Genomic DNA, 121,805 nt, shown 5'->3' with positions numbered 1-121,805 from the left:
AGGAAAGGTGTTATATTACCACACCCCTCACCCCCCAAGACAGTTTGGGTTTGTGGAGGAAGGGTGCTGCAGCTTTGGCTGTAGAGGAGAGGTCATTGCTGTCCTCTGAGCAGCCTCTTCAGCTCCATGAGTGTAGCAGGCAGAACTTAGGACACAGAGAGAGAGTTCCTCTTGGTCTGCTTCTTCCAGGCTACATGGTGGTGTCTCAGTCATTTTTTTCTCTCCTGGTATTCTCTCAGTTTTTCTTCAGAGCTGCATTGCCCTGGGCTTTTCCTTCCCTCCCCTCATGTTTTCCTTCTCAGTGGCATTGTTCAGGTATTTTCCTTCCTCCAAGCCAGCAGTTGCTCAGATCTTTTATACACAGTTTTTAGGTATGTATATTCCAGATAGTATCCATGGCAGTGGTCTCTGCCCATTTCCAGGGCAGCTGCAGTCTGGTGAGCAATCATTATCTATGTATCCTCCCAAGAGTCATTCCAGTGGCTCTGCCCAATACATGTCAGCTTTTGTCTGGGCAAGCATCAAAGGTGATTTTATCTTTGTTGTGTCACATCAAGAGAGACAAGATTTAGTTTCTCACACAGGGGAGCTTGGACTAGCTGATCTTTCAAGGTCCTTTCCAAGCCCTAACATTCTGCGGTTCTCTGACATTCAGGTCTTGCTCCTAAAGTTGCTAACAGTGTCACTGAATGATGTCCCTTGACTACAGTGAACTGCATGGATAGAAAAGATGACTGTTGGAAAGGTCTTTGTATGGGACTTGGAAAATATACATTGAGTCCTGTGTGTAACACCAGCCTTGGGTCCTGCCTGCAATGCACATGTGCTGCACATACTTTGGAGTTCTGCTTAATTGGCTGTAATGCATCACCCTTTGCTAGTATATTTTTCATTACTTACAAAGCCCAGCAAATATATTCCATGGGGACCAGGACTGCAGGTATCTCCACTCATGCAGAAATCTTGCTACTCACAGGACACCACTCAGCCCTTTTTATTCCCCCAGGATGCCCATAATGACCTGAGAGGGCTTCAAAGAGGAGGCACCACCAGGTGGCATTGGAGGACCAAAGCACTGGTGGGACAGAGGTGTTGCAATGATGCTTACTTCTCCGTCGTGACAGGGTGATAGATAATTTCACTTTGGAGTGGGGAGATTTGCTGACTCTAACCATAAGTGGAAAAAACCTCACACTGCTGTCTCCCCTTTACTGACCCAGAGAAATGCTGGCATCCTGTTATTTGTGTGGTGCCCTGAGGTAGAGCTTAATTGGTCATGTTCATTAAAATATGACCTGTGCACCACGTGGGAGTCAGTGCAAGGGCAGGAAAAAGCCTTACATTTCAACTCCTCAAGTGAAATCCCCAGGATCTTACAGAAATGTCCCTTTTTATGCCTGAAAGCACTCCACATCATCTCTCAGACTTTGAATTCTCTTTCTTTCTCATTAAGAAAATGATATAGATATAGATGGTATAGATAGAGATATAGATACATAGATTGTTGTTGTTGTGGTTGTTTCAACACCCTCTTGCTTAGGCTTGCCACATAGGAGTGGGATTAATGTGGACAAATGTCTCAAATGTCTAGACTCCCTTCCCAGATGATGGGGAGGAACTGACACCTCTGGTGCCTGACTCATATAGATGCATTTCTGATTTGCAAGGCTCCAGGGATACCTTATCAAAAGCATCCTTTCAATATGAGAAGGCCACTTAGAAAGAGATGGAGAGACACTTTTAACCAGGGACTCTGGTTACAGGACAAGAAGCAACAGTTTTAAACTGAAAGATGGTAAGTTAAGACTGAATTAAAGCAAGTAATTTTTTATGAAGGGAGTGGTGAGACACTGGAACTGATTTCCCAGTAAAGTTGTGTATTCCTCATGATTGGCAGTGCTCAAGGTCAGGTTGGATGGGTCTTTGATTAATCTGATCTAGCAATACATGCCCCTGCTCATGGGCTAGAGGATTTTCCAAGGTCTTTTCCAACCCCAAACCCTCTATGGCTCTGTGATTCTATGAATAGGATATTAATTGTTACTTTGTATGTTTATACTAAAGGGGACATATTAGTCATTGCTCCAGCAATTTTTCTTCCTATATTAATTTCTATCTTATTTTCTGTTTGTTTGAGTTTCTTTTTAAGTATTTGCAGTAAAATATGAAAGACATTTGAAGCACAGGGGTTCATTGCAGATTTTTGTTTGGAGACAGGCTCCTCACCAGACCATTCAAACACCTACTTTTGACTAGTCACTTTCATCTCTTGTACTAACAATGTTTGTGGCAATTGCTGGAGCTTGGCTGCTTTCAAATACCTTGGGAAATATTGCAGTAACTAAAAGAGCTTTGTTCAGCCAAGTGTGCTTATTGTTGACAAAGTGTGAATCATAGCCCTGAATGGCAAACTCCTCGGAGTTGCACACTGGGACATTGATGAGAAGCAAATATTGAGAGTTAGAGATGTTTATTTTAAACACTAATAATGCTCTAGACAAGTTTTACAGCCTTTGTTTGAAGAGCTTACCTCCAACTCCCTTAAAATCAAGGAGCAATATTGATGCATGATGTTATATTGATGACCATAATAAAAGTGAAGAGAGGAGATGTTTGTCTGGGAAACATTGAGGCCCTCTCATCTGAAACTGTTTTTGAATGCAACAAGGCACAACAAGAACAAATAATGGTGGAAGGATAGATTTAAGAAGGAGAGAGATCCAACAATGGTGATGAAGGATCCCAGGGACATAAGGAGTGAAAAGTGTCATCAGCACATGGGCAATGTGAAAATCATTACTTTAATCTCATATATAGGCAGCTGTAAGTAGAGAACTATGTTATGGGCTCAAGAATTGACAGTAGTTTATGGTAACCCTCTGGGATACCGACCTACATCCCTTATCCTCCATATTTACCAGTCCTTGTGCGTGCCCAACAGACCTCTTGCTGATGGATCTTTGTACTCAGTAAGGTGAGGTTTTGGAAGCTGGAATGAAAGAAGGCCCTGTGCCACGTGGAGTGACTTTTGAACTGATCTGTGCTCAGACCCCTTTTTGTTTATGGAAATCAACCTCCCTGGTCTGGTGACAAGTGTTGAAACTTTGTGTCTGCTTGATAGAGAATCTCACCATGTGTGTGGTGAGCTCAGATGCTGAGCACTTCCCACAGCAAACACTCTGCTTTTGGTCAGGAGATTCATTTGGGATTAATGCTTCCCTGCTGAACAGCCAGATGTTCCAGTGCAAACAATGTGCTGATAAAACAGAACCATCTTTGGAAATGTCACTGCTTAAGTGGTTTTCACAGGACTTTTTACATCACTGGAGAGTGATGAACCAGCCAGCAGCCTGGGGATTGTGTTGGTGGGCTGTAGTTTTGGGCCATGAATCCTGATAGCTGTACTGAGCAGAGAGCAGAGCCTTGTTTCCCCATCAGAACACAGGAGACAGCTTATTGATCTGCCTTTGACACTGACAGGGTTTGGCACAAAACAGGGTAGCCCTTAGGATGCTTCATATCCATGTCCCAGGCAGCATTCAATGACTGGGAATATGTATAGAGGGAAAGGAGGGAGAGAAGTCAAACCACTCTGACTTAATTCATACCTTGACAAGATACTAGCTTCTGATTTGAAACTGATCCTACAGCCATGTCCAAACCTTCCATATTATCGGGTACTAAGTCCATCCAGCTGGGACTCCTTCTCCAGCTAAACAGCAATTTGTTGACAAATCCTGCCAATGATCTTTGGAAAGCTGAAGTTTAAGTGCTGTATTATAACAAGTCCCATGGAGAGAAGAAGGATGCACAGCTTGAATGCTGAGACCTGGGACCAACTGTGAAGAGTTGAACAACTGCCTGTAAGAGAAGGTTTGGTAAAGGATACATCTCTGCCTGACTTCACGGGAACAAAGCTTGAATCAGGAAAGGCTCCTGCCCAGGACAGAGACCTAAGCCTTATTTTTGCATTCACAGCACACTGAGTTTGGTATCAACACCGGCTGTAGGCTGACCTGGCGATGAGCCCTGCCTCACTGGCTGAGTGGGTTTGTTTTGCAGCCCAGCACAGCCCCAAACCTCTCACCGATGCTTCATTACTTCTGTAGATCCTGTAGCTTCTTGTACATTATAAAAGCAGAACCAAAGGCATTAACAGGGATCTGAGCCTGACTTTGGATGTTTCCAGGGATGGGGCATCTACTACCTCTCTGGGCAGCCTGTTGCTGCAGCTTAGTGGAGCACAAAGTACTGAGTCCCTTAGGGTTTCAAGGGTGATTGGCAACAATAGCACCCATTAGAGAAACTGAAAATGTGGATCACTGAGGGTTTATGGTAGCTATGAGGAACCATTTTGTTCCAGCCTTCGATGCACCAGCCCATCTCTGTAAACACTGTGGTTTTGATAAGAGAACTCCTCAAGCAGCACTTAAGTCTCACAGTGCTCTTCCCTTGGGACACATAAATGTTTTAAATCCCTTAACTAGATCACCTAAAGTTACAGAACTTTATGGGTGTGGCAAGAATCAGGCTAGAAATACACTCTACATCTTGAATTATTATCCCTTTCCTTTTACTGGAGGTATGGCTGGGCCCAGAGCTGGTCCACTTTTTTATGGGAGAAGAGGGACTGAGTCACTTTTTAAACATATTGACTGTTGAAAACCTCCCCTTATGTAAGCTTTCTATTTCTTTATACTCTCAAACATTCCATAACTTCGTGCTGGGCACAACCCCCACCTTGACTTATCAAGCAGCTCACAGAAACACCCCCTTTGTAAATAGAAAGGACTAGCTGTTGGGACTCAAGTTCATACCACAAAAACCAGCCCAGCACTTTCTGTTCACCTGTTCCTGTGGCACAGAGCAGCTCCTTGTGCAGAGCAGTTACTACTCTGAGCTGCCTTGCACCGTAGAAATGAAGGCACTGGTGCTGTGGTCAGTATGCTGCTGCCACATCCTGGTGTAGGGGTGTTTCTGCTGGATGGCAACAGGAGATGCAAAGCACAGGAGAAATTAGTTTAACAACTATTGCAGGGGATGGATTTACTAGGGACTAGAAATTAGGTGGCCAAGACTGGAATGGGCTGCCCAGGGAGGTGGTTGAGTCACCATCCCTGGAGATGTTCAAGAGGGGATTGGACGTGGCACTTGGTGCCATGGTTTAGTAGTGATGAGGTCTTGGGATGACAGGTTGGACTTGATGATCCTTGAGGTCTTTTCCAATCTTATTGATTCTATGATTCTTGGCAATGTTTTCCTGCAGAGCTACCAATTCAGCTTAATTCAGTTGCAAATTTTAGGGCAAGGTAGTGAATCCATTCTGTATTGGTAATGATTCATTTCTCAGTTCAGCCCTGCAATAGAGAGAGGGTTGAAAATCATTAAATGAAACCTTTGATGTTTTCCTTTTGTTCTTTCTCTTTTTTATTCTTGTCTTTTTGTCTTGAAGTTATCAAGCCTGTTAGGGGATGTAGGTAGCTAGGGCAACAGGAACCATCTGGGATACAGACAAGTCACCACCCAAACATAAGGCATGTGCTGCTGGTGCTTTCTGTTATTGCTCTTAATGTTTTATGGTGGCTTGTTTGTGTTAGAAAGAGATGGAAGATAAGAGAAAACAGGAAAAGAAATTGAAGAGCACTCTCAGAAAAAGCCAGAATAAGACCTTGGGTCTAACTGTGAATTTCAGAAGGTTGAGTAAAAAACCCCACATTTGATTTTCTGCTCCAGTGGAGAAAAGGGCATTTTGCACATGCCTTTTAAAAGGTATGGGATTGTATGAGATACCTGATTTAATGACTATTTCTTATCCTGACAGAATTTTGCCCAGCCACTCAAATGTTGGTGAAGAGCAGGGCAGCTTCCGGACAGCTAAGCTGGAAGCTGTTTAACCACGGCAGAGCAATTGAGCCTGACCTGCAGAGACAGCAGTCTCCCAAAAGTCACCCAAAACCCCTGGAAGGAGGCAGAATTTTGCACCTGGCTGATCACTTGGGTTAAGCCTCCTAGCATTGTGTAACTTCTTTGCTCCATTTCTCATTCCAGTAAAACTACTGACACCTCATACACTATGAGGACTTCATCACAGCAGACAACTTAATTATGTACCTTGGGAAGGGTGCTGAGGTTCAAATACTTAATTCCAAAGGTGTTCTTAGAGACATGTTCAGTCTGATGGTAAGAGACTGTCCTCTCAATAGGTGAGTTCCCATCAGAAAATGCTAAGAACATGGTCTTCTGGAAAGTGTAGAAATAAAGACATCTTGTTCCTCTGTAACCTGTTCTCAGCAAGGGCTGATGTATGGCCAAGAGAAGATGACAAGGAAGTAGTTGTCCATAGAAGACTGGAGGCAAGAGTTGTGTTTACCAACTGAAAATAAGACATATTAAGCCTTTTACCTGGGGAGATGGGAGGAGAAGAAAGGGGAACAACAGTGTCCTGCATATTGGTCTGCAGCAGAGAAGTCAGGCTAGCTATGGGTGGAAAAAAGTGAGAAAATGGAGAACAATAAATGATACTTGCATTAAATTCCTGGGTGTAAATACATGAATACTTAAGATAGGAGTATTTTATCACAAGATGGTTAGCCTGTCTAAAATCTAAGTCTTTTCAATGTGTCTTGGTGGGTGTGAAATTCTGAGAGTCCTTTTAGCTGGAGCTGTTCCTTGAGGACAGCTCACTGGCTTGTTCCCGCAGGTCTCTGCAGCGCAAGAGGAGTTAAATGTTTGCACAGGGATCAGTTGTTTTCCTTGTTCAGTGTTTACCAGCTTGACTAACTAGGCACCACATTTGCTACCAGCAAGTGGCAAACTTAAATGCAATCTCAAATGCAAATACAAGCTTGGAGAGCCTGTTCACAATGTAAAAGGTAGTGACTGGAAGAAAGGATGGAGTCCTCAGCAGTGGCACATCAGGCCCACAGGTATGTTTAATACCCTCAAGAAATTCTTCCAGGGTCTGAGTTAAATTATATTTAAAGTATCTGTCTTGAACAAAAAATAACTAAGTCCTTTAATGATTGTTCAAGTGTTCCTGGCAGCCCTGATTATTACTGCTGGTATTTATCTATTCAGTACTGCCTTGTGCTTTCTTTAGCTTTTTCCACCTGCATGAAGTCAAGGGAAATCTTTCTGAGAGCAGCAGGTGATGGCTCAAACTCTCTGAAGAGGGAGAAAAGAACTCCAAGAGGTGCAGGAAGAGTTGAAATGAACCCCTTATGTGTAATAACTGCATTCTTTATTTTGTAGGCATGTGTTAGTGTTTAGTGGATCTGCTTCCCAGCTCTCGTGTGTGGACATCAGAAAAGTTGTTGAATGTGACCACTAATTTGCATCTGTTCAGGATGTGGCTTATTTGCTGTCATGACTCATGATGTATAAGGATGTTAAATGTGTCACTGCTTTTCTGCAGAAGGGATGGGACTTGAAAAACATGAGGCTGTATGTGCCTGGGTAAATTGCCAGTGTTTGCAGTGGTCCCATGCTATGGTCCTATTGTCTCTCAAGCCTTCTCAGGGCTTTAGAGTTTAAGACTCTTTGAGGCCCAACTGTGAACCATTCAAAAGTTGAAATTCTATGTTGTTCAGAGTGCGTTTGAATATACCTGGTATTGCTTCTTTCAGATCATCTTGTAGCCATTCTGCATTTAGCATCTAGGAAAATAATAGTTGTTGTTAAAGTCCTAAAAGCATGGAAGCAACTGGGTCAGACTGTAAGGTCTCCTTCACCCTAGGGGCTAAGGGTGGATGATTTGAAGGGTCTGTGAAACAGGTATGAGCAAGTGATCCTACCTACCCTTAGCAGTGTCATGCACTTAAGAAAGTCTGAGCTGGAAGGATATTGGACTCTTTGGCCACAAACTCCATACATTTACCTGAAAATTTGAATTCTTTGGTCTCAACAGCCTTCTTGGCAATGATTTGTATGTCACACTGAAGAACACTTGTACTGGTTTCTTATAAACTTGTTGCCTGAAGTCATTGAGTGCTCCTGTTCTGTGGTGTGCTCCTCCTCTGTTCATCTCTCTGTGTCACTGATCAGTGTATAGCTCATTTTCAAACACCAGAGCTTCAGTTAGGCAACACAGTAAATTCAGGTACCTCTCCAGAACACAGTGATCACATGAGGCTGTGCTGACTGGGGATGAACTCTCCTTCCTGTTCAAGAGTGTTCCAAGAACAGATTAACTTTTTCACTTTTGGAGTTCATGCTAGATTGGGTATAATTCTGGCACAAGATTGTGTGCTGTGCTTTGATCATTCTGGCAGGTAATGTGATAATGCACCCACTCCTGGTTCAAATCTAGCACGACCGCCAGGTGACAGAGCCATACACAGATCTGGTATTTGTTATCAGGGAATCACCAGAGCATGAGAAATACTCTGTGGGGTCAGATCTAGTATCCATTTGGCACAGTGCTGTGTCACCAGCAGTGGCAAAAGGAGGTGATATTCAGGGAGAGCACGTGAACTTGGCCATGTTCTGTGGTCCACCCCAGCAGGTAAATGTTCCAGTCCCTTAATCATCCTTGTAGTCCTCTGTTGGACACTTTCTAGCATATCCTCTTGAAGCTGGGATCCCAAAACTGGACCCAATACTCCAGACGTGGTCTCACCAGAGCAGAGAGAGGAAGGAGAACCTCTCTTGCCCTGCTGGTCACACTCTTCTTAATGCACCCCAGGATACCATCGGTCTTCATGGCCTCAAGGGCACATTGTTAGGTCTACTTGAATTATTCTGTGATCATGTCTCACATCTTGTGCAGGTTCACCAATGCTTCAGAGGCAAAATGCCACCCCTTGCCTCCTTCCTCCTTCCTAATATCCATTCTGATGATACCCAGCCCTGTACTGGCTTTGTTTTACTGATGCTGCATGCTGAGCTGCTGACTACAGAGACCACCATCAATGCTTTTGAAGGACACTTCTGTTTGTGGCCATTGCTGCACTTGGCCAGGGTAACCAATGGGGCCAGAGATGCAAAAGAGCACACAGGTGCACTCTGATGCCTTTCCATGTCTTGAATCTACAGCAGACTAAAAAGCTGGGATTGAAATTTGGGTTTGCTTCAAAGATGGATTTTGCTCTTGGTGCCTGTGGAGTAATCTCAAGCTTGGCTTTCCTTTTTCTGTCACTCCACTTCTGCAGTTCTGTCTTTAAGGTGTTTTGGTGTTGAGTAAGCATAAAATTGTGGAAGACCACCCAGTTTCCACATCAGGCTGTATTAATGGCCTTTCTGCCCAGTTGTTCTCTGACTCTTGCTTTGCTTGAGGCATTTTTTTTGTCTTGCTACTACATTTCCAGTCATACTGGTTGGGTTCTGGCATTCTTTGGAATATGGCATCTGTGCACTTGCTGCACTTGTGTCCAGCATTACTAATGTTCCTCCTGGGTCTGGCCTTTCCAATTGATTTGCTTTCTGTGAATAAAACTTTTGAATGTTATCAGCTTCCCTTTCCAGCTTGCAGTAGCTTTTCCTCCATAGATAAATGCACTCCAAGTTTGCAGGTGTTTTCAGATACTTGAGCACTGGTGGTTATCAGGTTTGTTCAACTAGCAGATGCCTGCTTGCTTGGAACAGTTGGGCTGAAGAATATTGCCCTTATGCTAAATCATTTGTGTTCCACTCTCCCCATCCAGTCCGTTTGTCAGTAGAGACAATAACACAAAATTCCTGAGCAGCAGAGGTTGTTTTTCCCTCTGAAATATGCAGCATGTTTGTTTCCTTGGAAAAACTGTTAGCATGAAATCATGCCCACAGAAAATAACTCCTGAACCAGTGTGGCTAATAATTGGGAGGATAGTAGAGAGTAATACACTAAATAAAAGTGAAGTTCTAGGTGGGTTAAAATTCACCACTGCCACAAATCTGCTTGGGATTTAGAGACTATTTCAGCTCTCAAAAAGAGATGTAAAGAAAGTACATAAGCAGGTAATTTCAGCATTTCAAAGTGAATTTTTTTTCAGATATGCTGGAGTGTTTCCCTTGACATTTCCAATTGGAAAGGATCAAATTGCCTGCAAACAGAACCATCTAAATTGCTGCTACACAGTAGGAATGATTTGAGCAGGCAGGTGAAACCTGCAACAATGGGATTTACATTTTCCACCAGCAAATACAGACAAATGAATTACAGATTTCTGAATTATGTCAGGTTTGTCTGGTTCATTACAAGTGATAAACCCACAGGCTTTTCTTCGATAAAAATAGTCTCTCAAGCCAACTTTTATTCTACTGATTGGTGGCTGTGCATGGCCAGGATTTTAAAATAAATAAAATGAGATGAGAAGGGCAATGAGGCTGGGGAGGGGTCTGGAGCACAGCCCTGTGAGGAGAGCCTGAGGGAGCTGGGGGTGTTTAGACTCAAGAAGGTGAGAAGAGAAGAAAAGGAGGCTCAGGGAAGACCTTATTGCTCTCTACAGCTACCTGAAGGGAGGTTGTAGCCAGGTGGGGGTTGGTCTCTTCTCCCAGGCAGGCAACCAGCCCCACAGCAACAGGACACAGTCTCAAGCTGTGCCAGGGGAGGTTTAGGCTGGAGGTGAGGAGAAAGTTCTTCCCAGAAAGAGTGATTGGCCCTTGGAATGTGCTGCCCAGGGAGGTGGTGGAGTCACCATCCCTGGAGGTGTTCAGGAGGGGATTGGATGTGGCACTTGGAGCCATGGTTTAGTTAGTCACGAGGTGTTGGGTGACAGGTTGGACTTGACGATCTCTGAGGTCTTTTCCAACCTTATTGATTCTGTGATTCTATAAACCCAGAGCTTTCCCTTGTTTGCTTTCAATGAAAGGAAAATCAGAATATAATCTCATTTGGAAAGCAGAACTCCCTCTTAATAGCTCCTTGAGTTAATCAGAATCCAGCATAGAAAAGAGCTTGAAGATACTGCACTGATCACTTTTTTCCTTCCCACTTTTTCAGAAAGGGGCTGTTTGCTGGCATGAAGCTGAAGAAGAAAAAGAAAGGCGAGAAAGGGTTGACTATTACGAACAAAGACGCGCTGGGTAAGGCCTCATAAACCAATATTGCAACGAGGAGCGGGTGGGGGATTAAATTGCACCACATTTCATGTGAACTCATTTGGTCTGTGTCTTAGGGCTTAGTATTGATAAAATGGGCAGTAAATTCCTCATCACTCCTAAGTAAGCAGACAGCTAATTATTTTTGACTTAACTGTTTCATTAAGCCCACGTTCAGATTCCCTGAGTCCAGACTGCTATATCTGGTAGAGTAAACCAAAAATTCTCACTTTGATTCTTACCATGGGGAGACATTTTTGGAAAGATTTGGTTTTGTTCCCCCTGCTCTAGTGATAGATAACTCATTGTATGTGTGTAATTCCTCCAGAAGGTCTGCTGCTTCTAGAAACCATTAAGAAGTTGGTGGTGGCTGGATTGGTTGGCTCAATAAACCTGGGAGCTTAGTGGCAATTCTCCTCTTAAATGTACAGCAGTTTTTTAGTTAATGTTTTATCTTTAATAATGTGTTTGTTTGCCTTTTTTTTTTAACCAACATGGGTACAACCACATGACACACAGAGTCTCCCATTTCTTTCCCTTAACACGGCAATCATTTCCAAGCTAAGGACACATTGCCCTGCACATCCTACTGCTGTCATTTTTCTGGCATCACCATACTCCTCCTATTCACCAAACTCTGCATTTCAGTCCCAGCAGAGTCTTCACCTCCTGTAATTGTATTTTATAATCTTGTGCCTCAGATTTCATGGGATTTTGACAGCATGTTTAGTGCAGCCCTTGAATTACAGCCTCGTGATAAACCAGCCATGTGTGTCTTGACTCTGTTGGGTAGAAACAAGAATCCATCAGTGCTATAAGCACTATTTAGCTAGAGGGCACTACTTTTAAAGAAGAATCCATCAGTGCTATAAGGACTATTTAGCTAGAGGGCACTACTTTTAAAGAAGAATCCATCAGTGCTATAAGCACTATTTAGCTAAAGGGCACTACTTTTAAAGAAGAATCCATCAGTGCTATAAGCACCATTTAGCTAAAGGGCACTACTTTTAAACATATTCCTCCCTGGTCCTTACAGCAAGGGCTTTTGGGGCAGAGACAAGTAAGCTTCTTATTAATTACAAATATCTTGGAGTTCTTTTACACTCCATGAAATCTACCATGCTCTGCAAGATTCACTATACTGTAGTTTGCTTCAGTCTTCCATGTGAATGCTCAGATTTCTGTTTAATTCTAATTACTGTGTTTGAATCACCGGATCACTTGGGATCCTTATGCTGTGTATTCATCTATTTCATTGACATCTTCGCTGGTGAAGAGTCTGAACTAGGAAAGATACAGCAAACACCATTTCTCTCTTGTCTTGAGATTTGGGCAGTAGGGAAATGTTGTCAGGGAACCATTTACTGGATCCACACAGGGAGTAACTCCTGCAGCTCTGCGTGACAACACTCTGGTATGCATGACACACACGTGGTTATTGAGAGGGGACAGGACAGTGATTCAGGTATTAAAATGTCAGGAAAATGGAGCTGTAAAGGGGAAAAGAACCACTGCAAAGAGTTTACATCTCAATAGAAACAACATAGAGCTCACAGAAAATGGTCCAGGCAGGGCATCATGCTGACAAGACCCCTGACCTCCAGCTGGGAGGAAGTTGTATCTTTTTTAGCCTCAGCGCAAACAACACAGACTGTGACAGGCCCACAATCAAACAGCATGCACTAGAGTAAATAGGATGTGGTGGGTAGTCATGGGAACTTGGGGCTACAGATGCAAGACTGTGGAGAGATGCCTTTGCCTCTAGGGCTGAAAATCAGGCTATGCCTGCAAAGGTGCAGAGTCAAATTCACCATCCCTATATATTAGAGAGGTTGGGCAAGATCCAGAGTGGCAACTGGGGAGCACACATGTTATATGAGTAAAGAACTTTCATGGAGCTGGCTCAAGCCTGGCTGCCTTGCAACACAAGCCAAAGTTGTCTCTGTATCTGTCTGGTGGTTTACTTCTGAGTAGGTGCTTGTGGAAGCCAGCCAAAAAAGCAATTTTCAGATCTGATGAGAGCTATCCAAGTGAGTTTTACTGTATGATATATGATCCTTTGCTACCAGTTGCTAAATGCCCCTCAAGTGAATAAATTTTGTCTAGTTTTGTAATGTGAGCACAGTGCTGCAGAGTACTTGCAGAAAATATACTTGGGTATGTTCCCTTTCATTTTATGCAAGGTCATCCATAAGGTCACCTAAGCCCCTGGGTATTGCTAGGCTAGTCATCTTTACTGTTTGAAGGTAGCACTTAACAGATTTTACACCAGAAATAACTCAGGTACAGGGCCACTGAACTTTTCTTTCTTATAACTTTCACTATTGGACTGAGAAATGTAACTATTAAACTTTCACTTAAAACACACAACTCCCTTCCCAAGGAAGATATTGAACACAGACATTCTTGTCAAGGGGCTGAGATGTTGGCAGGGCTTCTGTCAGAGCAGCAGGAGAAATCAGAGCAATGCAGGAAGGGCTTCCCTGGCCAAATGTAGATGTGTATATCTGAGCTAGTTGCTGAGATTCTGTTTATGGTCAGGAAGAAAAATAAGCACTTCTGGAAGCAATTTGTCTCATCAGAGTATCACTCTGCAAGACATCCATGAATCATCATCTTCAACTACTTGTACAGCTATCTAGCTGCCTAGCAGTACAAGATTTTCCAGTTCATCATCTCTACAAAAGGGGATGGTGAAAAATTACATTAAACTCCACTTTGGTCACTTGGAAGGGTCTGAAGTGAGTCAGACTGCTGTGACAAACCTTGGGTGGCAGACTCACTGCTGGAAAGCAACATATTCAACCCCAGCAATACTCTCTGTCTTTCTAGCAGATGAGAGATGGAGCAGTTGGGTGTGATTAGTGTGCATGTACCTGCTATGAGTGCACAGGGATTGAAGACAGCAGCTACAGCCATGATTTATAAGGTGCATGACTTTCTGCAGGAGGGCAACTGATTACATCAATACTGCTCCATACAGACCAGCACTGTATCTCTGATTGTGATACCCAGATTGCTCCATACAGACCAGCACTGTATCTCTGATTGTGATACCCAGATAAATAAAACATTCAGTTCATGCTGATGAATTCACTGCTCTGTTGCAAGTTTCCTAGCAGAAATCAGAGGTGAGTTTACTTTCTTGATTGTTGTTTTCACCAGGTGATCATGATGAAAGTGCAAGTCTTCACCACGATACTCTCAGAATACAAGAGGAAGGAGAGGAAGACCAAATGACCAGTGACACACTGGCCAGTGCTTTTGGATCCCTAAGCCCAAAGAGGAAAAGGTGCTCCTTGGCATACCTTACCTAACATCCCTTAAGACACCTTTTCCATCCTCCTTGGGAATGGTACCATCCTAGGACAATATACCTGCTAACAGAAAACCCATTTGCTGACAGCAGTGATGCCTTCACTCCTGCTCCCCTACATGGCAGACTGGGATGTACTTGTCAGGAAAATATTATCAGGTTAAAACTGATTGTCACCAAATGCAGGGGGAGGTTGAAATGGATGCTGACAGTCCCTCAGCTGTGCTGATTAACTCTGCTGATGAAAATGAGCTTAAAGAGGACAGCAACCACAATAGCCAAGAGTGTGTGTAGTTGTTTTTTATGTACAGGTGAGGAATGGAGCCAGATTTCATAGGATATACAGGAGAAATGGTTCCCATGCACAGCTGGTAGCTGCATTGATCTGTGTGAATGCAAAACTTTCCCTATTATCAAGTATATGAGAAACACAGGGATGGTCCCTGCTGATGCAGTCAAGCCTAACAGCTCACAACCAAGCTACCTGCCATAACCAATGTTTGCTTAGTGGTGAGAAGTCTTTCCAACATGTCTTCAAGTACCAGCTCTTGCCTAAAGATGCCTAATGACCTCCTTCATCTTTCAAATAGGGCAAAGCTGGTGACCAAAATTCATGAAGAGGATATGAAATCCCAGAACTACCAGGTGAGCAGGGTGACAGCCCTTATATACTTGTGAAATCCACAGGCAGGCTGGCCATGAGCCCAGGAGTGCATGTGGTGTTCTTGTACTCCACAGATTGCTATCACTATCATTGAGGCAAGACAGTTGGTGGGTGAGAACATTGACCCTGTGGTGATCATTGAAATAGGTGATGAGAAGAAGCAAACAACAGTGAAGGAAGGCACAAATGCACCTTTCTACAATGAGGTAGGTGCTGTCTTTTGAAGAAGACTCTTTCTTCAATGGATATGGGTGGTCTCCAGCACTTGGTAGCTCAAAAGGGGATGAAGTAAGCTTGTAGCACCTGTATGCTTGAGTAGGCAAGTCTGCCCATAAGCTGTTTGAGTTTCAAGCTTAGCCAAGCACCAGCAATAGCTCCTTTAGGATTATCTTGTCAAGATTTGTCCATCCTGTTCCCCACCCCCTCCACTGGATCCTGCCCTACTACCAGTGCTCTGCAGCTTTTTCAAATGACTCATTTAGGTGCTATGTCTAACCTCCCTTTTCTTCTGTTTCATTGTTCCAGCCTTTTCTTGGCATACATTTGTCCCAGCTGGTGACAAAGGAGTCCTAAACAACTCCCTACACCAACTGGTCCTTTGGGTTTCCTTGTACCTCCTGTCCCTTTGACAATACTCTCTGATGCAGAGTGAGGGCCACAGGCATTTGCAAAGGGCAGTGTTGTGCAGCTATGCAAGAAGGAGAATAGAACATAGGTCTGAGCCAGGGAGCAAGACCTTCCTATGTTCACCACTGCCTCCCTAGCAACTCCAGCACTCTGTGTGGCAACCCAGAAAGCTAAACCCTGCTGTGACAGCGCTGGCTAGCAGCACAAGGGCAATTCTGATCTGCTGTCTCCTTTTCCCACAGTACTTCCTATTTGATTTCGTTGGACCGCAGGTGTTCCTCTTCGACAAAATAATCAACATCTCTGTAAGTACCTAGGAAAGCAGTAGGGAGTGGTGCTGGCTGTTGCTGCTCATTACCTCTGTTTGGATTCTTCCTTATGCTGGCTGGGAAGAGACACAGTGGCATTCTTTAACTGGCCTTTTTCTAACAGGTTATGCACAACAAACTGATCGGGAGTGTGTTGATAGGCTTCTTTAAAGTAGATCTGGGAACAGTGTATAGCCAGCCAGGTAAGCAGTGCATTTTCTGCTCTTTTTTTCTGTTATATGAGATATGAGGCAGGGAAAAAGAGGAGAGGGAGATAAAACTTAAAAAATAAATAAATCTGGAAGGGTTGTTTTCTTATTTGAATAGCAGAGCACCAGACACAGGTTTGGAAACAAGTTCAACACTGAAACCACTTTGACAACCTGCCCATTGAGGGGGAGCACTTATTAAAGGGTGGCTTTTCTTTAGGGAGTCAGAGTGGGCCGCAGAATGCTCTACAGAACCCAACTCACTCATTCATTATAGAGCATCCAGAACTCTGTCTTATGTGTTCAGGTAGAAGAGGTGGAGGGAAGCAGAAAAGGGTGGAGCATGGAAGGAATGGTGAGGAAAGCACAAGATGAGAGAGGTGCAAACCATAACAGGATGGAGGAGGAGATGATGAAGAGGAGACCATGGGCTCGCTTGACCTGCCATCCTCAGAGCTGTCCAGTGCTTTCTGAAACTTGAACACAAAGAAAGATCTCCTAGCCCTTTCTTGGCCTGTTTTTAGAACCACCAACAAAACTAGTGTCTTTCTCTTTTTCATAATTACTCAAAGCCCTGGTCCTATTCCCAGTCTTTGGAATGGACATATTTAGGCCACTTTCTATAGAAGTCCCACTCAGTTAAGGAAAATTGCACAGACATTCATGTCACCCTCTTGTCAGTGCTCCTGCAAGAGTCAGTAGAGAGCACTGACCTGACTGAAGGGAACAGCCTGTGTCTGTACTCAGACTGCCTTAGTCTCTGAATTAGGTCCTGTATTTCTTGCTCCTGGGTGTTTAAATTTGTTCACTTTACAGGTCATCAGTTTTGTGACAAGTGGGCACTTCTCACAGACCCTGCTGACATTAGGACTGGAGCCAAGGGATACCTGAAGTGTGACATCAGTGTGACTGGGAAAGGTGATGCAATACAAGCTACGCAGAAAACAGCTGATACTGAGGAGCAGATTGAAAAGTACTGCTTTCTTCTCTCCTAAGTACCTCAAGAGTCCTCTGCCCTCCTTTCAGTCAGGATAGCATTGTACAGCTGGTTGTTCTTATGTGCTCAAAGAGAGTTTTTACAATGCCCTCAACCAAACTAAAGGGCATGCTGGAGTCACTTCTCAGCAGCTATTAGAGCTGACCGTGCCCTGTGGCTAAGTGCCAGATTATCCCTGACAGAAGATTCATTGATCTGAAACCAATGAAACATTTCTGAAAAGCAGAGAAGTAAGAAGAAAAAATATGGAGAAAAGCTATTCCTTCTCATCTATGAGATGTGTGTGCATGGATATTTTCTATAGATAAAGAGGAAACATTGGAGGTCATGTGGGACAGGGCTCTGAGCAATCTGATCTAGTTAAAGATGTCCTTGCTCACTGCAGGGGGTGTGGGGTGGACTAGATGATTCTTAAAGATACTTTCCAACCCAAAGCATTCTATGATTCCATGATAAATTCAAGTGTGTTAGCATTCTTCCTGTAAAACACAGACATTCAAGGTGGCCAAGTATGCTGCCAGCCTACCTTTAAATTTTACAAGAGCAGTGTTTCTGGTCAACACTGACATACTGGGTCAAGGCCATGTAGGGCCATCGACATGATGGAGGGATGAAATACCTGGTCTACAGGGAAAGGGGAGTGGGGATGGGAGAGAGGGCGTTGGTTTCTTGAGACTTAAGAAGAGCAGGTTGAGAGGTATCCTACATGAAGAGGGTAGAGACAGAGTCACAGTATCACAGTACCACAGTATAACTAAGGTTGGAAGAGACCCCAAGGATCATCAAGTCCAACCTGTCCCAACAGACCTCACAACTAGACCATGGCACCAAGTGCCATGTCCAATCTCCCCTTGAACACCTCCAGGGACGGTGACTCCACCACCTCCCTGGGCAGCCCATTCCAATGACGAACGACTTGCTCAGTGAAGAACTTTTTCTTCACTTCGAGTCTAAACCTCCCCTGGCACAGCTTTTCAGAGGAATATAGTAGAAGGATGTGAGTCTTAGGACTCAGGTTAGAACAAAGGAATTTCAGAACAGATAGATTTATTTATTTTTTTTTACCATAAAGGTGGTCAAAAGTAGCAGGGTCCCAGAGAGAGTGGGGAATCTCCATCCTCAGAGATAGTAAGAATTTACTGGGCAAGATCCTGAGCAACCTGATCTAACTGAATCTGGTTCTGTATCACATAGACAAGTTTGCCATGTAACATTGCATGATTTTTCTCCTGTTAATTAGAAAATGTTTTGGTTTAGATGCTGAAGCAAATGCTTATGCCTTTTTGTGTCTTCTCAGGATGCAAGCTAACTCAAGATGACAACTTTGTTGGGAAAAGCATAACTTCATTTTCTGAGTTGTCAATTTTAAGGAACCTCCTTCCATTTTCTTTCAGGAACCTCTTGATCCCCAAAGGCTTTCCATCTGAAAGACCGTGGGCCAGATTTTACGTGAGAATTTACAAAGCCGAAGGACTTCCGAAGATGAACTCCAGCATCATGGCCAATGTCACCAAAGCATTCATAGGGGACAGTAAGGACCTTGTGGATCCATATGTGGTGGTCATGTTTGCAGGTCAAATGGTAATTGAGATCCTTTTGATCATAAATGTAGGCCTTCTTCCCTACTGGTTATGCTTCAGGCTGGTGATTGAGCGCTGGCTCTGGGAATGGAGTGAGCCTGGCCCAGGGTGGGTCTTTGTGGGGGCTCTGCATACCTAGCATGCAGGCTTATGCTTAGAAAACGAACTGCAGTGATCATATTTTATGCTAGAAAAATGGACTCAGTTAAAGCAATTCCACTGGCACATGCAGCCTGGTAGCTGTAATGAATTTAATCTTTTCTGAGGAAAACTGCAGCGCATCACCACCACCCAGGTATTTCAAAAGCTGTTTGGAGATGTGCAATTTGTAGCAGAAAGGCCAAAGTCTGGCTTCACAAATCTGTTTTGTACACAAGGGCCATGAAGGATTAGATTTTATTGCAGGCTCTGCTGCGTGGAGGTGCGAACTCTTTAGCCACAATGTGGTCATTTATTAGATGTGGAAGGAAAGTAACGAGCTAATAGAAAAGCTGAGCTGCTTTCAAGGTATTTGTGCTTTAAAAAATGGCTGAAGAGATGTTGCTAAGTGCAATTTCCATTATATGAATTGCCATTCTCCAGAGTCTCACCCCTCTGTTTGCTGGGCTTTCATTGCAGGGTCGGACAACGGTGCAAAAGAACTGTGCAGATCCAATATGGCACGAGCAGATCGTCTTCAAGGAAATGTTCCCTCCCCTCTGCCGGAGAGTCAAAATCCAGGTCTGGGATGAAGGCAGCATGAATGATGTGGCCTTAGCCACCCACTTCATTGACTTGAAGAAAATATCAAATGAACAAGATGGTGACAAAGGTAAAATGTCTATTCCAGCACGTGCCCTTAAAGTAAAATCCTCCTGCTCGGAATGTGGGCACTGGCTGACCCCATTTCAGGAATGCCTAGAGCTCAAGTGAACATCCATAGTTTTTGCTAGTTTTCAGAGACCTCCTCTCACCTAATTTGAAGTTATGATATGCTTGGTGCATGGTGGTCTGCCACTGCCTTTCTCGTTACAGGGCTGCTATCAAATTTGGTACCTTCTCTGTGACTGTGGCACATCCATTAGGGATGACTGATGTAAGTTTATAGTTCATGTGATTTTCGGTTGGGCAACAAAAGCACAGGGAGCAAACCATGGGCAGAGTAAACTTGTGTTTTTGGTCTACCCAGTAAGAGCAAAGTATTTAGGCAAAGCTCAGCTGGGTGCTGTCACAGCTCGAGGAGGTACCATGGACTGACATGTTTATCCTCACATATATGAGGTAAAGCTCACTATCTGGAGTCTTTTCAGTGATCTATGTGTGTAATATGGCCAGTTATCATAGCTTAGCAAAGGGAGAGCAGGTGCAGAACTGGCAATTCAAACATCTGAGTCCTTTAACAGAAACTAAAAGATAAATCACATAAACTGAGTGGTGACACAGTCTTGGGAACAGTTTAGACAAGCTGAGAAAGCCTTTATTCCACTCCCGCTGTGTCACAGCCCTCAGTCGATAGAAGCAAGCTAATTTTTTCAAGAGGTGCAGTAGACACCATGCCCCAGCACATGCAGCTTGAGCACCTTCTGAGAAAGCTCCATGCTGACAAGATCCCTGCTTGTGTATAGGCAGAGACTCCCTGGTGCCTAAGAATTACCCTGCAAAACAGTGCTCTATATGAGGCAGTCCTCATGCTTATAATTGGGTCCAGGTCTGGCTTTTAGTGCCCAAGAGGCAAGATTTTTTGAAGCAGCCACTGAGGAGAGTGTGCTAGCACCTAACAGAAATGACATTAAAGTGCTTTATCTCCAGGGTTTTTGCCTACCTTTGGGCCTGCCTGGATTAATCTCTATGGCTCACCCAGGAACCACGGCCTCATAGATGACTACCAGGAGCTCAATGAAGGTTTTGGAGAAGGAGTCTCCTTCAGGGGACGTCTCTTCATTGAGATTGCTGTAGAGATACTTTCAGGAGGGGCACGTGAGTCAAAGTTTTCAAGTGTTATCAAGGATATCAAATTGCCATCTAAAGACTTCAAAGCATCCAAAGGAAAAGACAAGCCCGAGAAAGCAGGAGAGGATCGGAAGTCAGCTTCTCCTTCAGATAAGATGAACTCAACTGAAGTGGAAGTCGAGCCATTTGATGTGCCTGCAGAGGTCAGTATGATACTAAGGTATTGATTGACATGTGTTCCTAAACCCCCAGGGATGGCACTGAGGTGTGGAGTTTTGTTCAAGACGGGGAACACTGTTCTTATGTGCTCCCTACTGCTTCTCTGTGCCTCCATAGTCTTGGGAGCTTCCCATAGTATTGTAGCACAGGTGAAGCATTAATGTGTACCTATAACTCATAAAAAGTAGGACTTGGTTGCCATAAAACAGTCTCTGCATTAGCTGCATCCATATGCTGCTACTAGAAATGTGTATGACATAACATCTGCTGAATGACAGAGAGCCAGTGGGGGCTGCTGGTAATGTTAAAGTCTGATTTCTTGAATTCAAGGAAATCAGTTGTTGATTAAAGTCAGCAGGGAATCACTGACATAGAGAATTTGTACAAGTGCTGAGATGCACAGCCAAGCCTGTTTCACCGCCAAGCCTGTTTCACTGCCCTGCATCATCAATGCGGTTTTAGATTGCTAATCTCTTTGGGAGAGGAGCTGCACATCATGCGCTCAGTCCCGACATGCTGTTAATTCATGCCACTTTCCTAACTCCACCTGTTGTCCTGCATTACATCATAGAAAGATCTGTGCTCTGATGCTTTGGGAAGGTTGTGCTGTTGTGGCAGGGGATGAGGGCTCAGGTCCTGAGCCAATACCTGAGCTTTGATTCTCTGCACCATCGCATTGCCAGCTGAGAGCAACAGGACATTGGTGCATATCCCATCTCTGCATTTTGTTACCTAGTAAATAGGAAGAAAAATATTCTCATGACTAATTTTCTCCCCATTTCAGAATGTCATTCATCAAAGTTCCAGTAAAGGGTAGTGAGTCTTATGTAACCAGCTGTGATATAGGTGGGCAATATTAAGACCAAAGTCACCTAAACTTACCTCTTTCCCCAATTATTTCAGTCTCTCAGAGAAGAGGGATTACTTGTTCCTACAAGCTGTGCCACAATGACCACCTCAATCCAATAAATCTAAGACAGTAACACAGCTGCTAGAGACTCCTCTGTGCTGTAAAAAAGAATAGAAGGTTAATTAAATGTAAACTTTCTGCCTCCTCCTTCTCCAATAGATCTATGAAGAGAGATTTGAGGAATTCCTCCTCTTTGGGGCATTTTTTGAAGCCACAATGATTGATAGGAAGGTTGGGGACAAGCCAATAACCTTTGAGGTTTCTGTTGGTAAGTGTGTTAAGCTCTTCTTCAAAGTAGAGGGAGTCTCAGGAGCAGAAGAATGATATGTGCCATTGACAGCTGTATCTCAGGGGTCAGAAGTCAGCTTCAGAACAGGGTTTATATTTGAATTAAACCCTGACCATCACTTTTCTGCATAGCAGTCAAACCGGGCATACTGATGCCTAGCATCTCTACTCCCAGGTGCCCTACAAATCCTCTCAATCATTATATACAGCAACTCACCCAGTATTTAGCCTCCTAATCTCTTGGGAGACCAAACTCAATTTGCTTCAGGGTTCATTCTGTGGTGCCACTTGACCATCTTGGCCAACCCCATTGAGCTACATGTAAGTCTGTGAATGTGGCATCCAGGTGATGTACAGCCAAGCAGCAAAATGCATACACCAGCTTATTCTCTAAGATTCTCCTGCTAAGTCCTGTCCTCTCTGAGTAAAGCAGGACTGTACTGCATAAGCAACCCCCTCATAGTGGAGCTGAATTGTCCTCAGGAGCAGGCTAAAGAGAGAATGAAGATATTTTCATAGACACTGAGTATTTTCAAAGCAAGAAGAAGTTTCCCTCAAGAGAGAAGCTTGAATAGGTTTCATTTCCCTTGAAGAGGTTTGCTTGTATCTGTGCTAGCCCCACTAAGAGTCTAAGTGCACACTGGCACCCTGACACTTCCTATTGTTGTGTTTATGTACCCCAGTGTTGCTGTCTACAACCTCCAAGCCAATCATCTGTTTAAGTGTTTAAGAACAGACTGGATGAGGCACTTGGTGCCGTGGCTTAGTTGATTGGATGGTGTTGGGTGATAGGTTGGACTTGATGATCTTGAAGGTCTTTTCCAACCTGGTCTGGTCTGGTCTGGTCTGGTCTGGTCTATTCTATTCTATTCTATTCATCTCTTCACTTGTAACCTTGTGTCTCTAGGTAACTTTGGGAATATCACTGATGGAGTATCAGCAGGAACTGGAAGGAAAAAGAAGAAACGTGATGAAGACGCAGAAGAAAGCCTGCTGCATGAGATGGAGGATGAAATTTCTCATGACCTTGGAGTACCCCTGATATCCACCACACCCCCTGAGAGACCACTGATCACAGGTGGGAACAGGTGAGGATCTGTGCTTCAAAACCAGAGAAGGGCAACAAGGCTGGGGAGAAGCCTTGAGCACAAGCCCTACAAGGAGAGGCTGAGGGAGATGGGGTTGTTTAGCCTGGAGAAGAGGAGGCTCAGGGGAGACCTTGTTGCTCTCTACAACTATCTGAAGGGAGGTTGTAGCCAGGAGGGAGTTAATCTCTTCTCCCAGGCAACCAACACCAGAACAAGAGGACACAATCTCAGGCTGTGCCAGAGGAAGTTCAGGCTGGAGGTTAGGAAGAAATTCTACACAGAGGGAGTGATTGCCCATTGGAATGGGCTGCCCAGGAAGGTGGTGGAGTCACCATCACTGGAGGTGTTTAGGAGGAGATTTGATAGGGTGCTTGGTGCCATGGTTTAGTTGATTAGGTGGTGTTGGATGATAGATTGGACTTGATCTCAAAGGTCTCTTCCAACCTGGTCTATTCTATTCTATTCTATTCTATTCTATTCTATTCTATTCTATTCTAATCAGTACTTATGGGATATCCAATATTTTAAGTAAACTCTGCACTTCAGAATCATAAAGGAACGATAGAAACCAATAATCAGAGTTCATTTTGGAGATTAAACCCACTAATTAACTAAAGGAGCAAGCAGAGCAACAAGACTTCCAACACAGACACCATGAAATTGCCAGGGCTTTTCTGCATTTTGGTAAACATGCACTACAAGGACAAGATAACACTGAAAAAGTGACATCTCCAAATTCTCATGGAGGAAATAATAGACATGAAAATTCAGCCTTCTGTGCAAGTTATTTCATGGCTATGTTGTTTTCTAGGTAAATCCCATTAAAGACACTCAATCTCTGTGAATTTCAGGTTAAGATGCTCTGGCATTAGGAGATAGTTGAATTGTCTGTTCCCTCTTATGAAACCACCAAAATTAATGTTGGTAACTCGTGGATGTGTTAGCTCTTGGGTTGATTTTGTATTAAATAACATGAACACCATGCTCACCAATATGAAGCTGTGGAGGAGGAAGGAAGGGAGGGATGTTCAAAGTGGCAGCATTTTGTCTTCCTAAGTAAATATTAGGGGGGATGGAGCCCTGCTTTCCTGGAGATGGCTGAGCACCTGCCTGCTGAGGGGATGTAGTGAATGAATTCTTTGTTTTGCTTTGCTTATGCACACAAATTTTGCTCTACCTGTTAAACTGTTTTTGTTTCAACCTACTAGTTTTCTCGCTTTTACTCTTCCAATTCTCTCCCCCATCCCTCCAGGAGCAATTGGTTGTGTTTAGTTGCTAGCTGTGGTTAAACCACAACACAAGTATACACAGCTCTCTGGTATAGGCTCCTCTCAGCTGCAGAGCTGGCACTGGGTGGCACTGGGTTAGAGCCATTCCAGAAGCATAAAGCAGTTTATGTTAATCCAGCTGAACACCCAAAGAAAGCAGCATTACAAAAAGAGTCATTATGGCAACTTGGACCTAAGATAAAAAGTGAGAAATGAGAGAGCAGCAGATGGGTCATTGAATTATGAGTGACTTTTACTAAGCAGGGTTCTGCAGGTAAGCTTCTGCCAAGGAATGTCAAGCTCCACTAGCTATTCCTTCTGAAGACAAGCATCTTGTTAAAGTAATGTGGTGGTGAGTCTGCCATACATCTCCTGCTCTACAGTGTGTGGAGCCATTGCTCTCAGAGAGGTGATCAGATTTCAGTCATTCCTTGCTGCTTCCCACCGTTAACAATACTTCAGAGCTTATCTACATGCCACTGTGCTTAGGTCTCACAGGTAGCATAAGTGATGTTACTGATTAGAACATGTGAGCATGGCATCCTGTCATGTCTTCAGTTTCTGTGCTGTGAGAGAGCACCAAGTTTTTTCTTTCCTGCACTTCCCATGAGCTCCCCCCCTCACCTTGATGATCTTCTCCACACTTGATTTTGCAGGAACTACCAATACCTGCCCTATGACGAGAGGAAGCCCTGCATCTGTGTCAAGAGCTACTGGGGTGACCAGACTTTTCGTTTGTACTCTTCCAACACCCTTGAGAAAATGGCAGATCACCTGGTAAGTGGCAACCATCCTCCCAGGCTTATGTATTCAGCAGAGGTTGGCAGGGAGAAATTATGTTCCTCAAAACAGGCCTTCAACATTTCCTCCACCTGCATTCATTTTGTGAAAGAGTAGCTAATATGGGCTCCTGCTTTTTTCCCCCCACTATATCACCTAGACCTAGCCAAGTCTTCCTGTGCACAATTCTTTTCTTCTCAGAAACCTTTTATTCTTTGTAAGAACAGTCAAACAATTAAAATGTAAGGTGAAGAATAACTGCTTACTATGGCTCTTCCTCTGATACCATCTTGCCCAGACCACATGGCTTAACCTGTGTTTATGCTGAAGACTTTGAATGGCACATTTTTGTTTATAGTTTTCCTAAAAGCATTGATAGAAACAAAGTGGCATATTGTTCCCTGGGCACTCAGTGTGATGCCCTAGGCAGAGTGTTCTTCTATGCACTTGTTTAAAGTTGACTATCAACAGACTTAAGAAAGCAGTAGTTAGGTGTTTTTAAAATGTGACTTCTAGAAGGGTAGTGTTAGAGGGTAAAAGGGCTCTGCAGAGGGACCTTGACTGGCTGGACAGGTGGGCAGAGTCCAACATGATGGCATTTAACAAGTCCAAGTGCCGGGTGCTGCACTTTGGCCACAACAACCCCATGCAGTGCTACAAGCTGGGGTCAGAGTGCCTGGAGAGCAGCCAGGCAGAAAGGGACCTGGGGCAACTGGTTGACAGCTGGCTGAACATGAGCCAGCAGTGTGCCCAGGTAGCCAAGAAGGCCAATGGCATCCTGTCCAGAAATAGTGTGGCCAGCAGGAGCAGGGAAGTCATTCTGCCCCTGTACTCAGGCCACACCTTGAGTACTGTGTCCAGTTCTGGGCTCCTCAATTTAAGAAGGACATTGAGACACTTGAACGTGTCCAGAGAAGGGCAATGAGGCTGGGGAGAGGCCTCGAGCACAAGCCCTACGAGGAGAGGCTGAGGGAGCTGGGGTTGTTTAGCCTGGAGAAGAGGAGGCTCAGGGGAGACCTTATTGCTCTCTACAACTACCTGAAGGGAGGTTGTAGTCAGGAGGGGGTTGGTCTCTTCTCCCAGGCAACCATCACCAGAACAAGGGGACACAGTCTCAAGCTGTGCCAGGGGAGGTTTAGGCTGGAGGTGAGGAGAAAGTTCTTCACAGGGAGAGTTGTTGGCCATTGGAATGGGCTGCCCAGGGAGGTGGTGGAGTCACTATCCCTGGGGGTGTTCAAGAGGGGATTGGACGTGGCACTTGGTGCCATGGTTTAGTTAGTCATGAGGTGTTGGGTGACAGGTTGGACTTGGACTTTTCCAACCTTATTGATTCTATGATTCTATGAAATATTTTAATTTGGAGCACTCCCATGAAGAGTCTGATTCATTCCTCATTTATCATTATATACCTCATGACCTCATGTGAGAGACTGTGCAAGGTCAAAATAAATCATAATGCTGGAGTCTTCTCTCTGCATTCTTCAAGTCTAGTGGTATATCAAAGGTCTTGTTCTGTCAAGTTAAAAAGTTGCTTCTCTCATTCTTGGTTGTCATACAGAATGGCAGAATGACAAAGTGCCCTCATTTTCTTAAGGAATTTTTGTATGTTGTACATAGGAAGAATCATTAGAGCAAGTGAAGGACTTGATCAAAGTTTCAGAGGCTGCATCTGAGGAGAAAATGAGGATGACTCTGAAGGATTTTATCAATCAGTGCAGGTAACTACATTCAGCAGAAGCATACAGAAAGTCAGCCTTATATGTTGGCCACCAATGTGAATCTTGACTAGGAAATTGAAGGAAAAAGGAAAATAAAGGCAGTAAATTCACTTAGAAATGGGATCTTTTATTTATTCTGCTATAAAAGCAGTTTCTGTTTATACAGAGAAACTATTTTATTGTGATTTTCTGTGTTCTGTATTGACCCTAGATCAATAATTGTCATATTATTTTGGTTTTCTGGACTTTGACAATAGAACATAGACAGGGTAAGTAGGATTTAATAAAGTGTGAGAGAGACATACTGTAAAAAAGGACAAGGTTAAGATAAATTATTGCACATGCTGGGATAAATCACTCAGTGGGCTCAGTTGACATGATTTGGCTTAAAGTAGATATGAACCTTAATTTCTAGCTATTAACCCTGTTTCTCTGAAATGTGGTGCAGAGTTAATATTCATTTCAGAGAACTTCAGCATCTCTGTCTTCTGGTCCACATACTGCCTCAGAAGAGAGCATTTCATTCCAATGTGTTTTAGCAGCTGACATTTGAAAAGCAAGACATTTAAAGGACCTATTCTTCTTGTGCCCTAGGGCATTCATTGCCATTACTGAAAAGAAGCCCAAAGGCTTGAACTACACTGCATTGGACAAAAAGAGACTCATGCTGTTCAAACAAGAGCTGGTATGTGTGGTTTTTCCTTTAAGCATCGATACAATGATGTTGACTGAAAGCATGCTGGTTGTATTTTAATTTCTATTTGATCTCACCATACTCTAATGCTTTGCAATTAATATGAATATTGTATCCAGGAGCACCTCTTTTAATAAACTCCACTGTGCTTATTAAAGAGTTATAAGGTACCCTAAAATAATCCAGGATATGCTTATGTTTAATATGAATAAGACATTATAATAATAATAGAATCAATAAGGTTGGAAAAGACCTCAAAGATCATCAAGTCCAGCCTGTCACCCAACACCTCATGACTTCTAAACCATGGCACCACCTCATGACTTCTAAACCATGGCACCACCAGGTTCCACATCCAATGATACGATTTTTCTTTTCCATGTATCTTAAAATGGAATGATGCTGAGTTTAGTGGGAAAAAAACCACCAAAATAATGTTGCTGTTAGGCATTTAATTACTGTGGTGAGGCTGAACTTCAAGATCATTGAAGTCCAGCATTTGATGTTCCCAAATGTTCCCAAACCCATTCATCTCCTTGAGAGTACCTGTGAGAAGAAACCAAACCGGGTAGAGGTCATCTTAAGGTTTAGTAGCTTTATTTACTGTGTAGGACACAGAATTTTGTTGTGGCCTGTGTCAGGACCAAGGCATGATGATTCTAGGTGGCAATCACACGTCTCTTGGGACATCCATACATGCAGCATACATACAAACAAAGAGAACATGGGGAACATTTACATTTTATGATACTCAGCTTCAAAGATCTGGTAGTTTTCTGTTGTGGCAAAGTAGGGAGTTGTCACCTTGAACCAGACGCTTCAATCTTCTCTGTTCAACTTGAACAAAAGGCTACTTTTGTCTTCTGTGCCCAGTTTAAGCTACTCGATAATGCATAAAAAAGACATGCTGTCTTTCCTGACTGCAGGAAGCAATGTCCAGTGATGCCAAGGGAATCCTGCAGCAGCAGCAGAAAAAGATGCCGTTGGACGAAATGATGCGCGAGACTCAGAGCTTCGTAGATAAAATTCGATTCCTGGTTGATGAGGTAATCCACACAGATAAACGTAGAATCCAGGCCTTGAGTCTGACTTTCATAATCCCATATGAATAACAGCCCCTAGCCTGGTTACCTAAAGAGTTCTCCTTTGGATATCATAGAATTGTCAGGGCTGGAAGGGACCTCAAGGATCATCTAGTTCCAACCCCCCCCCTGCCATGAGCAGATCCAGGTCCAGGTGAGTTTTGAGTGACTCTGGGCATGGAGACTCCGCAACCTCTCCAGACAGACTGTTAGAGTGCTCTGCCACCCTCAAAGTAAAGAAGTTTCTCCTCATGTTTAGGTGGAACTTCTTATTGTGGCTGGAAGTTGGGGCATAGGAAGTTCCATGTAAACATGAGGAGAGAGTTTAGGCTCAAGGTGAGGTCACGTCTCCCAGGCAACCAGCACCAGAACAAGAGGACACAGTCTGAAGCTGCACCAGGGGAAGTTTAGGCTTGAGGTGAGGAGAAAGTTCTTCACTGAGAGAGTCGTTAGCCATTGGAATGGGCTGCCCAGGGAGGTGGTGGAGTCACCATCCCTGGAGTTGTTCAAGAGGGGATTGGATGTGGCACTTGGTGCCATGGTCTAGTCATGAGGTCTGTGGTGACAGGTTGGACTCGATAATCTTTGAGGTCTCTTCCAACCTTGGTGATACTGTGATGTTCAAGTTTGTTCCCATTACCTCTTGTCCTGTCACTGGGTACCACTGAATAAAGACTTGTCCCATCCTCCTGACACCCACCCTTGAAGTTTTTAGAAGCATTGGTGAGATCCTCCCCTCAGTCTTCTCTGTGCTAAAGAACCCCAACAGCAGCAGCTCAGTTAATGGATATCTGGACCCAGTCTTTTCTGATGTTAAATGGAGCTGTTAACAGAAGTGGGTAGGAAACACCGGGCCGTGTGGTATGGAGAGGGTGCAGTACAGAGAGGTATTTTTTGGGTTGGTTTGTTTGTTTGTGGGGGGTTTGTCATTGTTTTTATTCTTTTGGTAAACAAAGTCATCCCCTATGTACCCCGGTGGTTTGGAGAGAGCCTGCTTTCTGATCTGAATTCATGTCTCCATGTGAATGGATGTAGTGATTTGGACTGTATGAGCTCAGGGCTCTCTATACTATACTTCACAGTGCAGACATTGCTTAGACATACATGCTCTCAAGCCTGAATGTAACAGAAGAATGGATGTATTTGTTCAGGCCAAAATCCAGGCAGTGGAGTGCTGTCCCTCTGAGAGCTGTCTGTGCTAGAAAACTAGCCAAGGGCAGGCTGTTCACTGTCTCAGAGTGCAAGTGGCACAGCCTGGTGTGGTTTTCAATCTATGCCCAAATTCTCTTCCTTCCCACTTGAGACCAGAATAACCTTGCTGACAGTGCTTCCTGGGAACAGCCCCTAGGCTGGTCTCTGATTCAAACTACACCTTGCTTGAGGAACTGTTATGTGGGACAGGGAAAGGTGATGCCATGAAGCATCCTCACAAATGCAATAGGTGATCCTATGCCGATGCTTGAGTCTGGCTCTGGTCTTTTCTGGTTTGCTGGTACTGTTGATGTTAGTCCAGGAGTACATCTGCCACTCCACAGGAGCTGTAAGGGAATCAGCTCTTGGTAGAAAGTGTTTTAACAAAAAATGATGGTGGTATTTCAAAGACACCTCCCCCCCCCCAGTTTTAGTTCATTATTCCTCATCATTTAACAGCCACAGAATACGGTGCCTGATGTGTTCATCTGGATGCTCAGCAGCAACAAGAGAGTTGCATATGCAAGAATCCCAGCAAAAAACATACTCTATTCCCCAGCAAAAGAGCAGAGAGGCAAGGACTGTGCAAAGATTAAAACCCATTTCCTGAAAGTAAGTCTGGGGCACTCTGCAGACACAGGTAATGCCTGGGGAGAGTTCAGCAGTCAATTTTCTTCCAGCAATTGTATTTCACAGGCTCGTCTATGTAACATACTAAATATGTGGACATGTTTGCATCTGCCAGCTATTCCAGCTTCTTCCATTTTATGCTTGTCCTTCTTTAAGCACTGTATCATTGCCAGGCTTTTGGTGTAAGTAATTAATTCTTTCATTACTTGTTATGGAAAGAATATATCACTTTTTATCTACAGCTGCACAGACAAACAGCAGAGGTAGAGCCTCTTCATTGGCAAAAACAGCAGAATGCAGCACATATAAGTCAGGGAGGAGGCTGGGAAGAGATCAGCACACAGTGGTAGAAGATCAGCACACACTGACTCAGACATCAAGGAAACCTATGTATACAGAATTATTTATGCTTGCTATATAAAATGTGCCTAGGTTTGTGCCATGTCCAAAATATTACCGTGGAAGTATTCCTTGTGAAAGAAAGGCTTAGTGGATATACTGCTACAGTGTGGCTAGTAGTACCTGGCAGTGAAATATTATACCATGTAATTGTTACTATGCCAGCAGAAAATGACCAAACACAGAAGACAATAATAACTTCCTATAATGACATTTCACTGGGTTTTCACTCCCATAAAGCACAGCTAAAAGCAGGTAAAAAGATCTAAGTTCCTGATAGTTGCCATAGGTACTTACTAAGCACAGGACTATTTGCTGCATGGACAAAATAATACCATAATTAACTCTCCAGTCCTTTCAATGTCAAGAATTACCTTAGGAACAGATAACACCAAACACTGAGCATAGCAGAGTTAGATGAAATGGGAAGGCAGAGGAAGTGTTTAATAGTAATGTTTTATACTGGAATATGCTTTCTGAGTAATACTTTTAACAATACACAAGACAAAATATTGGAGACTAGAAACGGCATGGAATGGAAAATAGGCTGGTGTCTGGGAATAGTAGGGTGTCAGCTAGCACTATGCATGCAGCTGTGTATTAGGCAGTTTGGCCATTTTACATAGACTCTCAACTGAGCAAACTACTCATTTGTTCTCGAAGAATCACAGATGCTCCTTGTGCAAAATGGATCTCAGGGCCTCATTGCTGAGAATTCCCATTGATAAGTATATCAACTCAGTAAATGCTCCTTCATTTTACTCAGACTTGGTAGAACTCAGCATCCAGCCATCTCTCTTTCTTCAGCTTATTGATGATGGGTGGATTTTTTTCCTTCAGTTACCAGGCAAGCGCCCACTGGGCTGGACAGTGCAGGCAAAAGTGGATGTGTTCCTATGGCTTGGACCTGCCAGCTATGCTCACAGCATTATGGAGAATTTGCCCATAGGATATGAGACTGAATTACCACCTAACACCAGCTCAGGGCACAGTGTGGTGCCCTCATCTGCCTGCCTGCTGTATAAAAGTAAGGCACTGCTTCTTTTCTATATTAGCAATTAAGAGACATGGCCCCAAGAGCTCTAATTGCTGGATGTTAGAAAAAAGTTCTATACAGAAAGAGTGATTGCACATTGGAATGGGCTGCCTGGGGAGGTGGTGGAGTCACCATCACTGGAGGTTTTTAGGAGAAGACTTGACGGGGTGCTTGGTGCCGTGGGTTAGTTGCTTGGGCGGTGTTGGATTGGTTGATGGGTTGGACGTGATGATCTTGAAGGTCTCTTCCAACCTGGTTTATTCTATTCTATTCTATTCTATTCTATTCTATTCTATTCTATTCTATTCTATTCTATTCTATTCTATTCTATTCTATTCTATTCTATTCTATTCTATTCTATTCTATTCTATTCTAATTTGGAGGGTAGCACAATCTCTGTTTAAGTACCTGGGCAAAGCTTAGTATTTTTTTCATCAGAAAAAGCTAGTTATGATGCCCAGTCATCAGTCCTGCCACTGCCACTTGCAGATGTCAAGGAAAGAAAGGACCTGTCCCATGGGTATGCCTAGTGCATAATGCCTACTGCCTAATGAAGCAGCATGTTTTAGTTCTCCTGATGGAGCCTCTGTGTTGAACACCCAGTAGGTAAAACAGTTATGGGAGACAAAAACTGGCAGTTAACAACCTTGCAGTAGAGACTTAGATTGGACATTGATTTTAAGTGAATACAGAAGTTATACACGACTACCGAGAGTCTCAGGCGCTGCTTTACTTAGCACTAGTTGCAGTTCCTCTTGTTGGACAGCAGGAGATGAACCTTCCCTTCCTTGCTATGTGCTGTACCATTTCCATGAAGCTGACAGTACTGTTTTCTTCGCAATGACACAGCCCCACACCTCTTCCAGCTGAGAGCCCACATGTACCAGGCCAGGGGGCTCATTGCAGCTGACAGCTCTGGACTTTCTGATCCTTTCGCAAAAGTTACTTTCACATCACGCTGCCAGACCACAAAGGTAAGTCCCCAAGTTTCTTTCAGTACATTTCCAATTAAACCATGAAAAGGAAAAAATGTTGGTGTTGAGAGAGAATCCTAGCAGGAAAAGTTAAGATGCTTGCTGTTAGAGAGCAACTTCTGACAGTCCCCTGCAAGCAGGGCAAAAGTTTAGGTCTAACCTGCTACTCTGAATGTGAGATGCTGAAGGACTGGCTTATGTTAGCTCAGATGTCATATTCTCTGTGACTACTGGGACTTTGTAACAAGTGAATTCTCTTTCTCTACATAATTTTCTACCTGTTTTCATTTTTGGCAGTTGTCATTGCTTGGTATGAGGGTGAACACACACACCCACACCCCCCCACCCCCCTTGGTTCTCTGGTCTGTGTGTGCAAGACCTGTGCAAAGAATCACGACCTTTATGTGGTTTCTGTAGACATATGAGCGGTGTGGCTCTGTACAATACAATTAGGCAAAGTTGACTGCTGGTTTTACAGTGGAAAAAGTGAAATGAGCCAAAAATGAAGAGGTGAGAGACTTTGTGCACCACTGAAATCCTGAAAAAATGTGGCCACAGGAAGTGGTCTCACATCTCCCTCAGGCATCTCCAGGTGGCAAATAGTCTGCTGGTGAAGCCTCTGGAGGGAAAGGGGGAACTTCTACAGAGCTCCGTGAGGAAGGGTTGGAGTACAGCCCTGGCAAATGAGCAGGAGGATGGTTATTCATGGAACATGAAGACTGACTTTGAGAGGTCCTGAGCCCTCTACATCTACCATGCACTTAAAATGGGTTTGGGAGTTCTGAAATCTGTGCCACGACCAGAATTTGTTGGGTCAAACATGTCCTTACTTTAGAAAAAGTATCTAGTTCCTCCCTGAAAAAAAAAAAATCCACAGAACACTGGGTTAATTTAATTAATTCTAAAATTCCTTTGACAGCTGCTTTTAAAAATTTCTTCTTCTTTTTTCTTCTTTTCTTTTTTTTTTTTTTAATGAAGAAATGTGCTGAAGGGAGCAAGAAGCAAACAAAATTCTCATTGCTCTAAGTGTAGGTGCCTGCTTGTGATGCTTTCCCTCAAGAACACCAATGAATATTTTCCTGTAATGTAATTTTAAGTTCTAATAGAAGTTGGTGAATGAAGCCAAGAGTTTTGTGCTTAGCTGAGCCAGATTCAGGAAAGCAGAATTAGGCCCTGGGAAGATAAGCTTTTATAGGCACAGAAGTGCTAAGTCTATTTCATTGCCTGGATAAAATATTTCAGCCAATCACCTGAATGCTTCCAGAAGGCTGTCAGCCAAGTGCCAGTAAACTGCAGTCAGGAGCCTTATTTCCATTCAAAAGGATGATAGCAGGTTATGAGTCATTTTGCAGTTGGCATGTTTTTCCTCTTTAAACATTATCCCTGTTAAGTATCTGCCCTGCCAAGACAGTTAAAACAGTGTCTATGATGAAATGCTGTAAGCATCCACATAAGCCAAATTACAGTTAATTAAAAACTCTTATTATGAGTAATTATTAAAATATCCTTTTTTTTTTTTCCTTAAATGAAATGTTATGTTCCACTCTACTGAAGCAAAAACAAGATTGAAAAACTACACTCTGAGAAAGAAGTGAAGACTGACCTGGGTTTAGGGCATTGGGTTTGTTTTAATAGCCTTGGAGACGTGATTGCTTTCCTAAACCAGCAGTTTTCCTCCAAATGTAACACTGAGCTTTGCCTACCTAACTGGTGGTCAGGTATTGAAATGCTTGTGAGGGATCACAGGATGTCAGGGGGTGGAAGGGACCCAAAGATATAATCGAGTCCAACCCCTCTGCCAGAGCAGGACCATACACTCTAGCTCAGGTCACAGGGGAACACATCCAGATTGGCCTTGAAAGTCTCCAGAGAAGGAGACTCCACAACCTCTCTGGGCAGCCTGTTCCAGTGGTCTGTGACCCTTACGGTAAAGAAGTTCCCCTTTGTGTTGGGATTGAACCTCCTGTGCTGCAGCTTATATCCATTGCTCCTTGTCCTATCACAGAGAGCAAGTAAGAAGAACCTGTCCCCTCCGTCCTGTAGGGGTTCCGTGAGCCAAACAGGGAAAGGGAGAAACTGGAGATACCAGCCTCAAGGTGAAAGAAACATCTTCTTCTGGCTGGGAATAGTTGCTCAGGAATGTGATGTCTCAGACAAGGAATTGTTCAGGCTATGGGAAAGGATGTCACCAGTAGATAATCACTTTTTGCAGAAGGATTCTCAACCAAGCAGTTCATAGATCATTAAACATTTCCTCTCTTTCATTAGATCATTTCTCAGACGTTATCCCCCACCTGGAACCAGACGCTGCTCTTCAACAGCATTGTGCTTCATGGTGACAGAGAAGAGATTGCTGAGATCCCACCACAGATTGTCATTGAGCTATATGATGACGATGCAGTGGTAAACCCTAAATCCTTCTTAGTAAAATACTGGGCTGTTACATAGAATCGTAGCACCGTAGAATCAATAAGGCTGAAAAAGACCTCAAAGATTATCAAGTCCAACCTGTCACCCAACACCTCATGACTAACTAAACCATGGCACCAAGTGCCACGTCCAATCCCTCTTGAACACCTCCAGGGATGGTGACTCCACCACCTCCCTGGGCAGCCCATTCCTATGGCCAACAACTCTCTCTGGGAAGAACTGTCTCCTCACATCCAGCCTAAACTATCCCTGGCACAGTTTAAGACTGTGTCCTCTCATTCTGTTGCTGGTTGCCTGGGAGAAGAGACCAACCCCCACCTGGCTACAGCCTCCCTTCAGGTAGTTGTAGGGAGCAATAACATGCTACTGTCAGCGCAAAAGTAGAGCTGTGTCACTGAATAGGCATTAAATGGATAACCTTGCTGAATGGAGCTCAGTGTTGCAGTGCTTTGCAGTTTAACATCTGAAAACATCTCTGAGACTTAGTCTATGTCCTTGAAAAGCTGTGGTGAATCTTATTCCCATGGACTGGCTTAGAGAAATCAGAATCATGCTGTCCCAACCTCCACTGCACACAACTGTAAATATTGTCTGGGGAGACAGAAACTCAGCTCAGCTCAGAAACTTTAGATGCTTTGAAGAGGTACTAAGTGCTCAGATCTTCCATGTTCAAGGCTGCTTTGCATTTTACTTTGTTTTTTTCTTTCAGCAGAGTTCCCCCCCCCCCCCCCCCCCCCCCCGCCCCAATACTAAACTGTGCTTTATCTTGGCATCTACAGCAGCTGTGAAATTCAAATGCATTTGACATTGGTATTCTTTATTTAGGGTAAAGCAGAATATATTGGGTCTACAGTGGCTGCCCCTGTGGTGAGACTTGCTGATCAAAACTATGAACCACCTAAACTTTCGTACCACCCAGTGCATTGTGGCAACCTTTCAGGAGGAGACCTTCTTGCTACATTTGAACTTCTGGAGGTAAAGTACATTTTTCTTGACCTTTACACTTTTACACTCTGGGCTCACAAAAGCAGTGGTGGCATCAAGACCCATCACCCTCTAGAATTAATGAGACTTGCCATTGCTCTTTTACCTCACCTGTGAAACCTGTGCTCCTGCTGCTCTCTGCTATCACATTCCGAGCTTCTGGCAGGACTGATAATCAAGTGCTAGCTTCAACTCTTTCATGTAGAAATTTGCTAAATCAGGCCAGGCTTCACACCTGCCCTACAAGGACTGAGGAGGTCATAAATACACTTGAAAAGTAGGAAGGGATTGAGCAATGAAGTCAGGGAGCTTTCCCACATAAGGTGAACCAAGCAGGCAGTAGAGCCTGAAGCACGGCAAGAGGCAAAGATATCGTCAAGCCTCAGAGCTGCGCTGGACTACAATCTTCTCCCACCCACCTGGCACAGGACAGCTGTGTGAGCCCAAATTGAGTCACCACGGGGCAGGCTTATGTGCAATCACACAGAAAGAACCTAAGTGCCACCTGCTGCAAGGTTTTAGTAGCGGCACAGAGAAGACCCAGCCCTAATGAGGGAGCTGTGCTTTGCGAGGTCTCATATGGTAGCAGCGTGCAGTAATGCAGGACTGCTGCTCAGTAATGGCTGAAGTGCATTATGTCTGTCTGGCTTAGCTGCTGTGTGCTAACTGCTCAGCAGCCTCTTTTAGCTAGAATCAGATAACAAAATTTTCCTGTGAAAGTCTGCTAAGCAGTTTTGCTCAGGATTTTGGCTAAGCAGAATTACCATGCTTTCCATTTGCAGTAAATAGAATTACCATGCTTCAGTACATGTGTGGCCTTAGGGCAGACTATGTCCTGCTAAGACAAACAAGCCTTCCCCCCCTCCTCCCCACCCCCCAAAGGTCATAAACAAAATCTCTTCACTAATCTTCCTGCCAAATGCTTTAGCATCCCAGGAGGACAGTTGGCAATCCAGGTCACATTTTTCTTGCAGCAAGACCTGTCTGCTCTGAAATGTGTCTTGTAAAACTGCATTCAATTGATGTGTTCTATGTGTTCTTCACAGATACTTCTGACACCGGTTTTATTCTTAAAACAACAAACCAAACAAGCCTATTTATGACTGCTTAATTTTTCAGATTCCTGAGGCAGATCCAGACAGACTTCCCCCACTGGATCCACCAGATGTTGGCCAGATTTTCCCAGTCCCAGCTAACATCCGGCCTGTCCTAAGCAAATACAGAGTAGAAGTGAGTTGCTTAGAATATTTTCATTTCCAAATCTCACCTTTGTTTATTCTCTGAAGTGTCACAGGATGTTGATTTTAAAATCCTAATCAATAGGAATCATGTAAAAATAGCATATAAATCCACCCCACCCCCCCACCCCCCCCGAATGTGGTAAACTCAGATCAAATTGATTTTCTGAGGCTGGGCATGCAAGGCATAAGGCCAGCGAGGGCTATGTCTCAGTCCTGACCTGCTGGGAAGGGACTGCTCCCGAGGCAGAGTGTGACAGATGGACCTGTGCACTGTGCTGCCCAGGAAAGTGTCTGCAGGAGATGGAGAGCTCAAGGCCCTGACTTTCAGATGAATAATCCCCTTGTCTTGCTGAAAAGAGAACTTTTGCAAACATGGTTATTATGGCATGCCATTGCCAATAACTCACAACTGGCTGTTATTAATTTCTGAAGGCTTTAACTAAAGTTTCCACCATTAATCCTGAAAGTCATTGGCTATCAGATTGATTTGTTTGTTTTCTGGTAGTCCTGCTTTCCCAAAAGGATATGAAGTAATGGGATCCCAGCAGTGGATTCTGCCAGACTGAGGAGACTCCACAGGACACCAAAATTTCTTTCTCCCCACCACAGGTCCTGTTCTGGGGTGTTCGAGAGTTGAAGAAAGTCCAGCTCCTCTCTGTGGATCGACCCCAGGTTCTCATTGAGTGTGCAGGGAAAGGAGTGAAATCCTCTGTCATCCAAAGCTATAAGAAAAATCCCAATTTCAGTGGCCTTGCAGACTGGTTTGAAGTGGTGCGTAGAGCACGCTGCTCCTTACCTGTCCATTCTCTGGTTAGGCAAGGTGATCACTGCTAGCTTTGTTCCTTTCTTGTCAAGTAATTTCCTCTGTGTCTCAGTTGAATGTTAAAGGGATAGCAGTTCTCATGAAACAGTTACTGATTTGAAAATGCTTTAAAAGACTTTTGCTACCACTGTATCACAAACAAGGATGATGTTCCTTATGTTACTTCCCAAGCAGGCAAGGAAAGGCGCTGCAATCAGATTTTTGCTGACAGTTTGGAACTTGATGGCAGACAACAGGGGTATTTTTAGTACTACTTCCTCCTCCTTTCCTATTTTGCAGGGTGCTGCTCAGTGTTTGGGGTGTTTTTGTTTTGCTTTGCTTTGGGTTTTTTTGTTTGTTTGTTTGTTTCATTTCTTCTTCAATGTTTGTTGATATGGACTGGAAATTTAGTTATTGCTCATTGGCTGGGTTATAAGAGCTGATACTTTCAGTGGACAAAGATCAGCATCCAAAAGCTGTTTGAATTGCTCTAGTTGCTACCATCAAGAGCGAAGTTTCCCTCTAAAGCAAAAGGATAACAAAATACTAACTTGTATACTGAAATACACATTGCTATGGTTTAGATTCTTTTGTGTATCACATGTCCAAAGGGCTGTTTTCCCTTTGCAAATTCATTCTATAAGGCATGTGTCCACATCTCATGGTTGGACAAACTGAGGCTGGTGGGGCTAATAGCCTTCAACAAAGCAGCTGTGGCATTAAGACTCACAACTGCCAACAGAGCGTTCCTTATTTCTGAGCATTCCTGATTCTCTCACTTTATTCTAAGAGGAGGTGCTTGCATATGACAGCATGAGTCTTAGCCAAGTAACACAGTCTGTATTGTCCACTCTGTGTTCTTAAAGACAAATCTTTCTCCAGACTTTGCAGAAAACTGTGGCCAGAGCTATATTGCCTATGTTGTATGCATTCTGCATTTTGAGTATGTTACTAGCTGAGGAAGAGGAGGGGAAGAGTAAAAGCCTCATTGCTGTGTATGACAAATATTCTATATGTGTTCTATATTCTTTAGCAATACTTATGACTCTCTCTGTCCTCCTCCACTAGGAGCTGCCAGAAAACGAACTCCTGCATCCACCACTGACCATCTGTGTGGTCGACTGGAGAGCATTTGGGAGGAGTACACTTGTTGGAACTCATACCATCAATTGCCTTAAGCAATACCTATCTAAAACCCATGGGGGTCCTCAAGAAACACCTAAGAGACTAGACGTTGTAGAAATTCAGGAAGGTAAATGTCCAATCCCAAATGTCCAAACTGGACAAAGGACTGACTCAGAGGCTTAATACTAGACATTAGAGGTTGGAAGGGATCTCAAGAGATCATCAAGTACAACATCCCTGCCAAAGCAGGATCCCTTACAGTAGCCCACGTAGGAACCCATCCAGGTGGGTTTTGAAAGTCTCCAGAGAAGGAGACTCCACAGCCTCTTTAGGCAGCCTGTTTCAGTGCTGCATCACCCTCACTGTAAAAAAGTTTCTCATCATATTGAGATGAAATCTTCTATGTTCAGGTTTGAACCTGTTATTTCTTATTTAGTGCACACCATCAAGAAGAGACTGGCTCCATCCACTTGACACCCACCCCTCAAATATTTATACACATTGATGAGATCCCCTCTCAGTCTTCTCTTCTCAAGACTAAACTAAATTGTGATGATAGCATTTCTGTCAAAAATCTTACCTAACTTGCAAAGGTTCAATTTCAGCTTCACCTGAGCCATCCCAGGCTGCTAAGCTACCCCAAGAAGAACCATTTTTAGCTGATCACATCTATGCTGAGGTGGAGCAGGGTAAATGCACAGTGGTAGAGCTAGATCCATCTCTTGCAACGCTTCCTGCCTCTGAACCAGAGCATTCTGCTTCTGAACAAGGAAAACAGAAGGTGGGTATAGCTGAAGCTGCCGTCCGACTTTGTGGCAGTCTTGCAGACTTCAGCCTTTCCTTATAAAGTGCTAATCTCTTGCTTTACTCAGGATTAGAGAGGTATGGATGTTAAAACCCATGCTGTCTTGCTGGCCCTTGGGAGCAGTAGTTAGCAATGCAGTTTTGGTCCCACAAAGTTTCATTACTTCCATTACCAGATACTTCCTTTCTTTGTTGTGTCTCTATATGGACAAGTACTAGGAGTAGCAGGGTTTTTAATTTTCCTGCCTTTAGTTAATTGCAAATCTTGACCTACTCTATTGAAAAACTCTCACTGTGAATGTTTCTGCATCCATGGCATTTAGGCAGGGGTGAAAGCCATGCTGCACAAACGTGAAGCAGAGACTCTTTTTACAAAAGATCTTCCTGTCAAAGTATAAAAGTGGTGTCAGCCTGTGGTGGAAGATGGGGAACTGCAGTAGACCAAGGCAGTTCTGGTGAGCATGGTGTTTACAGTACAGTACTCTCTAGAGTGTACACATTATTATCTGTTTATAAGCACATGCTCCTCCTTTCTCTGTAGTTTCTCTTATCACAATCATTCTTTTACTAACAACAAAGGCAGAGGGCACAGGACCGAGTTGCATTTCAGAAGCTGCTTCTGCAGCTAGATAAAGCATGCTCCTTTAACACTTGAAGTTTCAGTGATCAGAGGTTTCCAACATCTTTCATAATAAAGAGGTCAAAGAATCTGCAGAAATGTCTTGTTCCCTAGATGTGCACTCCTGTCTGGATCTTTCATCTGGTGCCAAACATCTTTAATGTATGACAGCAGAACATAATAAGAGTCCTAAATGGAACCTTGTAATTTAACCATTTGTGTTAAAGCAATCATCATTCCTGCTTATTTATCTGTTATTTCCAATTCTTTGTCTTTGCTCCAGCTCCCCCTGCCAACCAGACAGCTCTGTAACAGTGTAGAATGGAACAAGAGGCAGTCTTTAGGCAGAAATTAAATCAGTAAGATTTGCCACGGGTGATCTTCAGGATTAGATTTCAGCTTCCTGTAAGAAGAGAACAGCTAAACTGCAGTGACTGTTGGGATTCCTTCTTCTACCAAAAGGCAGTAAAATAAAGTAGCAATAGGAGTTCTTAAAATATTTGCAGATGTAATTAGGTTAAATCAATTTGTATCTGAATGTCCTTATCCTTTAAAACATCATTCCTTATTTCACTATGTAGATTTGCCTATAGCATGGTTTGCTCCTGTGGTAAAGTCTCAAATGTTCAAAGTTTTGGCATCAGCAGTATGTAATGGTCGTGATGGATTGTCTTGGTATAGCAAGCAGAGACGTGCTACATTTCATTTAGCTCTTGGAGGCTGAACTTTTCTTTGTTCATGCTTGATGTTATGAGTCAAGTGATTAGTTTTAAAGAAGGTCTAGAGCTAACTGTTTTCCCCATGCTTTGGTAGGATATGAAAAAATCCATCCGACGGTCAACAAAGAGGAGAAAAAGAACAATTGCAGATGAATCAGCTGAGAACGTTATTGACTGGTGGTCAAAATACTATGCTTCTGTGCTCAAAATGCAAAAGGTAAATCACCCAGTGAGGCCAAAACTCTCACAGCTGAGAAATGCTGTAACAGCAGATTAACATTTGTAACGACACATTTGTTCATCCTCTGTTTCCTTTGAAAGGCAAAAGGAATTTTTTCCAGTGAGGGAAAACCTGAAGATGGTAAGTAAATTATTTGCTTTTAAAGATAATTTTGTGCTATAATATTGTACTTCTCTACAGTTTTACTGTTAGCCTCTACAGTTTTACTGTCAGCAGTTAATGTCTGGTAACAGCCAGTACACTTTCCTCTACAACTGATCAGACGGTGAGCAGGTGAAAACTTCCCAGTCAGTGTTGGGTTAACCTGAGTTTCCTGTCTTGTCAAATCCAATGCACAAAGATTTGCAAGGTTGAAGTCCTAAATGGTAGAATGTGGAGATTATCCTAATCTTAGGTTACATTTGTTACAGGTTCAGAACAAGAATCTTCTCTCAATTTTCAATCCACTTCCAATCAATGACGTAGCAACAGCCTCTGCTGGGAGACTCCACAGTCATGACTATTACTTCCATAGCTGAAAAGCTCTGTTTCCAGCTCAGGTTCCAGCAGAATTATTTTTGCACAAGAACCTAAAAGAAATGGCCATAAATAGGCTCTGTGTGTATGTATATATGTTTCTATACATGTATACTACATGGCTCACAGGTCATAGAATCATAGTATCACTAAGGTTGGAAGAGACCTCAAAGATCACAGTATCACTAAGGTTGAAAGAGACCTCAAAGATCACCAAATCCAACCTGTCACCCAACACCTCATGACTACTAAACCATGGCACCAAGTGCCACATCCAATCCCCTCTTGAACGCCTCCAGGGACAGTGACTCCGCCACCTCCCTGGGCAGCACATTCCAACAGCTAACAATTCCCTCTGTGAAGAACTCTTCCCACTATCAGAGTTCTAGAAATTGCATTACATTATTGGGGTTTTCTGTTATTGTTTTTGTTGGGGTTTTGTTTGGTTGTTTTGTTTTTACAAATGTGGCTGCTTGAGTAGACCGGGGGGAAAAAACAACCCCAAACACAGAGCTGGTATTTGGAATGAAACTATACCACCTTTCCATGCCAAATCTGACTGCACTTCACCAGTGATCAACATGATTTCTATTTTAAAGATGTTGAGATTGCTCTGGATAGCAGACATGACCTAAATGTCAGATGATATCACTCTGTAAAGAGCAGCTAACAGTGTTTCAGTGACCATCAGGGCTGCTGAGAGATGAGATCAGCCTCTGAGTGACACTCACTTGTCCGTGTGAAGAAAGATTGAAAGCTTCTAGAAAGGTGTGGTGTTCATTTACAATCAGAAATTTACTTGACATTGTGACATCCACCCACATGGTAGTCAGCCAGTTGTGGCACATTGGTTTTGAGTGATGACTTCAGGTCCTGTAAATTCTCTTCTGATATTTTTTGGTTTGTGTTTTCACCTTTGGTGATAAGCATACACACAGGGCAGCACTGATATAATACACACACACACACACACATCAGTATTTCTAGATATTTAGCGCTATCAAACACACATAAACTACTCAAAAACAATGACAGTGAACTCCAAATCCAGATTTCAGCCAAATTGAATCATGTTGCCAGCTTGGAGGGGGAGGAGGGAAGAAAGTTCTTCACAGAGAGAGTTGTTAGCCCTTGGAATGTGCTGCCCAGGGAGGTGGTGGAGTTCCTGGAGGTGTTCAAGAGGGGATTGGATGTGGCACTTGGTGCCAATGGTTTAGCAGTCACGAGGTTTTGGGTGACAGGTTGGACTTGATGATCCTTGAGGTCTTTTCCAACCTTATTGATTCTATGATTCTATATCAGTACCATTTTTGAGGCTTCATTGTCTTTTTTCTTGGGAAGTCTCCTACCAGCCTTTGGGGTCTGGCTTGAGGTTAGTCAGATACCTCGTTCCATTTCTCATATTCCTAGGCTTTCACAAGATGAGATGCACACTATTTTATGATACTTTTGAGCATGCAAGGATTTGGATCTTCTGATATCTGAAGTACCAATCAGCCTAAGTAATAGCTGGCTTCCAGTTTTAAATAAGCCTTAGATTTCATAGGAAAGTTGTTAAGATCTGTTAGTTTGCATCTGGGAGAAGTCAGAGAGGAAGAGAAGGGGTGTTCCTCGAGATGGCCAGCAGGGAAGCAGTGCTACAGGGCACAATCACACTTGATCCACCAAGCTCATCACAAAGACTCTTAGCCACAGAGGGGATAAGATGCTACCTTTCTTCCTGGAATGAGAGGTGGAAAAAGAGAGGCTTCTATTTTTGGCAGTAGAAGAATGAATGGAGGAGATAGGGAGGCTCTAAAATGTATTTTGCATCCTCATCTGAAGCATCTTACATGCTTTTCTCACAAAAATCTGCATGATGTCATGAAATCCCTGCAGGTAAGCATATTTCTGACCACATTGCATTGCTAATAGAAGAGGAGCCAGACAAAAAGAAGAAGGATAAAACATTGAAAAGGAAACAGAAAGAAACTCCAAACCTAGCAACACTGCAGGTAAGAGAGAAGTAAGGCTGAGGAGTAAGGCTGTTAGTCACTCCCCACAAGGCTTGACATGAGTTTAGTAAACCTTTCATAGACTTAATTCAGACACTTTACAATGAGTAAACCACAGAAAATTATAACAATGGTGCACATCAGCACATGGGGCCCAGAAGAAACCAGGGTCTTTTAGGGCAGATGTGACTTGCTTAGCCTTAGCTCTTAAATTGACCAGTATAGACACACCTAGAGAAACTCCAGTGAAAAACCAGTTCTGTTGTTCTCCTGTAAAACCCTGAATTTGGAAATTCCAAATGTCACATTGGAAACATTACAGCCTATTAAGAATGGCTTAAAAATCAGCATGGAAAGCATTGCTGCAATTGCCAGTGCATCCTTCCTGATAAGGAGGTGACGTTCAGCTCACATTAGATTTGTTTGGGTAGCGATGGGAGGAATTCAGAGAAAGCTGTGTGGATCATGTGAAATGACTGCAGAGATGAGGAGGTCTGAAAAGCTTAGGACTGCTTGGATTAGATTGTAGCTGAATGAAGGGCAATTTGAAACTGCTGTTTCCATTTTCTAAGACACAGCACTAACCTAGGGCCTCCTGTTTCGCACTGAACAAAGTGATAAATTACAAGGAGAGAGTGTGGAAGGAAACCTCCTCCTCTTAAAAATTATTTGGTTAATTTACCTATCCTAAACCTCTGTCCCCACAACACTTTGTTATTATTACTGTCTGGTTTGCTTTCACATTCTGACACGTGAATATAGCATCAAAAGCACATTACAGAGAGGAAACAGAAACAAAGCCCAGCAGATCTATACTAGGTTTTACCCACTCCAGTTCATTCTGGCCATTCTAGAGCCATGCCTGCTTACTGCACTAACTTGCTGTTGCAGTAGCTGGGAAGGACTTCGGTTAAGGACAACATTGCTCCTGTTTTAAGTGGGAAATTACCTTTTTTTCCCCTCGAGGACTTTTGCAAAACCTTGGTTCCATTAAAATCTGTATTTTGAGTCAGAATGGATTTCTAGTCATCCTGTAATAAAAAAGTTGCTGTAAATGTATTCACTGCATCACGAAAAGTAAGTACTCTCCTATTTTCAAAGATTTATGAAGGAGATTTGGAGAGTGAATTTAATAACTTTGAGGACTGGGTGAAAACTTTCCAACTCTTAAGAGGAAAATCTAATGATGAAGTCCACATTGACTCTGAAGACAGAATAATAGGAAAATTTAAGGTGAGTTTTGATGTTGATTAAGTGGGTAATAGCTTAGAGACTTGGTGTTTTCATGTGTGTTTCAGGTATACCAAAGATGAAAGAAAAAGACATTGACAGTTATTGTAAATAGAATTATCTTTTTTATTTGATCTAGAGTCATGTTTTTCCTTTCCCATTATTTGCTAGATGCAAGCAGCACCCAGCACATGGTGTTCACTCTTGTTTTGAAACTAGGAATTACCAAAAAAACTTAAATCACAGAAAGGGAAAAAGAGATATATTATATAATCCAGCTTCTGCTAATGCAACTTGATTATCTCACTGTCAGTTACAGTGCCTTAGATATACTTGTCAGCCATTTAAATAGAGGTCCTTGCAGCTACTTCAGATGGAAACCATTGCACAGCCTGATCCAGGGCACCACTGGGCGATCTGAAAATGTAGCTCAAAGCAGGAATAATGTTAGTAAGATTTCAAGCACTTTCTAATTCAGAGGAATTGCTTAAACTCATTGATACCTCCAATTAGTTTGCAGTGCAAATGACTTGCTAGCTGCTTTCAGGCTACTCAGCAGGCATGAGTCATTATTGATGTACGAGAGTTGTATGGTGGCTGCAAAAATACAGTTGGAGTCCAGTCACGCTGTTGTGAAACTAACCCAGTGGAATTATCAATCTGCAAATACACAGTTAAGGGCAAAATAGTATTTGTAGACCCTAAGTTCTAAGAAAAGTAGATTGAGAACACATGCAGGTGTTAGTCCTTTCATGAAACAGAGAGCTAAGAGCCTGCAAGTCCTTCCTGCAGCCAGCGAAATGTGATGACAGTATCATGGTATAAAGCAAAGACATTTTAAAACATGATGTGTAGTGTGCTGAAGTGTTTGTTCCCTTGGAATGCATTGTGTATAAGCATGTGCTGCAGCACAGGCTGCATGAATGATGTTTCATTTGCATTCAAAGGGTTGAGTTTTTATTGTGCTTGATCCATTTCCGAGGGAGATAAAAGACAGTGTATTACCAGGGCTCCTTCTGCATATACCCAAGTCCTGAGGATGGAAGCTTCCTGGATGGAGGGCAGCCCCACATCCTGCAAGGGATACCACCAAACCACTCTGTCCAAGTCCTCATCAGGGTTTATATTGTGGCAGTAAGTAGACAGATGTTCTTTTAATATTGAAATAACTTGGATTGCTGGGGTTTTTGTTTGCTTGTGATAGGATGAGTGGGAATGGACTTGAGCTTGAGGAGAGTAGATTTAGACTAGACATTAAAAAGAAATTCTTTACTGTAATGTGGGTGAGACACTAAAACAGGCTGCCCAGGGAGATTGTGAATGCCTCCTCCCTGAAACTGTTCAAGGCCAGGCTGATTTGGCCTTGAGCAACCTGGTGTAGCAGAAGGTGCCCCTGCCCACAGCAAGGGTATCGGAACTAGATGATCTTTCAGGTCCCTTCCAACACAAACCATTCTGATTCTATGATCTCTTTCTCCATCTTGCTGGTGGGACTACACTTAGATATGCTCTACCCTTGCAAATTCTCTTCTACCCCAGATCATCTTTTCTCCATACCCTACAAAACTGAATGCCATATTTTATCCCACATGTGGCCGCTGCACTTCCAGAACACCCAGGACTGGGCAAGAAGTGTCATGGCCTTGCTGAACTTAAGCAAGCTTCTTGAGACACAATCTTTCTTCCAGGCATTTAACCTCAGCCCAGCTGATCCAGATGGCAAGTCAGATCCCTACATTGTGCTGAGACTGGGCAAAACAGAAATTAAAGACAGGGAAAATTACATCCCCAAGCAGCTAAACCCAATATTTGGAAGGTTGGTATGGCTTATTTTCTTATTCAGGGGTAATTTCTGCTTTATCACTTGCCACCACTACTGTCATTACTATTACTATTATAAAGTGTTTGCTCTATGCTGATTTCTGCCTCTTTGGATGTTTTGGTGATTCTACTGGTTAAAATATTGAGAACTGGTGTCACGCTGTATGATTGTAAATTATTCCATTATAAATTACTCCATTTTCATACCAGTCAAAACACATCACAAAACGTGAGAGGCTTTGCAGGATGATGCATGAGAGGAAATGAGTCAACAATGCATCTTGTCTGTGCCACTTAATGCAATAGTTAAGTTTAAAGTGAATACCAGCACAGTAAAGTGTGATTTCACAGTCTTTGTTACTATTTCAGGTTGAATATAGTGTCAAATTGATCTCAGAATTTTGGGGCTTCTGAAATACATGTCAGAATTCACACACACAGAGCTTCATTGTCCCTGTAATTTCCATACTTCCACCTCTTTGTTTGAGGGTAAATCATTGCAGTTGTCTAGCTCCATGCCATTGCTCTGTCTACTGTAGGTAGAAACAATCTTAGAACTGTACAGGAGGTGGTGGGGAAGCAGGAGAAAGAAAATACTTTTACAGTCTGTTTCCAGTATTTGCAGACATTTCACTGAAACATAAAACACTGCCAAAAAAACCCAACCCCAATCCCACTGCATATTAGAAAAGATATCATCTAGATGTTGTTCATTAACTTAGTCTTTTGCGCTTCAAAACTGATTTGACTGCACATAGATCTTGATTTTTGCTGCAGATCATTTGAAATCCAAGCCACATTCCCCAAGGATTCCTTGCTCACAGTCCTGATCTACGACCATGACTTTGTGGGAACAGATGATCTCATTGGAGAGACTAAAATTGACTTGGAAAATCGTTTCTACAGCAGGCATCGAGCTACCTGTGGCTTACAAAGTCAATACGAAATGTAAGTACCTCTTCAGACAGCAGCAGGTCACACAGTAAAGTACTTGACTTGAAGCAGAAACTCCAGATGTAGCTAAACATTATGTTTTCATCAGTATAAAAGTGTCATAGGAAGTATTTTAATTAAAATTCACCAAAGAGCTTAGCAATGGATTTGGGTAGCTGCCAGCCTCAGTAGGGAGTGGGTATTTTAAAATTAACAACTCTGCCTGTTCAGGAAGTATTTCAGATGACAATCAGCCTGGGTATAACATACATGCTTGATGAATTGCCTTTGGAGAGATAGAAAGGGCAAATGGAAAAAGAAACCTGTCAGAAGAGTTATGTCAGAGATCTACTCTGCCCTCCAGTATTCTGCTGCAATTTGAGTGATTGCAGCAAGCCAGAGGGACTGGGGTATGGGAGCAGAGAGGGCTTGCTGGGATGGCCTGTGCCATAGAGCAGTGGAGCTGAGCTTCTGGCTCCTATCATACAGCTGTACTTTCAAGGACATTGTCTGCAAGGATTAATTAATGCAAAGAAAGCAAAGCTAAAGCAACTCCATTGCCCTGGAGTGGGGCACTACCCTGAAAGACTTGGGTTTGAGGTTCTTTTCCTATAATTGTTTCTCTATTTTATCTACAATCAAAGGGCAGAGAACAAGCAAAAGCAATTCAGGAACACAGACCAAACTCTAATACTTACCTTGCCAGCTCAGTCTCCAGTGTGAGCTATTTCTTTACATCCCAGAAAATCTTCACTTCTCCTCTGTATGTGAGAGCCCCAGTAAAATTTTCCTTAAATGAAGGTAAAACACATAGACTTGAATCCTTTAGGTAGAACAGGGAATGAGCTCTGATCACTTTCCTCTTGGGCAGCATGCCAATACCTGGGCTACTTTGAGCTGTGGGGAAGGCTGCCTCAACTTCTCCTGTTTTAAGAGGACCTGAGAAGGCAGTGTCTCAAGTAAGAATTAGTGCAATTCAAAGGAAAAGTCTGACTGAGCAGATGTCAGAGCCACTGACTACAAAGCAAATCTGTGCATGGCAAGTCCTGATTTGCCAGTGACTTTTCATGAAGGAAAACCTCACCCATTCCTCTTCACTCTCTGTTCCCTCCTTGCAGAGAAGGATATAATGCGTGGCGAGATGCAACCAAGCCAAGTGAGATCCTCACTAAGCTGTGTAAGGAGTACAGAATAAGTGGACCCTTCATGAGGCCAGGGGAGATACAAGTAGGAACGAAAGTCTTCAAGGGTCAGACTGTCTTCACAGAAGATGAGAATGGTAATGAAGCAGTTCATCATTCTTTAGCTGCATTGTAACTGTACCAAGAGCCTCCCCAAGCTGTAGCTGGAGCCCTGTTGTTCTTTGCACCCTAAAGTAAGATCGCTGGAACCTGGCCCTGCTTTGAAATAGTCTTATAACTGTGGTGATGGAGATTGTCTGTATATTAGATATTGCTGTAACTGAATTGCAGAGAATCTGGTGGTTGAGACAGTTGTTGTTAATGATCTGACATCCCCATGGTAGGTGTTAGGGGGATACTTTGGACTAGCTCAAGAGGGAACAAAAAAACCTGCTTTTGTAGTAGTGAAATGATTGTTTTACAGATAAACTGTAGCCTAAGTGCTACTCTTCTAGTTACCCCAGTGGGTACCCTTACTTGCAAGAATTAAATGTATAACATGACCTTACTTAACTGAGATACATCACACCTTCCTTTTAATTAAAACAAAACGTTAATGACCATCTTTAATAATTAATGAAACATGTTGTCAAGGCTTCAAAATTATAATTCATCTCTCTTTGTTCTTTTTTGTTTTGCTCTTTCCTATAGAGGAGCCAACTGAATCATACGAACATCTCTCCCTAAAGGTTTTACATGCTTGGGAAGAAATCCCTGGAGCTGGATACAAACTGGTCCCAGAGCACATTGAGACTCGGCCTCTCTACCATAAGGATAAGCCAGGCATGGAACAGGTAGAGCAGCTCGGAGGTCGTGGTGATGGTAGACCCGGGAGCAGTTTTCCTTTCCTCTGGTGGTTGTGGTTTCTATTGGCACCTGCAAACTTGCAAGACAGCATCCAAGTGTTGTACCATACAGGAGGCTTTGTACAGTATTAATCTGGAAATTGTCACAGATGTGTATTTACAGCCAGGTATCCACATACACAATACTCACACCAGGTGTAACTGCATATTTTCATTCTTGTAAATGCTCTAGTTTATCAGCACAAACTCTGCTTGTCTGTAGACTTTGGTTATTTTTCTGTTCATCATGTACTATTTAGGTATGGATTTTACCTTGAAGCTGCCAATATAGCAGCTCAGTTCCAATTTCACCACATTCCCAAGAGACTGGTAGAATATGTGTATGAAAAAAGAATATAATTATAATAAGTTTCTAGATAAATCACAGTGCCAGGATAGTGAGCTGGTTGATGCTTACACAGGAAGCTGTAGTTTTGAATGTCAGAAGTAAGTTTAAAGCCTTTTAAATCTCTTGAGGTTACAGAGATGTTTCTTTCTTTCTTTTCAAGGGTCGCGTACAGATGTGGGTTGACATGTTTCCAAACGAGGTGCCTCTGCCAGGACCCCCAGTGGACATTTCACCAAGAAAACCCAAAGGGTAACGCTCTGTGCTTTCCTTCCAGCACAGTGGCATCAGTCCTCAAAGACAGTCTTCCTCAAGTGTCTGGAAAGACCTATGAAAAAACCCTATCACAACAAACTTCTGTGTCTAGTTTGATCTCCGGTAAACAAGTGGTGATTTTTCATCAAGGCCTATCACACACCTCTTTCAGAAAGAGATCCCTTTTTCAGACAGAGACTGCAGGTGTCTAGAAGCCTGATGTTATCATCCACTTGTTGAGCTGAAAGAAGTTACTCTGGTTTCACTACCTCTTTCAGCTAGATAACTTACTTGACCCTAGCTGAGATCTTTAATCCCATGCAATAGTATTACACCTGTTGGATTTCCAGAATGTAATTCAAAGATAAGAAACCAAAATCGAGAAACACAAAATGCAGCCAGAATTAGAAGAGATATGTTTGAAATAATCTCTCAATTTTTACACAGATACTTATGCCATCACTGGAGGTGTTCAGGAGGAGACTTGATAGGGTGCTTGGTTGCATGGTTTAGATGATTAGGTGGTGCTGGATGATAGGTTGGACACAATGATCTTGAAGGTCTCTTCCAACCTGGTCTATTCTACTCTACTCTACTCTACTCTACTCTACTCTACTCTACTCTACTCTACTCTACTCTACTCCTATTCTTTCTTTTCTATTCTATTCTATTCTATTCTATTCTATTCTATTCTATTCTATTCTATTCTGCTTTGTATGCCACACTACACATAGTTCTTCAAGCTAATTGACTGTAGGTGAAACAAAACCAAGCAAGAGCTCTCAGCCCATCCCATATCTACTTTATCCCAATATTTTTGCAAGGCATTTCCTGAGAAATTTTTCTGAAGAAGCCTCAGGTGCAATTCCTGTATTGTTTATGTTTGAACAAGAAACAATGTCATAAACCCCAGTTTCATTTCCTTTTCTGTTACAAAAGCCAAGATCTGACAGGATTGTCCATGTAACAATTACTCTCCTCAGACTAGAACTTTCTATAAAGCTTGTTTGTTGTTGTGGTGGGTCGAAACATTTTCCAACCCCCACAAGATTTTAAAACAATCTTGCTCACAAAACTAAACTGTTGCTGCCATTTTTGTGGTCTACAAAAGCACGGGAAAATGGTGTCAAAAAGAGTTATCATGAGAAAGAAAGCAAATATGCAAACACAAGTTACACATTTTGCTGAGAAATGTGTATTTGCTGCAGCAAAACAGACTCCATAAGACTACAGGTGGCCAAGAAGGCCAGTGGCATCCTGGCCTGCATCAAGAATAGTGTGGTCAGCAGGAGCAGGGAAGTCATTGTGCCCCTGCACTCAGCACTGGTTAGGCCACGCTTTGAGTCCTGTGTCCATTTCTGGGCCCCTCAATCTAAGGACATTGAGACTCCTGAATGTGTTCACAGAAGGGCAATGAGGCTGGGGAGAAGCCCTGAGCACAAGCCCTACGAGGAGAGACTGAGGGAGCTGGGGTTGTTTAGCCTGGAGAAGAGGAGGCTCAGGGGAGATCTCATTGCTGTCTACAACTACCTGAAGGGAGGTTGTAGACAGGAAGGGGTTGGTCTCTTCTCCCAGGCAACCAGCACCAGAACAAGAGGACACAGTCTCAAGCTGCACCGGGGAGGTTTAGGCTCAAGGCGAGGAGAAAGTTCTTCCCAGAGAGAGTTGTTAGCCATTGGAATGTGCTGCCCAGGGAGGTGGTGGAGTCACCATCCCTGGAGGTGTTCAAGAGGGGATTGGACGTGGCACTTGGTGCCATGGCTTAGTATTCGTGAGGTGCTGGGTGACAGGTTGGGCTTGATGATCCTTGAGGTCTTTTCCAACCTTATTGATTTTATGATTCTATGAAATACTTTGTAAATGACCTTCAGGTGAAGAAGGTTCTGATGGAGCATTACAGATAAACGTTTGCTTGGCTAGTGCACAGACTTGGCTGTCATGGTTGACATCTCCTTAAGAGCTCCATGACCAAGGATATCTGGTAAATTCTGGGGCAAACTGTTTCACACTGGAGATTGAGGCTGTAGCATGACAACATATATGTTGGTGTCCTCAAACATAGGCTTGGGATTTTTATTTTGCAGTTCATGCAATGACTCAAAGCATTATTTGTATTTCTGAGTATCAATTTTTTATCTCACCTCCATCATCTGTATTTCAGTTCAAGATTCCAGAGTTTTGGATGTCCACTAGAAATGTCTGTATATAGGGAATGGGAAGCCTTTAATTCCTTTTACTGTTGCTTCTAAGCCTGATTGTATTTGCTTAAATGAAAATATCTGTAAGCAGTGGTTCTCTTCCCTTTGAATGCACTGGATTGCACAAATCACAATCATTTTAGACACTTCTTCTGAAAAGCATCTTCCAGGAGCTCTGGTTTTTATTAGCAAGCTGCTTACTGTTCTGCAGACAGCTCTAGTAATGTTGCTGAGATCAGCTTTACCTTGTTTCACTGCAGCATTTTTGCGAAGAAAGTTTAACAGGCACATAAAAAGCAAGGAATTTCCCTTCCCACTGACCCCAGCTGTCTTTCAGCATACTACAAGAGCTGAGAGGAGCTACCATCCCCATTCTGTCATGAGACTCTTGTAAATATAAGAGGCCTGAGGCTGATGCTGTTTAAAATGTTTTGTACAAATACATAATTTCTCACTTTATAAAAGCATGATTTGATAGAGGTTTACATTGTCTGACCAGAGCTCGATTACAGACAGGTCTACTTTCTTTTTCAGTTATGAACTGAGGGTAATAATCTGGAACACACAGGATGTAATCCTAGAGGATGAAAATATTTTTACGGGTCAAAAATCAAGTGATATCTACGTCAAAGGGTAAGTTGCTCAGGACCTGTCTTCAAAAGAACATGTAATGTTTCATTCAAAAATCAGACCAGATGAGCATGTTGCAAGAACATCTGATAAACTATTTCTGTGGTCTTGGCACTTTACTCAAAATCCCTGGAGCTGGACACAAACTGGTCCCAGAGCACATTGAGACTTGGCCTCTCTACCATAAGGATAAGCCAGGCATGGAACAGGTAGAGCAGCTTAGAGGTCATGGTGATGGTAGACCCGGGAGCAGTTTTCCTTTCCTCTGGTGGTTGTGGTTTCTATTGGCATCTGCAAACTTGCAAGACAGCATCCAAGCGTTGTACCATACAGGAGGCTTTGTACAGTATTAATCTGGAAATTGTCACAGATGAGCATGTTGCAAGAATATCTGATTAACCATTTCTGTGGTCTTGGCACTTTACTCTAAATGCCTGCCCAAATTGTTCATCTATAGTGGAAATTGCTGTCTTGTCTTTTTTTTCTCTCTTAAAATCAAGTAACAGCGCTGGTCATTACTTCCTGCTCAGGCACTACTGGCACAAGGAGACTCAATCCCATAGTTTAGCAAACAGAGGTCAAACACAGAACCTGAACTCTAAGAGTTTACACAGATGCAGAGAGGTTTAACATAATCAAAGCAAAGGGAATTATGACCACAGTAGAAACAAGAAAGCAGGTGTTTGCCAGGCTGTGTCGATTGGAAATATAGTCTAACTTCATGGCTGGAGCACATGTGGGTGACTGACCAAAGCCATGCTGGGAAGAACATCACATGGGCACTTTCAGCTCTCCATCTCCTTCCTTCTGCAGACTAAATGTCTGTCACACCTTCACAGATGTTACTGGGATAATAATTGAAGCACATCACATAAATAAAATGAAAAGAGAGAGAGTGAAAGGGGAGATCACTGAGCCAGGGCTGATGCTGTGTGTCACAGTCCTGAATGGTGTGTTCCCTCCTTCTGATTAGGTAGGAATTAGTAAAGGATCATGCCTGTAACCAGGTAATCACAACCACAATACAAGGTCCCCTGGTGACTGCAGTGCTTTCCACTATGTGCTTGCCATAGGTGGATCAAGGGCCTGGAAGATGACAAGCAGGAGACAGATGTACATTACAACTCCTTGACAGGAGAGGGCAACTTCAATTGGCGCTTCGTGTTCCCCTTCCACTATCTCCCAGCAGAGAAGCAGATGGTGGTTAGTAAAAGAGAAAATATTTTTTCCTTGGAAAAGACAGAGCGCAAAATACCTGTTGAGCTGGTGCTTCAGGTGTGGGACTTTGAAAGACTGTCTTCAGATGATTTCTTGGGTAAGTATGCAATGGATCTGCCTGAACTGCACCTGAGGTCTCATTGGACCTGTATTTTGTAGAAGCATGTAGTGTCTGAGGCCCGACTTTTGCTTTTCTTTCTCTGAAGCACCACACTGTAAACTTACACCTTTGTTGGAGAGGGAATGATCAGGAGCTCAGATGCCAGGGTGATCCAAATGAATGACCCACAGCACAGGGAGACTTCTAGTTCTGAAGCTTTGCCCCAAGCTGCTTGCATTGCTCCATGTATCTTACCTGGAAGCTGCTGTTTGAACACTCTTTTGTCTGTCTGTTCTCTGAGTGTTGTCACATCATCCTCCAGGCACTCTTGAATTGAACCTGAATGGATTCCCTCGAGCAGCAAAGACAGCCAAGAGATGTGACTTAGGAGTAGTTGTGGCAGCAAGTGAAGAAAACAAGATCTCCATATTTCAGCAGAAGCGCATCAGGGGCTGGTGGCCTTTCATCAAGGCTGGAGAGCTCACAGTAGGCATCTCACTAGAGATCAACTGCTTTTCTCTGGGACTGCTGGGATCCTAAGACAAATAAATGCTGATTTTGGATATGACATCTAAAGAACAATCACTACTGACTAATCCATAGTACTCCTCCAAATACTTTAGTGATTACCTGTAGACTTGATTCTGATAATCCCAGGCAACCAGAGCACTTTTTACTTCTTCACTGTCTTCCACTGTTCATCTCCCAGCACTCTTGATGGGTAAAGTGGAAAATCAGATGTTTCCAGACAACTTTATGTCAGCTGAGGAAATCTTGGGAGGAATCTCACCTGCTTATTTATTTCTTTACTATTAATTCTCACTTCCAAAGCTATCCAAAAATAACCTCTTCCCACAGTTAGTATTTTACTTCTCACTCAATAAGCTTTAGTGGCTTCTCACATGAAAACAAGCAGTGAAGCAGCACTGACATAACATTATGACTTTTTTGACTTCTAGAAATTGTCAGCAAGTTGGTGCTAAACAAAGTTATTCTTTTGTCTTCTGGACATCCATCAAGGAAATTGATTCTGGATCCACCTGCCAGACCAGGATTCCTTTAGCCTAAACAAAGGTCTAGGACTGCATAGTGCTGTCTTCACACAGATCTCATTTCTGGCCATCTTGCCTCTTTCTCTTGTGAGCTGATACTCCACAGCTCAATTGCTCCAGCACTTGTGGCTGCCTGACTTTCCTCCATTGGTGGGCTACAACTTGTCCATGGTAGTAATGCATCTTCCAGCTCTGCAAGTCAGCTCTGCCAGGACATGTGACAGATATCAGACAGGTCTTTTCAGATGAAAGAAGCTACAATTCATGATTCAGAAAATGTGTTTATGGGTCTGGAAGAAAATATCCTACCTCTTTCCTCATGGTCCTTGAGCATAAGTCAGGCATTTGATGCCTGAGGTGTCCTTCCTGCTTTCTCTTTAACTGCAAAGATTTTATCTTCTTTATTATAATCAATTTCCTTCACCCTCAGATCATTTCATTATTTCTTCCCAAGCCAAATCCTGTTATGATTTATTGATAATCACACAGTAGCAGATGCTTACATATGATCTCTCTGATTTAGGGCAAGGTGGAAGCTGAGTTTCACTTAGTCACAGAAGAAGAAGCAGAGAAGAATCCAGTAGGCAAAGCACGAAAAGAGCCTGAGCCCTTGGTAAAACCCAAGTGAGTAGAAGCATGCTGATTAAATAAGCTGGGGGCAGAGGTATTTGAGAGAAGATGGGCAGGAGCAGGTCTCCCTGCTCCTCTTCTGGCTTTTCTCGTCCTTTCTGCTGTAACCTTGAACAAGTGGTGCATTGCTTGGCTGCTGGAACTTTTAGCTGGCAGCACCTTCCAGGTTAGCTGAAATGCCTTCTTCTGGAAACTCGCATAAACTTCATTGCTGCATGTATGTCCTCAGCTAGAGTTCACATGCAGGATTGTTCCACAGCTGACCTGGTGTGTGATAACCTCTTAAGCTATCATAACTTATCCAACCCCTCAGTTTGGTCACCTGTAAAGATTAGACAGTTTGTATTTATTATACTAACAGGATAATTATAAGCCATTAATGCTTAAGTGCTTTAAAATGACTGTATGAAGTATTTCCTCTGTGCAGTTCTTATTTAGTTTGACCATCAGGAGACAGGCCCGTTAATGTACCAGAGCAAAGGCAGACAATGATTAAATGCCTGGGAACTACAGAGAAAAATGCAAATGAAAAATAAGGTGCAGTGAGTGTAATTTCCTGCTGGCAAAGCACCATGAGGTTATCTATCTCTTCAACTCTGCTGATCAAGGCAGAATGTTTGTCCGGATGCATTCTATTATAACAAATAAGTTGCTGTAACTGTTTCCAACTTCTATTGCCTATGTTGCAAAGAAAACAAATCAAGTGAGCAACAGGCCTGGCTTTTTATCCCTGTCTTTAAAGGTCATGAAAAGCCCTTAAGTAGTTGGAATATTCAGACTAACGGTTTTGTTACTCAAGTCTGTGATTCAATAAGTTTTACTCTTCAGATGTTCCATTTTTTAACAATTCCTTTTAACCTGGAGGGTTTATTTGTTGGTATTTTTTTTTCTGAGTCATTTCCACCTCAGAATAAACCACAGTCTTTAACTAAATGATATTCAACTGGCCTTTTAGATTTACAGACTTTCTGTCACATTCATTTGCATTCACTGCCACGTGCTGAATTCTGCAGATGACTAAGACATTGCTTAAACTCCTTCAAAAAGCTTTCTGAGACACAGACATTGCTTTTTTGTAACCCTAAGTCTCAATTTTGTTCTTCTAACTGCTGCACCATCTGCACAAGTTCAGTGATGCTCTGTAAGGACAACCTGCACCCAGTTTTCCAGATGTGCTCATTGGGCTGTCACATCATATGAAGCTAGCAGGTGTTGCCTCAGCTTATTACAGGGGTAGGGCTGTCAAAGTCAGAGGCACAGTGGCCTCCCATGCTGGGTGGCATGTCCAACATTTTTCCTAAGGAGAGAATTGTTTCCTTCTCTGTATGCAGCCAGCTTTCCTCTACAGTGCATAGTAACTCCTGGCTGCAGAGGAGAATATGACACGAGGCAGCATTTGTAAAACCTTAGGATTGAGCAGTGCAGATACTCTCCAGCAGAGGAAGGTGGCTTTTCTTTATGTATCCAGGCAAACTATCTAGATTTTGGGTTTCATCTCACCTGCTGTTTTCAAGAGGCCTGTATTACACTTCCTTGTGAAAAGATGCCATCTGTGGCTGTATGTCAGGTTTGAGCTGGCTCTGACTGTTATAACACTGTGACTACCACTAAGCAATCAGATTTTTTTGTAGTGGCTTATGCAATGCTAAATTTCTTGCAATGATTAGAAAGCTTTTGTACTCCAGTTTGAGATGTCTGCATTTGTTCTTTAGGATTTAGCATGGTCTTCTCTGTAATTTCGAACTCAGTGTCTTGCCTTAAAGTGGCAGTTACGAAGTGTGAACTGAAATTTTGTTCTGAGTGGTGTGTGGAGCTTAATCTCAGGGACAGATGTAAGATGAGTGACCCAACAGTGTGTGAAACACATGAAAGTTCCCTCTGAACTCTTCAGTGGGCTCCCAGGAGTTAAAGATCCTCTCTAGACTCAAATACATATTTCACAGTGGGGTAACTTTTGAAACAGATGGATTTGCTTTTACAAAAGTGTTTCCTTTTTTCCCCCCTTCCTCTTCAGCCGACCAGATACATCCTTCTCTTGGTTTGTAAATCCTTTCAAGTGTTTGTATCACCTGATCTGGAGAAATTACAAGAAGTACATCATCATCGGCATCATTCTGCTTGTTCTCGTTATCTTCCTGGTGCTCTTCATCTACACACTGCCAGGTGCAATCAGTGAGAAGATAGTCCTAGGATGAGCTCTCATTGTAACCAATCACATACAACCACCTCAGTTTAAAGCAAAAAGGCAGGCAAACAGAATTGATCCACCTTGTAAAAAGAAAACATAGCTCTTCTGTGTCAGAAACTGGAGCTCTCTTAGAATAGTTTAACATTTTCTTTGGCTGCTCACCCAGGCCCAACCTTGATGCACATTATCATGAACATACTGCTGCAGCTTTTAGTGACAATGAAAGTCTGATTCTGCACCTAAAATGGAGTATGAAAGCAAATTCCTTATTGTTATGCAGCAGCTGATTTGTCAGTCAAGTATTTATTATTACAGACTTGTGGTTAAATATTTAAGAGCACAATGTGTCCACAGAGGTAAATGTATAGTTCAGTCTTTGAATAGTTTTGTAATTAATTACATGAACTGTTTTCCAGTGACCTCTAATGGCACAATTATTTTGAAATAAAAGGTCTATTGAAAAAACCTAAGGGTTAAAGTATCTCATTTGGTGTCATGTGCAGAGTTCCTCCTGCGCCTCTTGGTGGGAGCTCTGTGCTCTGTAAAGATGTCTCACACACTTATAAATGAGGTAAGTCTCAGTGACAGGGGGTGGTAGAGGCAGAGATGGAAAGAACTTTTTTTCAGATGCAGTTTGAAAGTGCTGGGGGTCTCAGGAGGAGAGGGATCAGGAAGATGAAGACTCAGCCACAGGCACTGCAGTAGCAAGTGATCCTTGTTAAAGAGAGCGAACAAAGAGAATCCTGCTGCTTGATGAGCGGAGAAGAGGACTGGAAAAGAGAAAGGCTGCAGAGTGGAACAAAGCCTGGAAGATTAAAGAAACCATGGATTAAAAACTTACACTGTTGTCACTGTGAAAATCCTCATTCTGCTTAAGAATACAGAAGAAAATGCTGCAGCCGGTATCATGCAGAAGACAAGGGTTGATAACTTGATTTCCCTGTGAATCAAGTTCCCACTGAGCACCCACTGATGATGAACTACCCCACAGAGTCAGGACAACCACAGCATCCCAGGGAGCTCTGTCTTTGGCAAGGTGTAGCCCTGAGGCTGTGCTGGAGGATGAGGTTTCAAGGCCATGCTCATACTATGCCTGCCAGGACACGTATACCACCAGCTGCAAAGTCATTCCTGCAAAACTCACCAGGCCCCTGCCAGTTTCTGTGTGTTATGCAGTTAGTCTGTGTTTCATACTGTGAGTTAGCATCTCAGCAGTGTGCAGGGCTTGCATTGCTCAGAATCTGGAAGAACAGGACATGGAGGGAAACAGAGGAGCATCAGAAGGTCCTTTTCACACATGACTACAAAATGCCATAAATGTCACAGGACAGACTGCATGGCAGGTCAGTCCAGGGACATTGTGACTGATTGCAAACAATCAACCTCTATTCCTGAGAATAAAGCTCTCAGGAGAAACTGGGCTTCAGCTAAGAGGTAGGACAGTCCTTTCCTACACAGGGACATAAACACTTGTCAGGCCAGGTGCTCGTGTTTAAAATCTCTGTGTAGAAAGGTATCAAAACCAGAGATCTGACACGATTTCCTGGCTCTGCCATGGACCCCTCTTTGTCTTTTGAGTGGCCACAGGGGGATTTTCATGCCAACCATGAGAAGCATCAATAACTAACTAATTAAATCTGTAAAAATTCCTACTTAGAGACATGTAAGGACCAAATTATGACAGAGGTGGAAGGGCAGCTTTTGTAAATACTTCCCCCAATTTTCAGTCTGTAAGGAAGAGAATTCTTCTTTGAAAGCCTAATCTTCTTGATGTGAGCCATCTTGTTCAGCTCAGTTCACACATTTCTCCTTTAATATCTTTGGAAATTGTTTGCGTGCCCCAGGCTCTGTTTTGACTGATTCTTAATGGGGTGCAGCTCATGCAGATACCTCATGGGCAGCTCTTACTGCAAACAGGGTGCTCTCATCTCTGGGAGGATAGATGGATTTTGATGTTCCTGCTCTTGGCACAGAGAGCTGGAGTAGCTCTTTATGAGGAGCACTTATAGACTGGATGTGTGAAACCTGACAACGTGGAAGAGGAGTTTCAAAGCCAGGCACTGTGATTTTCCCTCCCAGGAGCATGGTAGACCCTTAACAGAGTTGAGTATCTGCCTTCTCTAGTGCTGTGATGTCCCGAGTCAACATGTGATGCTCACTGCTCTCCAGGACAGACCCTTGGAGTGTGGGACCAATATGTGCTCAAGAAATAAGAACTTACTACTTCATCCAGTCATTGGGATTTGGGACATGAAAGGTTTTTCAACTTGAAAAGTGAAACTGGGAGGTTTGTCATAGTTTTTTTTGTTTGCTTGGGTTTTTTTCTGTAATGTCTGTGATGGGGAAAGGAAAGATGGAAAGGCCAAATCCTTTTTAGTGACTCTATGGGCTTTTGTCAGGGCCTTTTTGTTTTGTAAACCCAAAGATTATGCAGGCAACTGAAAAGGGAAGGGAGGTGCGGCTGACTGGTTGATAGTTCCCTGGAACCTCTTTCTTGCCCTTTTTGAAGACTGGATTGACATTGGCTCTCCTCCAGTTCTCAGGCACCTCTCCTGTCTGCCACAGTTTGGGAAAAATGTTGGGGAGTGGCAGAGCGATAACACCAGCCAGTTCTCTCAGCACTCTTGGGTGCATCTATGTAGCAGGGAAGTATTAGTTGGAGTTTGATTAGAAATACCCAGCTGCCGAAGCGTGCCTGGGAATAAGTGGTGTTTGTGCCCAGCTGCCCGGGGGTGTCTGGGAACGCTTAGTGTTTGATCAGAAGCTCCCAGGTGCATGATAAGGGTAACAGATAACATGTATCTGTAGGCCCCTTTGTTTATGAAACTGAACAGGGATAGGAATGTATTGAATGCGTTGGGATGACCGCAAAAGACCTTCAAGTTCTCGCTTGACCGCTAATGGAGCTGAGGGAGACGAAGATGAGGAAGACTACTGCCGGGGAGGGGGAGTGCGACCCCCGGAGCGGGCTGCACGCATGAGCAATAGGGTGAGGAGTTACATAACACTATTGCTAAATACAGGTGGGGCTTTTGCTCCAAGACCCAGCCTCCTGTGACGTCCTGGCCCGACGGCACAGGACGCGGGACCCTTAGAAAAACCTGACGGTAGCTACTGGAGGCGGCAGCAGCTTCTTCGATTCGACAAGACAAGATTTGGTCTCGCGGGGACGCCTGTCTGGATGGCAGACGGTCAGCTCCGCCACTTAGCGATCTTCGGTACCGCTTAGGGTAAGTTAGCTGCGCTTTACTGGGGGTCGGGCTCTGCTTTCGGGTTTCGTGGGTAACTCACGGGGTTGTGCCTTGCTTTAGGGTCCGCGTCTTGCTTTAGGGTCCGCGCCTTGCAGCGCTACGGCGCAGCCTCGTCCGCCTTTTCTGTTAACTAAACCCATACCTATTGGCACCTGTGGTACGTGTCATTAACTAATTCCTCATCGAAGAGGCTCACTGGAACATAAACGGTGGCGAGGATGGGATGAGGAATTCCTGGGTGCCAGCGTGATTGTTTTTGGGGTTCGCGGGACCGGCCGGCGGGAGACTAGGTGGGACCGCGGACTTGGCAACTTTGCGGGGCTTGTAAGCGGCAGGGACCGTTTGCAAGACGCGCCGCGGACTGGGAGACGTCCTCAGGGCTTGGAGCCAGGAAGCGATATATTTGCCGGGTTCACAGTCTTAGCGACGGGCGGGTAGCCGGTGAGGGGGGGCTGTGGATTCAGCAGCGTTTGACAGCCCGCCGGTGGGGCTCGTAGCTGGCGGGGTGTGGGGGCTGTAAGCAGGGGGCTGTTTGCAGGAAGCGCTGCGGCCACGGTTCGCGGTCGGGCTCAATAGCCAGATCCGTGTGTATATAGTAAAAGAAGCGCGGGGCTTACTGGTGGGCGGGTAGTGGTAAGGACGCGTGCCTGCATACTCTGTGTACGTAGTTGCAGATAGTTCTGTACAGAAAACGCATTACGGATTTAGTGCGTAAGCGTGTATAGGCTTTGTAGGTAGATAGTGTGTAAATTAGTGGTACGGATGGAGAAGTTGTTAGCGGGGAGCGCTGTCGGCAGCACGCCCGAGAAGAAAACCGGGGCTCCCCCCACGGAGTACGTTGCATGGGGGCAGGAGCCCTGGGACACGTTGTGGAATAAGTGGGAAAAGTCTACGAACGTGCATCTAGAGCCGCGGGGACATGAGACCCCCGCAGACGTGGTGAGATACTGGGAGCAGTTCACTTAAAGCCCAGGGAGTAAGAGCTCGGTTCGGCTCCAGCATGCGGGGCGAACTGGGGGGGGCGCTTCTAGTTGCATTTAAAGTTACTACTGGGCTGCTGCAAGCTGAGCAGGAGGAAGATCAGCGTTTGCGGGAGCAGCTGCAGGTGGTTCGCGATACTCAAGTGACTCAGAGGCAGGCACTGTTAAGTAGGAGAAGGTGAAGCTAGCAGTCAGAGGAGAAATGCATCAAGTTAGCTGATAAGTACGATGTAAGAGTGTTGAAACGCAGGCAGTGGAAATTAGGGAAAGGTGGAGACCGAGGTCCCCGGGTCCGAGTGGTGGTTACCTCCCCGGACTGGGACCCCAAGACATGGGATGGTAATATAAGGAGTTCTGGCTTGGAGTCAAACTTCTGAGGAGACAGAAGAGAAGTTCCAGAGCGCAGGAGACAAACCCCAGGAGAAAGAGGTAGAACCCCAGGTTCAAGCAGGATGGTGCCAGCATAAGAAGGTTCAGGTTGACCCTCGGGGTAAACAGGAGTGTCGTCATGTGAAAGTTCAGGCTGCCCCGGTATGGAAGAGAAAGGGGGTAGTGGGTCTAGGCGGAGCATTGATTAGGCAGGATGAACTCAAAGATTTTTCCCCAGATGAGACCCAGAATTTGCTGTCTGGGGAAAGACCTCATATGTGGATGGTGCAATTGATGGAGCAGGGTGCTGACTCTGTGATGATCAGTTACAGGGATGCCACAAAACTGCTGGGTATAACTAACGATCTCCACCGACTGAGGGACTGCAGGCCCCTTGTCTCGGTAATTTGTGAGGGCATCAGTGATAGATGCCTGAAGGAGGGGGCCTGGTGAGATGATCTACTACCTGGGTTACCTTGAATCAAGCCATAAGGTTATTGAAAGGTGAGGGAATGAAAGGGGCTATTGAGACTGGTACCCCAGAGCAGTGTCTGCAGTGCATCTGTACCCCCCAGATTAGGAAGAGAATGTTGGGAGGCTGCTGGGAAGCCCTATTTGATCCCACTGTTTATTTCTGTGCTGGGTAGCCCTATTGAGACAGTGGTAAAACAGCTACAGCAAATGAGACCTTCTGGGAGTGCCCTGAGTAGGAGCCCAGAGGGGAGGCTGAGGCTGCCAGGAGGGAACAGCACATCAGACAGGATGCAAAGGAGTGTGGCAGGCTGTTTAGATTGCTCAATAGATGGTCAGCCTCTGGAGGAGCTCAAATACGTGGCTAAGAGGCACCAAGTGAGGAAGATAACACAAAGTGGAGACTGACCTTCCTGGCCAGACTTGGTTCAGGCAGTGGCTTGTTCTTTCCCTGGACAGGGAGGTGATCTCCTGGGCCTTGAGTCAAACCCTTACCTAATGACAGGATGGCAGGGGGAGGCTGAGTGTGGCAATCACAGCAATAAGTAGTGTGAGCAATCTGACAATATAAGCTTAGAGCTTGATCTAGTGGTAGGCCATGCTTAGCATAAGTGTAGAAGTAAGTAGCAGTTTGACAAAATAGTGCTGTGCTAGCAGTGTGTAACTAAAATAAAGTACTGGTAGCTGTAAACACAAAGAATTGTCTTGGAATAACAGGATATATACATCAATCAACAACTTCACATGATATTAGTAGTTTAACCAATAATGTATAACAGTAGGACGCATGAGCAATTGTAGGGAACCAGTGAAATTACACTAACCATGCTCTGTGAGTCTGTGTGTCTATACAAGCTGTGGAGGTTGCCTAATTAAACTGAACAATGCTTTGATCATATTGGTCTTCCATATTGATTCCGATCTCCATTGTCAAAAGGTGGTGCCCAGAATAGGGACCCTCGGACTATGTTGATGCTCATCCCAGCATAAGGAGTAGCGTCGGAGCGGGACGGAAAGCTGGCCAAATCAGCACTGCCCCGGTGCTGGGAAAAAGTGGGCATGCTCAAAGAAGAGGGGAATCTCGCCAGAACAGGTGAGTGGCCTGGGAGGAGATGGGGGTAGCACTCAGCAAAGAAGAAGAGGCTGTGCTAAGACATAGAATACATAGAATAAACCAGGTTGGAAGAGACCTTCAAGATCATCGTGTCCAACCCATCAACCAATCCAACACCGCCCAAACAACTAACCCACGGCACCAAGCACCCCATCAAGTCTTCTCCTGAAAACCTCCAGTAATGGCGACTCCACCACCTCCCCAGGCAGCCCATTCCAATGTGCAATCATTCTTTCTGTATAGAACTTTTTCCTAACATCTCCTCTCTATGAGAGGTATTTCTTATTCGGGGACATTGAAGGGCCTTTTGGCCTGGGCCCGGGATCAAGGTTTTATCCCCACAGTGAGTGAAGCTTTTCTTTGTGAAACCTGGGATAATATTGGCACTCAACTGTGGGATGAAGTGTCTAAAGGCTCAAAAGGAGCATGAGTTTAGTTGATTAGGTGGTGTTGGATGATGGGTTGGACGCGATGATCTCTAAGGTCTCTTCCAACCTGGTTTATTCTATTCTCACTACAGTACTGTACGGCGACTCATCACAGATACTTTTTTGCTTTCATAGATTTCAGTGTATGCTCTCGATTCAGCTGCTGCAGCATTTGTTGCAACTGAGACAAAAAAGGGAGATTCGAAGGAATCCGCGCCCTCTGCTCCTCCTCCCCCTGTGTTGCCTGCGGCTTTGTTAGTGTCATCATCACAATTTCTATTTCAATTACCTAACATTCCTCTTCCTACACGAATTGTCTCCTTTATTACTGCCCTATTCTAAGGACAAATCTCCTGCCGCTTTGCCAGTAGCAGCAGAAGCAAATTCTGATCTGGCTGAGGAGACGCGCACAAACAAAATGGAGGGCAAGGAGGATAAACACTCACCACAAGAAGAAGCGGCGCCTGCCATCTTGGCGAACACGTTGTCCCCACAAAAGACCACTACTGCCGTTCATCCTAAGCAGAGACACGGAAATAAAAAGGTAGCGAAACCTGTGGTTCAGTGTATTCGATCCGCTTCACCAACATCTTCCTCTAATAACGACAGCGACGGCTCGGATTCGGAAGACGAGAAGACCAACGTTAAGAAATTGAGCAGCGACCACCCTGCTCTGCAGCTCATCTTGGAAAAACTGGAGCACTTGGAGGCTCGCTACCACACTAGCTTTGTGACCAGACCCTCCCTGCAAGCCCCAGCAGCCGTTCTGGTTAAACCACCCTCTTTACCCCTTAGATCCCAGGTATTGTCAGCAGATGGTGGTGTTGCTATGGAGAATAAATTTGAATTGAAGGGGGGAGATAATATAGGGGATTGGGATGGAGGGGATCCAGTGTGTAGGTGGAAAGAGAGTGAGAGAGGCACAGTAACATATGGGGAATTTGCAAATTTTACGATGTTTGTATTTCCTGTGATAGCACGACCTCAGTTTCTGAATTGGAAAATGTTAAAAGAAGTTAAACAAGCCATAACTACCTATGGGTTAAAGTCAGGATATACCACTGCTCTAACTGGTAATTTGTTTTCGGTGCAATTGTTAACCCCCTATGACATCCGTATGATAGTACATATTCTGTTAACACCACACCAGCAAGCGCAATTTTTCCATAGGTGGCAAGAAGCCTGTAATGCCATTGAGGCAATGCCTCGGCAACCAGGGGACCCTTTATATGGTGTTACTGCTCAGCAGCTCATGGGGTCGGGACCTTTTGCTAGATCAGATTGGCAAGCACAATTTCCTGCTGAGGTTTTACGATTAAGTCAGAATTTAGCGATCGGAGCATGGTTGGGAATTCAGGACAATGAAGCTGGTCCTGCGTTTGCCACTGTTCGACAGGGTCCTACAGAGCCGTATGGTTCCTTTGTACGTAGGCTGTATGTGGCATTAACTGCCAATACAGATTTGGATGGCATTACGAAGACAAAAATGCTGGATACTTTGGCATTTGATAATGCTAACAAAAAAACTAAACAAGTACTGAGTACTTTACCGAGAGGGGCACGTACTGCAGAAATGCTGCAAGTGGCAGAAAGAATAAACCAGCGACAAATGGCAGCCTGTGTATCTACTGCTGTAGAAGCAGTTGTGAAAATTCTAGTGCAGCGTACAAAACGGGGAAAGAATCTAGATGGAAAATGTTATAATTGTGGAAAATCTGGGCACTTTAGATCAAGTTGTCGGACTGTTGTACAGACCCAAAGGTGGTGTGTTCATTGCCAAACTACTCATTCTACTCAAGAAAGTCATCATCGGGGAAACCGATCTCGCAGCGCAAACACACCCTGCGCGAGGACACCAAATCAGGGTGCCTGGACCGCTGCCCCGCAGCCACCTCCAGCAGTGGTGAGGTGGACCTGGCAACAGCAGTAGATGTCACTCTTGAGTCCACAGAAGTTGTCCTTATGTCAGATCGGCACAGCCCTCTGGGTTACGGGCTTTGTGCTTTGTTAATTGGAAGATCGCCTACCTCTAGACAGGGCATCTCTATAATTTCCGGTTTGATAGACTCTGATGATGAGGGGGTCATAAAAATTATGCTTTCTACTATTACCCCTCCTGTTAGCATTCCTGCTGGGACAAAAATTGCTCAGCTAATACCATTTGAGTCCCGAGTGCCTAAGGCTTCTGACAGGATTTGAGGAGGAGGAGGATTTGGTTCCACTGGTATGCCTAATATTTTATTTGCCTTAGAAATTAAAAAGGGAAAACCAGAAGAAACTGTAACTGTCAGACACCCTTGTGGGCAAACTCTGTAGCTTTCAATGATTGTGGGTACTGGGCCTGATGCCAACTATTACACCTCACCATAGGTGGAATAGTCAGTGGCCATTGTTGATGGTGAATTCTGGAGTCATAGGTGTAGGAGGTATGCAAACAAAAAGCAGCTAAGATCACAGGGTGTTAGGGGTTGGAAGGAACCTCTGGAGATCTTCAAGTCCAACCCCCCTGCCAGAGCAGGACCACAGAATCCAGCACAGGGCACACAGGAACACATCCAGACAGGGCTGGAAAGGCTCCAGAGAAGGAGACTCCACAACCTCTCTGGGCAGCCTGTTTCAGGACTCTGGGACCCTCACAGTGAAGAAGTTCCTCCTCATGTTGAGATAAAACTTTCTCTGGTCAAATTTGTCTCCATTGGTCCTTGGCTTATTGCTGTGCACCACCCAAAAGAGCTTGGCCTCCTCCACTTGACCCCCACCCCTCAGCTATTGATAGACATTGATCAGATCCCTTCTCAGCCTTCTCTTCTCCAGACTAAACAGCCCCAGGGCTCTCAGTCTCAGGTGGAACCTCCTGTGCTGTAGTTTATATACAGGATGAAGAGTAAACATATACTTTTCAGTATAGAATTAAAGAACAAACTAAAACAGAAAAATACCAGAAATCTCTAGACTTCTCTGCAAAAAAAAGAAATAAATTCACTATTAAATCTATTTCCTGCAATATTGAGGGTTTCATACTGAAATTAAATGCAGCAAAGCTGATGCTTGCCTGACTCAAAGGAGATTTGGCTTTTAACTAAAGTGTGAAAGAGCATCTTGTCTTTAACTGGCATAGTTGGTATTTAATGCTACATGGCTCCAGTGTAAAAGATAATTTAAAATAATCATTTAAGGAAAAAGTTTTCAGTGAAATACAATTGCTCTGAAAATAGGAGTGGGTAAAAGTGTTCCTAAATTGTGAGCAACCACCTAAAGCACACACACAAAAGCTTACATTAAATTGTTTCAGTAGTTTATTCCTTTCAAGTGGAGGAGGAATAGTGGAGACCTTCTTGCTCTCCACAACTACCTGAAGGGAGGTTGCAGCCAGGTGGGGGTTGGTCTCCTCTCCCATGCAACCAGCACCAGAACCTGCTAGAGCAGAGAGCCAATGCAATTAACTTTTCAAGATGGAAAATCAATCACTGTAAGACCGTACATGTTAACCCTTCCAGTTGCTCTATTGGGCAGAGAAGCCTTAAGTCAGCTAGGAGCAAAACTTGTTACTTATCCATTCTTGCAGTGGCTGCTGGTAAGCGGCCAACCCTCAAATTAAAATGGAAAACAGATAAGCCAGTATGGGTGGAGCAGTGGCTGCTGAGACAGGATAGGCTGCAAATTGTTAGAACCTTAGTACAGGTGCAATTGCAATCAGGGCATATAATTCCATCCACCAGCCTGTGGAATACCCCAATTTTTACCATTCCAAAAAAATCTGGCAAATGGCGCTTATTGTGTGATCTGAGAGCAATCACCTTGGTCATGGAGGAGATGGGTGCCTTACAACCTGGCCTCCCAACTCCTACTATGATTCCCCAAAGTTGGGACCTGATTATTATGGATTTGAAGGACTGTTTTTTCACGATTTATTTACACCTGGAGGATTCAGAAAAATTTGCATTTATTGTGCCATCAATTAATAAAGCAGAACCTGCCCAGCAATATCAATGGGTAACCTTGCCTCAAGAGATGAAGAATTCTCTCACCTTGTGTCAAATGTATGTGGCTTGGGCTTTGTCCCCATTCAGAGAGAGTCATCCTGACTTGCTCGCCTACCATTATATGGATATTTTAATTGTAGGAAAAGAATTAGATCCTAAGAAAATATTACCTGAGCTTCAACCCATGTTGGAAAATAGAGGGTATTTGAAAACAGCACCTGAGAAAATACAGCAGTCAGCCCCTTGGAAATAACTGGGATGGATAATTAATCAGGCCTCCATTCAGCCACAAAAAATTGAACTTGCCACTAAAATGTCTACCTTAGCAGATGTTCAAAAACTGTTGGGTGACCTTCAGTGGATGTGGCCTATCTGTGGGATAACTAATGGATGCATAGCACCTTTAATGCCTCTTTTAAGGTCCTCAGTGTATGCAAATGAGAGCAGACATCTCAATGAGTGTCAACAAAATGCACTGCAAAACATACTTGCTAAGGTGCTCCGTGCTTCGACTTAATCACAGAATCACCAAGGTTGGAAGAGACCTCAAAGATCATCGAGTCCAACCTGTCACTTGTTGCATCTTAGAAGGCAAAGCATTATCCTTTTTAATAATTAACCATAGCAATAAACATGATGGCTGGAATTATTTGTCAACTCTGTAAGGAAAAACTGAATATTGTTGAATGGATATTTTTGTCTTCTCAACCAGTTTGGTTTTAACATAGTTCTTTAAGTTTTTAAGGATTTTTAGTATTAGCATAAGTTAAGAGTTTGATATAGGGGTATTATAGAATGAAATTCTTTTTAAGTGTTTTCTTTGTATTCATAATAGTTTTAAGATAAGGATTATATAACCAAAAAAAAGGGGGGGGGGGGGAGGGAAAAGAGGAGTGCATATTTTATACTTGAGGTTTTAGTGATACCAGCAAAAAAAAGCTAACCCATGTCGACACCTGCAAACACCAGTTTTGCAACTCAGTGCTGCAATCATCTCAGCACAAGACAGCAGGAATGCAGCGCAAATATCATGAGGATGACGATCAGCGGACCTGCCTAACACCGACCTCAACGACTGTCATGATAATCCAAGATGTCAGCAGAAAACATCCAACTTAGGACTGGATATCATGATTACTTAATTGTTGCGTGAGCTTTCAGAGAGCGGTATTATTAGGATGAGTAAAGAGGTGTCATTGTGTTGTGTTCAATTTTATATTGGGCAGAATAATGAATATTCAGGATGTCATCTCTGACCCAGCAATGAGGCCTTTTCACTCTTGCTGTTTACCTGCAAGTATTTTCTTTATCTATGAAGAGGGAGCCTGGGCAGCTTTGTCTTTATGGATCAAGAAGAATCTTGCTAACATTAAGCAATTTATGATTTTTGACCATCTTAGGAAAATAAAGGTGTAACATACCTTTAGAGCAGATTGTAAAAGACAGTGCTGAGGATTGGGTTCGCTGTGTCTTGATCCTTGTGTGCAATGTGTTCGGGCCTAATCAGGTCATCTTTGTTAACATTCTTTTGTTTTTATTAATTACTCCTTGTTTGCCTTGAATGTTTGCAGCTTATGATTGATGATGCTGTTAATGCTGGTTTTTTAATGTACGTGATAAGGATGTATTCTCTATGGGATGAGAACGACTCCCATGACCAGATTGCTCACAAAACCAAAAAGGGGGATTTGTGGCAATCATAGCAATAAGTAGTATGAGTAATCTGTCAATATAAGCTTAGAGCTTGATCTGGTGGTAGGCCATGCTTAGCATAAGTGTAGAAGTAAGTAGCAGTTTGACAAAATAGTGCTGTGCTAGCAGTGTGTAACTAAAATAAAGTACTGGTAGCTGTAAACACGAAGAATTATCTTGGAAGAACAGGATCTATACATCAATCAACAACTTTGTGTGATATTAGTAGTTTAACCAATAATGGGTAACAGTAGGATGCATGAGCAATTGTAGGGAACCAATGAAATTACACTAACCATGCTCTGTGTGTCTGTATAAGCTGTGGAGGTTCCCTAATTAAACTGAACAATGCTTTGATCATATCAGCCTTCCGTATTGATTCCAGTCTCCGTTGTCAAAAGCTGAGCCCCAGCACCTGGCAGATTCCATGTTGCCTTGGATTGGCAGGATTGCTGCCCATACACCACCTGCATTATACTGGTCTGCACATAACAGGCAGACAGTGAGGGCACTATTTGACACTGAGGCAGAGATTGCCATTATACACGGAGACGCACAGAGGCATCTGGGGGAGCACCTGGGGCCTGGGAGATGTAGTGATTTGGACTGTATGAGCTCAGGGCTCTCTATACTATACTTCACAGTGCAGACATTGCTTAGACATACATGCTCTCAAGCCTGAACGTAACAGAAGAATGGATGTATTTGTTCAGGCCAAAATCCAGGCAGTGGAGTGCTGTCCCTCTGAGAGCTGTCTGTGCTAGAAAACTAGCCAAGGGCACGGCTATTCACTGTCTCAGAGTGCAAGTGGCACAGCCTGGCGTGGTTTTCAATCTATGCCCAAATTCTCTTCCTTCCCACTTGAGACCAGAATAACCTTGCTGACAGTGCTTCCTGGGAACAGCCCCTAGGCTGGTCTCTGATTCAAACTACACCTTGCTTGAGGAACTGTTATGTGGGACAGGGAAAGGTGATGCCATGAAGCATCCTCACAAATGCAACAGGTGATCCTATGCCGGTGCTTGAGTCTGGCTCTGGTCTTTTCTGGTTTGCTGGTACTGTTGATGTTAGTCCAGGAGTACATCTGCCACTCCACAGGAGCTGTGAGGGAATCAGCTCTTGGTAGAAAGTGTTTTAACAAAAAATGATGGTGGTATTTCAAAGAAACACCCCCCCCACCCCCCCACCCCCAATTTTAGTTCATTATTCCTCATCATTTAACAGCCACAGAATACAATGCCTGATGTGTTCATCTGGATGCTCAGCAGCAAGAAGAGAGTTGCATATGCCTTGCTCATGAAACAGGAACTGCTCTGAGACAATGATGATTTGGTGGCATGTGCATTTGAACCAGACTGCCTCATGCTATTTATGCAGCAACATAGGTTGCCCTGCACAGAGGATGTGTTCATCACTCTCTACAGCTCACTGAAAGGTCTCTTCTCTCTAGTAACAAGTGATGAGACAAAATGACATTAAGCTGCAGCAGAGGAGGTTTAGGTTCTCAACCAGGCTGTTCCCAAGGAGGTGGTTGAATGCCCATCCCTAGATGTGTTCAAAAGAGGCAGAGATGCGGTGCTGAGAGACATGGTATAGACTTGGTAGAGTTACAGAATGGTTGGACTCGACCTTAAAGGTCTTTTCCAACCAAAACGATTCCGTGCTTGACTCTATATATCCAGCCTCGTTTATGAGCCTGTGAGTCACCCAATACACACAGAGCACTCTTAAGTAACAAAAGTAGACGTGCTGCCTACTGAGGGATCTTAAAACATCAAGGTCGCACTTGGTAAGGGAGAATGATGTCCCGGTGACCTTGAACGTTCTGCTTCCCCTGCCAGCCCCGGAGCGGGAGCCACTGGCAATCAAAACTCCCCTCCGGGACAGGCTCTCCCCTGGCGCCGGCCTTGCAGGGCTGCGAGAATCTGCCCACTCCTGTTTCCTGCCGTTTAGCCCGGTACCACGGGGCAGGGCGGGCAGGCCCCCCGTCCAACAGGGAAGGAGGCTTTTGCTGGCCGCAAGGCTTACACCGGCGGCCGTTACCGCCGCCCTCCCCGCAGCCCGCGGAGGAGACTCTCGAGAGGGGTAGGCGTTTGGAGCGCGGCGGAGCGGCCCATCCTGCCACTGTTCCCGGGGAGGGACCCCCGACCAGCAACCGCACCGCCGGGAAACCCAGCAGCCCCTCACAGCCTCCCAGGCAGTGGGGTGAGTGTCGTACCGTGGGAGTCTGCTCCTCGAGGGAGAATGCAGCACCGAGGGCCCGCGGGGCTCGGGGGGCGGCCCGGCGTTGGGGCCGGCTCCCCTCTTGGCGGCAGGAGCGGAGTGCGACGGCCCGGGGAGGGGGCGGGGAGGATGACTTCATGCCGCCGGAGCGCCGTGAATTTAGAAGCAGCTGTTGCCGTTGCCGCCGCCGCCGGGATGTGGGGGTGAAGTGACAGCGGGAGCTGCCGCTGCCTGAGGGAGGGGCAGTGCCGGGCACCCCGCTCCGCCCAACCCAGGGGCCTGGGGCCGCTGCAAGCAACCGCTGCGGAAGGGAGAAAGATGCGTTGAGCCGGTCGCTGGAAAGGTGAGCGGGTGCGGGCGGGGAGCCCTGCCGTGCTGCCCGGCCTGGGGGGCTGCGACGCTGATGCTGCGGGCCGCCCGCCCCGGTTCGCCCTGCTGCCGGCGTGGGGAAGTCCAGCAGCGGCCCGGGAAGGAGCCGCTGTCTGCGTGCGGGCAGTCAGCGCCTGGAGCTTGTGCTTTAGGGATGCAGCTTCCTTCCCTTCCTCCTCTCGCGGTTCCCTCCGAAAGCAGAAGGGCTGCTCTCTCCCAAGCGCCGCGGTGTTGCGTTTTATTTCCTATTGCCAGGATGTGCGCTGGCTCCGTGCCCGCTCTCCGCTCGGCAGCCCGGACGGTTTTCTCTACCCTGGTCAGAAAGGATTTGCTCTCTTGGAAGGGGGGCATTTGTCTGTGGCTTGGCACGAAGGGCTGTGGAGCCCTGCGACAGGTGCAGGGCTCAGCGCCGGGTCCCTGCGGCCCGATGCGCGTTCCTTAAGTGACGGGGAAGACATCTTAGGGCAGAAGGGTTTCAGGGGAGCAGAAGCCAAAAACGATGTCTCGTTTACGCTCCTGGATTTTGAAGGCGCTGCACTGGAAACTAACGGAGTGTAGAAGTTGGAGACCCAACCATTGCACCAAAATGGATTCTGTTGGCTTTTGGGGGGGGACTTCTTCCTGTGGGGGTGATTTGGTTTGTTTGGGTTTTTTCCCTTTATTAAATTTTTATAATCTAGCACAACGTTTGGGACAGGCAAAAAACCAAAATTTAGAAGCCTTTGTTTGCTGAATGGAAGAATTAGTGAGCTGCACTTCGATCATATCACCTGTGGAAGTGGACAAATGAATACCTGTGGTGTCATTGCTTGGCTGCTGGCATTGCATGTCGGTCATAAGGTTAGATAAATGGTCTTTTGGAATTGAGAAGAAGGGGGAAATCCTGAGTTTGTTTCTCTTCTCTGCTCTAGAAAAGGTTGTTTTAAGGCAGGCATGTCAACTAGAGGCTGGAGTTGGCATGAAGGGGCAGTTCATTACGATGAGCACTATCTTTGTCTAGTGCTGCTTAATGGCTCTTGGTAACTTGGTTTGGAAGCGAAAATGATTGTGTCTCTGGGAAGAAAACCATGGGATGTTAAGCTGTTCTTAATGAAAAATGAAGCAGGATATTGGAAGCTGAAAGTTATTTTATTCAATGTCTACTTGTATGTTCATCATAAAGGACCTTGTTGTCTCCTGTGCTCACAGTTACAATATCTTCAGTTGTGGTTGAAGCCTCTGGTCCTGGTGCTAGAGTGATAGAAGTAATACTTGGGGAGGTAATGGGTGGTTGCTTGGTCTGTTGTCATTATTTTTGAGAAGATGTTTGAGTACCTCAATACTGCTGCTGGGTGTGGAGAAGGTGACTGATGGCTACGGAGACAAATGTGTAGAGAAGACAACTGAGGCTTTGCAAGGCTGAAACAGCACGACTGGTCATTTGCAGTGTCAGAAATCAGTTCAGCAGACAAATGTTTGGCCTGAATAACAGATGTTAACTCTGACCCTATATAAGCTTGTTCCTTTCAGGCACTCCATGACACATCCAATTGGATGCATTTCAAGCTAGAGAAAAATTGTCATTCAGTAGAACCTGCAACTTTTGTCTACTAAACATTGACTTTGTAACTGTAAAAGGATTCTGGGTTCAACAACTCTACTGATTTTTACTTTTTCTACAAGCAAGTATGGCTATGTTGTACTTGTTTATGGATTTCTGCTCTTAACTACCTGTTTATCTCAGTTCAGATGCTTCTCATATTTTTTCACCTGTTCTATATAAAGTAATTTTTTTTTGATAAGGAGAACATCAAGTAACTCTCTCATTCTGTTGCTGCAAATACAGGGTGGTAGAGTACTCACTAATGTTGACAAAACCTTAGCACAGTGAGTGTAGCTGTTTGTGCTTCCTGGCAAACTTAAATAATGTTTCAAAAGGCTGTTATTTAACACGTTTATAAAACAAGGTGTTGTCAGGGATGAAGTTGACCAGGAGCCACACATGATCATAATGTGAATTCACATCATAGAAGCAAATGTGCTTCTGCTTTGTTTGAAATGGAAAACTTGAATTGCTTTTGATTTTGTCTTGTGTGCACCCCAAAGACAGGTGGCAGATGTAAGGGTGCATGTATCCATGGGGGAAAAAAAACCTTATATCTTAATTATCAGTCTGAATTTAGTTCAATGGTGTAATGGATGTAAATCCACTTCTTAGAGACTTCTTTCTCAGAACTCCTCTTCCTCCTTGTGGTACAGTAACTTCCATATCTCTGTCAAGCAAAGAAAAGCATCTTCATTGGTTAATCTGGGGCAGCAGCCCCACTGAGTGAAAGAACAGCCTAGTTGGCCGGCTGGTTGCTGCCAGACAGACGAGGTAGCAGCTGAGATTTAGCTGCCTTTTCCTCAGAGGGTCTGCTATTTTGGAGCTCTTCATCTGGGTTAGCTCTTCAAATTTGTAAGAGCTTAATTATCTTTGAGAATTCTAGGCTGCAGTCAGCCTTGGAACCAGCAGGTTCATTTGACCAAACTGATGAGTGGGGGCCCATTGGGTATGTCTGCATAAGGCTTATTTCCTTAGCAGAACAAACTGGAAAACCTAGTAACCTTAAATGCACTCAAAGTTGCAGATGTTTGATTTCATATGCAATCCTTCCCAAGGGCTAAAATGAAGCAGTTCAGTTAAGCATTCTCATAATAACATAAAATACATTAAAGCTGATGTTTCCAAATAAATTTTGAATGGAATGAAACAACCACATTCCAGAGCAAGCATGTCATTTTTCAGTTATTTTCTTACTAGGTTTTGAATTGGATTAGTTTTCCCCAACTTAAGAATTCTTTAAAGGATGGCTTGACCAGGGTGGGAGTGGACAGGTATGACACAGTGAGCTTAAAACTGCGTACCTCAGCATGTGCAAGCAATCAAGAGTATTTTAATAGTAGTAAGAGCATCTCTTTTGTGAAGAACAAATACATTGTTGCTTTCCAAATGCATGCCCTTTACGTTTCTCACCATTGCTAGGTGAGAAGAAATTTCTATCTGAGAAATAAATGCCATGCATAAACTTTAGCTTCCTCTCATGAAATGGATTTTGTGTTGGACACTCTCATTACTGTCAATAGAAGATGTTTTTGTGAGTGGCCATCCAACTGCAAAGGCAGCAATTATTAAGGAGAGCTAAATTGTATATGTTTATGTGGGTACAAGACAGGCATCTTTTTATCCTGAATTCGACCTAATCAAGTGAGTCAGCACTTCACAACCTGGGTAATGAGCCCCTGAGTTTAATATTTAAAATATGGAGATAGAAGTGCAGAGTTTATGCATGCTTCTTGCTAAACCAAGCTGATGTAAAGCAGCTTCTTGAAGAGAACTGCATGTGACAGCAACACAAGCATCAATCCATTTGCATGTATTAGTTTTGTGTTGCATTGAGGGACTAGTTGTGAGAAAGTCTGCATAGTGTGTGCTCTTACAAAATGACTCGATTAAAAGCAACATTAGAAAAGAAAGAATCTGGTTGTACAAGAACTGTATGCTGCCAGTGTGCCCCTGTCTTTAAATATAAACCTAATAGAGGAGAAAGTAACACAAAATGGACTCTGTCACAAAGAGAGTTGCTGCAAATGTCCCAGCCAGATGTCAGATCAAATAACTTCATTTTTCTTCATTTAATTCTTATGGTAGAATCAGTAAGGTGTATATGATGGTGGGTTTTGTCCTCACTAATATACTGAAGATAACCTTCATTTCTGTGGTGGTAAAATGGTTCCAGGGTACCTGCCCTTTGCTGGGCAAAGCAAGTATAAAGCAAGAACTTTTGCAGAAGAGCTGCAGTGAAAGAATGTCCATGTCAGCCAGAGTGTAGCTCTCTCTGGCAGAATTTATCTTGTTTTCACACCTTTATTAAAAGTAAATTTAAAACATGTCTAAACTGCTGTTCTTTGGCCTCACAGACTCAGGGGCAATTTAACCTGCCCTGTGTTCAGAAGGACTTAAAAGCAACTGGCTGATCATTGCACAGTTTTGCATCCCTTTTTGCTCTAATGTCCCAGTGATTCATCAGATGCAGTAGGCACACAGGTTTAACTCCAACATACTGTGGTAGTTTCTCTTATTTTGATGACCCTTTTTTGTCGTACCTTTGTTCTAGCGACTCTTCCAAAGGGCACAGAGGTAGATCAAAGTTATCTTGGCAGCTGTTAGCTCGCCTGTAAAATGTGCTGCAGCTTTAATGAGATCATATACATCTTAATATATCTATATAATTGTATATTATATAATATATATATATTTGCTAGCTCTTCACTCATTTGCTTTCTGCCTCCTACAGAATTTTCACTTACACATATGGTGAGCACAGAACTGTAGTGAAACAATCTCACCACCTGTTGTTTTAAAATAGCACAGAGGCATATTAATGGTCCTTCCATGATACTGTTTATAGTACACGTTAAACCTCACTTAAAATACTGTGGATCAGATTGGTAAAGGATATTATTACTTCATCAGCCTTAAGTTTGTTCCTGTTCAGCATCTCAGCTTGTTCATAGGTAGGAGAGAGGTGTGGACTTCACAGGAGAGCCAGTCTTTGTCAGGTCTAATGAGTGACTTCAATTCTCAGCTTCACTTCCAAAGAATTTCTAGAGCTCTGCTTAATATTTCTGATCTGTAACTTTCTAGATTTGTCTTTGAGGTTTGTGGTTGGTTTTTTTCAAATGTTTCTAGCCTAGTCAAAGTAGGAATGAAAAATTTATTTCTGCTTTGAAATCATCTATCCAGCAGTGGGCCAAGAAAAAATTTTGATGTTAAGTGGCAGTCCACCGTCATTCTCACTTGATGGAGATGTCAGTTTAAAAGGGCAATCAGGACAAAATCATAGAATCATTTTGGTTGGGAAAGACTTAAAAAAAAAACACAACCAAAAAATCATCTAATCCAACCATTAAATAATGCTAAACAGACTGCCACTTTCAAACTTCACCGAGTGCTTGGCTGAGGCACAGAAGGTTCTTGACATCTATCATAGTATCATCTGCATGCTGCTGGTACGTTACAAGAAAACATTATTATATGCTGAAAAATATTTTTAAAGAATAAAAAGGAGTGAAAGATGTGTCTTAAGTTTAGCAAAAGCTCTTTGAAACTCTTAAGAGTAAGTGTCTCTGTTTTGTGTGTGGCTTTGTGCTTGTAATGAAATGCATATGGACACTCTTTGTTCCTCTGGTGCATGACAGATGGCACTGATTGGTTTGCTTCAGTATTACTACTAAACTGAAAAGTAGTTGTTAACACAGGATCAGTGACTGTCAGATGCCTGTTCAAACTTATCCATAGACTCACAGAATGGTTTGGGTTGGAAGAGGCCTTGTAGATATCATCTAGTTCCACATACTAGACCAGGTTGCTCAAGGCCCCATCCAGCGTGGCTTAGAGCACTTCCATGCTTGGGGCCTCCACAACCTCTCTGAGGCAACCTGATCGCACTACCCTCGTGGTGAAAAGCTGTGTGGCATCTTATAGACTTAGTCTGTAAGAATATGGATCTGCTATTAAAATATGACCTCTGACAAAATTCCAATAAGGGATGTTTAGAGAATTAATGTGTGAACGAAGTGGAGAAATCACCTTTTGATACAGTCTCCCAGTGTTTGTTGCTCAGCAGTGACCAGGAGTTCCATGAGTATATTTGCACTGTTAAGTTCAATTGCAGAGGACACTCACTGGAAGTGTTTGATTTATATTCTTAGCCTCCTCAGTATTCTTTGGCAGTTGCATGATTCAGTGCATGTGGAGTGTAAGGAAGTCTCATTGTTTTCTCTTAAAATGTCTTGCCTAATGATTTAATTGTCATGATAAGAGAAGTGTTAAACTATTGTTTGCCTTTCAGTTTCTCACCAGTCCTAGTGTCACATTCTCTTGCCTCAAGGATGGTCATCTTGGCCATAGATTCATAGAATTGTAAGGGTTGGAAGGGACCACAAGGATCATCTAGTTCCAACCCCCCTGCCATGGGCAGGGAACCCTCACACTAGATCAGGTTGCTCAGAGCCACGATTTACTCTTGTAAAGAGTTTACTCTTTCTGCACATAGACTCTGTTCCATACCTGATTCATTCTTTGCTATTTTTCTATATCCTTCCTGCAAATTCCTTTCTGGTATGCAATGGTCAGATCTTAGGAGCTCTGTTTAGTAGCATGATAATTTCTCTTCCATTCTTTACCCAGTTGTGTTTTGTTCTTCAAGCTAATTACATGTTTTATTTGGGGTGACCTCTTGGTGTGTCCCTGCTAGGTTATTTTTCTTTGTAGCATCATTACAATAATAAGCTTATAACTGGAAAGAACTGATGCCATTAGTAGGAGACATAACAATTGAGAGCTGGATATAAAAGAATGTGTATTTTAAACATCAGAAAGAACAGACTGTAGTGTGTAGCCTTCTAAAGCAAGAGAGATTCGATCCCAACCCCTTTGTTTTGTGTTCTCCTGTTTTTAAACAGTGGGATGATGGCAGCTTTAGTGATTTGGGCTAATGTTTGTGGGCTCAGACATGGCAAGCAGAAAATAAAAGAGAATAGGGTTCATTAATTCATGTAAGAATTGGAGCATGTGAAAAAATATCAGACTCCAAAAGACAGGCGTAATGTGAAAGACTTCATTTAAAAAAAGAAAAACCCAACTAAAAATAGACTGCTGCATTCTGAGGAACTGTTATTTGTAAGGTCTCAGGGAATCAAAGCGTGATAAGAGATGTGAATGGAGCGTGCATAAAGCTGTATGCCTTGAGAAAGAGACATAGCTTATCAAAATTGACTACAGCACGCCTTAAAACCCCAAGGAAGCCACAGCTTTTTGGTGGCGAGGTAAGTCCATTTCATCATCTCTTCTTTAATATGCAGGCTGCCAATGTTTACAGGCAGTTCTTAACCAAGTGCCAAAAGCTTTCCCATGAAGAATATTTATCCTGAACAGGGAGCCCTCTGGGTTAGCCTAAATAGCTAGCAGATTGCTGAGTGCTTTGGGTCTTTTTTAATGAGTTTATTTGCCTGCAGGGAGTTCAGGTGTTGATCTGATGAATGGCAGCTTTAATATTATATGGTAGTAAGGAATTGTATAATGCCTCAGTTATTCACTCAGAGTGACAGCGTGCAAAAAAATAATACCGCCACTGCTTTGTGTCCTTCCAGAGTGTAATTTTTGTTGTCTGTGCTTAATATGGTACTACTACAGACTGTTACTGTGGCCAAGGATTTTGGTACTTTTTGGACTTACGTCAAATTGTTCTTCCAAGCAAAATTTGGTCTGGAATTAGTCGTCGTTTAGGTGCCATTTCCCAGTAAGTAATTTGAGTGTTGTTTAGAAAACAAACTCTCCTATTAGAAGCCTTTTAGTTTATCTGACTTTCCTTTGATGTGCTTGCTGTTGAGGCAGGTCAGATTTTCAGCTAATTGGGTCTGGCTTTTCTCTGCTGAAACTGATGAAAGCAGTGGAAGCTTTCTATGAATCCTGTGAGCTCTGTCTTTCAGCTGATGTTCATTGTGTGACACTCTTCCTGAACACTTACATAATCCTATCTGCCATATGTTCTGCTGAAGAAATTTCAGCTCCCCATCCCCCTTTCTGACTTATACCTGCTCTGCTCAGAGCAGTAATGCCAGTGAAGTGTTATAATTTACCACTATTCTCTGAGCACATCTGAAGCCCTTGTCAAGGAATGCAGATACACAGAAATAATTTGGAGTATCATGCCTTTCATAGTAACAGTTGCAGAGGCTTTTCATAGTTTTACTCTGTGTGTGTGTGTTAATTCTGCGTTAAGGTGGGATGTGAAAATCCAAGAGAAGTCATAGTATGAGGAAAAGCATGGCCAGCAGGGTCAGGGCAGTGATTGCCCCTTGTACTCAGCACTGGTGAAGCCACACCTTGAGGACTGGGTTCAGCTTTGGGCCCTCACTACAAGGAGGACATTGAGATGCTGGAGCAGTTTTGGAGAAGGGTTTGGAGAACAGGGCAGGTGAGGAGCATCTGAAGGAACTGGGGTTGGTTAGCCTGGCCAGGAGGAGGCTGAGGAGAGACCTCACTCTGCAGTTCCCTGAAAGGAAGTTGTAGAGAGGTGGATGTTGGTCTCTTCTCCCTAGTAACAAGAGAAAGTGGCCTTAAGTTGTGCTAGGGGAGGTTTAGGTTGTAAATTAGAAGAAATTTCTTTGCTAAAAGGGTTCTCAAAGACTGAAACCAGCTTCCCAGGGAGGTGGCTGAATCCACATCCCTGGAGGTGTTGAAAAGAGGCAGAGATGTGGTGCTGAGGGACATGATTCAGCACCAGCCTTGGTAGACTTAGGTGATAGTTGTACTCGGTGGTTTTGGAGGTCTCTTCCAACAAAAAATATTCTATAATACTTTGTAGTAAGTGCCACAGTAATTTCTAAAACTGACTTCTGATAACAGTGGCTAAAATACAAAGCTTTGCTTTTCCCCAGGGAAGACTCTTAGAGATTCTTGTGTAAGTAAGGACATAGATGTGGACAGGTTGGAAAGGCTAACAGAAAGAGGTAGCTGTCACCAGAAGTATGAGAGTGGGGGATCTAATGAGGGGCTTTCTGGCTAAGTTCAAAATGTTTAATTTGTATATGCATGCTGATATTGATATGTCAGTTGTTGGTCCAGTGGGTGAGTTTTTCCCTCTTCCACCCAGCTCTGTAGGACTAGTGGGTGTGGACCAATGTGAGGGAGGAAGCTACCTGTAAATATTAGTAATAGCAAAGTTTGAGTAACCAAAAGTAAAGGTAGCTGTGATCTCTGAAGTTTTCCTCTCCTTTTTCTCTTCTGCATTTGGGTGGGAGTCAGTCAGGCATTTCTATCTCATAGTTTTGGCATAAAGACTTCTTACAGATTGAGGAACAAAGACTTCTGTGTTGGATTTTTAGGTTTGTTTTGTTTTTCTTTTAGCTTCCTACTTTTCTTTCCAACCAGGCAGCTCATTTAAAGCTGAAATCTTATACTTGATGTGGAGGCTGTTTATATTCAACCCAGCTGATGTATCACTAAATGAAAAGCATTCAAGGAAGCATGAAAAGATTCAGCAGGATTAAATAGCAGAGCATAAGGGTTTGTTCCATGCAGGAGCAGCTTTTGAGAGCTAAAAGCAAGCTAAATAGAGAGGCATTAATTGTGGGAAGTTAACATGTAAAATGTGAATCAGAAGAGAAGATTCTTCAAATCCTTTCAGCTACTGAAAAATTGAATTGGAGGTTTTTCAGTCTACAAGTGGTCCAGTCATTTGCTACAGTTTGAAGCCATTACCCCTCATCCTGTCACTCAATGCCTTTGTAAAAAGTCCCTCTTAAGCTCTGCTGTAGCCCACTTCAAATACTGGAAGGCTGCTCTAAAGTCCCCACAGCCTTCTCCAAGCTGAACAACCCCAACTCTCTCAGCCTGTCTTCACAGGAGAGGTGCACCAGCCCTCTGGTCAAGTTGGTGGCTCTCCTCTGGACCCACTCTAACAATTTCATGTCTTCCTTGAGTTGGGGAATCTAGAGCTGGACACAATACCCCAGGTGGCATCTTACCAGGACAGAATCTGTATTTACAGACAGCTTGGAGGGCTCCAGGTAGAACTTAATGAAAGCGCATTCTGGTTTATGTAGTTGTTTGCTTGGTCTCACCTGGGAAATCTGCACACAGCTGTATGTGACAATAACCAGGTACTCCTGAAGGATCCTTTGTCATTCTCTGAAGATCCTTTTGTCTCTGAACGTAAAAGGAATAAACCAAGCCTGGAGTAAGCTCAAAAATGCCAAGCTGAGTGCTTTACCATCTGCACATGGATCATCCACAGCACACCTACTTGGGCTGTGCACAAGTACGTGTCCTTTCCATGGAAATTGGAATGGTGATGCAGAGAATGGGAATGCCTGGGTCCTATCCTAACATTTAACTGTGACAAGTCTGCAAAGTACTTGTAGAACACCAACTGTAATGTAACTGGAATCTCTTTTTTGGTCTCAGTTTCTGGCATGTTTTGCTGCCTTTTCAACAGGCAAGCTTCCTTTTTATTAGTTTGTTTATTTATAGAGTTTAATCTCAGAATGATAGAAGCTGCTACCTGCACTAAGCAAACCTGCAGCCCTTTTATTTGCTGGAGCAGCTCCAGCATGATCTGTCAGACAGTATGGCTTAGCCTTCTGGTGAAGGTACCTGATTGGCTAAAGGAAAGTATCTGGTTGGCTTAATAGTGTCTTTTACTTGGTGAAAGCTTAAGTAATGCTATTTCATGTCTACCAACTTGGACACCTCTTGTGTGTTACCTGCCAGGTTTGCAATTAATTCCAGATGCCAGGCAATGTGGTAGTAGATAGTTATAGCAGAACATGTGTTAAGTTCATACCTATGTCTGACCCACTGGAACTTTGTTCCAGTAACATAGATTTGATAAATGTCTTCCCAGCAAGTTCATAGTGGTGTTTAGATCAGTTCTGGCCCTGACTGTAAGCAACTGCCGTAGGGTTTACTGTGAAAAGATGTCTAAAAGATGGAGTAGTTACAAGAGTCTAATCTGCTCAGAAACTGTCAGATCACAATGACTGCTTCAGAGATTACCTTCCATGCTCCCCATCTCTTAGAGTGGTAGTTCCAAGAATTTGATACACCCTCTCTAGTATCATCCCTGGAGGTGTTGAAGAAAAGCATGGGCATGGCACTTTGGGGCATGGTTTAATGGCCATGGTAGTATTAGGTTGGAAGTTGGACTTGATCTTAGAGGTCTTTTCCAACCCAAACAATTCTATGATTTCATGAAAATAGGGATGGTATCTGATGATGACTTTCTGGTTGTCTGTTTCTTGCTCGCTCTCTCCTGTGGTTTGCAGTATTTGCAGGCTAGACTAGATGATCTTTAATGACCTTTCCCACTGAAACCATTCCATGAGTCTGTGGTTTGTGGGTGTGCCGTTGCCTTTCTCCCTGACATCCCCTCACATCAAGAAAGAAAAGCAAGGGGAAGTTGCTTCCTGCAGTAGACAGAACATTCAGAAGTGCTTTGTAGAGCTGTGAGTATGTGGAGAGCTACATGGTTTCATACAGCTTCTAGATTTTGTCAGTGAAAAAGCCTGGTTTCCTACTGATGACTTAGCTTGACATACAAACATTTACTCTTTCCCTTAAAATAAAGTTTTGAAACCAAAGAAAGGCAAAAGGGTTCAAAAGGGTTTGCAGGCAGAATGCTGCTTCACTACAGTAAATCTGTCAACAGGACACTAAAATACCCCTTCATAAAGCTCACTGAGCATGTTCGTTAGATGAAATCAAAGCATAAAGACTGAAGAGCTCTCCCAGGCCATCTTAAAAGACTGCTGTAACTAGAACTTTTTGTTTGTTTATATGTAATGCAGCTGCCTCTGTGTTTGTTGCAGATTGTTGGTATTAAATCCACAGAAATGATCACTTTCTTGCTGGAAAACTCTGAAACTTTTGAAACACTGAAACTGGACATTTTTGTTTCCATATGACTCCTCACTTTGCCCCATTTAAATGTTTTACACTTCATTAATTCCTTGTGATTACATTGTGTCTCTTTGTTCTTTCTTTGTAGTGGACAATAGGAACTTTGTTCTGTTTATCTTCATGCATTTTGAAGTTTTGTACAGCCTGTTCTCCATTGCAGCTCCTGGTTCTGTCTACAGCAGGGCAAGATTCTTCCAGACATCAGCATGTTGGGGCACTCACTACAAGGGAGACTTTGAGGTTCTGGAGCATGTCCAGAAAAGGGCAGTAAAGCTGGTGAAGGGTCTGGAGAACAGGTCTGGTGAGAAGCAGCTGAGGGCCATGGGCTTGTTCAGTCTGCAAGAAAATGAGGCTGAGAGGAAACTTCTCACTCTACAACTCTCCAAAAGGTGATGTGGGGGTCAGTCTGTTCTCCCTACTAACAAGTGACAGCATGAGAGAAAATGGTCTTAAGTTGCACCGGACGAGGTTTAGGTTTAATATTAGAAGAAATCTCTTCATTGGCAGGTTCTTACAGACTGGAACAGGCTCCCCATGGAACAGGTTGAATTCCCATCCCTGGAGGTGTTTAAAAGTGACAGAGATACGGTGGTGAGGGACGTGGTTTAGCACCAGACTAGGTAGAGTTAGAGAATGCTTGGACTCAGTCTTAAAGATCTTTCCAACCAAAACACTTTCATGATTCTGTTGTCTAAAAACCCAAGAGATGGGCTTATTGTCACCTTATCTTCCCTACTCCTGTTGTAGTAGATATCATGAAGACCTGACTGCTGTGAAAACAGAAGACTGCCAGCTGTGCCATATGCAATTACCTAGTAACATGAAGGGAACCTCTTGTATATGTTAGCATCAGAGAATGCTGACTGTGTCTTTCAAATCAATTATTGGATGTGACATGAGGAACACAACATGAAGAAATGGGGGAATAAAGGTCACCAGTTGCACAGAGTGAGACTTTGGAGGCATCTCCGAGATCCAGCTTTTAAAAAATAGAAACCAAAAAAAATCCAACACCCTCATGTCCAAATGAGTAGTTTTTCAGTTCTGTGGCCAGAACTCCATATGAGAGTTGCCTTTGTAGAATGTTTTGTCTTCAGCCTCTAGCAGTTCCAGCTCACTCTGTTCTTGTGCCCATTCCCTTGCTTGATGTTTTCTCTCAAAGCACAGAGGTGAAGGTCAGCTCTGTGCTCTCGACCATATGTCTGAGTGATTGCTTAATCCATTGCTCTTCCTTCCCAGCTTCTTTTACAAAGCCATAGTTTATAAGTATATAAGTAGACTTACTCAAAAGGTTCTAACAGTTTGTAACTGCAATATACTAGTAAGGAAGCCTCACTGCAAAAATGTCTTATGATTCTGGTTTTTCCAGATGCTGCCAACAGAAGGAACTTCTTACTACTTTTTACCCCTTCAAAAACTGATTTTGGAATAAGATCTGACATCAATGCTTTCTTGCCCCGTGTATTCATAGAATGGGTTGGAAGGGACTGTAATATGATGATCTAGTTTTAATTCCCCTACTAGTCCAAGCTGCTCAAAGCCCCATCCAACCTAGCCTTGAATGCTTCAGTCTTGGAGCCACCACAACTGCTCTGGGCAACCTGTTTCAAGTGCCTCACCACCCTCAGGGGGAAGAATTTCTTCCTGATGTCTAATCTCAAATTGAGCTTCTTCCAGTTTGGAGCCATTACCCCTCGTCCTGTCATTCCATGCCTTTGTCAAAAGTCCCTCTCCAGCTCTCCTGCAGACCTTTTCAAGTACTAAAAGGCTGCTCTATGGTCTCCTCTGAGGGTTCTCTTCTCCTGGCTGAACAACCCCAATTCTTTCATCTTGTCTTCACAGGAGAGGAGCTTGGGCCACAAAGATGATCCAATGGCTCTCATCTGGATCTGCTCTAACTGTTTCATGTCCTTGTGCTGGGATCTCCTCCTGCCTTGTGTAGTATGCTGCCCAGTTTGTAAATGAGATGTACATGGAAGGCTTTACTGGATAGAATATGTAATGTGTTCATAGGGAAATCCATATCAGTGTTTCAGCTGTCATCAATCTCAAGGCCACAGAATGTGTGTTCTTGCAACTGTAGGTGTTAACTATGCAAATCTTTATCTTCTCTCAAGAGATTAAATGTTTATGACTGTCTGGGTAGAATCTGATGAGAGTTCACCAGTGAAAAGTCTCCAGTAAAGTTAATTAAAGCTAGTATCCTGAGAACATGTTACATTAATTTTGTATCAGATTATACTTCTGGTTTCTGCAACCTAATTAAGCAAATCTTAATGGCTACTCTATCTGTAGTGTGGTTTTGGGCTTTAAAAAATAGCAATGAGTATGTTCCTAATTGAATGCTGGTATCTGGGAAGGGGAGGAGTAGATATTGTTCCCCTTTCCCAAAGGGCAAATAGACTGAAGTTTGAGCCAGGGGAGGAGAAAGAGGTAAAGGGTAGCTTGTCCTCCAGGACAAGAAATGGCAGCAGAAGGCAGACAGCAAAGTAATTAACAGGTCTTTCTCTAGAAGAGAATGTGTCCTTTAGTACCTAATTATGCAGACTAATTAGAAACATGCCTCTTGCACTCACAGTTGGATCTGTCAGTGCAGGGTTCATGCCGACAGTCTGCTTAAGTTTTAGACCTGCGAGCAGTTATCTAGGTAGTCTCTGCCTGAGGCCACAAGCTGAGAGGACAGATTGCCTCGTGGAGTTACAGCTCTCATCCTTTATGGATCAGTATTGTGGATTAATCCTTTGCAGATGAGTGGCTTTGGCCTGTAATGTTTTGAGTTGTACTAGGGTACAGTGGGGTATAAACTTCAGTCTAAACCCAGTCTGTTATCCTCCAGCAAGCAGAGATCTGATTTTTTGAACTGTCTATGTAGATGTGTGGTTTAGAAGAAACAGTACTTAGTTGCTTGTATTAGACAGAGAAACAAGCGAGTTTAGAGTAGGCCAAACTAATGCCAGGGAATCAAAGAATCATAGAATTGTTCTGATTGGACAGGACCTTTAGGGTCATTGAGCCCAAGCATCAACTCTGTCATCTTGCCAAGACTCAGTTGTGTGTACCTTGAGGGCTATATTTCACCTGTGACCTGGTGACAGCGACAACTTCAACTCTAATTGCAGATTAGTCAGTGTCAATCGGTCCCTTCAGCACTGTAGCGCTTTTGATGAGGTTGGGCTCTTGAGCCAGGAAAATATCTGGGAACTGGGATCCTATGACAACTACATGTGCCTTTTAGAAGACTGAATTCAAGAGTGCAGTCTTTCTTATTTTACCTAAAATATAGCATCTAGAACTGCTGGCCAGACTCTTCCTATGTCCATACTATCTGTCTCTCACTTGAGTGCTCACGGTCTGGTAACTAGGACCCTAAACTCACTAAGAAGGAGGCCATTTCAGCCAGTTGGACTGCTGAATGCAGAAGGGATTTAGACATACCACCTCCAGTTTAGTGGAGGCTACCAAAACTGTTATGAAGCTGGAGGACATGATGTGTGAGCAAGGACTGAGGGAACTGGGTTTGTTTAGTATGAAGAAGATGCTACAAGATTTAACTGCCCAGGGAGGTGTTACGGAGATGACATAGACATTCCTTGGAGGTGTGCAAGAAAAGGGTAGGTGGCAGTGGTCACAAGTTGCAAGGAGAGAAATTCTAACTTTGCAAGAATGACTTAACACTGGCACAGGTTATCCAAAGTGCCTGGGGAACCTTCAGGCTTGGACATACTCAAAATTTACCTAGAGTCCCTGAGCAGACAGACTGAAGGTGGAAGTAAGCCTGGCTATGGGCAAGTGGTTATTGGACTCAGTGGTCTCCAGGTGTCCCTTCCAGCAAAGAGATCTGTTGATTTCCTAGGAGTGTACCTGTAGACCTATCAGTCCTGACTCAGGATGTGATTTTTAAGTTAATCTCTTCAGTATGGAAATAGGGAAGAAGAATCTCATCGCTCATCTTCCATACAATAGCCTTATGTCAAGGAAGGAGGAGACCTGTACTCTAGACTATCCTTAGCCTCAAGGAACCTGAACCTATGTCCACCAGTATAAAGGTATGTTGAAACTGTTTTGTCATGTGTAAGCACAAATGCTTTCCTTTGGGTCCTGTGTCTTTTTGCAAACAAGAGGATGCTTTGCTGTAATACTGTTTTTATGCTGGAAAACAGGAAGTCTCCACTTCTAGATCATGCTCCTTTGATTATTTTTGTTGGTTTTAATTGTAAAATATGTGACCAGTTCTGTAAGGCCTCCTAGCTCTTGGTGTTATGTACAGGACAAGCTCTTCTGCCACTTAATGCGTATTTGACTGGAATAAGGTGATCAAAGATCATGGAAGAGTCAGAATTTCAGTTAGACCTGCCCCACAGAAAGTGTCCAAATGTAGCAGGATGATACTGAAGTGTCAAGGCAATATGGTTCTCAAACCTCTACATGAGGAACATAGCTATGGCAGCCTGTAAGATAGGACCACAGTGTTCTTGGTGAAGAGATTGCTTCTCTTTCCTGACTCTGCCACACAAAGTAAAATTCTCACCAAGATAATGAGATACAAACCAAATAATAATTCTATATTTAGGTGTTAATGAGTTTGTCATTGTTTAATGTACCTTACTCTGGTGCAGAAAAACACAGATATGTGACAGCAGGCATTGCAAACTAAACTTACCCTTCTATCAAATCCACCCACACAGAAGATACTCAAGAAAAGCTCCATCACATGCTGAGGTCTGTGAAATCCAAAGCAACGCTAGGAAGTAAATTAATTTAAATCAATAACTTTTTATCATTCCAACTGTACTGGGGTGGGACAGGAACCAACAGAAATCAAACCAAGAGTGTAGAAGTTAATGATCTGGGTTTTTTCCTGTCGATTGTTATCAATGTTGCCAATACTATTCTAGAAGACCTTGTAGCTTTCTCCCATGAAGTGTTTTCATTTTAAACAGCTGCCAAAACCTTTGTGCCCAAGCTTGTTTAGGAAAGAAAGAGGCTTTTGGATAGAGAAAACACCTCCCTCCCCCCAACCCCCCACCTCGAAACAGAGAAGAAGGTATATTTCACAGTATAACTAAGGTTGGAAGAGACCGCAAGGATCATCAAGTCCAACCTGTCTCAATAGACCTCACGACTAGACCATGGCACCAAGTGCCATGTCCAATTTCCTAGAATCAGAATGGTTTGGGTTGGAGGGGACCTCAAAGATAGAATAGAATAAACCAGGTTGGAAGAGACCTTTGAGATCATCATGTCCAACCTATCATCCAACACCACCCAATCAACTAAACCCTGCAACCAAGCATCCTGTCGAGCCTCGCCCTAAACACCCCCGGTGACCCTATCACCTCCTCGGGCAGCCCATTCCAATGGATAATCACTCTCTCTGTGTAGAACTTCCTCCTAACCTCCAGCCTAAACCTCCCCTGACGTAGCCTGAGACTGTGTCCTCTTGTTCTGGTACTGGTTGCCTGGGAGAAGAGACCAACCTCTGCCTCACCACAACCCCCCTTCAGGTAGTTGTAGAGAGCAATAAGGTCACCCCTGAGTCTACCTAGTTCTGACCTCCTTGCCATAGGCAGGGAAACCTTCCACTCCACCAGCTTGTACAAGGTCCTATCCAACTTGCCTTTGAACACTTCCAAGCTTGGAATCACCTCTGGAGGCTTTCAAAACCCACATTGATGTGTTCCTGTGTAGCTGCCATGCTTGAACCTGCTCTGACAGGGTGGGCCTGGACTAGATGATCTCTAAAGATCTTTTCTATCCCCTACCGTTCTGTGATTCTGAGTTGTAGAAAGCGAGAAGGTCTTCCCTCAGCCTGCTTTTCTCCAAACTAAACAACCCCAGTTCCCTCAGCCATTGATGCACCTCATCAGCTTTTGTTTCTAAGAAGGAACATTCTTCTTACCTAGTATCAGGCAGAGTTCTGCCTTTGGAGTTCCTATGCCCCGTTGTTGTTTTATTGTATCCATGGCTAATGGGAAGAAGGCAGAAGGAAGTAGCTAATCTGATTCTGAACAGAGCAAAAATTGACCGAGTCAATTGAATTTGTCAGGAGGATTGCATGGCTCTTCATTTTAATCCTGCCTTCAAATAAAATCCTCTTTCAAGTGCCAGACTTGGAGAATCTACGCACCTTTACACACTCTCTTGTATGGTTTCTAAGAAAAGCAAAAACAAAATCCTTCTGTTTTTTTTTTTTTTTCCTGAAGAAAATTTGATTTTTTTTTTTTTTTTTTTTACTTTCTGTTGAATTTTTTGCTTTGGTAGTCCCTTAAGTGACATACCAAGGTATGTGGAACAGGAGAATAATTTACTTTTAAATAGCTTTAATGGACCTAAAAAGTCGTCATGTTATGTAATGTAATGGAGTTTTGGGCAAATAGCCAAATTCCCTTTGACTTTCATAGTAGCATCATAGTATCAGTCAGGGTTGGAAGGGACCACAAGGATCATCTAGTTCCAACCCCCCTGCCATGGGCAGGGACACCCCACACTAGATCAGGCTGGCCAGAGCCTCGTCCAGCCTGGTCTTAAACACCTCCAGGGATGGGGCCTCAACCACCTCCCTGGACAACCCATTCCAGGGCTTCACCACTCTCATGGTGAAGAACTTCCTCCTCACCTCTGTTCTGATTCTCCCCACCTCCAGCTTCATTCCATTCCCCCTAGTCCTATCACTACCTGAAACCCTGAGAAGTTCCTCCCCAGCCTTCTTGTAGGCTCCCTTCAGATACTGGTAGGCCACAATTAGGTCACCTCGGAGCCTTCTCTTCTCCAGACTGAACAGCCCCAACTCCTTCAGTCTGTCCTCATAGGAGAGGTGCTCCAGCCCTCTGATCACCCTTGTGGCCCTTCTCTGGACACCTTCCAGCACCTCCATATCCCTCTTGTAATATGGGCTCCAGAACTGGATGCAGTACTCCAGGTGGGGTCTCCCCAGAGCTGAGTAGAGGGGGAGAATCACCTCCCTTGCCCTGCTGGCCACACTTCTCTTGCTGCAGCCCAGGATCCGATTGGCTTTCCGGGCTGCAAGTGCACATTGAGAGCTCCTGTTGAGCTTCTCATCCACCAGCAACCCCAAGTCTCTCTCGTCAGGGCTGCTTTCCAGCCAGTCACTGCCCAGCCTGGATTTGTGCCTGGGATTGCCTCGACCCAGATGCAGGACCCTGCACTTGGTCTTGTTGAACCTCCTGAGGTTGGCTTGTGCCCACCTCTCCAGCCTCTCAAGGGCCCTCTTTGCAGATAAAGTTTGTCTCATTTGGTGTAGGAGTCAAATGGCTACAAAATCTGTAGTGATTCCCTGAAAACCATCTTGGCACATGTAGATCACTGCTGTCTGGATACAAATGTGTCATTCCAGCAATGACATCATGCAAAACAGCTCTGTAGAAAGGAGGGGGCACTTGTCAAGACATACATTCAGCAAGCGCTTTAGCCAGAAGTGAAGTCGGCATAGTGTGAATCTTTAGCCAAAGGTCAGCTTTGAGGAAAGAGTTTTCTATTTCAGTCAGCCTTTCAGTGCTTCACAGGTTTAAACTTATAAAGAAGTTTAATATTCAATAATCCAACTGCATATTGAAACTTTTCTTCTTCTTTTTTTTTTAAATCTGAATATTAATGTTTGATTAATCCCTGTAGGAGGCTGAGGAAGAAGAGTGGCAAAATGCAACAGTATGAAAACTCTGATTCGGAAAGTTACACTTCCAAGCTATTCCTTGACAAGCAAACAAGATATTCTTTGTTGCTGTATAGAGGTCGGGGTAGGGACTCGCACCTCGAGTACTGTGTCCAGTTCTGGGCCCCTCAGTTTAGGAAGGAGGTTGACTTGCTGGAACAAGTCCAGAGAAGGGCAACGAAGCTGGTGAGGGGTTTGGAACACAAGCCCTATGAGGAGAGACTGAGGGGGCTGGGGTTGCTTAGCCTGGAGAAGAGGAGACTCAGGGGTGACCTTATTGCTGTCTACAACTACCTTAAGGGAGGTTGTAGGCAGGCGGAGGTTGGTCTCTTCTCCCAGGCAGCCAGTACCAGAACAAGAGGACACAGTCTCAGGCTGTGCCAGGGGAGGTTTAGGTTGGATGTTAGGAAGAAGTTCTATACAGACAGAGTGATTGCCCATTGGAATGGGCTGCCCGGGGAGGTGGTGGAGTCACCATCACTGGAGGTGTTCAGGAGGAGACTTGGTGGGGTGCTTGGTGCCATGGGATAGTTGTTTGGGTGGTGTTGGATTGGTTGATGGGTTGGACGTGATGGTCTTGAAGGTCTCTTCCAACCTGGCTTATTCTATGTATTCTGTAAGGTGACGGTCTGTGCAACGAGGATTAAACACAAGCAGAGCACACAGAAGGCCAAAGGCGACAGATTTATTCCAGCACACAGCTCCTATATTGTGTGTATTGTTAGTGTGGCTGCTTGCAGTTGGTTGATGAGCTTTTCTCAAGATTCTCCTGAGTCAGCAATAGCATTGCTGTAGTTACTTGTTAAGCTAGTCCAGGTGGCCTCCCATCTTACCTTGCGGTTTCTCATTCCCACTCAGTCTGTCCAGGGAGTTTCCAGATTCTCATGGGAGCACGGTGATGTTTTCTCACCAGAGCTCTTCTGAGGGTTCACAGATACATCACAGTCTCCCACAATTCTTTAACAAGCAAATTGCTTAGGAGGATCAACACCCTTCATGTCGTTCACTGCTGGGCAGTTTCCAGACACTCTGACTCAAGCCTGAAGCATTGCGTGAGGTTGTGACCCAAGTGCAGAACCCAGCACTTGGCCTTGTTGAATCTCTTACGGTTGGCGTTGGCCCATCGAGCCAGCCTGTCCAGGTCCCTCTGTAGAATCTTCATACCCTCAACATCTTGACAGGGTGCTGGGCCATCTTATTTAAACTGTATTCTTACCCTGAAAGTTTGGACTAGATGACCCTTGAATCATAGAATCAACAAGGTTGGAAAAGACCTCAAAGATCATCAAGTCCAACCTGTCACCCAACACCTCATGACTACTAGACCATGGCACCAAGTGTCACGTCCAGTCCCCTCTTGAACACCTCCAGGGATGGTGACTCTACTTGAGGTCCCTTCCTACCTGGTATTCTATGAATCTATGCAACATTCCTTCCCAGCTTAGGGCATAGTTAAGATTTATCTCATCGAAATGTCACTTCACTGCAATTGTGCTGCAAAGCTTTTTGAAATGAAGATACAACTTGTCTTTCCATTTTTGGTTCAACTCTGATTTCATTGGAATCTAGGATGAAAAGAAATCAGGAATATTTTCCATTATGCAAATGTTGGTCCTACTTGCTTGGAAATAATGGTGGTGGTTCACTCGGATCACGAGGAAGCTGTGCAGGAATAATGGAAGAGTTCATTCAAGGGAAGGGTACAAAAGATTTTTGGTGGTCGGGATGGCAGATTTCAGAGACATTGCACTGAAAGTTTACATTTACAAGCTGCAGGTTGCTTATGAAGGAAATGGCCAGTGAAGCTTCTAATGGTGGAGTCGCCATCATTGGAGGTTTTCAGGAGGAGACTTGATGGGGTGCTTGGTGCCGTGGGTTAGTTGTTTAGGTGGTGTTGGATTGGTTGATGGGTTGGACACAATGATCTTGAAGGTCTCTTCCAACCTGGTTTATTCTATGTATTAAGTGTAAATAGCCACATTAGACAATGTGAGCATTAATTGCTTAGTCATAGAAAAACCTTTTTGTCTTTTCCTCTCCCAGCTCTATCCTCTTTTTTTTTTTTTACAGTATGGGTGAATTTCTGGCTCAGCTGGAATCAGTGTGTTTTTTCATCAACTTCAGGCCTTGGAGATTGCACTGTGTCCTCAAATGTCATAGATGGTGTGCTACATTTCAACATTGCATTAAACCACATTTTCAGAAGTGCTAAGAGGCTTGGCTTTGCCGATTTATTTCACTACTCTTCCCAAGATACTTCTAAGAAAGGTTCATTCTTTACTAACTTCTGAAGCATGAGGTCCTTTGCAGTATCTCATGTTGAACACCTGAAACTGAAAATACAAGTCTCTACATGCTGTGTTCTTTCACTCCATCTTGACATGAGTTACTAGCACATGAGCAAGTGTCTTCTTTTACCTGTTGTGCTTGTTGAGTAGTTACCTTTTAAACAAGCTAATCAATGCTTACAGTAGACCCACAGACAAACACCTCTTGCAGTGTGCTTTCATCCTTGGCACTTCTTGCTCTTCTGAGAGGCATTAATTCAACTGAATAATGTGGTGTGATGTTGAAAGAACTCATTTTGTTTCTGTAGTGAATGCTTTCTTGAAACTAGCCTGTAGGCTGCAAAAAACTGGTGTATACACTCCTCCTTTAGCTTTCTTGGTACAGAAACCTAAAAATGTCAAGGCACATCTCATGTTTGAGTTATTTAAAATAACAAAGAAAAGATTCCTTGTCCTTTCTCATGTAAAACAAGGCCTTCAGTCTTGGGGAAAACCACATTACTTCTGGTGTGTTAATAAAGGTCATGGCTACAGTGATGTTTGAGAGCACTGAGATTTTCTTGGTGTGTGATGGTGAAGACTGGTGAGAACAGTGCCTTGTTATTTCTCTCTCAAGGTTTCGACATACTTGCCACAGCCTTTGCTTGGAAAGAGACTGCCTCATATCAGCTGTGAGATACCAGAGATGTGTAATGGATGAAATCATCATATGCCTGGGATTTCACAGTGTTAAGAGAAAGAAAAGTGACAGAAGGGCAGTCTCAGCAATTACTAAAGCTTAAGGAAGGCACTGGAAAGCACAGTAAGTGCTTCTCATGGGCTTTATATCCATTTAGTATCTTGTGACAAGTATGAATGGTGTTGGTGGGTACACTGGGTGTTGGTGCCCATGTGTTGGCAGTGCGGTGGAAGCCCCATGCTGGACACAGCAGATTCCAGCTAGCTTCATCCTACCTAACCGCAGCTGGACTAGATGATCTCCAGATGTCCCTCCCAACCCCTCCCATACTGTGATTCTGAGTTGCAGAGAGTGAGAAGGTCTCTCCTCAGCCTCCTTTTCTCCACACTAAATCTTGTGACCCTCTGCCCTGCTGAGCCAAGCAGGTGTCACCTCTTGGGGAAAATGTATTTGTGAAAAGGGAAAAAAGCCTATCACACAGGTAGAGGAGGAATAAAGAGAGAGACTGAGAAGCACAGAGGTTGAAGGAGGAGGGGGAAGAGGTGATGCTCCAGGTGCAGGAGCAGAGACTCCTGCAAACTGTGCAGGAGACCAAAATGGAGCAGATATTTTTCTGCCAGCGTGTGCCACACTGAGGCTGCCTGATATTTCCTGAGTGAACTGCAGCCAGGGGAGAACACACACTGGAGCCTGTGAGAAGAACTCATAGGATGGACTAAAGTGGGAGCAGGGGGAAAGTGTGAGGAGGAAGGAGCAGCAAGAAAGCAGTTCTGGACTGACCTGACTGCACCCTCCCAAGAGCTTGGCCTTGTTGAATTGCAAACAACTGGCCTTGGCCCATCAATCCAGCCTGTCCAGGTCCCTCTGTAGATCAACCCTCAAGCAGATCAAGACTCCCTTCCCACATGTGCATTCATACTGCAAGCAGACAGATGGTACTTCCTTTCATTACTCATAGTGCAATACCAGGTAGTAAAAAAGAGGGATTCTGTACTTTGCACAGCCTCTGAAGGGTCAGGTAAGGTAGTTAAGTATGGAAGTACTCATGTAGTCTGCCAACATGACTGCTCAGGAACTTTGTGCAGTAGTAAGGGTTTCCATAAGTTGTTCTGGTTTTGCTCATACCTGTGTGTTTATGCTCATTTCCAGAAAACATGGCATGTACTTTATTTCATTTTTATGATCAGAGGGCTGGAGCACCTCTCCTATGAGGACAGACTGAAAGAGTTGGAGCTATTCAGTCTGAAGAAGAGCAGGCTCCGAGGAGACCTTATTGTGGCCTTCCAGTACCTAAAGGGGGCTACAAGAAAGCTGGGGAGGGACTTTTTAGGGGGTCAGGTAATAGAATAGAATAGAATGATAGGACTGGGGGGAATGGAACAAAAATAGAAATAGGTAAATTCAAATTGGATGTTAGGAAGAAGCTCTTCCCCATGAGGGTGGTGAGACACTGGAACAGGTTGCTCAGGGAGGTGTAGAAGCCTAGTCCCTAGAGGTTTTTAAGGCCAGGTTGGATGTGGCTGTGAGCAACCTGCTCTAGCGTGAGGTGACCCTGCCCATGGCAGGTGGGTTGGAACTGGATGATCCTTGAGGTCCCTTCCAACCCTGACAATTCTATGATTCTGTGTTTTTATGCATGTAGGAAGAACTGTGCCTTCAGATTCTTCATGGGCTCTTCTAGCATTTCTTAGTACTCAGCAAGTGCTGTGAAAGGGAGAGCTGCGAGCTAGAATTAAGAACCTGAGCTGCAGAAAATGTGTTAGTTTGGTTGGAGAACTTTCCTTGGCATGAGTATAAAATGTCTACTGTATGACTTTTAATTTTTTTTTAATAGTCCTCTTAAAGTCCTTGAGTGGTTTGTTATGGCTGGCTGAAATCAGGGAGCTCTGTGAGAGTCATGGAAAGTCGGCTTTGTCTGTATGCTTCCACTGCTCCCTCTTGCAAGTGTCCCACCCTGATACCTTCCCCCTTTTTGCCCTTCTTTCAGATGAGGAACTAGGACATTAGAGGGATAAAAATAAGCTATTTGAGCTTTATTTTAGCTTGACATTTGGGACACAAGCAATAGCTGATCCTTGGATTCAAAGCCATGGATTTAAGTAGCTGTGGCCTGCAGAGCCTGTATCTTGTTTGGTATCAGATTTAGGATAGAATCATAGAATCTTTTAAGTTGGAAAAGACCTTTAAGATCCTCCAGTCCAACCATTATCTTAACTACCAAGTCTGGTGCTAAACCTTGTCTCTCAGCCTCTTTGAAACACCCCTGGGATGTGGATTGAACCATCTCCCTTGGGAGCCTGTTCCAGTGGCTGAGAACCCTTTCAGTGAAGAAGTTTCTTAAAATATCTAACTTAAACTGCCTCTGGTGCAACTTGAAGCCATTTCCTCTCATCCTATCGCTTGTTACTAGGGAGAAAATCAGGATACATGCATTTTCATCTAGTAATGCATCTTAAATCCACCTTTTATGGACAGATGGTGTATTGCAGCACAATTGATAACTAGATATTAGTATATGCAAGTCATGTTTTTGTTTGTCTGGTACCAGTACATGGAAACCTGTCAGCATTGTTAAAGACAACTTTCTGAGGCATGGATTTTTCAGTCCCAAGTGTTCAAAGTGATCCTAAATCACAAGGGATTATTCAGGGAGAAGGTTTCTTCATCTTTGGTTAATTAGATTCTTTTTAAAACATGGATATCCAAAAGAGGTCACTAAGGTTCTCTTTTTTTCAGACTTATCATGGCAAATGTGAGGGCTTCCATTTTGTCTTTTTATGTTAGCAATTATTTGACCTGTCTCTTAAATACACATAATTACTGCAAAGCATAAAATGCAGACCTAACATGCCAAAGGATTTCCTTATTAATTCTTTCCTTTTCTCTAGCTAATGGTGAATCATTTTCAGGTTTTGGACTGTTTGTTTGCTATAAACAGGATCTCCACATACTGCTGCTCTTCAAGCAGGACCAGGGAAGCAGTTGGCCACTTGTACTCAGTACCAGTGACACCATGCCTTGAAGACTGGATCAGTTTTGGGGCCTTCACTACAAGGAGGACATTGAGGCGCTGGCAGATACGGGCAATAAAACTGGGGTAGGGTCTGGAGACTAGGTCTGGTGAGGAGTGGCAGGAACTGGGGTTGTTAAGTCTGCAGAAAAGGATGCTCCTTGCTCTCTACAGTTCCCTGAAAGGAGGTTGGGGCAAGGTGGGTGGTGGTCTCTTCTCCCTAATAACAAGTGGCAGGATGAGAGGAAATGGCCTCAGGTTGTACCAGAGGAGGTTTAGGTTGGATATGAGACGAAAAGTCTTCACTCAAAAGGGTTGTCAGCCACTGGAACAGGCTCTCCAGGGAGGAGTTTGAATCCCCAACCCTGGGAGTGTTAAAAGATGTGGAGATATGCTGCTGAAGGACATGATTTGGCATCAGACACGGTAGAGTTAGGGAATGGTCATACTTGATGATCTGAAAGGTCTTTTCCTACCAAAATGCTCCCATGGTTCTGTGATTCAGGTCTTGATCTCTTCGCTTTCAAAACAGTATTGATACCACTTTGAGTCTGAGCTGTAGTTTTTATGTGACTTTAAAGTATAGATACTTGAAATGCATCACTCTGAGGGAGTCACACTGACTAAACCTTGCTGAATCATATTCTTGGATAGTTTGGCTACAATGCTTGTATGTAGCTGTACAGATGGATATGGAAAATTACACCTTTATACCACCTCTCCTGTATTCTGCTTTTGACAAGCCTGTTCTTTTCACTGCCACAGGATATTCTGTTTAAGCAGTGGTCATCTTTAAGATTGAGGATCTTGCCAAGAATATGAAATTGCTGCTGTCTTCCCCCCCTTTTCCTTTGAAAGACTTCAGGTAGATTCAAGTACCTTAATTTAAACCTTCTTCCTGTTTTGCCTGGTTCTGGTAAACATCCTTCTTTTCTCTACCTCAATTTTGGCCTGATATACAACTCTTCATAGAAAAAACTGCTGCTGAGCATGCAGGAAAGGAAGAGGAAGGACAAGGAAAAGAATATGAAGTATTTCCAATATGTTTTGTAACTCTTAGACCTCCTTCCTTGATCCTGCAGCCTGGTATAAAGGCATTTGGCCCTCTAGAGTTGAATGATGCTTTAATGAGAGCCCTGTGTTCATATTGCTCTACATATTGTTGCAGCAATTAATTAACTTGAAGATTTCCAAATAAGCCATCAAGAAGAAAACCCAACACATTGGTCCACCCTTGCAGCAGCAGCTCCAGAAGGCTGTAACAAGAAATATGCGGTTTGAGGTGGAAAAGATTGAAAGTTTCACAGGACAGTTTCTCAAGGGCTGCTCCGAAGTCCCTCAAAACACAAATGCAGCCCCCACCCCAGTTCATCTGTAATGTGGAACCTTATCCTAAAGAGTTCTGAAATCAGCTTATTTTATAATGAATGGCAACATGGAATATTTGCATACCTGTTCCTTCTGCTGAGCTGACTAAATTTATGCTAGACTCCATACAGAGAAGCCTTGTCCTTTCCTGACTGGTGTCCTATTCTACATTAAATAGAGACCTTCTTTTCCCCTTGAGTGAAATAAAGTAAGACGAAGAACAATTCAGATTTAATTTGTTTTCCTTTATAAGCATATGGCTTTCATGTACCTGGAGCACATCTGGCAACCATCTTGCCAGTAACTGAGATCTTTACCTCCCTGTGCTAATGCAGAAGGCATGCCCCTGAATTTTGTGAGCAGCAATGTTGTAGGGTTTTTTTTGTCATCTTAGGTGGCTACCAAAACTTCCCAGGTGACCACTGTCTAATGCTGTGGCAATAATACCAGTGGTCCATTCTGTAAAAAAAAAAAAAAACAAAACAGCAAAATATTCCAGCTGGAAACGAGTCTAAAAAAAGCACATTTGGGACAATTATTTCAGGAAGCCCTAAGTAGGCTACACTGTTGCATAGCAACAGAGCCAGGCAGCCCTTAGCCTCTCAAGTAGTCAGTGTACACATGGGAACAGAATGCAAAACTGCTAGAAGCCTTGGAAAAATGGAAGGCTGAGACACAGAGAACCCAAGGTGAAATGATGTGCAATATAAACCAGGAATGAATTGTGAGGCAGAATAAACTCCAATTGCTTTTACGTTCTAAAACCTCAAATGCTGTCAGCCAAATTCTGTGCCCTCCCCCCTTTTGTTTTAAGCTTCTAGATAATAATTAAAAAAAAAGAGGGAGAATATCTGGTGGCTGGGAAAGCTAATTAAAATGTGAAGTAGATGTGAAATGCCTGCCTCAGGAGGGGAAAAAAAAATGGCATGGACAAGTTAATTTATTATTGACGAGCCAAAATGGCGACCAAATATACTACCAATAGAATACTGATCAATGTTGGGGCGCAAAGAGGTTCAAGTACTTATATGATTAAAAAAGCTTCTTGTTTCATGTTCACATGTCTCCAGGCTGGCCCAGTGGTATTTATCTGTGCAAATTCTGTGTGGTGTCACTGGGTGTATTCTTGGCAAACTCCAAGCTTGCATGGGGAGATGTGAGATCTGAACAGGATCATAGGATCACAGAACCGTTTAGGCTGGAACAGACCTCTGAGGTCATCATGTACAACCATTCTCTAACTCTCTAGCAAACCTCGTGCTAAACCATGTCCCTCAGCACCATATCTCAGCCTCTTCAACACCTGCCAGGATGGGCATTCAACACCTCCCTGGGGAGCCTGTTCCAGTAGTTGAGAACCCTTTCTGTGAAGAATTTTCTTCTGATGTCCAACGTAAACCACTTCTAGCACAGCTTAAGGCCAGTTTTTTTTGTCACTAGGGAGAAGAGTCCAACATTCAACTCTGTACAACCTCCTTTCCAGGTAGCTGTAGAGAGCAAGAAGTTTTCCCCTCAGCCTCCTTTTCTCCAGACTAAAAAACCCCAGTTCCCTCAGCCAGTCCTGTTTTCCAGACCCTTTGTTGCCCTCCTTTGGATTCAACTCCAGCACCTCAAGCTCTTTCTTGTAGTGAGGGCCCCAAAACTGAACCCAGTCCTCAAGGTATGGCCTCACCAGTGCTGAGTACAGGGGGACAATCACCCTGGTCCTGCTGGTCACACTATTGCTGATCCAGGCCAGGATGCTGTTGGCCTTCTAGGCCACCTGGACACAATGCTGGCTAAGAAAAGGAGTTTCACAAGGTTGTGTGTCATACTACAGCAGCTTTGGTTTTGCTGGAGGTTAACTGATTTGATTAAAAGCAAATGTAATATTTACCATTTGTAAAATTTCAATTTAGATGTAAAATGTAGTATTTGGTAGCATACAGTTGAGGATAATGTTGCAATCAAGAAAGGCAAATCCTGTCCTGCAACTGCCCAAGAAGAAACAGCAATGAGCTGAGGCTCTTCTGTATGCTGCAACAGATACTTTCATGATGAGTCATGGCTGCATGATTTTAAAAGGTAGTCACATGCAGGCAGTCAAGCTATTCCAGTAGAAGCTGCTGAAGAGATATGTAACACAACAAATGTTGCCTTTCTCTAGCAGCTTCCAGTGTCCTAAAGGTTGGAAGGAAGTGTCTTGGAGGGGAACAGTTGGTTTTTTAATTATTAAGAATGAATGTGTGGATAGCTAAACTGTGGAGCATTTAGATGTCTGGAACACTTGACACCTAGACTACAGATTGTGCAGAACATTGAAGAACCATAGCAAACAGGCCTGCAAGAAACCACACAAAGGTGCAGGTGCATGCTGCAGTCCATGCAGGATGATCATAAAATCACAGATTTGTCAGGGTTGGAAGGGACCTCAAGGATCACCTAGTTCCAACCCCTCTGCCATGGGCAGGGACCCCTCACACTAGATCAGGTTGCTCAGAGCCACATCCAGCCTGGCCTTAACAAACCTCCAGGGATGAAGTTTCTACCACCTCCCTGGGCAACCTGTTTCAGTGTCTCATCACTCTCATGGGGAAGAAGTTCTTCCTAACATCCAATCTGAATCTACCCATTCCTATTTTTGTTCCATTCCCCCTAGTCCTATCATTACCTGACCCCCTAAAAAGTCCCTCCCCAGCTTTCTTGTAGGCCCTCTTAAGGTACTGGAAGGCCACAATAAGGTCTCCTCAGAGCCTTCTCTTCTCCAGACTGAACAGCCCCAACTCTTTCAGTCTGTCCTCATAAGAGAGGTGCTCCAGCCCTGTGATCATCCTCATGGCCCTTTTCTGGACACCTTCCAGCACCTCCAGATCCTTCCTGTCATAGGGGCTTCAGAACTGGACACGGTACTCCAGGTAGGGTCTCAGCAGAGTGGATTAGAGAGGGAGAATCACCTCCCTCGCTGTGCTGGCTATGCTTTTCTTGATGCAGGTTGGCTTTCTGGGCTGCAGGTGCACACTGGTGGCTCATGTTGAGCTTCTCATCCACCAGCACCCCCAAGACCTTTTCTTCAGTGCCGCTCTCAAGCCAATTGCTGCCCAGCCTATATCGGTGCTTGGGACTGCCCCGACCCAGATGTCTAACCTAAGTTTGGAATGCTGTCATCATTCTGTTGTCTAGATGCTTTTTAATGTGGGTTGTTTTGTGGTTTGTTTTTTTTTTTTCTTTTGCTGCTCTAACTGCAGGTTTTCCTTTGGAATGCTTTTCTTACCTGTAAACTGCTGCTGCAGATGTTGTAAACATATCAATCAAGTTGTCAGAGTGCAGAGCATCACATAGTGCAAACTTTAGTTACCTTGGGAGTCAGAGCAGTCTAATGGGAAGGATAACTCTATTAAGCCAAATGTCTTGCAGTGAGATTAGAAGAAAGGTTGTCTTCTGAAACCACCTCCTGCATTGCAGTTTCAGTGGAAAATGGGTATTGTAATGATGGAAGCGTTGCCTGGAAACAAAGGCTACGCTGCAACTGCATTAGATCTGGGTTCAGCAGTATGTGATGGAAATACTCTGCTACAAGGATGGAAAATGAAAATATTTAAGATGGAATCCTCCAGGAGGAGGAAATAGATACCTGCTTTTTTAGTAAGTAGGCTCCACAATGTTAGAAGAAGTCTTTAGTGACGAGCAATTACAGAGATGCTGTACCAAAAAATGAATTAAAAAATACAGTTGGACACCTGAGCAGGTTATCAGTTTGAGGCCATTATCCCTCATCCTGTCACTCCATGCCTTTGTCAGAAGTCCTCCTCCAGCACTCCTGTAGACCCCTTCAAATAATAAAAGGCTGCCCTATGGTCTCCCCCGAGGCTTCTGTCCTCCAGGCTAAACAACCCCAATTCTTTCAGCCTGTCTTCACAGGAGAGGAGCTTGAGCCATTGGATCATCTTTGTGGCCCTCATCTGGATATGCTCTAACAGTTTCATGTCCTTGTGCTGGGATCTCCAGAACTGGACACAGGACACCATGTGAGGTCTGAGCAGAGGAGAATTCCCTCCCTTGAACTGCTGGCCGTGCTGCTTGTGATGCAGCTGCCTCTGGGGGTGTGAAAGCATGTTGATGGCTCATGTTGAGCTTCTCACCAACCAGCACCCCAAGTCCCTTTCCTCAGGTCTGCTTTTTATCTGTTCTCTGCCCAGCTTGTATTTGCACTCATCATTGCCCCAACCCATGTGCAAGGACCTTGCCCTTGGCTTTGTTGTACTCCACGAAGTTGGCATTGGCCTGTCGGGCACCTCTCCAGCCTGTCCAGGTCCCTCTGAATGAATCTCTTTCCTCCAGTGAGTGGACTGCACCATGCAGCTCGGTGTCTTTGGCAAACTTTCTGAGGGAGCTCAGTCCCCTGTCTGTGTTAACAACAAAGATGTTAAGCAGCTCTGGTGCCAGTACCAGCCCCTGAGGAACACCGCTAGGAATTAGCAATTGCAGCAGCTAGAAGAAACTCCTTAGGGATGCTCAGCCATTCAGATCTATAGCTCAGCTGAATATTTGAGCTCTTATAACTGAATGAAGGTTGCCTTGGACCATGGAGCTATTGGCTGGAGAGTGGCCAGGCAGAGGGACCTGGGGGTACTGGTTGATAGTAGGCTGAACATGAGCCTGCAGTGTGCCCAGGCAGCCAAGAGGGCCAATGGCATCCTGGCCTGCATCAGGAACAGTGTGGCCAGCAGGAGCAGGGAGGTCATTCTGCCCCTGTACACTGCACTGGTTAGGCCACACCTTGAGTACTGTGTCCAGTTCTGGGCCCCTCAGTTTAGGAAGGAGGTTGACTTGCTGGAACATGTCCAGAGAAGGGCAACAAAGTTGGGGAGGGGTTTGGAGCACAAGCCCTATGAGGAGAGGCTGAGGGAGCTGGGGTTGCTTAGCCTGGAGAAGAGGAGGCTCAGGGGAGACCTTATTGCTGTCTACAACTACCTTAAGGGAGGTTGTAGCCAGGCGGAGGTTGGTCTCTTCTCCCAGGCAACCAGCACCAGAACAGGAGGACACAGTCTCAAGCTGCGCTAGGGGAGGTTTAGGCGCTGGAGGTTAGGAAGAAGTTCTTCACAGAGAGAGTGATTTGCCATTGGAATGTGCTGCCCAGTCACCATCACTGGAGGTTTTTAGGAGGAGACTTGATGGGGTGCTTGGTTGCATGGTTTAGTTGATTAGGTGGTGTTGGATAATAGGTTGGACGTGATGATCTTGAAGGTCTCTTCCAACCTGGTTTGTTCTATTCTATTACTTCAACATAGCAGGTTCCCATTTTACTGGAAAAGTGCACAATGAAGTACTCTGTGCTGTCTGTGTGCTGTTTCTTTGATTTTTTTTAAAGTAGTTTTTCTTATGAGAGTGTCTTTTTTTTTTTGCCAGTAAAGCAATGTGTAGTAAAATATCTATTTGCAGGGGAAAAAATACATTGAAGGGAATAGGTAGGTGTGGATAAACATTTTATATGCTGAATTAAATAATTCAATGGACTGGGAATCCTTTTAGGTTATCTAGTTAGGGTTAATGCCTTAATGGATGTACAATAAAGATCTCTGCTCACCTTCTAGGATGAGGGCAATTACTTCAAATTGGAAGAAGCCAGATTTACATTAGACATTAGGAAGAAATTCTTCCCCGTGAGGGTCGTGAGGCACTGGAGCAGGTTGCCCAGGCTCCAAGCCTGGAAGTGTTCCAAGATAGGTTGGATGGGGTCTTGAAACAACCTGGTCCTGGTAGGTGTCCATGGCAGGGAGGTGGGAACCAGATGATCTTTAATGTCCCTTCCAACCCAATCCATTCAAAGATTCTGTGATTGCAGAGGTGGGAAGCTAGGTATAGGTTGCTGTGGAAGAAAGCTATCTCCTCACTGGAAAGAGCCCTGTCTCTAAGCTAAGGCTAGATTTGGAACCAGAATTTATTTTAAAAGGATAATTATACACCTTCTCTCAAACAGACATGCTATTGAATGACAAGTTCTCCTTTTTTTTTACATCCCCTTATGAAAGCTGAATATAGATAATTATATTTAAATAACCAGCTGATCGTGATAGAACATTTAGCAGCCAAAGCCTGGGAGAATTTTAGTTAAAAATCCCTTCTCCAATGCCATCAGTAAGATTATCTGGAGAAAGAGGGGGAGTAAACATTGGAGGATCATGCCTCTCAGTCTTACACCGCAGGTTTGCCAAGGAAATGGCAGATCTCCGGTGCTAGCCAGCGATGTATGCCAAATCCCACAGGCAAACCATGTGGCAAGTGACCATTCTTACTCAGTTTTCCTTTTAAAATCATAATAAACACAAATTAGTGACAGTACTTTAAATGTGCTTGGGATTCTTTTAGGTAACTAGTCCCTTTAAACAGGCTCAATTCAATCACACTAGGTACTTGTAGCCCATAACCTGTATTGACACTGGATGTTTCATTTGTGCTGGTGTGTCACACAGTTTCTGTACTTCCACTTCCAAACTCTGGGGCACAACAGCACTGTGTAAGGCCTGGGTTCACTGAATGACTATGGAATGCAGGCAGATTGGGATTTCATTTGGGAAGCCATCACTGACTTCAGAGGGTTTTGAAGTGTTCTTCCAATAAAACCAAAGTACGTAGAAGAAGGAAAAGAGTTGGAGAAAATGGACAGCTACCTCCAAAAGCTTGTGGGATAAGATTTGTTATACAGAGCATGCAATTGCAAAATTTAACACAGAAATTGGATTGTGGAGGTCAAGGAGTTTTTCAGGAACTTTCTGAAGACAAAATTGCTGATTCTTTCTGTACCTGTTCAATTATAGCAGCGATTGTTTTGGTTGGAAAAAGTCTTCCAGATCATTGAGTCCAACCATTCTATAACTCTACCAATGATGGTGCTAAACCGTGTCCCTCAGCACCACATCTCTGCCTCTTAAACACCCACATGGATGGGGATTCAAGTACCTCCATGGGGAGCCTGTTCCAGTGGTTGAGAACCCTTTCACAGAAGTTTATTCTCATATCCAATCTGAAGCTGTCCTGGTGCAACTTGATGTCATTTCTTCTTGTCCTATCGCATGTTATTAGGGGGAAGAGACCAGCACCCACCTTGCTCCAGCCTCTTTTCAGGGAGAGCAAGAAAATCTCCCCTCAGCCTCCTTTTCACTCCTTTTCTACATACTGTGCTTGTTACCCTTCTCTTCCCCTCCTGTATTCTCTGGGCACTAATTCTACCCCTCAAGATGCTTACCCATGAAACTTCTTCATGTGCACAGCATCTAGAAACAGGCTTTTTGCAGGGGTAGCAGCATACTTTATGCAGAATCTTCATTGATAATAGAGAAGGCTTCTTACGCTGGCTAAAATCCAAGACAGCAGCTATGCCTATCTACCTTCCTTATCCTCCCTAATTCTTTAAGTGCTTTCAACTAGTTCTCAGCACAAAGGAAGGAGCTGGGAGAAGAAAGAGGCAGAAGGTCATAGAAACTTTTCTATTGGAAAATACCTTTAAGACCACGTTTGGATGTGGTGCTTGGGGATATGGTATAGGGGGTGAACTTTGCAGGGTAGGGTTATTGGCTGGACTTGGTGATCCTGAGGGTCTTTCCCAGCCTGAATATTTCTGTGATTTGTATAAATTTTATAAAACTTAAGAAGCTGGGGAAAGGAAAAATACCATTGTGAAAATCCCCAGGGCTCTACTGTTAACTCCAACTCATTATCAGGAAAAGTGACTTTACACTGGGGGAAAAGGACTTCAGATGAAATGGTATCTTTCCAGTTACCAAGGAGTCCAGTCCTGTGACAGCAGAGTTCAGTAGCCCTTGTGCTCACAGAGCTGCTTGCTTTAGTTTGCTGCTTCAGTTGGCAGAAGCAGTGAGCTTTACAGCCTTCTCATTTCAGTTCCATACCATTTAGCAGAGTCATAAAAAATCGAATTAGTAGAACCAGAGGGAGCATGACCACGGTCTTTAACACGGGAATATATGTTCATGTAATTTAAATTTCCTAACTAACTGCATTTCACAAAATTATCAGCAAATTCCACTCCTTCCATAGAGACTGAATGGGAAAAAAAAACAAAACAGGGGGTTTGGAGTGAATGGTAATTCCTTAATGACTGGTTCAGTGAATAAGCACAGACTGCTGGGCACTGAGCCATTCACTGGAAGGGGAGCTCTTGGGTGATGTCAGTGGAGTTCCATATTTATGCAGTAATGTCTCAAGGTAATGCCAATACCAAACAGAATGGTGGCTGATATTTAGGAGAAGATGCAGACAGGAAAACTTGGAAGTGTTAATGAATTTATGTTTGGTAACATGCTTCCCCCCCCCCCCCCCCCCCAAAATCAGAATGTTGTCAGTAATGCCATATTGAGCCCATAGAAAGTGAACGTTTAAAATCAAGTTCTCTATAAGCACACTTCCCTGTGGGTTTGCAGCTTGTTGCACAAGTCAAATAAGCTTAAGATTTCCACAGGTCCTATCCATGTTTTGTGGAATGTTTCAAGGACAACACAATCCTACAGAAGAGTATTCTGTGGACTGCAGTTTCTGCAGTGCAGGGAATTGCTCACGCAGTACACCACTGCTCATTGATTACTTTTAGAGTTTGCACTTTATTCTCTCCAGGCCAGTTGCAGTAGCTGGCATGGACAAAAATAACTCATGTAAGTGTCACTTAAAATCTGTTACCTGAAGGGGACACAGTCTCAAGCTGTGCCAGGGGAAGGTTAGGCTGGAGGTGAGGAGAAAGTTCTTGATGGAGAGAGTCATTCGCCATTGGAATGGGCTGCCCAGGGAGGTGGTGGAGTCACCATCCCCGGAGGTGTTCAAGAGGGGATTGGATGTGGCGCTTGGTGCCATGGTCTAGTCATCGAGTCCAACCTGTCACCACAGACCTCATGATCTTTGAGGTCTCTTCCAACCTTGGTGATACTGTGGTCTTGCTGGATGATGCTTTTCAGTGAGCAGGTCACCTCTCTGAAAACGTGTGCTGTTTTCCTACCTTATCCCAACTGTCCTCACCATTTCCCTCCAGCTTTGCTTCCTTACTACAGGGCTGATATATTTGGCAGCGTGATGGCTGCGCTGTGGGCAGAGAACAAATGGTAGTTTTCTTATTTGCTTCAGTATTCTTGGAGGGCTTCAAGAAGAGGGCTTTTGACAGGCAGAAATGCACATGCTGTCATGCTCATGAGGCACTGCACTATTTTATGTCAGGCAGGCTTTCAGTCAATGCCAGCCAGCTTTCCACTCACTGAGCATTCCTTGTTAAGTTTTGTGGGTTGGCTTTGGGGTATTTTCTTTGGCGGTTTTGTTCGTTGGATTAATTGTTGGTTTTAAGCAGTTTTCTGTTTCATGGTGGTTGTTCATAGGAGTAAATTTATCCTGTCAGCCATTCAGTATTTGGCATGGGACACCAAAGCTTGATAGCAATGAACTTCTTTTTTAAGTCAGTCTTGGCAATGACACTTGATATAGTTATATTTAGGTGAAAAAAAAGGAGGGTGTAGAACCCTTATCTCAACTTCTCAGACACATCATATGTATAGCCTCAAACAGCTGACTCAAGTTGGGGAGGACTAGAACAAAGGTGAAGAATGGGGAGGATTTGTGAAGTTATTTGGAGTTGAGGGTGGGGAAGGGCTTGCTGTTGTCTTTTCTGTATGTTTGTAAAATAAGCATTTATTAAAAGTGAGAGCCATTTATTCCAATGGAGAAAGCTAAATCCTTTGCTGCTGTTAGTGTTTGTGATGGACTTCTTCAGTCTCCAGCAACTGCCATAGGATAGAATAGACCACACCAGGTTGGAAGAGACCTTCAAGATCATTGCATCCAACCTATCATCCCACATCACCTAATCAACTAAACCATGCAACCAAGCACCCTATCAAGTCTCCTCCTAAACACCTCCAATGATGGTGACTCCACCACCTCCCTGGGCAGCCCATTCCAATAGAAAATGGTTAGAAGTTGTACACTCTGTGCAAATATGGATTTTCAGCTATTTCAGTCATAACAGCCAAAGCTTCTCATTGTATGCAACTGTGCAGTGTTCCCTTATAGAACCACAGAACCATTGAATTGTTAAGGCTGAAAACAACCCTTAAGATTACAAAGTCCAACTGCTAATCCAGTACTGCCAGGTCACCACTGAACCATGAGCCTCAGCACTACACCTATGTGGCTTTTCCATCCCTCCAGAGATGGGGATTCAGCCACCTCCATGGGGAGCCTGCCCCACGGCTTGACAATCCTTTCAGTGAAGAAATTTTTCCTCTTGTCCAACCTAAACCTTCCCTAGCGCAGCTTGAGGCTGTTTGTCTTGTCTTGTGACTTGTTACTAGGGAGGAGAAACCCACCCTTACCTCACCACAGCCTCCTTTTAGGGGGTTGGAGGGAGTGAGGTCTCCCCTCAGCCTCCATTTCTCCAGACTAAACGACAAGCAGCAGTTCTCTCAGCTGCTCCTGGCAAGACCTGTTCTCCAGACCCTTCACCAGCTTTTTGCCCTTCTCTGGATCTACTTCAGCACCTCAAGGTCTTTCTTGTAGTGAGGGCCCCAAAACTGACCCCAGTTCTCAAGGTGTGGCCACACCAGAGCTGAATACAGGGGGACAAACACTTCCCTATTCCTGCTGATCACACTACTGGTGATCCAGGCCAGGATGCTGTTTAGGCTTCTTGGACACCTGGGCACACACTGGCTCATCCTCAGCCTCAGCTGGTGGTTTGGTCTTTATCTGCTGGGCAGTTTTCAGCCACTCTGCCCCAAGCCTGGAGCATTCATGGTGGTGTTGTGCGCCAAGTGCAGGACCCAACCATGTCCTTTCTCTGCAGCGTGCAACGCTGCAGAAATACTGCTTAGAAATGAAGGAAGCATACAACTGTGGGGGTGCTGGTTTGGGTTTTGTGTGGTGGTTCCCTAGTGCTGCTTTTTTTTATCTTTTTTTTTTTTTCTTTTCTTGGAGTACTGCTTCAGGAGAAAGCTTTTCCCATTCCCTTACTACCTCCAGACTTAAAATGTGAGGGAAGCTACATTTGAAGTGTAGTAGGCTTGGTTGTTGCAGGAAACCATAGAGGAGTACAAATGGAACTACAGTAAGAGCAGTGTGATCAGCAAGACAAAGTACCTCTCTCTAGCCCTTATTTGGTTGGAATTCCATAAATTAAGAGAAGAAAATGAAAATCTTGACAGGTTGTCCCTGGAGCAGATAGAGCAGATACAAACCTTCCTCTTACTGAGGTTGAAACAGAAGTTTCTTCATGTGTTTGTCAGAGCTTACATTAATGCACATGCAACTATTCCATAAAAACAGGAGAAATAATTGTTTTTCTAATGAAAATAAGTTCTGGATGTGTATCTGGGTTTCAGAGGTCTGCTTGCTAACCTCTGCATTATCACTCAATAATTCTGTTTGTTCTGCTAGCACATCTCCACTCATTTCAGTGCCTTTATGGGAATGCAATTACTTTGCTGCAACTACTACACAAAAATGGCACAACCACAGAATATTAGGGGTCAGAAGGGACCTCTGGAGATCCACCCCAAATAAATTAGTTGAGTCTGAAGAGTTCTCTATACAATGCAAGACCTAACCCCACTAATAGAAAAGAAACTTCTGAGACTGTACTGTGCCTGAGCAGAGTGTTCTGCAGGCAGAAGCATTATCCATTTGTACTTTCTCACTCCTTACACTCTGCTTTTTGTGCAGAAAAGAACTTTGTTCCACCCCCTACCTACCTCCTACTTCCCAGCTAATATTAAAAGCAGAGACAGCTCTGTAAAGAAATTATGTTGCTGAGGTCATTGCTTTTATAAAGTACTCGCTAGCACTTTGTGAAGTATGCAAAATGAAGTAGTTTAAAATACTTTTGGACACAGATTGCATACAATCCACGCACCTTTTTTGCTTTCAATTCTATTTCTTCTCTAATTTCTCCAGATTGGAAGCATAAAATCATTTGGGTTGGAAAAGACCTTTGAGATCAAGTCCCACCATTATCTAGCTCTACCAAGGCTGGTGCTTTGAAACACCTCCCTGGTTGAGAACCCTTTCAATGAATAAGTTTCTTCCAATATCCAGCCTAAACCTCCCAAGGTACCACTTGAGGCCATTTCCTCTCATCCTATCACATGTTGCTAGGGAGAAGAGACCAAGCCTCACTTCACTACAACCTCCTTTTAAGGAATTGTCAAGACCAAAAAGATATCCCCTCAGCCTCCTTTTCTCCAGGCTAAACAACCCCAGTTTCCTCAGCTGCTCCTCCCCAGGCCTGTTCTCTAGACCCTTCAGCATCTTTGATGTCCTTCTCTGGTCTGGCTCCAGCTCCTCAATGCCTTTTTGCTTGTCTGCTTTTGCTGCCTATTGCTTACCCAATGTACTCCACAATGAGAACCCTCTAGTTCCAGTCCTATTCCATAACATCACAAGTTTTTTTTCTGGTGGTTTGAGCATTGTTCTTTTCTTTTTGTCCCATCCAGGTACTGCTATGTGGATATTTGTTAGCAATGACTGATGTGGAATCTACATATGCAGACTTCATTGCCTCAGGAAGAACGGGTAGAAGAAATGCTTTACATGACATACTTGTGTCCTCTCCAGGTGGGAATTCTAGTGAACTAGCCTTAAAGTTATCAGAGCTTGATATAAACAAAGCAGGTGAGTAACATTTTCATCTTTTACTGTATTTATTTAACACTGAAATGAAAAGAGGAGTACTACTAGTAGTAAACACAACGTGGTTTATGTTCAGGCATCGTTCCCTTGTCCCTGAGCAATCAGAAGAGGTTTTTTTTCTGATCAGCAGGGGTTGTCTGCAATAGGAAGCCCAGATTTCTTAACTGGGAAGGGTGGGTCTTTGGAAATAAAGCATATTAGTGAAAAATGAAAAGTCATTCTGCATGAAGTCCCTGGCAGCTGGGTCTATTCCAGGTTAAATGGATGGAAAAGAAGGAAGTCTTTATTAAGACCTGACTCTTCATAGGATCCTTTAATGGAAGCTGTCTGGTTTGAAGCCTGCAGGAGAAGCCATGTGTCTGCTTGAAAGGTCACTGTGGAGCTCAATTTTGGTTTCAGCTGCCAGAGGACAGAGCAATAGCAATGCATTGTTTGTTTTACTTGGATCTTTGTTTCTGGTTAAATTGTCTTCCCTTTCTGCTGATACTTTGTCTTTTAAGGTGATTAGCATTAACACAATCCCACATCTTACTTTGCCTCTGATCTTACCAAAATCTTTAGCTGGTTGTGCACCTTCGCTTGAGAGGAAGGAGGGACAGTGTATATTGAAGGGATTACTTTAAATATAACTGGTAATAGGGCTGGTTAATTATATTCATGTTATGTGGGTGGGAGTTAATAAATGGACCTTACAGATCATTGAAAGCTCTTTGCAAATCTTAAGAAAGAGGTCTTACACTTGTGTTAGTAATAGCAGGGGAGAGCAAACTGTCAATAAATAGCTGCCCTGTTTATGCATGTATTTTGCTGAGACAGCAGCAAGAGCTCTGAAATGCAGCCCAATCCCTGGGCAATCGGCTGTGGGCAGCCTGACATTTGGGTGTTTGGAGTGCTGCTTGGAGGGAGAAATTCTTTTTCTTGGCTTTCAGTCTAATGTACATTCTAAGCCATTCATTCTGGAGCTACCAGTTTGGGGCCGGTAGCTTCTAGAGAGAGAGAGACTGGGAACTACCTGAGAGAGTCCAGTGGAGGGCCACAAGGACATTGAGGGGACTGGAGCTTCTCTCTGATGAGGAGAGGCAGAAGGACCTGAGGCTGATCAGCCTGGAAAAGAGCAGACTGAGATGGGATCTTCCAATGCTCAGCAACAGCTGAAGGGCAGGGAGCAAGAGGATGAGATCAGACTCTTTTCAGTGGTGACCAGTGACAGGATCAGGGGCAATGGGCACAAACTGGAACCCAGGAGGTTTTTGTTTAAACATGAGGAAAAACTTTCCTGTGAGGGTGCTGGCACCCCGGAGCAGGCTGCCCAGAGAGGTTATGGAGTCTCCTTCTCTGGAGGCTTTCCAAACCTGTCTGGACATGTTCCTGTGCAACCTGATCTAGGTGACCACGTTTTAGCAGGGGGCTTGGACTAGATAATCTCTAGAGGTCCCTTCTGACCCCCACCATTCTATGATTATAGCTGGGCAGGGCCTTTAAATTTTTTCCTGTTTAAAAAGAAAACCTTTATTAGTACGTGTGTAGGTGTGTCTATTTATTTTAATGTGATGATACATGGAAAATGTTGGAAAAATATCAAGTAGGTGGCATTTGAAATGCATACCAACCTTCCTTCTCACTTAAATTTTCTTCAGTCCCAAATTTACAAGTTTCAAAGTTGAGTTTGGTCATGTCCATTTAGAAAACGTAAACAGTCCCTATTTTTAGGTTAAGCTGTTGGAGTGATGGCAAGGCAGAGCTGGCTCCTTTTGCCAGCAATAGGAAGAACTTGGCTTTATGCCTGTGCTGTATGTTGGGATGTGCTTTGTATGTGCAGTCAGCTCTGTGGTGATGAGAATGGTGTCAATAACTGTTAGCCTAATTCTTAATACATGATTCAGGAGTCTGTTTGGTGTTTCTTGGGGCCTTCTTTTGCAGTTTGGATGCCTTAAGCTTTGCAGAAAATTGTAGAGGCTTGTTTATAAAATTACCTTAGCAGCTACACAAAAGTGCCTGCACACTTCTTCAGGAGGTTATGCATTTGGAATTAGATACAATGACAATATACTTAGATTTTATGTGATTAGTACACCTTTTGGTGCAGCCCAGGATGCCACTGGCCTTTGGGGCTGCAAGGATGTATTCATAGTGTCATAGTATCAGTCAGGGTTGGAAGGGACCACAAGCATCATCTAGTTCCAAGCCCCCTGCCATGGGCAGGGACACCTCACACTAGATCAGGCTGGCCAGAGCTTCATCCAGCCTGGGCTTAAACACCTCCAGGGACAGGGCCCCAACCACCTCCCTGGACAACCCATTCCAGGGCTTCACCACTCTCATGGTGAAGAACTTCCTCCTCACATCCAGCCTGAATCTCCCCACCTCCAGCTTCATTCCATTCCCCCTAGTCCTATCACTACCTGATATTCTGAGAAGTCCCTCCCCAGCCTTCTTGTATGCCCCCTTCAGATACTGGAAGGCCACAATAAGGTCACCTCGGAGCCTTCTCTTCTCCAGACTGAACAGCCCCAACTCTTTCAGTCTGTCCACATAGGAGAGGTGCTCCAGCCCTCTGATCACCCTTGTGGCCCTTCTCTGGACCCCTTCCAGCACCTCCATATCCCTCTTGCAATAGGGGCTCCAGAACTGGAAGCAGTACTCCAGGTGGGGCCTCCCCAGAGCTGAGTAGAGGGGGAGAATCACCTCCCTTGCCCTGCTGGCCACGCATCTCTTGCTTCCGCCCAAGATCTGATTGGCTTTCCGGGCTGCAAGTGCTCATTGAGAGCTCCTGTTGAGCTTCTCATCCACCAGCACCCCCAAGTCTCTCTCGTCAGGGCTGCTTTCCAGCCAGTCACTGCCCAGCCTGGATTTGTGCCTGGGACACATTTGTATTGCTGGCTCACATCCAGTTTTCTGTCCACCAGTACCTCCAAGTCCTTTTCTGCTGCTCTCGATTTCATCATCCTCCAGTCTGCATTGCTGTCTTTATAGTAAACCCTGTTCAGACTTGCTGTACTGAGGGTTTTTCCTCTTATTATCACAGTATCATAGTGAATCAATTCCTGTGAATAAATTTCATAGTGGAAAATACCCTACTATTTTTATTAAATTCTTAACTTTCTAGCTGCTTTAAGTCTGCAGTTAAAATGATAGTGGGGATTGCAGCCAGGGATTCCATTTTGAAGGGGCCTCTTGAGATGCAAATACAATTGTCCTAGGAGTAAAATATTGTCTATTTAATGCACGGTGTCAGTTTTGATTTCTTTTTACTTTGTTTTTGAGACTGGCGTGTGAACAGTTTGGGTTCTGGGAGAAAGACCTTTGTTTTATGGTGGTTCACTTGTCCTTTTCTTGTGTGTTGTAGAAGGAGAAGGAGATGCCCAACGAAATCCAAGTGAGCAAACCGGGGAGGCCCAAGGAGAGGCAGCAAAGCAAGAGAGCTGACATCCAACTTTGACCGACTGGAGCAGCTGCTGGATGTTTTCAGACTACAAGAGCATGCTGGAACAAATTTGTTTCCATGAGCAAGCTGGTGGAAAAGAAAGTGCATGTGTCTTCACTGCTGGAACCCACTCAACACAACACTAAAAATGGGGGTACAAGCTGTGGCAGAAGACAGAATTTTCCCTACCTCTGTCATTAGCAATGGTTGAAGGTGTTATTGAGTTCTTGGGATAGTGTCACCTGATGGATCCCTTCGTAATGACTACTTGATGGGAACACTTCTAAGAAGTAGAGCAGGTAAATCTTGTAGCAAATGGCCTTTGTCACGTCAGAGGATCTAATTGTGTATCTTAAGCAAAGGCTTGCGTGATCCTCAGAGGCTTAAAATTCTCTGGCCAAAGTGTTCACCCCTTAAAGGACTGTAAGGAAAGCACCATTTTTAGAACTCTCTGTCTGTTTTACAGCCCTGTTCTTTACAATGGGTTTTGTATCGTACGACTTAGATGCTCCACACTGCCCCTTCTCGACTGCTTATGAAGGATATTTCTGTTACTGTGAATTTTTCTACCATGCATTTTGAAAGGGCTGGGGTGGGGGGGGTTGGTTTTTGGTTGGTTGTTTGGTTGGGGTTTGTTGTTTTTTTTTTTGCATAACGTGGTGACGTGCACATGATAGATTTACAACCTCAACTGCTACATTTGACTCTGCCTAACCTAAATGACTTGGCAGCACTCATCATTTGGTACTAGCTGAGCCTCCAAACCCAGTTGTTAATGTGAATACTTCAGCGTGTTTTGTGTCCTTGATAACGGTTTTGCCCCTTGCCTGTAGTTAGTTGCACATCAGAGACTCCAATTGAAGCTTTTACGTTCTTACTCCCCAGTTTTCTAATTTTTACCCCCAATTTCTTAAGCTTTCTCTGAGGTATTCTTTTTAAAATGTTAGTCCAAGTATTTTATTGTCAAGGGTAGTTTCAAGAGTACATTTATAGCCTTGTTTGGGTGAAAATTCAAACAAATTCCGTGGTGCTAGAGGTTTTGCTGGTTCACGTTGTTCGAGATGGGCCTTGTTTACACATGGGGGAAATAACTGGCACAGGTTATTGCCAATTACGTGTTCTGGTAAGAGTTTTTGTTTGCAGTATAGTCTAGTAGTGGATCAGCCAGGGCGACTATGTTTTCTATTCCTTGCCTTTGCCTCAGTGGATCAGGCTGTTGAGTTTGCACAGCTAGTAGCCTGTTACTGATGCATCAGATACATCTGAGTGCTCAAAGCTGCTACAGCAGCCTTTTGACTCAGAGGTGGAGAGGGAAGTGGGAGATTTGGTATCTAGAACTCAAAAGACTGGACTCTTTGCTTCTCAGCTATTCCAACATGACAGTTCAAACTGGACCTCCACTGAAATACCAGGATAGTTTGTCCATCCGAGGGATTACTTAAATCTACAAATGAAAAACCTATTCTGCAGTAGCTGTGCTGATTTTCCTTCCCTGATCCTGCCCCAACAGATAAGGCCAGATGTGCAGAGATGTGGTGCTAAGGGACATGGTTTAGCACCAGACTTGGTAGTTAGAAAATGGTTGGACTCAATGATCTTAAAGGTCTTCTCCAACCCAAACAATTCTGTGATTCTGTGATTCTCTGAGGCTGAAAGCTACAGAACAGGGCAGCCACCCCTCTGTGTGACTACGGTGAGCAAGGAGAGGGACTGACTTGTAAACCATGGAAATCACATCAGCACCAGTCACTTGAGTCAGAAAGATTTGTTTTCTTTTATTAACAGGAGGTGATGTCACTTTATATATAGTATATATATATATATTATATCTATTTTTGTGTTGTTGTTGGTTTCAAGTGTTATGCACTTTTTAATGTTTGTAAACTTTTACTAATATGGATAGTGTGATTGCTTCTTGAATATACTAATCATCAGTTACCAAATCATCTTTGTGGCCACTGCTGTTTGTTTCTACCATATGCATCATAGTACTTGTCACCTGAAATTCTTCTGTGAGATGTGTGGAGAAAACAAACAAACAAAAGCAACAACCCACAACACTTCTAATCAGTATTATGAGCTCATTTATTAGTGTTAATAAAAAAACCCAGCAAAAACACTGCAAAAAACAAACTAGCCAGCAGTTTGCTTGTGGTTCATGAGTGTATTATTAACTCTCACCTTTTCTGGTTTGGAAGCTGAATGCCTTGCTGTCCTATTAGCTGTCGAATGCCCTGTCCTCTTGGTAACAGAAGTAGTCCATTTGCTTTGAAAACCCTCTTACCTTTAAACTAATTATTTACCCTTTTGTTTTGCTTGGTGTTCCTTTCAAAGTTAACATATAATTATTATTGATTTTTTTTTAATTGTTTTTTTAAGTCATTTCCCCCATTCTGCTCTTGCATCAAGTTCTTCGAGCTGAACCGGTTGCCCCTTTATCATGGACTAGCTGCTGTCAATCTATCACAAACACCAGAAGGAAGTAAGATTCCAGGGCTTTATATAGTGCCATTTTATTGATGATCCATGAGACATCATCAATAAAATGCCACAGACAAAGGCAGTAGTGGAATGAGTAGTAAATGATAGTGCATTAAAGAGTTGACTTCACTTATTTTCCTTCAGTGCTCTTATTTCGGTACACTTTTTCCTTCTTAACTCTTCTGTGTTGTGAAATAAAATGAATTTCAGCCTTTCCTCTCTATTTGGTACCTGTTTCTTCTATTTCTTCTCTTGTTTTCTTTTGATTTTTAAAACAGTTATGGAGGCCTTTGCTGGTTTTTGAAACACACCTGGGTTACTTTTTTCCACCCCTTTTCTAGTTACGTTTTTCAGTCAGTGTGGTGGGTTGAAATTACTCCCCAACATAAAATTGCCAGCCCAGCTCAGCTGAAAGCAACTGGAGCTGTATTTACAAGCAAAACTACAATCTAAAAATATGGAATGCAATGAATATGTAAACATTGTCTATTTTGTACATATATTTACAATTTATAAACAACACAAGAACACCCCTGGACAAAACCAGGGGGTTACCAACAGCTTCCCCCTCCCTGTACCTTGGACGAGAGGAAGAACAGCAAAGTTATTACTTTGAGCTTGTTAGTACTTCGCCACAGCAAAGGAACACAGCCAAGGTCAGCAAGCCAGCAGAAGCACCACTTAGTATCTGCTAGAGCAAAGGAAGTCAAAAAGAGAGCTTATACAACTTGCTGAATAGAATAGAATAAACCAGGTTGGAAGAGACCTTCAAGATCATCGCATCCAACCTATCATCCAACGCCACCTAATCAACTAAACCATGCAACCAAGCACCCCATCAAGTCTCCTCCTGAACACCTCCAGTGATGGCGACACCACCGCCTCCTCGGGCAGCCTATTCCAATGGGCAATCATTCTCTCTGTGTAGAACTTCCTCCTAACCTCCAGCCTAAACCTCCCCTGGCACAACCTGAGACTGTGCCCTCGTGTTCTGGTGCTGGTTGCCTGGGAGAAGAGACCAACCTCTGCCTGGCTACAACCTCACTTAAGGTAGCTGTAGAGAGCAATAAGGTCACCCCTGAGCCTCCTCTTCTCCAGGCTAAGCAACCCCAGCTCCCTCAGCCTCTCCTCATAGGGTTTGTGTTCCAAGCCCCTCACCAACTTTGTTGCCCTTCTCTGCACATGTTCCAGCAAGTCAACCTCCTTCCTAAACTGAGGGGCCCAGAACTGGACACAGTAGTCGAGGTGCGGCCTAAGCAGTGCAGTGTACAGGGGCAGAATGACCTCCCTGCTCCTGCTGGCCACACTGTTCTTGATGCAGGCCAGGATGCCACTGGCGCTTCTGGCTGCCTGGGCACATTGCAGGCTCATGTTCAGCCTACCATCGACCAGCACCCCTAGGTCTGTCTCTGCCTGGCCGCTCTCCAGCCACTCTGACCCCAGCCTGTAGCACTGCCTGGGGTTGCTGTGGCCAACGTGCAGAACCCGGCACTTGGATGTATTCAATCTCATGCCGTTGGACTCTGCCCATCTGTCCAGCCTGTCGAGGTCCCTCTGCAGAGCCTCTCTACCCTCCAGCAGATCCACTCCTGCCCCTAGCTTGGTGTCTTTTGCACATTTACTGATGATGGACTCAATGCCCTGTTGGCTTCCAGACCAATGGGGTTATTTAGACCTTATCATTATTTTCCTTTTTACATCCAATGGCAATTTCTCTACATTCTATCACTTTCTGTTCAAGGTCTGTGGAAAATTTTCTAGGCACAGCCTAAAACTACCACAGTAAGCCTGCCACTCTGGCTTCTGTTCCAGCTTTGTCTTTCTCAGGACAGGTAAAAACATTAAAATGTTTAACAGCAAACACCTCTCTGTAAGTTCTATAAACCTGAAAGGCTAGTGCTGAACTGCCAGCTTAATAGAATACTCCTTAAAGGTTTGGTTTGGTGGGAATATTGTGTGTGGGGGTGGTGGTGGTTTGTTTTACTGCCTCTTTTGAGTTGTGTTTTCAGTGCTTCCTTCCCCCTGAGATCCCATTGCCTCCAACGATAACCCCTGTACTCATGTTCTTGTTGCCTGTAATAAAATCTGTGACTGTTTGCAAGCCTTGTGCTTGCAGGGTTTAGACTCTCCATCCACCTGAAGCACAAAGAATACAGAGCTAGAATAAGGCAGAGATGTTGCCATTTCTTGTTTCTGCTTATTTCCATTTGTGCTGTCCATGTGTTTCAAAAAGCTTTGATTAAAAGACTGCAGCAAACATACACCCCCCCTTGTTTCCTCAAATGATCATTTAAAGCCAAAACTTCCCCATGACCTTCCATACCACAATTCATCCATAGGAAAAGGTCAGTATACCTGCTACTCCTCCCTGCTATTTCCCTTGTCATATTTTTTCCCACAATTTTAAAGTGTATCCTTCTATGAATGACAGGAGTAATAGTTCCTGCAAATGAATCATGATCTTATCTGGTGTCCACAAGGAGATGAGCAGCTACTGAAGTGGTTAAGCTGGAATTGCTGCAGTATGAAAACCTTCCTCAGCTAAACAGTGAATAATTCCAGGTATGCTTAGTATTTCAACTTTGTGTTTCAGAAATGCCAGGGAATTTTGCACAAAGAAAAGACAGAGCTGTTGTGGAGATTGAGCACAATAATACCATCTCAATTTTGACAAAGTTGGCTTTATCTCAGCAGTATTCCTACATTGAGCAGGTCCAGAGGAGGCCATGAAGATGATCTGAGAGCTGGAGTACTTCTCCTATGAAGGCAAACAGAGAGTTGGGCTTGTTCTGCCTGGAGAAGTGAAGGCTCCAGGGAGACCTTAGAGCATTTAGAGTATTTG

At 43.8% G+C, this 121,805-nt stretch overlaps 2 protein-coding genes across 3 annotated transcripts; both read left to right on the top strand.

Moving 5' to 3' along the window:
- The first annotated feature begins 6,891 nt into the window (after nucleotides 1–6,891).
- On the top strand, nucleotides 6,892–59,210 carry FER1L6 (fer-1 like family member 6). The gene is made up of 41 exons (XM_054167373.1): nucleotides 6,892–6,926; nucleotides 10,919–11,001; nucleotides 14,182–14,308; nucleotides 14,923–14,977; nucleotides 15,071–15,202; nucleotides 15,866–15,928; nucleotides 16,056–16,134; nucleotides 16,957–17,113; nucleotides 18,532–18,718; nucleotides 19,336–19,528; nucleotides 20,506–20,849; nucleotides 21,935–22,043; nucleotides 22,971–23,151; nucleotides 25,076–25,196; nucleotides 26,817–26,917; nucleotides 27,512–27,602; nucleotides 28,538–28,657; nucleotides 30,344–30,496; nucleotides 31,754–31,940; nucleotides 32,799–32,923; nucleotides 35,192–35,326; nucleotides 36,179–36,328; nucleotides 37,457–37,567; nucleotides 38,188–38,349; nucleotides 39,449–39,632; nucleotides 40,111–40,286; nucleotides 41,742–41,864; nucleotides 41,969–42,008; nucleotides 44,283–44,398; nucleotides 45,500–45,631; nucleotides 46,637–46,762; nucleotides 47,317–47,444; nucleotides 48,227–48,397; nucleotides 49,501–49,661; nucleotides 50,215–50,357; nucleotides 50,918–51,006; nucleotides 53,742–53,840; nucleotides 54,911–55,152; nucleotides 55,478–55,641; nucleotides 56,731–56,831; nucleotides 58,852–59,210. The coding sequence occupies exons 1-41, from the start codon at nucleotides 6,892–6,894 to the stop codon at nucleotides 59,030–59,032; spliced, it is 5,577 nt and encodes a 1,858-aa protein (XP_054023348.1). The 3' UTR covers nucleotides 59,033–59,210.
- A 14,287-nt stretch (nucleotides 59,211–73,497) lies between these two features.
- On the top strand, nucleotides 73,498–118,850 carry PKIA (cAMP-dependent protein kinase inhibitor alpha). Of its 2 annotated transcripts, none has more exons than XM_054167388.1 (3): nucleotides 73,498–73,518; nucleotides 112,863–113,040; nucleotides 116,405–118,850. In XM_054167388.1, the coding sequence occupies exons 2-3, from the start codon at nucleotides 112,890–112,892 to the stop codon at nucleotides 116,482–116,484; spliced, it is 231 nt and encodes a 76-aa protein (XP_054023363.1). In that variant the 5' UTR covers nucleotides 73,498–73,518; nucleotides 112,863–112,889; the 3' UTR covers nucleotides 116,485–118,850. The 2 variants fall into 2 exon arrangements, with proteins under 2 accessions (XP_054023363.1, XP_054023362.1); XM_054167387.1 differs by lacking the exon at nucleotides 73,498–73,518 and adding an exon at nucleotides 73,705–73,879.
- The last annotated feature ends 2,955 nt before the right edge of the window (nucleotides 118,851–121,805 follow it).

Source organism: Dryobates pubescens, chromosome 14 (assembly GCF_014839835.1).
Source record: "Dryobates pubescens isolate bDryPub1 chromosome 14, bDryPub1.pri, whole genome shotgun sequence".
Lineage (NCBI taxonomy): Eukaryota > Metazoa > Chordata > Aves > Piciformes > Picidae > Dryobates > Dryobates pubescens.
Note: the sequence above shows the minus strand (reverse complement) of the source record. Positions and strands in the feature narration are given on the sequence as shown.

Bases quoted from the DNA above. Each gene is read 5' to 3' on its own strand.
- FER1L6 (XM_054167373.1), top strand. From the start codon at position 6,892: ATGGAGTCCTCAGCAGTGGCACATCAGGCCCACAG. The intron at 18,719-19,335 runs GTAATTGAGATC...CTTTCATTGCAG, and splicing joins TCATGTTTGCAGGTCAAATG to GGTCGGACAACGGTGCAAAA. The intron at 19,529-20,505 runs GTAAAATGTCTA...CTTTATCTCCAG, and splicing joins TGAACAAGATGGTGACAAAG to GGTTTTTGCCTACCTTTGGG.
- PKIA (XM_054167388.1), top strand. From the start codon at position 112,890: ATGACTGATGTGGAATCTACATATGCAGACTTCATTGCCTCAGGAAGA. The intron at 113,041-116,404 runs GTGAGTAACATT...TGTGTGTTGTAG, and splicing joins GCTTGATATAAACAAAGCAG to AAGGAGAAGGAGATGCCCAA.